Source organism: Microcebus murinus, chromosome X (assembly GCF_040939455.1).
Source record: "Microcebus murinus isolate Inina chromosome X, M.murinus_Inina_mat1.0, whole genome shotgun sequence".
Taxonomy (NCBI): domain Eukaryota; kingdom Metazoa; phylum Chordata; class Mammalia; order Primates; family Cheirogaleidae; genus Microcebus; species Microcebus murinus.
This window is the reverse complement of record NC_134136.1, coordinates 119,965,350-120,109,528: the sequence shown is the minus strand read 5'-3', so window position 1 is coordinate 120,109,528 and position 144,179 is coordinate 119,965,350. Positions and strand designations below refer to the sequence as shown.

At 37.7% G+C, this 144,179-nt stretch overlaps 1 pseudogene; it reads left to right on the top strand.

Moving 5' to 3' along the window:
* The first annotated feature begins 61,180 nt into the window (after positions 1 to 61,180).
* Positions 61,181 to 120,580, top strand: LOC105866346 (cilia- and flagella-associated protein 43-like; annotated as a pseudogene).
* The last annotated feature ends 23,599 nt before the right edge of the window (positions 120,581 to 144,179 follow it).

The following is a 144,179-nucleotide window of genomic DNA, read 5'->3' as shown; positions in this document are numbered from 1 at the left end:
TGCAGCAACTTGCAGGCATCTTTGGGTTTTGGAGGCACTTAGAATAGTGCTCACACTTTGGAATAGTGCTATGAGCAATATACTGGGTGACAATAATGTCTGCCAGCTTTAATGGGTCTCAGAGCAGGAAAAAGCTCTGCCACAGACCCAGGCTTAAATGCAAACAGCCCTACACCTTGGGCCATATGACATGGCAGATCCTATGATAATAAAAGTTTCAGCAGTGGGAAAAACTATGCGGAACTTACTTCCAATTGGAGAATAGAACACAGACCCCTGGGCTTCTGAAGAAAAGCCATGTCATGAACAGCTTTCAAAAAATAATTTCTGGCATGGCTTGGAGAAGATGGAGTGCCTGATTATGAGGTCACCAAGTGATCACGAAGCCTGACTAATTCATCTGGAATATGACCTGTCTTCCTCAATTTTCTTTTTCAAAGCACTCTGGGAGATACTTTACTCACCTGCTTGATGAGATACTTTGTATCTAATTTTCCAATTTTCCTCAGACCTAGAATTTGAGTCTGATGTGCTATATAAACAATGGTGTGCTGATAAACATTTGGCAACTATTTCTCTGAAACAAAAGGTTGTGATTTGAAGCATTTGCCAATTTCCATAGTGTAAATACTTCTATCATGGCCAATTTCAAGCTACCAAGGTGACATCACTGAGTGCAGAGTTAGAAAGAGATGTGCAATAGCACATCATCACATAGTATTCCCACCACACAGATATAATAGATGCTAACAACGGCAAGAAAATAGATCATAGAAAAATGTAGTGAAATAATTAAGAAGTGATGAGTTTTGGGGTATCTGTTACTTTTATTTTTTAATATAATTTAATTGTAATTTTCTATAATTTGTTTTATTAATATCTGTCTTTCACAACTGTCTCACAACATTCCTGAAAATTTAAAACTTGGCTCTCATGGTCAGTATGAGCACCTGTGAAAGCTTTTCACTTTGCAAGATTTTCACTAGGTGTGGAAAGGTTTCAAGGAAATGTAATTTTTTGTCATTTTGGCCTAAGATTTTTGATGCTTCTTCAGTGATGATGGTAGGTGACTCTCTTTCAAATTTTCCTAATTACTATTTCAATGAACTGATTCTTTTCACCTTGGGACCTCTCCAAACCAAATTATAAGGCTTTTTAGGGAAATGAACAGGTTGTGTTATTTTTTTTTTGCATATTGTAGGATCACAATAAATATTCATTAATTTGAACATACATTTTGCATGCCAAACATAGAAGTCAAGGTCTTTAGATCCAAAATTAATCTAATAAACTGTTAAGATGTACCATGTCTCATTTTTAATAACATTAGTTATTTTATGAGTAATATAAAATGTTATTAGAACCAAATAACATTTTTTAAAAATTATTATTCCAATTTCTAATGTTTCTCCAATCTGCTACCTAATACATTGGGAGTTCTAAAAATTTGTTAAAACTTAAGAAATGTAAACTCCCCTTAGCCTTAGAATATTGAAAAACAACACTGAATCATTTCAGTGGATTTCTAACAAGGCATGATTAGTTTTTTAATTTTACTAATTTCATACATTGGTATTCTCAATTGATTTTTATCCCTGGAAACACAATATCACAAAAATGATAAATAAGTAATTTAGCTGTATACTCTTTCCAGTGTATTAACCATTAGAGAAAAACATGAATGTACTGATAGTGCCTCAATGTTCAAGAAAATATCTTGCTTAATTTAACACAGTTCTGAATTAATCACAGAGAATTTTGAGTACTAACCATTTAATTGGTACTTTAGAGTAAATACCACCTTTACTCACACTGTAGTGCTTTAATCTAAAATATTGAAATAAAATGATTGTTTTCAGGAAATATAAATGTCAGTCCTGTTGAAAGTACATTATTATTACACTTGTGTGTGTGAGAGAGAGATCCACATATACATATGTATCTTGGTCATGGAGTAATTGTACTGAGAGATTTTTTTCCCCTCTTCTTGAAGTTTTTATTTTCTGATAGACCTTAAATACCAACAAATTTTCCCAATAACTAATGGCTATGCAGACAGATTAACATTAATTAATGATAAAGGAGGCCTCAGGTCCTTTGTGGTTTAATGGATTGTCTGTGATTATAACATTTGTTTTAGTTGAAGATTTGTCTAATTGCCTCATTTCTTCCTAATTGGTGTCTTATAAAAATAAATTAGATATAATAATTGGCAATATTCATTTTTAACTTCTCCAGATGATATTGGTCTAAATTTAATAAATATTATAGTGCACACACAAGTTTCATTTCAAGTGTCTTTTTTTCAGACTTGAATTTATCTAGAGCAGTACTAGATTTATCACATAAGTGAAAATATTGCCCATGTACAGGCTATATGCAAAAGAATCTCCTTTATAAAACCTGTCAAATTAATACAAAAATATCTGCATGTTGTATTATTGATAATGAAATATTTTTAATATTATTCCAGAAGAGACTAGAAAAAGAGGCAGGTCTCTTTTTTTGAATTGTGATGATACACTTAAATTTCTAATCTTTACTTAAAATGCTTATACTTTAACATTTTTTTATTGTTGTTGTTGGTGGTGGTGCCACTATCATATAAGAGAGCAAAAAAGGAGCTAGATTAAACGATTATATAACAAATAGAGCAGAATCTTTTTGTCTAATCAGTTTTGCCTCATAAAAACCACTTTTGGGTGAGACATAGATTAGTTATCTCTTTAAATGTATCCTAAGCAATAATGATGCAGTCCTTCATTTGTGTTGGATGCTATCAATAGAGCATCAGGAAGGTAGAGTGGAAAAATAATCTGCACTCTGTTGCTCTCCTTGTCTGCAATGGCTTCTGCTCATAACAGAATGCCAAAATGTGCCTTTCTTAAGGATTTAGCCCCTATATAAGCACTTCAGTACCAAGTTCTATATGGAATTCTGGCATGTAGTTTAGATTGTTAATAAAAATACTAGATCATAATAAGAGATATCAACTAAAACTAAAACTAGTTTCCATTTTCCACTCATTGGTTTGTCAAAGTTCAACAACATTGTCAAAGATCAGAGCAGGGAAATTCATACTTTCATATGATGCTGGTCAAAGAATAACTAGTACAACCTCCATAAATGAAAATTTGAGAATATCTAACAAAATCACCCAATATATAAGCAATGATTACATTCTAAGAATTTATTCAACATACACACCCAAAATGGGCAAAATGACATATATTTAAAGATATTCATCATAGTTTTATTTGTATTAGCAAAATATTGGAAATAACCTAAATATCTATCAATAGGAAATTGGTCAAAAAATAGCATGACATAACCATATAAGAGAATTTGATGCTGCCATAAAAAAGAATGAGGAAGATTCATATATGTGTAGATATGGAAGGATTTCTAAGATATACTTCTAAGTGAAAAATCAAGGAATATACTGAAAAATTATGCTGCCATTTCTGTAAAAATATATACATATATTTATTTGCCTATGTATGCATGGAATAGTGTTGGAAGGGTACGCAAAAAACTGGATTAGGTGTCTCGGGAAAGATACTGAAAGGAAGGATTGTTTTTCACTCCATCCTTCTTGAAGTTTGTATCATTTGCTTATATTGCCTATAAAAATACAAAATAGGTTTTTTTTTTAAGAACTGGCACACTCAATGTTTAGTGAGTCTTACTTTATTCTTCCTAGAAAGAGTAAGGTCTGTGTCCATATTCTGTCCACAAACTTATTAGTTGGATAATCCATCAAGCCTTTCATTAAAATGGAGTATTTTTACAGCAAGAGGGTGTTATGAAGAATAATAAAGAAATGAAAACACTGGGAAAGAACTCTTTGGTGATTCTTAACTGCTTTAGGTTATGAATCTTTTGCAAATCTCTTGAGATCTATGGACTTCATTCCAGATCAATGCACAAAATCTTGCACACCGACTCAGGTTTAAGGGTACTCCTAATGCCCATTTGTGGGCCCTGAGTTAAGAAGCCCTACTCTAAAACAATAGATATAGCTTTTTCAGGGAATACAGGAGATACATTTTATTCCTGATTAAAGAAACATCTGGCATAAAGATTTTTATCTTTTGAAGAAAAATTTGGAATATTATTAGCACACAATGATTTATATTAATATCTCTTTAGTCAACATTTCTTAACAAGAATACATAGTGACTGCATTCCAGTTACCATAGAACTTATCTTCATATAGCTATGGCTCCCTTTATTCTTAAAGCTTGCTTAAGAGCAGTGATATCCAGTATCCATTAATATTTTAATGCCTATGACTTCACTGAGAAGGTAAAAAAAAAAAAAAGAATCAACGAACTCCAGTGGGATATTTTGGCCATGACAACCCTCTCCTTCACCAGGTTATCCTCTTTCCTACCACCAGCCAGGTTACCCTCTTTCCTACAAATTTTAGGATTTCTTATGACACCATACCTTTCTGAAGGTAAGATTTTGGAGATTCCATATCCAGCCACAAAGCAGATGTCAAAGAACTCCTCATATTTAGTGTCTACAGAACCTATTTCACATCTAGAATTGTAAGAGAGGTGAAGGTCTGAAAAAGGGCAAAATTTTTTACAAATTATCTCTTTAAAGCCCCCACATCTTTTGGGAATCAAAACCGACATTCCTGCCTGAGGCCACTAATCAAAGGGGCAGAAGAATGTTTATTCCTTGTTTTCTAGTATCTCAAACAACAGGAGATGGCTCAACAGAATTGTCCTGAGGTCACAAGATCATCTTCACTAGAGATAAGGTCAACCAAAACCACCAACTACAGTTAAACAACAATAGCCCAAAAGCCACCACATGTGACACTGTTCACAGACAGCCAAGCCCAACCTCTGGAAACCCCTCTTTATAAAGCTCTGTATTTCTGCTTAAACACAGGATTGTAGTTTTTTGAGACACTAGTCTGCTGCCCTCCGTATTTGCTGGCAAATTAATAAACTTCTCTTTCCTTTTCCTCAAATCACTTGTCCTTCTGCTTCTCACTGATTCAGCCTTGGGGACAAGTACCAAAATTTCAGTAACAGAATGTTCTCTTTTTGTTCACCTCAGTTATCTGAATCCCCATCCCATTTACTTCCAAGAATGAGAATAAGCAGAAATATGAAAGTGTCAATGGTAAAGAACCCAAACTCTGTAAAATAATTTAAAGAGGTTTATTTTGAGCCTCTTTATGTGTCCAAGTATGTACAGCCATGGCCCAGAGCCATGCCCAAGAAGCCTTGAGCAAGTAATCTTACTGTAGCTGGGTTACAGTTTGGCTTTATACAATTCAGGGAGACAGGAATTACATGTAAAGTCATAAATCAATACATGGAAGGTGTACATTGGTTTGGCATGAAAAGGCAGGACATCTCAATGCAGGGCATTACATGTTATAGGTGGGTTTAAAGACTCTTTGATTTTTAATCAGTTAAAGAAATGAAACCTTGTCTAAAGGCTTGAAATGTTTTAAGATAAGATAAGGAAATCTGCTAATCAGAGAAAAGCCACCTGACATATACCCAGACTCCAGTGATCTCTTAAGTTAATGGATGACCTGCAGGTATGTTTTAAGCTTTGTCTCACATAGCCATATGCCTGTTAATGAGTTACAAAGGATAGCTCTAAGAAAGGAATGAGGCATGACATGGCATATATAACCTCACTTCTCATGGCCAGCAACTCAGCTTTAGAGTATTTTGGGGATCCCCTTGGCCAAGCGGGGATCCATTCAGTCCACTGGGGAGCTTAAGATTTTATTTTAGTTCACAAAAGATTACTGTAGCAAGTTGAAATTTTACCAGTTGAATTAAGGTAGCTATAACACTCATCTTTAAAGAAATAGCTCAGAAGAAGCTTATCTCTGATAATGACTATAAAACTATGGAATTTTCCACAGTATTTTCCTTTTATAAGATTTTACTGTAGAAAAAGTAGGTGAGTTTTCATAAAACAACAGCTGAGAATCCAACTATAGATGCAACATGTAGCTGCTCCAGTGCGAGAGCATGCTTTCCCTAGCTCCTTTTCAGAGATCTCAATTTTGTTGCCAAAAGTTCCGTATTTGTCCCCGAGGCTGAATCAGTAAGAAGAAGAAGGAGGACAAGTGGTTTGAGGAAAAGGAAAGAGAAGTTTATTGATTAGCCAGCAAATAAGGAGGGCAGCTGATTAGCATTTCAAAAGACCACCATCCAGCCTTTAAGCAGAAATAGAGACTTTTTTAAAGAGAGATTTCCAGAGGTTGGGCTTGGCTCTATGTGAACAGTATCACATGTGGTGGCTTTTGGGCTATTGTTGTTTAACTGTAGTTGGTGGTTTTGGTTGACCTTATCTCTAGTGAAGATGATCTTGTGACCTCAGGACAATTCTGTTGAGCCATCTCCTGTGCTGTAAGATACTACAAAATAACAACCAAAAACATTTTTTTTTAGGCAGAGTCTCACTCTGTCATCTGGGCTAGAGTGCCATGGGGTCAGCCCAGCTCACAGCAACCTCAAACTCCTGGGCTCAAGCAATCCTTCTGCCTCAGCCTCCCGAGTAGCTGGGACTACAGGTATGTGCCACCATGCCCGGCTGATTTTTTCTATGTATTTTTAGTTGGCCAATTAATTTCTTTCTATTTATAGTAGAGACGGGTCTCGCTCTTGCTCAGGCTGGTTTAGAATTCCTGACCTTGAGCGATCCACCCACCTCGGCCTCCCACCTCCCAGAGTGCTAGGATTACAGGCGTGAGCCACCGTGCCTGGCCTAAACAAAGAACATTCTTCTGCCCCTTTGATTAGTGACCTCAGGCAGGAATTCAGGTTTTAATTCCCAAAAAAGGGTGGGGGTTTTAAAGAGACAAATCATAAGACATTTTGCCCTTTTCAGACATTTGCCTCTGTTACAATTTAATGTAACAGATCCACTTCATTTTTGCCTCCCCAGATCATGAGGAAGAGTGGGAAAGAGAAATTTCCAAAAGCCACAGCTTACTTCCTAAGTTATTTCCAGCAATTCCAATGAAGGCATGAGACCTAGGCCTATGTTTTCACTGGGCCCTATCCCACCATGCATGGTTGCATTTACAGAGGAAGACACCAGTGCACTGTGAAACGTAGTTGCTCACCCAAAGCAATTTTGCTTTAGGTGGTTGAGTCGGAATTTGAACCTAGGCCAATATGATTCTATTACTCCTCAGACATCCTGTATTGTTTCTGGTGAATTTATAAAGTATTGATTTTGGAAGCCATATAATTGAAGCACCATCAATTTAATTTAAAGGTCTCAAGAACAATGGTTCTCAGATTTATAGCATGCTTGAGGATCATCTGTAGGGCTTGTTAAAAACTGATTCCTGGCCAGGTGCGGTGGCTCATGCCTGTGATACTAGTACTCTGAGAGGTCGAGTACTAGGGAGGATTGCTTGAGGTCAAGAGTTAGAGACCAGCCTGAACAAGAGTAAGACCCCCGTCTCTACTAAAAACAGAAAAATTTGTCGGATATTATGCTGTGTGCCTGTAGTCCCAGCTACTTGGGAAGCTGAGGCAGGAGGATGGCTTGAGCCCAAGAGTTTGAGGTTGCAGTGATCTATGATAATGCCACTGCACTCTGGCCAGGGTGACAAAGCAGATCCTGTCTCAAAAAACAAACAAACAAACAAAAAAATGATTCCTGAAAGCTCATTTAGGGAGGAACCCAAGAATTTTCATTTCTAACAAGTTCCCAGATGATGCTAACACTGCTGGTCTGGGGACCACAGGCTAAAAATTAGTAGACTAGATGACAGAGAAAGGAAGCCTCACTCTGAAGGGAACTGTCCTTTCCTCTCACCTGGTGGTGCAGCAGGACTTTGCCAAAGTTATTTTCCATATGCACTATTAGATTTTTTTAAATAAGAATATTAATAGCGACAGTCACCTATTACTCCTAAGGTGAATGACATACATTTTCCTCTCTCATCTTGTCTTCCATCTTCTGTAGACATGCTTCTTTATAAGTGACATATCTTCTTACCATAGCATGTACTTTGTGCAGTCCTGTTGAATCAGCAGGCTTTTAATAAGTGTAATGTAAATAATTCTTTTTCCCTGTTATTCTATCATGGATGGTGAAAGTAATTTCAGTTTTATAATACACATTTTAATATTTACTGATTTGGTCTTTTCTGACACATATATATGTATCATTCGAAAATTTCATTTTATTAATTGTGTGTTTGTGTGTGTATGTAACACAAAACAAATTGTACTTTTTTGCTGATAAACTTTGAGAGCAAGGATGGGCAGTTGAGTCTTGAAACTTGAGTGCAAATGAAGGAGCTTAATTTATTTTAATCTAGAAAGCAATTATTTAGAGCTTTTAGCAATTTGGCAGCTGGGTGTGCAGAAGGGGGTGTGGGTGGGACTAACATGTTTTTGCCAAGATTGAATTTTTGCCTAGTGTTTTTGGAATTTCAAGAATCTAATTAAGACATTTGGTAAATTTGCTTTAAATCACCATAGAACTAATAAACTAGAGACATTACAGTGTCTGTCAGCTCTGATTTAATTTAGATGCTCAGTCCCTTCAAACCAGATCAAGACTACAGAGAAGTGCCAAATAGGTGACACTTTCTAAGTAGCCTGTGGGTATCTGCTGACATCCATGTTGCCACCATAGCTCCCTGGGCCAAGCAGTGATGGCTGGTTCACTGCAGCCCTTACCATATGTTGCTGAAGGACGAATGACAACCCCTGCCACTGTTAATAGCATATCTGGGAATACCACAGGCCCAAATCACCTTTCTGCCCATCTCCCAGCTATAGGAGTCTTTAGCTCCTTGCTGCCATGGAACTGTATTTCCCACCTGCTCCCCTTTCATAGGTTTCCATTCTCTGAGTTCAGGCCTCCATGAAGCTCAAGTTCTGTTTCTGAGCTTAGATGAGTTCAGGCTCAAGGACTGAACCTTGAGGGAATTTGGAAACAAGGAAAAGACATCATACAATTGCTGCTATATTGTGGGTTAAATAAATTTTTGTAGGCTACACTAGATGCTGCATAACTTTGTCTAACTTTTTTTCTTCCAGGAAAAATTACACTCTAATTTCTAAATAGCTGATTTTAAAATGATCTTTTGGTACACAGTTTCAGTATTATTTCTCTAGGCATAATGGCCTTTATCTTTCCCTTTTGTATGAATTTGTTCTTTCATTCTTAGCATGTTTCAAACATTTAGCTCATTGCTAAAATTTCATTGGTAAGTTGTAAACTCCGAATATTTAATCATAATCACTGAAATATTATCATCATAATGCTTTTCCATCATAATTTCCTAATTAGACTGATATATCCATTGGCATTTCTAGAACTTCCATATCTAAAGTCTTAGCTTAAGATACTTGCTTATGTTCTTATTTAAACAGTAAAAAGATAATCTGAAAAAGGTAATCTGTAAAAAGATAGTCAGTAAAAAGATAATATGGAGGTGCCTTGGTTGGCCTGGAACTGACACTTAAATATGTTGGCTCATGGAATTAGCATACTCAAAATCCTCAATGACTTGAATTGAATATAATTTTCTTAACTTCAAGGTTGTTTACAAGAACACTTATACTTGTGGCATCTCATGATTGCCAATGGTCCAGGGACTACATACAAAAGATTTCTGGAGCTCTGTACAGAATTGGAAGTTTAGGCATGTACAGACATGTCTCATGAAATGAGGATGGAAGAGACCAACAGCATTCATGAGGAACAGTAGCCTTTAGAAGGAGAAATCATCACATGTGAGTGAAGTTTAGCAAGGTAAGTTTGATTTAGCACAAAGCTCTTCCTGCTAGAGGTGGCTGTAGCTGCAAGAACAATACAAGGCTGAGCTTGAATGCCACCTGATCCATCCTCCCATCCCTTCTTTCTCCACCACCTCACTCCTTTTTGAGCAATTGTTGTCCTGGGAAAGAGGAGGAAGTGTTAAAAGAGGAGCCCCCAAACTTCTTAAGCAGGACACAGAAAGCACTAACTATAAAGGAAAAAAATCATAATTTGGAACTATATAAAAATTAAAAACTTTTGTACATCAAAAGCCACCCTTAAGAAAATAAAAGGCAAGCCACAGCCTGGGAGATGATATTTACAATACACGTACCCAACAAAAAACTCCTATTCAAATTATATAAATAATTCCTGTACATTTCTAAGAAAAAGACAGCCAACCCAATAGAAAAATGGGAAAAAGACTTGAACAGACACTTTACAAAAAAGATAACCAAAGGGCAAATAGACAGCAAAAGGAGATCAACTTTCTTAGTCATCAGGAGGGAAATGCAAATTAATACTGTAATACAATGTCTCTATACACTCATCAGAATGACTAAAACAAAAAATAATAAATGTCAAGTATTGTGGGATCCCAAATATGTAAAGCATATTTAGATTTTATACAGACTCTCATACATCACTGATGGGAATGTAATTTGCACATCCACTTTGGAAAACTTTTTGGCTATATCTACTAAACCTGAACATATGCTTACACTATGAAAGAGTAATTCTACTCCTAGATATATACTCAACAAAAATGCACACATATATTCACTCAAAGGCTTATCTTAGAATGGTCATAGCAGCATACTAGAGAACACCTAGGATAATTAATTTTATGTCAACTTGGCTGGACCATGGGGTGCCCAGATATTTGTTCAAACATTATTCTGGGTATTTCTGTGAGGGTGATGTTAGATGAGATTAAAATTTAAGTTGGTAGACTGAATAAAGCAGATTTCCCTCCCTAATATGGGTGGGCCTCATCCAATCAGTTGAAAGCTTGAATAGAACAAAAAGGCTGATCTTGCCCTAAGTAGGACAAAATTCTTCCTGCCTGCTGGCTTTCGAACTGAGACATCAGCTTTTTTCCTGCCTTCAGACTCAAACTAAAAGATCAACTCTTCCTGAGTCTCCAGCCTGCTGGCCTTCAGACTGGAACTATATACCATCAGCTCTCCTGGGGCACCAGATTGATGGCTCACCTTGCAGATTTTGGATCTGGCCAGCCAGAATTCCTTATAGTAAATTTCTTGATACACACACACACACACACACACACACACACACACACACACACACTATTGATTCTGTTGGTCCTGCTTCTCTAGAGAATCCTGATTACTACAACACTCAAATGCTCATCGAGAGTAGAATGGATTTTTTTTTTTTTTTTTTGAGACTGAGTCTCGCTCTGTTGCCTGGGCTAGAGTGCTGTTGGCATCAACCTAGCTCACAGCAACTTCAGACTCCTGGACTGAAGCAATCCTCCTGCCTCAGCCTCCTGAGTAGCTTGGACTACAGGTGTGGGCCACCACGCCTAGCTAATTTTTTCTATTTTTAGTTGTCTAGCTAATTTCTTTCTATTTTTAGTAGAGATGGGGTCTCGCTCTTGCTCAGGCTGGTCTCAAACTCCTGAGCTCAAGCGATCCTCCTGCCTTGCCTTCCCAGAGTGCTAGGATTACAGGCATGAGCCACCATTCCCAGCCCAAGAGTAAAATGGATTAATTGTGGTATTTTCACACAATGGAAGAGTGTAGCGCAATGAGAATGAACAGACCACAACTACCAACAAAAAGTCCGGACACAAAAAAAGAATAGGCAAAACTAATCTATATTCTCAAAAGGCAGGATAGTAACCACTAGAAGGGTTAGTCACTGAAAGCAGGTAAGAATGGAAGTCTTTAGGGTTGCTGGTCATGTTTTGTTTCTTGAGCTGAGTAATAATTACATAGATGTGTTTAGTTTGTGAAAATTCATTGAGCTGTACACTTATGATTTCTGCACTTTCATGCATGTATATTACACTTGCATAGAAATATTTAAAGCTTTTTCTTGGGGAATACCCTCTAAAAGAGCTTAAGGAGGAAAAGAGACAGAGGCAATCTATTAATGTGACCTTTCCAGGCCACATAATTTGGTAGGGACAAAGAAACATTTAAGATTCAAACTAGTCTCTATATTAAAAACTATATTGACATAAAAAAAACAACCTGGACATAACAAAACAAACAAGCACAGGAATGCTCTGAAAGATAGTGAGAAGATGGCAGGCAGCTTGGGGACTTTGGGATTTGAGAAATAACACTGTGGCGAATGCCCTGGGTTTCCTTATTACCTTTTATTTATCCTAGACAGGATGTTGCAGAAGCTTTCAACCCAGAACTGCCAACAGGCTCAGACAAAAAAGCTCTAAGAGAAGCCTATTCTTCTTAGCCAAAGTACTGGGCAAAGGGTGGCCTAACGACAGAAAATCTTTCAGTCAATACCCTCCCTACTCAGGAAGCTGATATCCCACCTCATTCCACTCCCCACCCCAGCAGAAGCAGACAGCATACTCCCATTCCCCCATTGTTGGAGGGTGTTGACTAGCTGAGCAGGTAGCTGATCATCCATGTCTTAACTGGCAGAAGTGGGTGGCAGCAATCCAATTCCCCTGTCAGAGGAGTGTAAGTAGGAACAAGCAGGCATCCCTGCCTGGCGGAACCAAGGAGTGTTTAGATTTCTCAGCTGGGATAATGTCAGTAGAGCCTAGTGGTGAGGTACTCCTCCCAGCTTCAACAAGGCAGAAGGAGACAGTGAGAGGTTTTAGTTGGCACTTCATTTCTCACCCTCCCCTCTCCTTGTATCAGTGGGGCCCAGCAAGGAGCTGAGCTTACATACCCTCAGTTGGAGACAACAAGGCCTATGAGTCCATGCCTTACTTTCACTGGGAAGATGTCTGCAGGGCCAACAGGGGAGCTGAACTTTCACTCTGCCCATCTGCAATAAGGAAGTGTGAGTCAGCACTTAACCTTTGCTGAGATGGTATCAATGGGACCCAGTGGCAGGCTGAACATGTACACCCATCTGGCTCTCCTGCTACATGTCAACAGGAAAAGTGCCTGCTTAAAAAAAAAGGAGATTAAATAGAATTCAGAGTTTTCTAATATCTAAAATATAAAGGATATTTTTCATAATAAAATATCACTTGTCATACTAAGAACCACAAAAATTATAGGAATGAAATTGAAAATAAACAGACCACCTTGATTTCAGATTTTTTACCTCCATAACTGTGAGGCAATGAATTTCAGTTATTTTAAACTACTCAGTTTGTGGTACTTTTTTACAGCAGTCCTAGAAAATTGCTAACAGTAGATTAGGATGAAAAAGATATACCATGCAAACATTAATTTTTAAAAAAGCAGAAATGGCTATTTTAATAGCTGATAAAGTGACTTCAGAGCAAAGAAAATTACTGGACACAAAGAGTTACATAACATAATGATAGAAGAATCATTCCATCAGTAAGATATAACAATCGTTCCTATGTGTATGTGCCAAACAACAGAGTCTTACAATAAAGCAAAAACTGATAGAGCTGAAAAGAGAAATAAACAAATCAACAATTATACCTGGGACTCTAATATTCCCTTCTCAGCAATTGATAGAACTACTAGATAAAAAAATCACCAAAGGTACAGGAGAACTGAGCAATATCACCAGGCAACAAAGTATAATTGATGTATGCAGAACTTTCCATCAAACAACAGTAGAATATACATTTCTTTAATCACCCATGGAACAATCACCAAGAAAGACCATACCCTAGGCCATAAAACAAATTTCAACAAAGTTGAAATAATTGAAATCATGCAGAGTATGTTCTCTGACCATAATGGAATCAGATTAGAAATCAACAGAAAAACAGCAGTAAAATATCCAAACATTGGAAATTAAACAACACAATTCTCAATATCTCTTGGACTAAAGAGGAAGGCTCAAAGGAAATTTAAAAATATATAGAACTAAGTGAAAGTAAAAACAAAACATATTAATATTTTGGGATGCAGCTAAAGTAGAGATGGAAATTTATAGCATTAAATGCTTATATTAGAAAAGAGGAAGTTCGTAAATCTAGGCTTCTACCTTAAGAAAATAGTGAAAGAAGCACAAAATAAACCCACAGCACACAGAAGAAAGGAAATGATAAAGATAAGAGGATAAATCAATGAAATTGACAAGAAAATAATAAAGAAAATCAATAAAACAAAAACTCATGTTCTTAAAAAATCAATAAAACTAATTAAACCTCTAGAAAAATTAAAAGAGTAAAGATACAAATCACCAATATTAGAAATGAAACAGTAATACCACCACATATCCTGTGTCATTAAAAGGAAAATAAGGGAATACTACAACCAACTTAATAGAAGAAATGAGCCAATTTCTTGAAAACAGCAAACTATCAAAACCCAAGCAAAATGAAATAGACAATCTGAATAGCCCTGCAAACATGTTAAAAATTGAATTTGTAATTTAAAAGCTCTCAAAGAAGATCTCCAGGTCTAGATGATTTTTACTGGAGATATATTTAAAGAAGAATTACAAAAAGAAGGAGGAGGAGGAGAAAAATTAACACCAATTTTACACAATCTCTTTAAGAAAATCTCGGAGAAGGGAACACTTTTCAATTCGTTTTATGAGACTAGTATTACCATTACACCAAAATCAGAAAAAGAAAATAGGAAAGAAGAAAACTTCATTCTACTAAGTGAAGTATTCCAAAAATGGAAAAACAAGCACCACATGTACTCACCATCAAATTTGTGTTAATTGGTCAACACTTGAGTGCACATATAGTAGTAACATTCGTTGGGTGTCGGGCAGATGGGAGGGGGAGGAGGGGATGAGTAGATACACAACTAATGGGTGTGATATGCACTGTCTGGGGGATGGACACACTTGAAGCTCTGACTCGGGTGGGGCAAAGGCAATATACATAACCTAAGCATCTGTACCCCTGTAATATGCTGAAATAAAAAAAATTTAAAAAGAAATCAAAGAAGACATAATGAATGGAGGAATATAAAAAAAATAAAACTACACACCAATATCTCTCATGAAACTAAATGTAAAAATCTCCAACAAAATATTATCAAATTAAGTCCATCAATCTATACAAAGAATTATATACCATGACCAAGTGAGATTTATTACAGTTATATAAAATCGATTCAGCAATCAAAGATCAGTTGATATATTCCATCATATTAATAGGCTAAAGAAGAAAAATCATATTTTCTTATCAATTGATGCAGAAAAACTATTTGATAAAACTCAACATCCATTCATGATAAATACTCTCAGTCAACTAGAAAGAGAGGCGAATTTCTTCAACTTGATAATAAGCATCAAAAAAGACTTATAGCTAGCACCATACTTAATGGTTAAGGTCTGAATGCTTTCCACCTCAAATTGGGAACAAGGGAAAACATGTCTGTTCTCACTACTCTTATTCAACATAGTACTGGAAATTCTGGCCACTACAATAGTCAAGAAAAAGAAATAAAAGGAATAGTGATTGAACAGAAAAAAAAAAAAAAACATTCCCTATATGCAGATTACATAATTATCTACATAGAAAATCCCAAGAAATCCATTTTTAAAAAACCTCCTAGAACTAATATGAGTTTAGCAAGGTCATAGGATACAAGATGAAAACACAAACATTTCCTTTCAATATACAATGAACATGTGGAAACTGAAATTAAAACACAATACCATTTACAATTGTTCAAAAGAAAATTAAGTGCTTAGGTATAAACTTAAGGAAACATGTACAGAATCTTTATTCTGAAAATTACAAAATGTTGATGAAAGAAATCAAAGAAATCAATTAATGAAGAAATATATTGTGTTCATGAATTGGAAAGACAAAACCTAATAAAGATGTCAATTCTCCCTAAATTGATCCATAAGTTTAATGCAATATCTATCAAAATCCCAACAAATTTTTTGTGGACATACACAAGCTTATTCTAAAATTTAAATGGAAAAGCATAGGCTCCAGTATAGCTAAACTAATTTTACAAAGAATAAAGTGAGAGGGATCATTGTACCTGACATTAAGGCCTACTGTATAATTGCAATAATCAAGAGAATGTGGTAATGGCCTAGTCACCAATAGACACACAACTCAATGGGAAATAGAGAATCCAGAAATAGACCCACACTAATATGCCAAATTGATTTTTGACAAAGGTACAAAAGCAATTTAAGAAATGGTACTGGAGAAATTAGACATTCATAGGCAAAAAAATTAACCTCAACTTAAGTCTTATTATGCCTTATACAAAAGTTAACTCAAAATGGATCTCAGACTTAAATATAAAATGTAAAACTATAAACATTTTAGAAAAAAGCAAGAACTAATATCTAGAATTTATTAAGAACTTTTTTTTCAATTCCAGGGGACTTTTTATTCCTAAGCAGCAAAAAGTTATATATATGTTTTTACTTAATCCTAATTGTTCCTACAATATTCAGTAAAACTCAGTAACAAAGGACCTATTTGAGTCAATATTAATAAAATTAAAGTAACTTTCATTTCATTATAGAGTAATGACTAAACACATCCTAGACAAACTTTGATAATGAGAAGTATAAGAATTCAAAATTCCAAATTTTACAAATTCAACTTGTAGCACATTAACTTATATGCTCTTAATGAACTTTAAAATTCAGCCATAAAAATACCCAAATAATACAATTCGAAAATGGGTGTGGCATGAACAGACATACAGATGACAATAAGCATATAAAAAGGCATTCAACATTATTATCCATTAGGGATATGCATAAAAACCATAATGAGATATCACTATACATCTATCAGAATGGCTAAAATAAAAAATAATGACTATACCAAATGCTGATGAGGAGGTGAAGAAAGTGGATCACTCATACTTTGCTGGTGGGAATGGAAAATGGTACAGCTACGCTGGAAAACTGTTTGGCAGTTTTTCAAAAATACAAACCTGTAATTACCATACAACCCAGCAATTGTACTTTTGGGCACTTATCCCAGAGAAATAACAATTCATTTTCACACAAAAATCTGTATGTGAAACTTCATAGCAGTTTATTTAATAATAGCCAAAAACTGAAAACAACTCATAGGCCTTTCAAAGGGTGAATGAATAAACAAACTGTGTCATACTGTGTCATACTCAACAATAAATAAGAATAAATTATTGATGCATGCAACAACATGGGTGAGTCTCCAGGGAATTTTGCTGAGTTAAAATGCCCAATGGCTACATACCATATGACTCCATTTAGATAATCTTACTGAAATGCAAAATATAGAAAGGAAAACAGATTAATGACTGCCAAGGCTCAGGGATGGGAGGTGTGGGGGGGAATGGGGAAGAACAAAGTTGGTGTGACTATAAAAGGGCAACATAGGGAATCCTTGTGATACTAGAAGTATTCTGTATATTGATTGTATCAATGTCAGTGATCTGGTTGTAATATTATACTGTAGCTTTAGAAGATATTATTGAGGGAAACTGGGCAAAAGCTATACAGGATTACAGGATTTCTCCCTATTATTTCTTAAAACTGCATGTGAATCTATGATGACCTCAAATTATAAAATTGAATTTAAAAGTTCATTATATTGTACCATCTGAATCTTATACAATTATATATATATAACCTGGTGGATGTGCAGCCCATCCTTTCCTTTAGGTGAGCAATTATCAAAGAATGATTTACAGAGACCTTTTCAGAGGGCTTACAAGGTCAACACTATTTCCATATTAACACAAGGACTAATTATAATAAATATATACTAATACGGGCATATCTTGGAGATATTGCAGGATAGATTCCAGACCATCTCAATAGATATTTCAATAAAGTAAGTCACATAAATTTTTGGTTTGCCAGTGCATATAAAAGTTATGTTTATACTATACTATAGTTTATTAGGTGTGTAATAGCATTATGTCTAAAAAATGTACATATCATAATTTAAAAATACTTTATTGCTAAAAAATGCTAACTATCATCTGTGCCTTCAGTGAGTCATAATTTTTTTTGCTGGTGGAGGATCTTGCTTTGATGTTGATGGCCACCGACTGATAAAGGGTGGTGGTTGTTGAAGGTTGGGGTGGCTGTGGCAATTTCTTAAAATAAGACAACAATGAAGTTTGCCACATTGATTGACTCTTTCTTTCATGAAAGATTTCTCTGTTGCATGTGTTGTTGTTTGATAGCATTTTACCCACAGAACTTCTTTCAAAAGTGGAAGCCATCCTCTCAAACCCTGCCACTACTTTATCAACTACTTTTATGTAATATTCTAAAGCCTTTGTTGTCATTTCAACAATGTTCACAGCATCTTCACCAGGAATAGATTCCATCTCAAGAAATCACCTTCTTTGCTCATCCATGAGAAGCAACTTCTCATCCGTTCAAGTTTTATCATGAGATTTCAGCATTTCATTCACATCTTAAGGCACCACTTCTAATTCTAGTTCTCTTAATATTTCCACTACATCTCCAGTTATTTCCGCTACAGAAATCCTGAATCCCTTGAAGTCATCCATGTGGGTTGGAATAAACTTCTTCCAAACTCATGTTACTGTTGATATTTTGACCTCTTCCCATGAATCACAAATGTTCTTAATGGCATCTAATGGCATGGGGAATCCTTTCCAGGAAGTTTTCAATTTACTTTGCCCAGATCCATCAGAAAAATCATTATCTATGGCAGCTATAGACTTATGAAATGTAGTTATTAAATAATAAGACTTAAAAGTCAAAGTTACTCCTTGATCTGTGGGCTACAGAATGGATGGTGTGTTAGCAGGCATGAAAACAGCATTAATCACCTTATACATTTCCATCAGAGCTCTTGTGTGAATAGGTGTATTGTCAATCAGCAGTAATATTTTGAAAGGAATTTTTTTTCTGAGCAGGTCTCAACAGTGGGCTTAAAATATTCAGCAAATAATGCTATAAATAGATGTCCCATCACCCAGGCTTTGTTGTTCCATTAACAGAGAATAGGCAGAGTAGATGTGGCATAATTCTTAAGGGCTCTAGGATTTTCAGAATGGTAAATGAACTTAAAGTCACCAGCTGCATTAGTCCCTAACAAGAGAGTCAACCTATCCTTTGAAGCTCTAAAGCCAGGCATTGACTTTTCCTCTCTAGCTATGAAAATGCTAGATGGCATCTTCTTCCAACAGAAGGCTGTTTCATCACCATTGAAAATCTGTAGTTTAGTGTAGCCACCTTCATCAATGATCTTAGCTATTAACCACTTCTGTAGCAGCGTCGACTATAGTCGATAGCCACAGGTGAACGCACACAGCGACTTTAGCCAACAGCCGTGATATGACTTTTCTAATTTTTCATTTATCAAAATAAAATTGTGAACATTTAAAAATAACGTAATGAAAATATATATGTATATGTTACCTATTCTCATTTACATTACAAGTAAAGCTGCCTGTAAAGTAAAACAAGCTTTCAGTGCTTTAAAGCTTTCCTCATCACACAAAAGCAAAATGGACTCGTTGTCAATGCACAGCACAAACTATCGTGCAGACTATGAGTGCCGGCTGTGGGCAAGGTTTCGTGGCCAGTGAGCACCGTACAGAAGTGGTTAATAGATCTTCTGGATATCTTCAACTTGTCCATCAGCACTCACTGCTTCACCTTGCACTTTTATATTATGGAGACAGCTTCTCTCCATAAACCTTATAAACCAACCTCTGGTAGCTTCCAACTTTTCTATTGCAGCATCCTCACCTCTCTCAGCCTTCACAGAATTGGAGAGTTTTAGGGCCTTTTTCTGGATTAGGCTTTGGTTTAGGGAAATACAGTGGCTAGCTTGATATTCTGTATATACCACTCAAACTTTCTCCATATGAGGAATAAGGGGGTTTCATTTTCTTATCATTCATGTATTTACTGGAGTAGCATTTTTACCTTCTTTTTTTTTTTTTTTTTAAATGAGCTGCCATTTTATTACATCTCTACACAGCTGGCTGCTGCTCCCAGGTCTGGAGCAAAAGTTAGTTGAGAGGACATGAGGCAGAGTGAAAGAGAAGGCTGATACACTGTCAGATCTGCCTGCACTTAGTCCATTCTGTCACAGAGCCTTCGAGCTGATGGACAGCTTTTACCTCTCCAAAAAACTTAATAGACCAGGATAACATAAGATAAGTTGCAGTGTCTATTGTGGTAACTGGTCTCGGGGCCATAATGATACGCATCATCTCCCTCCTATACCACCCACTTTATTTATTTATTTATTTTTTATTTCGGCATGTTATGGGGGTACAGATTTTAAGGTTTCAATAAATGCCCATTTCCCCCCTCCCCCCACAAGTCTGAGTCTCCAGCATGACCATCCCCCAGATGGTGCACATCTCACTCATTATATATGTATATACCCACCCCCCTCCCCCCTGCCCAATACCCTATTACTGCAGTACCTATGTGATCACTTAGGTGCTGTTCAGTTAATACCAATTTGCTGGTGAGTCTATGTGGTGCTTGTTTTTCCATTCTTGGGAAACTTCACTTAATAGTATGGGTTCCAGCTCTAACCAGGAAAATATAAGATGTGCTATATCACCATTGTTTCTTAGAGCTGAATAGTACTCCATGGTATACATATACCACATTTTATTGATCCATTCTTGGATTGATGGGCACTTGGGCTGTTTCCACAGCCTTGCAATTATGAATTGTGCTGCTATAAACATTCGAGTGCAGGTGTCTTTTTTGTAGAGTGTCATTGGATCATTTGGGTAGATGCCCAGCAATGGGATTGCTGGATCAAATGGTAGATTCACTTGTATCGCTTTAAGGTATCTCCATATTGCTTTCCACAGAGGTTGAACTAATTTGCAGTCCCACCAGCAGTGTAGGAATATAGAATTTTTTTATTTCCATCTTGATTTCTTCATTTATGAAGTAATCATTTAGTAGGAGGTTGTTTAATTTCCATGTTCTTGTGTAGAAATGTGAGTTTCTGTTAGGGTTAATTTCTACTTTTATTCCACTGTGATCTGAGAAGGCACATGGTATGATTTCTATTTTTTTCAATATCTTGAGATTTACTTTGTGTCCTAGGATATGGTCAATCTTAGAGAATGTCCCATGAGCTGATGAGCAGAATGTATATTCAGTGGATTTTGGGTAGAATGTCCTGTAGATGTCAGTCAGACCCAGTTGTTCCAGGGTTTTGTTTAAGTCCATTATTTCTTTATTAATTTTCTGTTTGGAGGATCTGTCTTGTGCCGTCAGTGGGGTGTTGAAATCTCCGGCGATTATGGAGTTGCTATTAATCCATTTGCTTAGCTCCAGTAAGGTTTGCTTTATGAAAATGGGTGCACCAAAGTTGGGTGCATATATATTTAAAATTGTTATCTCTTCTTGTTGGACTGTGCCCTTCACCATTATATAATGACCCTCTTTGTCTTTCACTACTTTTGTTGGTTTAAAAACTAAATCGTCTGAAATTAGAACTGCCATGCCAGCCTTCTTTTGGCTTCCACTTGCCTGGAATACTGATCTCCACCCTTTTACTTTTAGTCTATATGCATCCTTGCAGGTTAGATGTGTTTCCTGGAGACAGCATATACTTGGCCTGTATTTTCTTATCCATTCAGCCAGCCTATGTCTCTTGAGTGGAGAGTTTAAACCATTCACATTTATTGAGAGAACTGATAGGTAAGGTACATTACTGTTCATTCTGTTGGGTTGGATGTTGTTGCTTTGATTTGTCTCTTGAGCCATTGTATTATCTGGCCTTTAATCTTTGGGTTTTGGTTGTTTTTATATTCATGAGTTTTTATTATGGTGTTCCGTGCGTAACACTGTTTTGAGTACTTCTTGTAGGGCTGGTCTTGTCTTGGTGAATTCTCTGAGACTTTGCTTGTCTGAGAATGTCTTTATTTCTCCTTCATATGTGAAGCTTAGTTTTGCAGGGAATAAGATTCTAGGCTGGGCATTGTTTTGTTTCAAAAGAGTGAGAAAGGGGCCCCAGTCTCTCCTTGCTTGTAAAGTCTCAGTAGAGAAGTCTGGTGTTATTTGAATTGGCTTTCCCTTGTATGTCACTTGCTTCTTTCATCTTACAGCTCTTAGATGGGCCTCTTTAGTTGATACTTTGGTCAGTCTGATGACTGCATGTCGTGACGTCTTCCTGTTTGCATTGAATCTCCCAGGGGTCCTCTGAGCTTCTTGAACTTGTATATCGAGATTTTGAGCAAGGCCTGGGAAATTTTCCTCTATTATATCTTCAAATAGCTTGTCCAACACTTGGGTGTTGTCCTCTTTCCCTTCTGGTAACCCTATGACCCTCACATTGGGTTACTTCACATAATCCCACAGCTCTTGTAAGCTTTGCTCTTTTCTCTTGTTTCTCTGCTCTATCTCTGCGATGGTTTTATTTAGCTGGAGGGTGTTATCTTCAATCTCTGAGATTCTTTCTTCTGTTTGATCTACCCTGCTCTTGAGACTTTCCACTGTATTTTGTAGTTCCCTGATTTGATTCTTCATTTCCAGGAGTTTGGTTAAACTTTTCTTCATTGTGTCTATTTCTTTAGTGAACTTTTCTTCTAGGTCCTGGAGGCTTTTTGTGGTTTCTTTGTGTTGGTTATTGAGTTGTTGTTGTAGGTCGGTGAGTGTTCTTATGATCCACATACGAAATTCCTCTTCTGTCATTTTGGTTGCCAGATTTGGGTTGGTGTCCGTTTCTAGGGGGCTGGTGCTCCTCCTTGGGGGTGTGTTTTCCGTTTGGTTCTTCATATTTCCTGAGTTCTTTCGCTGATTTGTTCCAATGTTGATCAGTTGTTGTTTCTTTCCTTTAGGTTTTTGTTTGGGTATTCACACACCTTACTTAGTTTCTGAGCCGTTAGGTGGTCTCTGTGGGTGAGATTCGACCACTCCCTGTATAATGAGTCAGTGGGTGCGGTGAAAGGGCTGTGCATGATGCTGTCCCTGTCAGTAGGTGGCGCTTGCTTGGAGGAACAGGCTATGCTGTTGTTTTTGTGTCCTGTTATCAGCTCTTGTTCTGAGCGGAGCTGGGTTGGGTAAGCCTGCCCTCAGGCACCACCAATGCCGTTAGCAGGGGTCAAAGTTCTGTTCTCTGCTTCCAGGAAATGTTGTCAGGGCGGGACTGGAATGGTCCCGCTCAGCCAGAAAGTCTACTTGTGGGGGTGGGGCTGTCTGAGACCCACAGTCTGGAGTGGGCCTCACTTCTTTCCACCCTCCCCAACTCCGCAGCTACTCCTGGGCCTCTGCCAGCAGGCCAGACCACACGCCACCAGGCCGCCCCAGATTATGATGCCGGTGGGGAGGTTCCCTGCGCAGGAACGCCACCTGGGCTGGGTGCAAGGCCTCCCTTTGGGGGTAGGGTTGCCCTCTAGGACGCTGATCTGCCCCTGGAGGCACACAAACCTCAGCAGGCTGTTCACAAATATCCCTTCTGTGCTCCGGGCAATGCTAGACCTCGGTGCACGGGATCTGTTCTGCAGGTCTGACCTCTGGGTCCCAGAGTTCAAACTGTATCCCCACCAGGGAAAGGAATTCCGGTCCCAATTCACCCACAGGGAGCCCAAGCTGTGTTTGTGTCTCTCAGCCTCTGAGTCGGCACGGTTCTCCTGGGAACACCGTGCCAGCAGCATCTGGGAGGGCTGGCGGGTAGGGAGCTCACAGTCTGAGTTCCCCTGAGTCAGCTGTAGGGTCTCAAAAGGGAAGGTCCCATTCCCTGGAGGTGCCTCCGGCTGGTGGCTGTATTGTCTCTCTGGGCAGCCGCGGGTAGGGTCCGCGGAGGGGAGGAGGTGGCAATATGGCGCCTGCCGCGCGGCTCGGGTGTGTGCACACGGAGGTTCCCAGAGGGAGTTGGGAGCCTGGTGCCGCGTCCGCTACAGGCTCACCGCTAGCTGGCAGCGGCTGTCTCTGGGCTGGAGTCCGCAGGTCTCTCCACCCACTGGGGAGCCCACCAGCAGTCCCAAATGCAGGGGAGGGGAAACAGCAAATCCACCTACTCTTCCCGCTGGTCTCCGGGCTGCTCCGGCGGTCTCAGCTTCCAGTTCTCCTCTGCAGCCTTCTCCCGTGGAGTCTCCCGGGGTCTCAGGTACTCCTTCCAGCCCTCGTCCGCTGTATGCTCGCCTTCTTGCTTCTTTTTTCTAATTTCTGCTAGAATCTGTCTTTTCTGCAGAGACACTCTGTCTGGCGGTGTTTCTCGTCTGCCATCTTGATTGACACCTCGCATTTTTACCTTCTTTGAAGAACTTTTCCTCTGTATTTATAATTTGATTGTTTGGTGCAAGAGGCCTAGCTTTCAGTTCATCTTGGCTTTTGACATGCCTTCCTCAGTAAGCTTAATCATTTCTAGTTTTTTATTTAAAGTGAGAGATGTATGACTCTTCCTTTCACTTGAACACTTGTAGGCTATTGTGGGGTTATTGATTGACCTAATTTCAATATTATCCTGTCTCAGGGAATAGGAAGGCCCAAGGGGAAGGAGAGAGACCAGGAAATGGTCGGTTGGTGAAACAGTTGAAACACACATAGCATTTTCTTCTTACATTTGCCATCTTCTATGAGCAGTGCAGTTTGTGGCAGGCATCCCCAAACAATTACAATAGTAACATCAAAGCTCACTGATCACAGATCACCATAACAGATATAATTATAGTGAAACAATTAAAAATATTGTATTACCAAAATGTGGTAGACACAGAGCACATACTTTTGGAAAAATCATGCTTATACACTTGCTTGATGCAGGGTTGGCACAAAACTTCAATTTATAAAAAATGCAATATCTGTGAAGCACAATAAAGCAAAGCACAATCAAATGAGGTATGCCTTTATATACTAATCTATAATTATACTAATTAACACCAAGATGACTAATATTGTCTTTTTCACTGTGATGGCACAAATGCAATGGTAAACTGCTGGCACTCTAGCATGAATCAAGGCAGTGGTACCAACTATGCTAGTAGTCATCATCTTCTTCACTGACACACCCTCACAGTAAAAGACAAAACAAAACAAAAAGAAACAAAAAATAAATAAAAAAAAAGCAAATTTTATTTAAGAATGCCCATGATGCTAAGGTAAAAGTTATTCATTTTATTAAATCTCAGATTTGAACACACAGAATGTGTGATGAAATGGAAAACATTAGTAACACAATTTCACTGCGTACTGAAGCATAATAGTTATCTCCAGGAAAAGCACTTGTGCAACTGAGTTGTGAGCTGAACTAGTCTCTTTTTCTTGCAAACACCATTTTATACTTGAAAGAACAACTAATAGTCAAACTATAGTTATTCAGATTTGAGTATTTGAAAGACATTTTCTTCAAAATGAACAAAAGGAGCCTGTCACTTCAAGGAAAACAAGTGATCGATTTGTTGATAAAATTTATCTTTCAACTAAAAATTGGAAATTTGGAAAACTTGTATCTGGTAATGAGAACTGGACAGCATTCAAATACTTAAAGGCTTTCTAATGAGATTGATAGCAATAGTAACAAATGTGATCTTTAGATATAATAAAATATATCAATATTTAGAAGATCTACTTAACTCAGTGAACCAGTGTTTTCCAAATCACCAATACATATTACAAAATCATGCATGAAATGAATAAAAGCTCTATTAATAGTATATCATAGAACAATGGATAATGAAACAGCATGTGAAAAGTCCATTGAGGGCCAGGTGAATTGGCTTAATCCTATAAATCCCAGCACTTTGGGAGGCTGAGGTGGGCAGATCATTTGAGTGCAGGAGTTTGAGACCAGCCTGGGCCACATAGCAAGATGACATCCCTACCAAACAAAAAGTTCATTGATATATTTTCAGAGTCCACATTGCAACTAATCTTTAAGAAACAGCAATTTATCAAATTTTGCTATATTATCAAAGAAGAATATTCCTAATTACCAGAAAAGGCTTTTAAAATGCTCTTCTCTTTATCAATTGCATATGTGTGTGATTCTAGGTTTTCTTTATATATTTCAACCAAAACATATCTTAACAGCTAGAATGCAGAAGCAAATATGACAACCCAACTCTCTTCTGTTAAGCCAGACATTAAAGAGATTAGCCAAAATGTTAATGCCATTCTTTTCATTAAATTCTTTGTTTTGGAAAATATGTTATATTAACATGTAATGGATTTATGATTTTTAAATGAATTTTTAAAATACATATTTCTCAAAGTTGACATTTTAATTTTGAATACAGTAAATATTGATACCTATACTCCACATAAACAAAGGTTCTTTGGAGTCCTCAATAATTTTTAAGAGTGTAAAGCAGTCCTGAGATCAAACAGCTTGAGAAATGCATTAAGCCAGACTAACAAAAAGCTTTTCACCTGGATCAATTTGCTATGTCTCTTCATGGAGTTAATATTAACGAACTGAGCTCATCTAAGGCATGCCATTCTGTTCTCTCCTCTCCTCTTTCTCTTCTCCAGTACTGACTGTGAGGATATTATGAGAACTTCATATATTCTATTTCCCAATGTCATTTTTTAATTATATGTGGGACAAATTTGTCCTACATATTAGTACCAAAAAAACTACATTTCTGAGAAACCAATTTGTCGTAATCTCATGGATGCTCATGGATGTTGTGTTGGTCATGTTTTCCCCTTTCCTTTAGCTGTTAAGAAGCTCAGAGCCAAGTGTGCAGGCTACCTCCAGAAGATGTGTAAGTCTTTGGCCTTTTTATTTCATCTTACTTCAGAATCATCCAATCCTCATTATTTTCCCTGCATACTTTTTATCCCTTATATTTGTTTTTGCCAAGTTTGATAGTATGAATTCTGCAATCTCTTTTAAATGTGTTTAGAAAATAGAGGAAGGGGAGGGAGGGAAAGAAAAGAAAGACAAAATCTGCAATATAACCTATAAATAAACACGTGGAAGCTTCTCTGCTTATCTAAACTGCCTGGTGACTCAATTCTCTTTATGTTCTTGGATGCAGACAAGGATCATTAAGCCAGCATGTGAGAAAGAACCATGGCAACAGGTTTACATTCTTTCCAGGGAGGAGTGAAATGGCCTTTCTTGTATAGTATATGTGTACAGGAATCTAGCTCTTTATTTCCATAATTAATCACTTTCCTAAGAGAAGGTTACAAACCTTTTCTATTACTCCAAGAATAAGAATCATGAAGAAAAGACAGCAGGAAAAAATCAGTGAGTTGAGAGACCAAGGGCTCAAAGAAAATCCCCTTTGGAACTGTGTGTAAGTCTCTTCTGGGTCAGGGACAATGCCAAGAAGGCAGGTATAGAATATGATCGTGATCCCAATTATTAGGACAAACCCTGGGGTATTGAACAGAAAACCCAGGTTCTGGTCCTGATCCTGTTACTAACAAACTATGTGATTTGGGGTAAACCCTTTAGTAACTTGGGCCTCTGTTTTTTTCATTTCTAAAATGGAGATTATAATGCCTACATTACCTAGAGTTTGAAGATCAGGGGAGACCATAGATATACATACAATCTTGAAAAGGCAGGCTGATATTTAAATTTGCAGTTCTGTGCCTAAGGATGACTCCAAGGAGCACAAATCCAATATGCGCCATGTCATTACTATAGCCTTTTAGACATTTTAATTCATCAAACTAGCTCAACTGGAAAATATAGTTAGCCCCCAAAGAATACAACAGCTAGAATATTCATAAATCTAGTTAATGAAGTTGTGCCTATAAAATGCTTATGTTTGTGCAGTATTTCACAGGGCTTAAGCCTCCAGTGCAATATCTGATATCATTCATGTCCTTAACTAAGGCCAGTACTAGATCCCATTCCCTCTTGTCATCTCACAGACATCATTCCAGCAATTTTCAGGTCTCCAACATGATTTTTAAAAAATCTTGCTACATGACTTCCATCAGCATATAACCATCCTATGACATTATTAACCAGACTGTGATTACCTACTGACCTCCTGCCTTAACTTATCCTTTCTGTAGCCTCTCACATCTCATAAATTGCAAGTCCAATCTTTTGGATACTCACAATCCCAGAAGCAACTTTAACGCATCTTGTTGTCTCATATATTCAATAGGTAAATCCTGTTGGCCCTGTCTTCCCACTAAATCCCAAATCTGACCTCTGTCTCCCCAGTCCATGCTACAATCATCTATGCTTGCTACCCGTGTAGTCAAGCTTGCCTGAGGAAGCCTTTTAAGCCATAAATCAAGTCATGTCTGCTTCCACTTCATTTCCAACCAGACTCTCCCTCACTTAGTGCCTTCCATCCACACTGAGCTCCTTGCTGTTTCTTGAAAATGTCAAACATGGTCCTGCCTCCAGGCCTTCAAATTTGATGTACTCTTTGTCTAGAGTGCTGTCACAAGGAGTATCAAATGGCCTGCTTTCTTACCTCCTTTAAGCCAATCACCACTTCATAAAACAGGCCCTTACTGGCCACCCTATTTAAAATAGCAACCCCTCTCCATCTCTCTTTATTTCCATTGCTTTGTTTCTCTTTATGCTACTTTCATAATGGGATATATATTTGTTGATCTCTGTATTATCTATGTCCCTCCTTCAATATAGATTCTATGAGGAGAGGGACTTGCTAAAATATATTCTCTGTTATATCCCTAGTGCTGTAGGCACATGGTTGATATTCAATAAATATTTTGGGGCCAGGCGCGGTGGCTCACGCCTGTAATCCTAGCTCTCTGGGAGGCCGAGGCGGGCGAATTGCTCGAGGTCAGGAGTTCGAAACCAGCCTGAGCAAGAGTGAGACCCCGTCTCTACTATAAATAGAAAGAAATTAATTGGCCAAATAGTATATATAGAAAAAATTAGCTGGGCATGGTGGCGCATGCCTGTAGTCCCAGCTACTTGGGAGGCTGAGGCAGAAGGATTGCTTGAGCCAGGAGTTTGAGGTTGCTGTGAGCTAGGCTGACGCCACGGCACTCACTCTAGCCTGGGCAACAAAGTGAGACTCTGTCTCAAAAAATAAATAAATAAATAAATAAATAAATAAATAAATAAATATTTTGGGTGAATGCATAAATAAACATATTAAAGGTTAAATAAATGCTCATTCCTTCACACATCCTTATATGAATTACATTAATATTCAACTTTTGCTTGCCAGCAATCTATTAGGTGTCAGGCAAGTATTAATATTATTTCCCTCAATTTATGATTGCTTGGTCTGATAGGCTTTTTTTATAGAGTGACTGTTGTCCCTGTGATGGGCTTAGGTATACACAAACAACCAAAACACAGGCCATGCCTTCATAACCAGGGGTCTCAGATGTTTTTCAACCTAATATGAAGTGCTATGGGAAGAGCAGGCAGAGGGCCTCAGTCCAATTGAGGGATCTAGTGGATGCTTTTTGGAAAAGATGATAGCTGAGCTGAACCTTGAAGGATAAGGATAAATGAGTTTGGTAAAGGAAGAATGAAACAATGTCTCCTCTGGAACAACATAGTTCATGAGGAAATCTCAAGCAGTTCAGTATCACTAGGCTGTTAGGAGTTGGGTGGAGGGTCGATAGAAATGATGCTGGTAAAGGAGGCAGGATCTAGTCACAGAGGGTCTTGTGCATGTTGAGGAGCATGAACCTCAGTTTTCTTATAATTTTTAGTATCTGAAAGGTTTTAGACAGGGGAATGACATGACTAGAATATAAATATAGATATTGGAGCTGAATTCAGAGTTTAAGAGTTTGGCTCCAAATTATAAGTTTCATTGAAAAATCAAGATGTGGTCCAAATATTCTGACTCTGATTGTGGATCTCTTTCCCACTGTAGCACACTGCCTCTATACCATTTCCAAACATATACCTCCATCCAAAGCTTGGCAATGTATAGAAATAGCTGCCCTCAGAGCAAAAGGGATGCCCACAAAATTGGGAAGGAGCTAAACTTCATTTTATAAATCGTCCAAAGGAACATTCCTCAGAATAAAGGCAAGAGAGGAAATATTTTCACTGGCTTTTCTTCCTTCAGAATTGCAGAGTATCACGTCTTGTTTTTGTTCTTCTGCTTTAGTTTTTAACCTGCCTTACTAACATCCTCACATCCTGAACCCACACTACATCATTGCTCGGTTTTCGCCTCAATTTCAATAGCGTAGTAATACTATTTTTAGTCATAACTCTACTCAGCAACTAATGCTTTTCATGCTATTCTGTAGTCTGCATCCTCCAAGTTCAATAATACTGGACTCTCCTCAAATTCTCATAAGTGCTAGGATTAAATCTCATTGGCTTGTGCCACAGACAAGTGTCCCCTCATTGCTCTATAGTTTTTCCGTAAGTGTCTTAGCATGGGTATGAATACAGAATTCCCCACATTTCTAATAAATGACTCTTTAATTTTCTCAATGTTCAATTCACTGCATTTCACAGGGTAAAACAATGCAACAGTAAATGTGCCAAGGAGGTGGATGTAGTTGGGAAAATGCTGAAAATATGTAAACCTGAAGTCTAATATAAAGAGAGGACTGAATGGAGCATGAGAATATTTTTTTACAGGAAGAAATCCTGATATAGTAATTCCTCATATAATTCAAAAATGATCTGGACAGTAAGTGAAAGACAGTGTCAAGAGGATTGTGCTTACTCATTGTCTCCACTACCTTTTGCTCCGTCTTTCTTGAATGAATGAGCATATTTGATTGACCCCTGCTCTCCAGTAAGATATCTCCTCTTCAGTTCACTATGACCTCTATGTTGTCAAATACACTGCTCAATTCTTAGTTCTCATCTGACCAATCTCATCATCAAGATCTTCACTTGGCTTCTAAGTTACTCTGCTCTATTAGTTCTCCTCCTTCTGCACTGGTAGTTCATTCATTCTCAGTCTCCTAGACTGATTTCTGCTTCTCTCTCCAAAATCTACACATAGAAGTAAAATGATTGTGAAGCTAATTGGCTTTAAGCTTCAGGGGCCTGCACTCATACAAACCCATTGAAAGGCTCTTGGAAAAACCCTAGTAATGTGTTCATATACCCACCTAGTTTTGTAAAATTTGCAAAAATTAGATATTTTAGTGGCAAGCAATTAAAACTGCTGGCTCTTTCCAATTTGATTTTCTCTTCATCACACTTTCCCTTGAGTTGAGCAATGTTAGAGTGGCCATGGGCAGTTCTGAAGTCCAGCTAAAGGGAAGTTGAGTTAAGAATGCATTTAGTTTGGATTACATTCAAAGTCACTTCCATATATAGCTGAGTTATTGCTAGCTGTAGGAATGGCTGCTAGAAAGACACGTACTGCCCATTATGCTGACTTACCAGATATCTTGACATGAAGATGCAGGGCCAGAGTTCATATAAAGATTTGAACTTATGTTACAGTGTCCAGCTCACGAAGTGGTGCTCAGCTTCATTACCAGAAGTTAGTCTATAAGAAAATTATTTGTTTTCTTTCTTTCACATCCCACATTCAACCCATCATCAATTCTTGTTGGCTTTACCTTCAAAATATGTTCAGACTCTGACCACTGATGATTTACCATGTCCCCTGGTCTAAGTCTCCACAATCTTTTGCCTGGATTATTGCAACAGCTTCCTAACTGGTCTCTCTGTGCACATTTATAGTTGTCAAAAGAGTATCTTAAAAATATAAGTCAAATAATGTCATTCCTAAATTTATTCTCCTCCCTACCCCAAGTGGCTTTTCCCCCAGATCAAAACCAAAGGCTTGTTCAGTGACTTACAAGACCCCACATGATTTTGCTCCTTTCTTCCTTTTGTGAGCTCATCTTTGAATAATCCTGTTTTGCCTATTGCCTTTTATCCACACTGATCTCTTTGTTATTTCTTGAACATGCAGAACAAAATTCCTGCCTGAAGGCCCTTGCTCCTGTAGTCCCTGCTACTGGCCACTCTTTCTCCAGAAAACTGTGTGGACATAACCCTTCACTTCAGCTCTGGTCTCTGCTTATATGCCATCTTCTCAGAGATATCTTCTTTGAACACTCTGACATAAATAACATCCTCCTCTGTTACTTACTATACCTTTGCCCTGTCTTTATTTCCTACACAACATTTAAAAATTCAAAACTTCCCAATATACCAATATATACCTATGCCTCTATTTGATTACCACCTGTCACAGTAAGAAATTGAAGTCAAGTAAGGTTAACCCAAATCACCAGCATACTGTGGCTTTTTTATGGATGATAGAACAGAGAGAAGAGGTTTAAATATATTTATTTTCTTCTCCCACTAGAACGTAAAGTCCTTGAGAGCCAGAAATTTCTATGCTTTGATGACTGCTGTATGTTCTTGGCTGATTCTCAATAAATATCTGTTGAGGGGATGAGAAAATAAGTAAGAGTGGTATCTTTTTAAGTTTCATTTATGATCAAAAACATCAAGTGACATATTTAGGAAAATTAATGATATACCAGAGGCAACCACAATTAATAGGAAGGATGCTTTGAGCTCAATAGTGTCATGGTTCAAATGAGCCCACAGAAGGCTTTGCCTCCAATGCTAAACTTTTACTGAATTTAATCTACCCTGAAAATATACTTGTAGGGCTAATTTCCATTTATTTTAGTTATTTAATTTATTTCTTAGCCATATTTTCACAAAAAAACCCAAATGAACTAATAAACAAACTACAAAAATGAAGGAGTTTGAAAAAAATATAGAAACAACCCAAACAAAACAGAGTATAGAAACTTGAAGAGAAAAAATATATATATATAATATTTCATTATAAATGTATATGTAATATGTATATGCAAATGTGGCTCTAAATCCTTCAAAGTCAAAGGTTAAAGTAAAGAGGAAAATGGGAGAAAGCATATGGATGTTCTTACCGGAAAGGAGTATTGGGCCCGGAGCAAGATGAAGGACAAATAAAACCACCAGAAAGAGTGTCTATGCAGAAAAGACAGATTCTAGCAGAAATTAGAGGAAAGAAGCAAGAAGACGAGCATACAGCGGACAAGGGCCTGAAGGAGGGGTACCTCAGACCCTGGGAGACTCCCCGGGAGGAGGCTGCGGAGGAGAACTGGAGGCTGAGATCACCAGAGCAGCCCGGAGACCAGCGGCAAGGGTAGGTGGATTTGCTGTTTCCCTTCCCCTGCATTTGGGACTGCTGGTGGGCTCCCTAGAGGATGGAGAGACCTGCGGACACCAGCCCAGAGACGGCTGCCGCCACCCAGCGGTGAGCCTGTAGCAGATGTGGCACCAGGTTCCCAACTTCCTCCGGGAACCTCCGTGTGCACACACCCGAGCTGCACGGCAGGCGCCATATTGCCTCCTCCTCCCCTCCTCAGACCCTACCCGCGGCTGCCCAGAGAGACAATACAGCCACCAGCCGGAGGCACCTCCAGGGAATGGGACCTTCCTGTTAGGGACCCTACAGCTGACTCAGGGGAACTCAGACTGTGAGCTCCCTACCCACCCGCCCTCCCAGGTGCTGCTGGCACGGTGTTCCCAGGAGAACGGTGCTGACTCAGAGGCTGAGAGACATAGACCCAGCTTGGGCTCCCTGTGGGTGAATTGGGACCAGAAATCCTCTCCCTGGTGGGGATACAGTTTGAACTCTGGGACCCAGAGGTCAGACCTGCAGAACAGATCCCCTGAACCGAGGGCTAGCATAGCCCGGGGCACAGAAAGGTTATACGTGAACAGCCTACTGAGGTGTGTGTGCCTCCAGGAGAAGATTGGCATCCTAGAGGGCAACCCTCCTCCCAGGAGGAGGCCGTGCGCCCAACCCAGGTGGCATTCCTGTGCAGGGAACCTCCTTGCCGACATCACAGTCCCGGGAGGCCTGGTGGCTTGTGGTCTGGCCTGCTGGCAGAGGCCCAGGAGTAGCTGCGGAGTTGGGGATGGTGGAAAGAAGCGGGGCCCGCTCCAGACTGCGGGTCTCAGACAGCCCCACCCACACACACAGACTTTCTGGCTGAGCGGGACCATTCCAGCCCCGCCCTGACAGCTTTCCCTAGAAGCAGAGTACAGAACTTTGACCCCTGCTAACGGCCTGAGGGCAGGCTTACCCAACCCAGCTCCGCCCAGAACAAGAGCTAATAACAGGACACATAATCAACAGTATAGCCTGTTCCTCCAAGCAAACGCCACCTACTGACAGGGACGGCATCTTGCACAGCCTTTCCATGGCACCCACTAACTCAATATACAGGGAGTGGTCCAATTTCACCCACAGACACCACCTAATGCCTCCGAAACTAAACAAGGTGTGTGAATTCCCAAACAATAACTTAAGGAAAGAAACAACAACTGATCGACATGGGAATAAATCAGCGAAAGAACTCAGGAAATATGAAGAACCAAACGGAAAACACACCCCCAAAGAGGAGCACCAGCCCCCTAGAAACGGACACCAACCAAAATCAGGCAACCAATATGACAGAAGAGGAATTTCGTATGTGGATCATAAGAACACTCACCGAGCTAAAACAACAACTCAATAACCAACACAAAGAAATCACAAAAAGCCTCCAGGATATGGAAAAAGAAATAGTCACAATGAAGAAAAGTGTAACTGAACTCCTGGAAATGAAGAATCAATTCACGGAACTGCAAAATACAGTGGAAAGTCTCAAGAACAGGGTAGATCAAACAGAAGAAAGAATCTCAGAGCTTGAAGATAACACCCTCCAATTAAATAAATCAGTCACAGTAATAGAGCAGAGAAACAAGAGCAAAGCCTACAAGAGCTGTGGGATTATGTGAAGAAACCTAATGTGAGGGTCATAGGGTTACCAGAAGGGGAAGAGGACAACACTCAAGTGTTGGACAAGCTGTTTGAAGATATAATAGAGGAAAATTTCCCAGGCCTTGCTCAAAATCTGGACACACAAGTTCAAGAAGCTCAGAGGACCCCTGGGAGATTCAATGCAAACAGGAAGACGTCACGACATGCAGTCATCATACTGACCAAAGTATCAACTAAAGAGGCCCTTCTAAGACCTGTAAGAAAAAAGAAGCAAGCAACATACAAGGGAAAGCCAATTCAAATAACATCAGACTTCTCTAATGAGACTTTACAAGCAAGGAGAGACTGGGGCCCCATTCTCACTGTTCTGAAACAAAACAATGCCCAGCCTAGAATATTATTCCCTGCAAAACTAAGCTTCACATATGAAGGAGAAATAAAAACATTCTCAGACAAGGAAAGGCTCAGAGAATTCACCAAGTCAAGACCAGCCCTACAAGAAGTACGTAAAACAGCGTTACGCACGGAACATCATAATAATAACCCACGAATATAAAAACAACCAAAACCCAAAGATATTAAAGGCCAGATATTACAATGGCTCAAGACAGAAATCATAGCAACAACATCCAACAGAATGATCAGTAATCTACCTTACCTATCAGTTCTCTCAATAAATGTGAATGGCTTAAACTCTCCACTCAAGAGACATAGGCTAGCTGAATGGATAAGAAAATACAGGCCAAGTATATGCTGTCCTCAGGAAACACATCTAACCTGCAAAGATGCATATAGACTAAAAATAAAAGGGTGGAGATCAATATTCCAAGCAAATAGAAGCCAAAAGAAGGCTGGTGTGGCAATTCTAATTTCAGAAGATTTAGTTTTTAAACCAACAAAAGTAGTAAAAGACAAAGAGGGTCATTATATAATGGTGAAGGGCACAGTCCAACAAGAAGAGATAACAATTTTAAATATATATGCACCCAACTTTGGTGCACCCAGATTCATAAAGCAAACCTTACTGGAGCTAAGCAAATGGACTAATAGCAACTCCATAATCGCCTGAGATTTCAACACCCCACTGATGGCACGAGACAGATCCTCCAAACAGAAAATTAATAAAGAAATAATGGACTTAAACAAAACTCTAGAACAATTGGGTCTGACTGACATTTACAGAACATTCTACCCCAAATCCACTGAATATACGTTCTTCTCATCAGCTCACGGAACATCTCTAAGATTGACCATATCCTAGGACACAAAGTAAATCTCAAGAAATTTAAAAAAATAGAAATCATACCATGTACCTTCTCAGATCACAGTGGAATAAAACTAGAAATCAACCCTAACAGAAACTCACATTTCTACACAAGAACGTGGAAATTAAACAACCTCCTACTAAATGATTACTTCATAAATGAAGAAATCAAGACGGAAATAAAAAAATTCTATGAAGAAAATGACAATGGAGAGATAAGTTATCAACTCCTCTGGGACACAGATAAAGCAGTTCTGAGAGGAAAGTTTATCTCCATAAATGCCTATAACCAAAACACAAGAAGATCACAAATAGACAATCTAATGAAACGACTCAAAGAGCTGTAAAAAGAAGAACAGACCAACCCCAAACCCAGCAGAAGAAGTGAAATCAACAAGATCAAATCAGAACTAAATGAAAGTGAAAACAGGGAAGCTATTCAGGAGATTAATAAAACAAAAAGTTGGTTCTTTGAAAAAATAAACAAAATTGACACACCATTGGCTAAGCTAACAAAAAGCAGAAAAGAGAAATTTCTAATAAGCTCCATCAGGAATGAAAAAGGAGATATCACAACTGATCCCAAAGAGATACAAGATACAATTTATGAATACTTCAAAAATCTTTATGCACACAAACTAGAAAATGTGGAGGAAATGGACAAATTTCTAGAAACACACAGCCTCCCTAGGCTCAACCAGGAAGAAATAGATTCCCTGAACAGACCAATCTCAACAGCTGAAATAGAAACAGCAATTAAAAATCTCCCTTAAAAGAAAAGTCCCGGTCCAGATGGCTTCACACCTGAATTTTACCATACTTACAAAGAAGAACTAGTACCTATCTTGCAGAAACTATTCCACAACATCCCGAAGAACGGAAACCTCCCCGACACCTTTTATGAAGCGAATATTACTCTGATACCAAAACCAGGAAAGGATGCGACAAAAAAAGAAAACTACAGACCAATATCCCTAATGAATATAGATGCAAAAATTTTCAACAAAATCTTAGCTAAGTGAATCCAGACACTTATCAAAAAAATAATCCACCACGACCAAGTGGGCTTCATCCCAGGGATGCAGGGATGGTTCAACATACGTAAATCTATAAATGCAATTCACCACATCAACAGAAGCAAAAACAAAGACCACATGATTCTTTCAATAGATGCAGAAAAAGCTTTTGAAAAAATTCAGCACCCTTTCATGATACTAACACTTAAGAAAATAGGCATAGAAGGGACATACCTAAAAATGATACAAGCCACATATGACAGACCCATAGCCAACATCATACTAAATGGGGAAAAATTCAAAGCATTCCCACTTAGAACTGGAACCAGACAAGGCTGCCCACTATCTCCACTTCTGTTCAACATAGTGCTGGAAGTCTTGGCTACAGCAATCAGACAGGAAAATGGAATCAAAGGTATCCAAATAGGGGCAGAAGAGATCAAACTTTCACTGTTTGCTGATGATATGATATTGTATCTAGAAAACCCCAAAGATTCAACCAAGAAACTCCTGGAACTGATGAATGAATTAAGTAAAGTTTCAGGATACAAAATCAATACACAGAAATCAGAGGCATTCATATGCGCCAACAACAATCTAATTGAGAACCAAATCAAAGACTCAATTCCCTTCACAATAGCAACAAAGAAATTAAAGTACCTAGGAATATACTTAACCAAGGACATAAAAGACCTCTACAGGGAGAACTATGAAACACCGAGGAAGGAAATAGCAGAGGATGTAAACAGATGGAAATCCATACCATGCTCATGGATCGGCAGACTCAATATCATGAAAATGTCTATACTACCTAAACTGATCTACAGATTCAATGCAATACCTATTAAAATCCCATCAGCAAGGCCGGGCGCGGTGGCTCAAGCCTGTAATCCTAGCACTCTGGGAGGCCGAGGCTGGCGGATTGCTCGAGGTCAGGAGTTCGAAACCAGCCTGAGCAAGAGCAAGACCCCGTCTCTACTATAAATAGAAAGAAATTAATTGGCCAACTAATATATATATATATAAAATTAGCCGGGCATGGTGGCGCATGCCTGTAGTCCCAGCTACTCGGCAGGCTGAGGCAGAAGGATTGCTTGAGCCCAGGAGTTTGAGGTTGCTGTGAGCTAGGCTGACGCCACGGCACTCACTCTAGCTTGTGCAACAAAGTGAGACTCTGTCTCAAAAAAAACAAAAAACAAAAAACAAAAAACAAAAAAATCCCATCAGCATTCTTCACAGATATAGAAAAAATAATTTTACGCTTCGTATGGAACCAAAGAAGACCCCGAATATCAAGAGCAATTCTAGGCAACAAAAACAAAATGGGAGGCATTAATATGCCAGATATCAAACTATACTACAAAGCTGTAGTAATTAAATCAATATGGTATTGGCACAAAAATAGGAATATTGACCAGTGGAACAGATCTGAGAATCCTGATATAAAACCATCCTCATATCGCCATCTAATCTTTGACAAAGCAGACAAAAACATATGCTGTGGAAAAGAATCCCTTTTCAATAAATGGTGCTGGGAAAACTGGATAGCCACCTGTAGAAGGCTAAAACAGGACCCACACCTTTCACCTCTCACAAAAACCAACTCATGCTGGATAACAGACTTAAACCTAAGGTATGAAACTATTAGAACTCTAGAGGAACAAGTTGGAAACACTCTCCTGGACATCGGCCTGGGCAAAGAGTTTATGAAGAAGTCCCCAAAGGCAATCACAGCAGCAACAAAAATAAATAAATGGGACATGATCAAACTACAAATCTTCTGCACAGCCAAAGAAATAGTCATGAAAGTAAACAGACAACCTACAGAATGGGAGAAAATTTTTGCATCCTATGCATCTGATAAGGGACTGATAACTAGAATATACTTAGAACTCATGAAAATCAGGAAGAAAAAAAATCAAATAACCCCATTAAAAAGTGGGCAAAGGACTTGAACAGAAATTTTTCTAAAGAAGACAGAAGAATGGCCAACAAACATATGAAGAAATGCTCAACATCTCTAATCATCAGGGAAATGCAAATCAAAACCACAATGAGATATCACTTAACCCCAGTGAGAATGGCCTTTATCAAAAAATCTCCAAACAATAAATGCTGGCGTGGTTGCGGAGAGAGAGGAACACTCCTACACTGCTGGTGGGACTGCAAACTAGTTCAACCTCTGTGGAAAGCAATATGGAGATACCTTAAAGCGATACAAGTGAATCTACCATTTGATCCAGCAATCCCATTGCTGGGCATCTACCCAAATGATCCAATGACACTCTACAAAAAAGACACCTGCACTCGAATGTTTATAGCAGCACAATTCATAATTGCAAGGCTGTGGAAACAGCCCAAGTGCCCATCAATCCAAGAATGGATTAATAAAATGTGGTATATGTATACCATGGAGTACTATTCAGCTCTAAGAAAGAATGGTGATATAGCACATCTTATATTTTCCTGGTTAGAGCTGGAACCCATACTATTAAGTGAAGTTTCCCAAGAATGGAAAAACAAGCACCACATATACTCACCAGCAAATTGGTATTAACTGAACAGCACCTAAGTGGTCACATAGGTACTACAGTAATAGGGTATTGGGCAGGTGGGAAGGGGAGGGGGGCGGGTATATACATACATAATGAGTGAGATGTGCACCATCTGGGGGATGGTCATGATTGAGACTCAGACTTTTGGGGGGAGGGGGGGAAATGGGCATTTATTGAAACCTTAAAATCTGTACCCCCATAATATGCCAAAATAAAAAAAAAAAAAGAAAGAAAGGAGTATTAATATCAATCAGAGGAATTCAGGTTTTTCTCACTTCCAAAGGTAGAGAAACGATTACATTTCTCATATGTAATTTATTTTCATTGTGCTTTCAACAAAGGATGAATAGCAGGCAGTTTAAATTATATTCTCTAATGAGTGACAAACATCATGACATTCTGCTGTTGAAGTGTAAATTTGTAAGCTCTGGGATGAGACAAAGAGGTTTGACTCTTTACTCTGAATATGAGCTAGCATTTGTGCCAGCTCCTCATCAGAGTGGGATAACTGTGGAAAATGCCAGAAATTTTAACCAAACCAATGTCTTACTTAAAAATAAACTCCTAAGAAAATAAAAATTATAAAACCTTACATTGTATGCTTATATCAATATATCACACATGCCCAATAAATATGTATAACTATTATGTATTCATAAAAATTAAAAATGTAGAAATTTAAAAAATACAAAAGCTACAATTTATTGGTGCTGGGACAACTGGATAGCCACATGCAGAAGAATGAAACAGGATCCATATCTCTTGCCACTCACAAAAATTAATTCAAGATCAATAAAAGTCTTAAATGCAAGGCATGAAATGATAAGAATTCTAGAAGAAAATGTTGGAAAAAACCCTTCTAGATATCAGCGTAGGCAAAGAATTTATGAACAAGACCCCAAGAGCAATCACAGAAACAGGAAAAATGAATAAATGGGACTTGATCAAATTAAAAAACTTCTGCAAAGACAAGGACACAATCAACAAAGCAAATAGACAACCTACAGAATAGGAGAAAATATTCACAAGCTATACATCTGATAAAAGGCTAATAACCACAATCTATAAAGAACTCAAGCAAATCAGGAAGAAAAAATCAAACTGCATTAAAAAGTGGGCGAAAGACATGAACAGAAGCTTTTCAAAAGAAGAAAGATAAATGATCAATAAACATACGAAAATATGCTCAACATCTCTAATCATGAAGGAAATGCAAATCAAAACCACAATGAAATATCACTCAACTCCAGGGAATGGCTTTTATCAAAAAGTCCCAAAACAACAAATGGTGGTATGGATACAGAGAGATAGGAATACTCACACACTACTGGTACAACTGCAAACGAATACCTCTATGGAAGTAGTATGGAGATAACTCAAAGAACTAAAAGTAGACCTACCATTTGATCCAGCAATACCACTACCGGGTATTTACCCAAAGGAAAACAAGTCATTTTATCAAAAAGACACCTGTACTTGAATGTTTATTGCAGTACAATTCACAATTGCAAAGATGTGGAAACAACCGAAGTGCCCATCAAATCATGAGTAGATTAATAAAATGTAGTATATGTATACCATGGAATATTACTCAGCCATGAAGAAAGATGACTTAATGCCTTTTGCAACAATATGGATGGAACTAGAGACCATTATACTAAGTGAAGTTTCTAAAGAATGGAAAAACAAACAGCACATGTACTCACTATTAAATTGAACTAACCAATGAGCACATAGTAAGTACATAGAGGGAAGTATAACTCAATGGAAATCAAACAGGGGAGAGGGGAAAAGGAGGATGGACAAAAACCTACCTAACAGATACAATGAACACTGTCTGGGTGGTGGGCACACCTATAACCCCGATTCAAGCATTACAAAAGCAATCCATGTAACCAAAAACATTTGTACCCCTTTGATACTTTGAAATTTAAAAATTTAAAAAGCTACCATTTATTGAGTATATATTATCTCATTTAATCCTTACAACTGTGAGATGACTCACTGTCTCTTGTTTTATAGGTGCATAATTGAGTGTCTAAAAGGCTAAGCCACTTACTCAAAATTATACAGCTTGTAAGTGAAGAACCTTAAAATTTGAATTCGAGCCCTCATAACACCATTGTACACTGTATGATTTCCATACCTTGTTTCATTTTCTGGAAGCTAGTTTAGCAACTCAGATTTATGCAATTCAAAATCCTTTAGTAGCAAACATCAAACTTAAACCATAACTACTCTTACTTCAGCCTCTTCTGTCTGGTCTATGTTTCATGAAAATGTACAGCATGTTGGTTACTTGGTTTAACCTTCCTCAATCTCAATATCCTAATGTGAAAAATGGTGACCTTATGGAAGCTTAGAAATATATTGGGAAAATTTCGTAGGATGTGGGGAGTGTTTAAGGTACCTAGCTAAAAAGTACAGATATATGGAAGATATTATTTCTTCTAATGTTGTGTTTCATTTCCTTCTTTGATTTACACCATAGTCTCTACCTTTCACATTCACTCAATCTCCATTGTTAAGTGGTGCTGACAGCCCAGAATTATAATAGTGATATTGAAAGTGAGGTGCCTTTCTGAGAATGAGGATATTTTAAGGTTGTCTAGGTAGCCATTATTAGAAGCTAAAAGTTGTTTAATTGTGTGGTATGTTTGGATTCTCAAAACAGATCCTGAGACAAGGATTCTAGGGAAAGTAGTTTATTTAGGGGTGGGTGGGGGTGCAGGTAGGAAAATGGAGAAATAATACCAGAAAGACAAGGCAGCTGGAGAAAAAAAGGTGTATTATTAAGCTAACTGCTACAGTGGGCAACTGGAGCTTAATGTCAGAGAGAAATTCTGAGAAATGGCATTAAAAAACACACCCCAGAATTAGTCCATTCAGTGGTCAACAGAACTGGGATATTTATACACCAGATCCTGTACATAGGTGGTTGAGGGCTGCTGGGAGAGGAGAGGTGTTAATCACCTGGCATTTTCACCTCTACATGTGGGTAGGCAGAGCAGCCTTTCACAGTTCTGGCAAAAGCTGTTGGATAAGTTGACTAGGGGACACTGAAATAGTAAGGTCTGAGGGCTCTGGGTGGGTGACTGATAGGATTTGCTAAACACAAAGAGTTTAAGGGTTGGTATCATAGTCAGGACAACTAATCAGGCCAAAATAACTTGATATTTATTGAATTACCTCAATTTGCTCTGCAGATGGTTTTAAATTGATGCATTAATTGAACAATATTTCATTTGAATTAAATAAAACTGACACTATACACCAAGGATCAACAAACTTTTCCTATAAATGGTCAGATAGTAAATACTTTAGGCTTTGAGGTTCATACAGTCTCTGTCACAATGACTCAGCTCTGCCATTGTAACACAAAAGCAGCCATAGATAATAGCAAACGAATGAGGGTGGCTGTGTCCCAATACTTTATTTATGGACACTGAAATTTGAAATACATATAATGTTTTTGTGTCATGAAATATTCTTCTTCTTATGATTTTTTCCCAACTATCTAAAAATATGAAAAACAAAGTCCTTAGCTCATGGACCATACAGAAACAGGCAGTGGGCTGGATTTGGCCTGTGGACCATACTTTGCCAAACCTTGACAACATGATTTTACCTGGTTTAAAAACTAGGCCTCTTCTTTTTTATTAGCGTGTGTTTATCACTGAAGGGATTTTCTTAGAGAGAGTTAGAAATATGACCCAGGGCACTAAACACACAGCTGATGGTGTCAAGAACATCTGAATAGAGTTGGAGTCCTAAATAGGCTTCTTTTTTACTCTATAGCTGCAAAGCAGAAATATTTTTCACCTATGTAAGTGTCTTCATATGAAATATTAAAAAAGATAAAGTTTGGTTATTTCTAGCTATGGCATGTGGATTAATTTTTCTGATATGAGCTGCTGTATTGAATGTACAATTAAAAAATGTCAGATAAATGTTAAGTAACTATGAGTTGTCAAGAGTTGTACCACCAATTTACTTAATTTATTTTATTCATTCAGAGAAGAGTACTAATTGCAAGCAATATTTGCTCAATTATAATAATTACTCATGAAACCCTTTTGTGGGTGCTAACCATTTGCTGTTGAAACTTCTGCCAAGGGAGCTGCAATCAGCATTCTCAAGGGTATATCGTCTGAAAAACCCACATGATTCCCCAGAAGGGAGAGGGCTAGCAATTGTATATATGCCACATCCACAGGCAACCAATATCAGAGGACACCTGTACCAGAAACTTAACACTCTGCTCTTTCCCCCAGTCTCTCTCATCCCCAGGAAACAAACAACTAATGAGTGGGAGGAGAATAATGAAAAAGAAGCAGCAGATCATGACCCTTCTCAAACTAGGGACTCAAGTAGGGATGAACTAGGGTAGTTTATAACACTAGATCAGATTGGGGTTTTGAGTCATATACTGATTAGGTTTTTTGAAGTACTAAAATGAATGTATTCTTCTGATTGAATGTGGTAAAAGGGCTTTTTATTGCATAATACAAATTATAAAAGCTAGGGACCAATCAAGGTTTCATTCACGGATAAGGAAAAAATTATCCAACAAGTTAAAAGATATAGTAAAATAAATGGAGTTGATTTCTGTTTGTATCCTAATTTTTTGTGTGTGTTAGGGGAAAGCCAAAATTCTAAGCAATGATCAGATAGGGATGGTGTTCAGTGAACAATGTTTAAATTATAGTCTGGTGCAGAATAGAAATAATGAAGAACTTTAGACTTTATTAGTAAAATGCCTAGTTAGAAATGTGTAACCAGCATATTGAATTGGACATGTAAATGAATAGCAAATCTATTGTTCTCCACCACTGCTGTTCAGAACTATTCTATTTCTTCTATCCTAACTAGATGATATTTCTAGCAGATCCAATAATCTTTTAAATTTTTCTATGACATTAGGAAAGTCCCATTTTTATGTATTAAAAGTTAATCTAAATCAAAACTTTACTGTCTAACGAATTCAAAGCATCTTCCCATCCTTACAGCTCAGGCCTACCTCATTCTCAGAAACATGTGAAGGAAAATGGGTCAGGTTATGCCTTTTTATCCTCCTAATTCTTCATTCTTTACTACTGATCAGCTACTGCTTTTGGCTTCTTAAGGAATTATGTGGGGCATTACATATTGTAATCATCAATGCAGTTCACTAAATGGCTTCATTTCTTTCCCTTTTCAATCATATGGTAGAATTGCATTTCCCTGCCCCCTTAATGATACGTATAGCCACATGATTTGCCTTGACAAATGAAGTATGACCAGAAAGGATGTGGTTACATCTAGGTGGAAGCTTTAAGAGCCATTGCACAAATCACCATTTTCTCTTCCCACTGCTGTGGTGATCATGGAAGCAGGTGAGGTATGAAGATAAAACCTCAATGGTTTCAATCCATGTTGAATATGTAGTTGGTGTGAACAAAAACTTTTTTTTTACTATTTTAAGGCATTGATTTTGGGATTATTTATCATTACAGAATTATTATTATTTGTCATTATAGAATTACATAGCTTATTCTGACAAACATACTACATACCACACCAACACACATTAAAAGAAACAAGACATAACAATTGTGAACTTACAGCCACCTGATAGTATATCCTTAAAATATATAACATTTTAAAAACTAGGATTATAAAGAGAAGTTGAGAAATCTACAATCATTGGGGGACTTTAATATTCCTCAATTAGACAAGGAGACAAAATGGTAGTAAGAATTCTAAAACTTTGAACAGAAAAACTAATAATCTATATCTAATAGGTATACATAGAACAGATAGAGAATATACATTCTTTTTAAGATCACATGAAGCATTTATAAAGATTTACCTCATACTAGGTTGCAAAGTAGTCTCAAATATTTCAAAGAACCAATGTGGTATAGATAATGTTTGCTTACCATAATTAAATTTGAATTACAAATCAACAATAAAAAGAGAGTAAATACCCACATAAATAGCATACACATTTGACAACTTAAAATGCACACGTGAATGAGTTATAGATTATTATTTTAAGAATCATATAATGTTTAGAAATAAACAATGAAAATATTGCCTATGAAAATTATTAGATATAATTAAAGAAGTACTTAATATTTTGTAGAGCTGGATGGTGATATAAGGGTTCATTATATTATTTCTTATTCATATTTTGTTTATAATAATTAACAATAACATACTTTTTAAAGTGAATGCACTGGGCCTGGTTATTGTGAGGGTTTCTTACAACTGAAAGAAATTGATTTAACAGCTTATAAATATGGTGGCCAATTTCTCTCAAAGATCATCTAATGAGCAAATTCTTTGATTGACTTTTCTGAGTCCTCCTAAAGATTAGTTTATGTAACTCACATCTGATGGTCTGTTGGTACATGAAAGGGTATTAAATATAAATGATCACATTGTATTTTTCTTTGCTCAATAAACATTGTTTAAATTTGCTATGGCCTCCCATGTAGACTACCAGTAATAATCAGGGCATTAATTTGAGAATTAGTCAATAGAGTCATTAAATATATTTCTTATCACATACCTGGCCACAATGTGGTCCTACTACCGGGTCTGGCTCTGTAGGAAGGAAGCATTGAGTTTTTGTTTCCATCTTTTGTAGAGTAATACAGACATGATTTCAGTTCTGCATGAGGTAAACACAGATCCTTAATTTGACTTTACTGGTTTATACCAACTTTGAGATGGCAAAATGTGCTAGATAAGGCTCGTGTTTGATTTACTTGGGCTTGGTCTACTCATTACACTGCCCAAACCTGTAACTTGGAAAAGCACACACTATGTATCATTTTTATTATTCATCACTAGTTTCTCTTCATCGTGACCTAGAACTCTCATTTCATCTTGGTGATGGAGCAACTCTAGCATTCATTGGATGTCTTCAGAGATGTGCTTGCCCATATGCATATTTGCAACATCAAATGTTAATCACAATACAAATCACAGTTTATTTTATTAAGGAGTCTGATCAAAATGTTTTTCATAAGGAAAAGAGAATTTGAAGACACAATTTGGAAAACAATCTGTTTATTCATAAATGCATTTGCTCTTCTATGTACCTGACTCATTCTGATTAAAAGTATTTGTGCAGAGATGATTGAACATATGTAAATCTATAAATCTAATTCACCACATAAATAGAACCAAAAACAAATACCATATGATTCTTTCAATAGATGCAGAAAAAGCTTTTGACAAAATTCAACACCCTTTCATGGTAAGAACACTTAATGAAATAGGTGTACAAGGGACATACCTAAAAATGATACAAGCCATATACGACAGACCCATAGCCAACATCATATTGAATGGGGAAAAATTGAAAGCATTCCCACTTAGAACTGGAACCAGACAAGGCTGCCCACTATCTCCACTTCTATTCAACATAATGTTGGAAGTCCTGGCTATAGCAATCAGACATGAAAGTGGAATTAAAGGTATCCAAATGGGGGCAGCAGAGATCAAATTTTCACTGTTTGCTGATGACATGATATTATATTTAGAAAACCGCAAGGATTCAACCAAGAGACTCCCTGAATTGATAAATGAATTTAGTAAAGTCTCAGGATAAAAAATCAATACACAGAAATCAGAGGCATTCATATACACCAACAACAGTCAAAGTGAGAACCAAATTAAAGACTCAATTCCCTTCACAATAGCAACAAAGAAAATAAAGTACCTAGGAATATTTAACTAAAGAGGTAAAAGACCTCTACAGGGAGAACTATTAAACACTGAGGAAGGAAATAGCAGAGGATGTAAACAGATGGAAATCCATACCATGCTCATGGGGCGGCAGACTCAACATCATCAAAATGTCTATACTACCCAAACTGATCTACAGATTCAATGTAATACCTATTAAAATGCCAACATCATTCTTCACAGATATAGAAAAAATAATTTTATGCTTCGTTTGGAACCAGAGAAGATCCCGCATATCAAAAGCAATTCTAGGCAATAAAAACAAAATGGGAGGTATTAATATGCCAGATATCAAACTATACTACAATGCTGTAGTAATTAAATCAATATGGTATTGGCACAAAAATAGGAATATTGACCAGTGGAACAGATGTGAGAATCCTGATATAAAACCATCCTCATATAGCCATCTAATCTTTGACAAAGCAGACAAAAACATACGCTGGGGAAAAGAATCCCTTTTCAATAAATGGTGCTGGGAAAACTGGATAGCCACCTGTAGAAGGCTCAAGCGGAATCCACACCTTTCACCTCTCACAAAAATCAACTCACGCTGGATAACAGACTTAAACCTAAGGTATGAAACTGTTAGAATTCTAGAGGAAAATGTTGGAAACACTCTCCTAGACATCGGCCTAGGCAAAGAATTTATGAAGAAGACCCCAAAGACAATCACAGCAGCAACAAAAATAAATAAATGGGACATGATCAAACTACAAAGCTTCTGCACAGCCAAAGAAATAGTCATGAAAGTAAACAGACAACCTACAGAATGGGAGAAAATTTTCACATCCTACACATCTGATAAGAGGCTGATAACTAAAATCTACTTAGAACTCACAAAAATCAGCAAGAAAAAATCAAACAACCCTATCAGAAAGTGAGCAAAGGACATGAACAGAAACTTTTCTAAAGAAGACAGAAGAATGGCCAACAAACATATGAAAAAATGTTCAACATCTCTAATCATCAGGGAAATGAAAATCAAAACTACAATGAGATATCACTTATTTCCAGTAAGAATGGCCTTTAACAGAAAGTCCCAAAACAATAGGTGTTGGCGTGGATGAGGAGAGATAGGAACACTCCTACACTGCTGGTGGGACTGCAAACTAGTTCAACTTTTATGGAAAGCAATATGTAGATACCTTAAAACGATACAAGTGGATCTAGCATTTGATCCAGCAATCCCATTACTGGGCATCTACCCAAAAGATCCAATGACACTCTACAAAAAAGACACCTGCACTCGAATGTTTATATCAGCACAATTCACAAATTGCAAAGCTGTGGAAATAACCCAAGTGCCCATCAATTCATGAGTGGATCAATAAAATGTGGTATATGTATACCATGGAGTACTATTCAGCTCTAAGAAACAAAGGTGATATAGCACATCTTGTATTTTCCTGGATAGAGCTGGAACCCATACTACTAAGTGAAATATCCCAAGAATGGAAAAACAAGCACCATATATACATACTCACCAGCAAACTTGTATTAACTGAGCAGCACCTAAGTGGACACATAGGAACTACATTAATTGGGTATTGGACAGGTGGGGGGGGGCAGGTATATACATACATAATGAGCGAGATGTACACCATCTGGGGGATGGTCACGCTGGAAACTCAGACTTGTGGGGGGATGTGGGGGGAAAGGGCAGTATTTGAAACCTTAAAATGTGTAGCCCCATAATATGCTGAAATAAAAAATAAAGTATTTGTGCAGAGGGATGACATGAGCAAAAAAAGCAGAGTAAGCAACTCCAATAGTCCATCCATAAATAGAAGTAACTAAAAAACTGAAAAAAAAGAAATCCATGCCAGAATCAATATTTTTGGAACTCTGAAAACTAACAAAACCTTGCAACAACGTAGGGAGCACTTGTTCAAGAAAAATTGCTGAACCTTCATAATTATACTAAGTTTTGTGGTGTTTTAATTCACACTAGTTCCATTCTTTATTCCCCAGCTCAGCAGTAGCCTTGACAATAACAGAGTGTCTTCCTAGTATCAGTACTGAAGGAGCAGAATGGACCTTGTTTGTAAAGATTGTCTTTGGTTGATGTGCCTGGTGTTTCCTTGGGAGACTTGTTCAAAAGATTTGTTTTATCTCACCTAACTCAGAGCTCACCCAACACTAAAGCCACTAACTGGAAGGTGTTGCTCAAAAACACAGGGAAATGTTTTTGTCATTGCCACATGAGACAATGAATAACAGTTGGGGAAAACAATATGCTGACCAAAATGACTGGGAGGAAAGGCTGAGAACGAGATACTCTGAAGAATAAGAGTTTTGAAAAGCTCCAGCATATTATGGGAATCAAGAAGGCCATGTGTATGTATCGGGCTGTGTGCATGCTCAGGAAAAAGACCTGAGACGGCCATAAGCTCTCACTTCTGGCTGACCCTCAGGCTCTGTGCAAACAGAAAGTGAAGACTATAACAGAGTTGTAAACTGCACAATTGAGTATTGAAGGCATGCCTCAAAACACACACTTCTGCAAAGACTGGAACATTTTTTTGGTTCTGGGTATTCAAGGAAATCTCTGTTCAATTGTAGCTGACTGCCAAGCTAATGGAACAGAGATGTCAGAGGGCATACATGACAAAGAATATGGAATTTATAAAATTAGTTTAAAATATCACTAAACACACAAACAACAACTATAACAAGCAGCAAAAACAAACTCTGGAAAAGGGGAAAAATCTGATTTCCAGAGTCTCCATATTTTAATATCCAACTTGTCCAGTTTTCAACAAAAATTTTGGGGCATGGAAAGAGACAGGAAAGTATGGCCCATACACAGGAAAAAGGGAAATTAATATAAATGGTCTCTAAGAAAGTCTAGACATTACACATTAGATTTATAAGAAAAAGGAGCTATTTTAAATATGTTCAAAGAGCTAAAGGAAATCGTGTCAAAAACAAAAGAAAAACATGAAAGCAACTTATAAAATAGACAGCAGTAATAAAAAGATAGAAATTATAAAAGGGAACCGAATAGAAATTCAATAATTGAAACGTACAATAACTGAAATGAAAAATTCACTAGAGGGGTCCAACTAAGGATTTGAGCAGTCAGAAGAAAGAATCAGTGAACTTGAAGACAAATCAATGGAGATTATTCAATCTGAGGAATGGAAAGAGAAAAGAATAAAAAGCTGGATGCAATCTAAGACATCTGTGAAAAATCATCAAATGTACATACATAATGAGAATCACAGAAGGAGAGAGAAAAAAGGGGAAAGAACATTTGAAGAAATAATGGCTCAAAACTTCCCAAATTTTATGAACAACATTAATCTACACACCCAAGAAGCTTAACAAAACCCAGGTAGGATAAACACTAAGAGATGTACACCTAGACATATCCTAGTCAAACTATCAAAAGACAAAGATAATCTTGAAAGCAGTGAGCAGAAATTAGAAATGAGAGCAAGGACATTACTGTCATTACTTTCTGACCCCACAGAAATAAAAAAGGATTATATGAGAATGCTATGTGCAATTGTATGCCAAAAAAATTAGATAACATAGATGAAATAGATAAATTCCTAGAAATACACAAACTACCAAAACTGACTCAGAAGAAATAGAAAATCTGAATAAACATAAGTAAGGAAGTTAAATTAATAATCATAGAACTTCCAAAAAAGAAATGCCCAGGATCAAATGGATTCACCTGTGAATTCTACCAAATGTTAAAAGGAAAGTTAACACTAATCCTATTCAAACTCTTACAAAAAATGAAGAGGAAGAAGCAATTTCTAACTTATATTATGAGGCTAGTATTACTTTGATACCATGCCAAAAACATCATAAGAAAAAAAAAAAAAACACTGCAGACTAATACCTCTCATGTATATAAATGAAAAAATCTTCAACAAAGTATGAGCAAATTGAATACAGCAGCACACTAGAAGGATTATACACCATTACCAAGTGGAATTAACCCAGAAATATAAGGAGGTCCAACATAAAAATTTAATCAATGTAATATACTATATTAACAGAATGATGGAAACAATCCATATGATCACTTTAATAGGGAGAAAGCATTTGACAAAAAAACAATAACTTCTCATGATAAAAACACTTAACAAACCAGGAATAAAGAAAAAGTTCTTAATTTAATAAAGGGTATCTATGAAAAACTCACACCTAACATCATACATAATGTTAAAAGACTGAAAGCTTTTTCCCTAAGATCAGAAATAAGATGAGGACTAAGGCAAGGATGCCCATTGCTGTCACTTCCATTCAACTTTGTATCGGAAATTCTAGCCAGAGAACTGGGAGGGCAGGGAAGGAAAAATAAACAAAATATATCTACACTGTAAAAGAAGTAATACTATTCCTATTTGCAGATGATATAATTTTATATATAGAAAACCTAAAGAATCCATATTAAAAACTATTAGCGTTAATAAATGGCTTTGGCAAAGTTGCAGGGTACCAGATCAGTTAGTTACAAAACTCAATTGTATTTCTATATACTAGCAATATACAACCCAAAAATGAAATTAAGAAAATAATTTCAGGCTGGGCGCAGTGGCTCACACCTGTAATCCGAGCACTCTGGGAGGCCGAGGCAGGTGGATTGCTTGAGCTTAGGAGTTCGAGACCAGTCTGAGCAAGAATGAGACCCCATCTCTACTAAAAGTGGAAAGAAATTAGCCAAACAACTAAAAATAGAAAAAAATAGCCAGGCATGGTGGCGTGTGCCTGTAGTTCCAGCTACCCGGGAGGCTGGGGCAGGAGGATCCCTTGAGCCCAGGAGTTTGAGGTTGCTGTGAGTTAGGCTGATGCAATGGCACTCTGGCCCAAGCAACAGAGTGAGACTCTGTCTCAAAAAAAAAAAAAAAAAAAGACAATAATTTTGTACATGATAGTATCTAAAAGAATAAAATTAGTAAAGAATAAAATTAGGAATAGATTTAACCTAGGAAGTTAAAGACATGTAAACTGAAAATTACAAACCATTGTTGAATAAATTAAAGAATGGTTAAATAAAGGAAGGACATGCTATGGTCATAGATTGAAACACTTAGTATTGCTAATATGACAATATTCCCCAAATTGATCCACAGAATCAAGGCAATCTCTATCAAAGTTGCAACTGCTTTTTTTGTGGAAATTGACAAGCTGATACTAAAGTTCATTTGGAATTGCAAGGGACCCAGAATGGCCAAAAATATTAAAAAGTAGAACAAAGTCAGAGTATTCACACTTCCAATTTCAAAACTTGCTAATACTACAAAGCAACAGTACTCAGTGTGGTTTTAGCATAAGAAAATACACACACACACAAGCACAAACACAGAGTTGACCCTTGAACAACATAGGTTTGAACTGCACAGGTCCACATATAAGTGGATTTTTTTCAATAAACATATTGAAAAAGCTTTTGGAGATTTGTGACAATTTGAAAAAACTCACAGACAAACAACATAGCCTAGAAATATCTTAAAAAATTAAGAAAAAGTTATGTATGTCATAAATGCATAAAATATATGTAGATACAAGTTTATTTATGTGTTAGTTGACTGTTTATGTTATCATTAAGGCTTCCAGCCAACAGTAGGCCTTTAGTAGTTGAGTTTTGGGGGAGTCAAAAGCTATGCATGGATTTTTGACTGCATGGGTGGGGGTTGCACCCCTAACCCCTGTGTTGTTCAAGAGTCAACTCTGTGTGTGTGTGTGTGTGTGTGTGTGTGTGTGTTTATAAATGCTATAGAACTGAGAATCCAGAAATAAATCAATACATCTATGGTCTATTGGTTTTTGATTTTCAACAAGGATATAAAGACTATTCAGTGGGAAAAGAGTTTTTTCAATACATGGTGCTAGGACAACTGGATATCCACATGTGAAAAATGAAATTGTACCCCTATATTATATCATATATAAAAATTAACTCAAAATGGATCAAAGACCTAAATGTAGCACTGAAACTACAAAACTTCTAGAAGGAAACATAGATATAAATCTTTGTGACCTGGAATGGTTACATTAAGGAATGGTTCCTTAAATATGACACCAAAAGCATAAGCAACAAAAGAAAAAAATAGATACTTTTTATTTCATCAAAATTTTAAAATGTGTGCATCAAAGGTTATTATCAAGTGAGTAAAAAGACACCTCTCAGAAAGACAGAATATTTGCAGATCATATATCTGCCAAGTTTCTAGTATTCAAAATATATAAAGAACTCCTATAATGCAATAATAGATAAGTAACACAGTTTTAAAATGGGCAAAGAATTTAAATAAATATTTCTTCAAAGAAGATATAGCCAATAAGCACACGAAGAGATGCTCAACATCATTAGTCACTGGGGAAATGCAAAGCAAAACCACAATGAGGTAGCACTTTACACCCACTAGAATGGACATACTTTTAAAAAATGGAAAATAACAAGGGTTGGCAAGGATATAGAGAAAGTGTAATCCTTGTACATTGCTGGTCAGAATGATGCAGCTGCTATTGAAAACAGTTTTGCAGTTCCTCAAAGTTAAACATAGAATTATTTGCGTGTAAACTAGCAATTCCACTCCTAGGAATATACCCAAGAAAATTAAAAGCAGGTGTTCTCACAAAAATTGTGCACAAATCCTCATAGGATCAATATTCATAATAGCTAAAATGTGGAAACAAGCCAAATATCCATCAACTGATGAATGAATAAATAAAATATGGCATATCCATACAATGGAATATTATTCAGCCATAAAAAGAAATAAGGTTTCATATATGAACCTTGAAAACATTATACTAGGTGAAAGAAGTCACAAGAGGAAGGCCACATAATGTATGATTCCATTTATATGAAATGAACAGAATAGGAAAATCCATAGAGACAGACAGGTAGAGTAGTGGTTACCAGGAAGTGGGGGGGAAGGGGATATTGGAAGGTATCAGGTTTCTTTGTAGGATGATGGAAATGTTCTGGAATTAGATAGCGGTGATAGTTTCACAATATTGTGAATATACTAAATACCACTGAATTGTACTCTCTAAAATGGCAAAAATGGTAAATTTTATGTTACATGAATTTTGTCTCAATAAGAAAATTAAAAATAGAGTATGAGTGCATTTTCAGTTTTAGAATTTGTTTCTAAAAATTTATTTAACAGATTATTAAAATGTTATGGCACAAGAAATATCATAGGCCCTGAAAGAGATCAAAGAATGACCAGTGTATGCACCTGTTCTCTAGGGATGAGACAAATAGGGTAGTGCTCCTCAAATGTTAATGTGCTCCTGAATCTACAAAGGGGATATTATTAAAATGCAGGCTGTAATTTTTCAAATCTGTGATTGAGACCAATATTTTGCATTTCTAAGATGCTCACACATGATACCAATGCCTCTGGCCCCTGTACCAGTCTTTCAGTAGCAAAATTCTAGAGGAAAATGTGCTTCGATAACAGTTATCATAGTCACAGTAAAAGGCCACCTGAGATATGAGCTATTAAAATATTTGCTAGGGTCTACAAGAAGGTAAAATAAATATCTCCTCTTCCTTTCCACATCCCAGGAAGTTTGGACTATTTGAGAAAAAATATAAAAGAATGGTTGAGGGGCCAAATTACTAACTTTATTACTAATAAAGGCTAAACTGGAGGGTATCACTGACTAGTTAGGCAAACTAAATCACACTATCACAGTCAAAGTGGGTAGAAACTCTGGCACTGAGTTTCAGAAGAGAACTTCTGCTTCCTGAAAGCAAGATTCCTCTCAAGGAAAAAAAAAAAATACAGAGCTGAGCTGAAGATGTCCAGTTTATTTTCCCCAAACTTATCAACCATGAGGACTTCTCTTCAATAAAGAATAAATCTGGGAGAGAGTCCAGGGAGAAGGAAAAAAAGCAATCCCCTCTAATAGTCCATCAGCAAACTTTTTTGGTAATACAAGATAAGGAGGGCTTAATTCTGAACAATAAAGAGTCCAGGATATCTTCTTGGAAATGGCATTTTCTCTTTGGCTGAGTTTAAATGTTGGTGGGAAGGAAAGAGCTTTCCAACAAAAGCTTGGAAACAAAGCTCACAGATTTCTTGTGCACCTGGTCCATATGTGACCTAGCTAATTGTCAAATCTTAAATGATTACTCATATCAACTAAGGTTTAGGTAAAAAAAAAAAATATGAGCCAATCCCTGGAATCACTCCTTCTCTCAAAATAATGCCACAATAATTTGGGGTCAATAACCAGAAAAGAGGGTGGCACAATTAATAAGACAATAAACTTCATACCAACAGCATTATATAATTCTGCTAAATTCACTAACAATCCAGAATTAAGAGCTAATTCTCAGAGACTACTAGAGGAAGGACAAAATACAGCATTGGCAACTGCTTTGAGCTTTGTTTGTTTTTTTCATGGAGAATGATGTTCACACATATCTAAGTATTATTTAATTCTATTTAAAATGACTGAGAGTACACCTGGTTATCTAGAAACTCACCAGTATAGATTTGTAACTGAAGAAATTGGATCCACAGTACTGAAGAATACCTGGAAAACTTTCCAGGTATCCTCAGCTGGACATGAGCGTAAATATGCTTTCCCTATTTGTTCATATACTGTTGGGTCCTGCAGTACTGCCTCAGCTGAGTTTTGGCTCCATGATCCCATTTAGCTCATGAGAACTCACTCATTCATATATTACTAAGCATATGAAAGGAGAAAGAATAATAGAATCAGAAACTTGTGCTACATTGGATGCACAGCACATTAATATCCTAATAAGAGATAAAATTGTATTGCAGGACTTCCAGAATGCAGTGAAGAGTTCAGTAAATCCTCTCCATCAAAAGTAATGATAAAACTGGATACAATTAATGAAAACAACACTATCATGGCTTTGGAAACTGACTAAAGCCATGCATCACATTGAAAAGCATTTATTCAAGAGAAACAATTGAACCTTGGTAAAAACAGTGACAGTCTATGGCATTTTAGCCTGGGGCTGCTCCTATGTCTTCTCAGCTCCAGGAGAAAATTGTACCTAATTTGAATCAGGGTACAGAAAAACCCATGCTGATGGGCATTTAGACAAATATAGCAATCTTAGTGGCAAATAATCAGGGAAAGGTAACATCACCACTATCCTGAGGTCATAATACCAATTGGGACAAGCAACAGAACAGCACAATAGCAAGAAATTTAATGTTGAGATTCAAGGAACAAGACAACCATAGTGGACCTTGATAAGCTATCATATCCCTATGGGCAGAGAGACTGTGTGCCTGTATTGCACTGGGCTTATGTTCTGGAGAGACTGGGGAGATATGAGCTATTCATCCCTGGATGAATGCGACACTTTGCAAGCACAGAAAGGCAAAGTTTTGACAGACCTATAAACTGGCTGAATTTTGAATCCTTTCCCTCAGCAACACACAGATCCAACAGCAAAGGGTAAAAATCTTACTTCGGCAATGTGTTTAAGCACAACCTCTGAACAATAATTGGCTGATCACTAAGCTATGCTGACACAAGGGTGACTCCTAGGAAGCCAGGCTTAAAAAATTAAAAACAAAACAAAACAGCCGGGCGCGGTGGCTCACGCCTGTAATCCTAGCACTCTGGGAGGCCGAGGAGGGCGGATTGCTCGAGGTCAGGAGTTCGAAACCAGCCTGACCAAGAGCGAGACCCCGTCTCTACTATAAATAGAAAGAAATTAATTGGCCAAATAATATATATAGAAAAAATTAGCCAGGCATGGTGGCACGTGCCTGTAGTCCCAGCTACTCGGGAGGCTGAGGCAGAAGGATTGCTTGAGCCCAGGAGTTTGAGGTTGCTGTGAGCGAGGCTGACGCCACGGCACTCACTCTAGCCTGGGCAACAAAGTGAGACTCTGTCTCAAAAAAAAAAAAAAAAAAGAAAGAAAAAAACAAAAAAACAAGTTTGTAGAGAAATCAATAGCTACACACTGTGGGGAGAACAGACTTCACAGACTAGTCCTTGCAAGAGACTAAACAAATAACAACAGAATGGCAACAGCTATTCCTGAGTGGGAAAAAAGGAATCAGAATTTAGATTTGCTACAATATAATATTTAAAAAATATTTTTTTCAACAAAAAAATTATGAGACATGGAAAGAAACATGAAAGTGTGACCTTTCTTCACTTAACTAATTTATAACACTATTCAAAACAATATTAAAAAACAATATTTTTAGGCTTAGAACATTTAAGAAAGTAAACTTTGGCACATTAAAATTTTAAAGAGTTTATTTGAGCAGACAGCAATTCATATATTTTTTAAAAAAATTTTATTTCAGCATATTACAGGGGTACAAATGTTTAGGTTATGTATATTGCCTTTGCCCACCCCACCCAAATCAGAGTTTCAAACGTGTCCATCCCCCTGATGGTGTGCAATTCATATATTGGGTAGCTCTGAACCAAAAGTGGTTCAAGGTTCTGTTGAAGGGGCATGAGGGAAAGGCTTGTATAGGATGAATATGAAAGCAGAGCAAAGAAATTATTTGATTAATTAAAGTTTGAGCCTTACTTAGACAATCCCTGTAGGAAAGTTTGAGATAATTTAACTAATGCCCAGTTGGTTTTCTGTGATTGGGTTAGCTTAAGTTTTGTTTTCTTTTAAATTTTGAGTTATGTCTTAGTTTGCTTCTATAGGAACAGAAGGCATTTATCCAAATTAGATATTTTAGCAAAGCATATGAAAGTATAATATATATGTATATATGCAGAGAAAAGCACAGGGTAGGGGGAGTGAATGGATCTCTACTGGAGAAAAGTTTTTATATCTTATTTGAATTACCATTAATTAAAAGAAAGGCTGAGAAGATAAGATCTATATTGTAATCACTAGAGCAACCATTAAGAAAATATCTCAAAAATATACTAAAAAAACCAACAAAGAAATTAAAATGGTATACTAGAAAATACCTGTTTAACAAAAAAAAATGAGACATTAAAGGAGGTAAAAAGGAATCTAAAAAGTCATGAAACATGTTTTCATTTCTCCAAATACTTAAGAGTGGGATTATTGTGTCATATGGTAAGTATATTCTTTAAAAATTAATAGTGTTTGTTTTTTAAGCTGTTTAGGTTTACAGAAATATTGAGCAAAAAGTACAGAGTCCCCATATATCCCTGCTCCTCCCTTTCCTCCTTAAAGTTCCCCTATTATTAACATAGGACATGTTGCAAAGGACATGAACAGTAACTTTTCAAAATAAGATAGACTAATGGCCAACAAACATGAAAAAGTACGGAACATCTCTAATCATCAGGGAAATGCAAATCAAAACCACAATGAGATATCACTTATCTCCAGTAAGCATGGCCTTTATCAAAAAATCCCAAAACAATAAATGGATGTGGAGAGATAGGAATATTCATACACTGCTGATGGGACTGCAAACTAGTGCAACCTCTGTGGAAAGTAATATGGAGATACCTCAAAGAGATACAAGTAGAACTACCATTTGATCCAGCAATCCTATTACTGGGTATCTACCCAAAGGAAAAAAAAGACATTCTATAAAAAAGACATCTGCACTCAAATGTTTATAGCAGCACAATCCACAATTGCAAAGATGTGGAAACAACCCAAGTGACCATCAATCTATGAGTGGATTAATAAAATGTGGTATATGTATACCACGCCAGTCTACTCAGCCACAAAAAACAACGGTGATCTAGCATCTTTTGTATTATCCTGGATAGAGCTGGAACCCATTCTACATTTACTTCATACTAAGTGAAGTATCACAAGAATGGAAAAACAAGCACCATGTGTACTCACCATCAAATTGGTATTAACTGATCAACATTGAAGTACACATATAGTAATAACATTCATCAGGTGTCAGGCAGATGGGAGGGGGGAAGAGGGGTGGGTATATATACATCTAATACATGCAGTGCACACCGCCTGGGGAATGGACACGCTTGAAGCTCTGACTCAGGTGGGGCAAAGGCAACATATGTAACCTAGACATTTGTACCCCTGTAATATGCTGAAATAAAAAAATAAAGTTTAAAAAAGTCTTGCAAAAATGTGGTACGTTTGTTAGAATTGAAGAACCAATATTGATACATTATTAACATAGTTTACATTAAGGTTCACTACTTGTGTTGTGTAGTTCTATGGATTTTGACAAATGCATGATGTCATGTGTCCACCATTAGAATATCATACATAACAGTTTTACTGACCTAAATATCTCTTGTGCTCCACTTACTCATCCCTGTTCCAACCCTGACCCCTAACAACCACTGATATATTTTACTGTCTCTATAGTTTTGCTTTTTTAACAATGTCATATAGTCAGGATCATATGGTACGTAGCTTTTCCAGGCTGGATTCTTTTATTTAGCAATATGTGTGTAAGGTTCCTCCATGTCTTTAGTAGCTTGATAGCTCATTTCTTTTCGTGACTGAATAATATTTCACTGTACAGATAACAGTTTGTTTTTGTATTCACCTGTTAAAGGACATCTCAGTTGCTTCCAATTTTGGCAACTATAAATAAAAATGCTGTAAACATTCATGTACAGGCTTTTGTGTTGACATAAATTTTCAACTTATTTGGGTAAATAACTAGGAGCACAATTGTTGGATCATATGGCAAGACTATTTAGCTTTGTAAGAAACTTCCAAACTATTCCAAAGTGACTGTGTGATTTTATAAACATAATCATTGCAATGCCCTAAACTTTCCCTGTGCTCCACATACTCATCCCTCCCCACACACAACTCCCTAAACCCCTGGCAACCACTGATCTTTAACTGTCTCCATAATTTTGTCATTTCCAGGATGTTACATAGAGTCATACATTATATAGCCTTTTCAAATTGGCTTCTTTCACTTAGTGATGTGCATTTTAGTTTCCTGCATGTCTTTTCATGGCTTTATAGCTCGTGTCTTTTTATTGCTAAATAAAATTCCATTGTACCACAGTTTATCCACTCACCTACTGGAGGATATCTTGGTTGCTTCCAAGTTTTGGTGATTATGAACAAAATCTGCTATAAACATCCACATACAGGATGTTATGTGGACATACATTTTTAATTCATTTAGGTAAATATCTGGAAGCCTTATTGCTGGATTATACGGTAAGAGTATGTTTAGCTTTGTAAGAAACTGCCAAACTGTCTTCCAATGTGGCTGTACCATTTTGCATTCCTACTAGCAATGAATGAGAAAGAGTTCCTGTTGCTCCACACCCTCACCAGCATTTAGTATTGTCAGTATTTTGGGCTTTCATCATTTTCATAGATGTATAGTGGTATCTAATTGTTTTTTTTTTTTCAGGATATTGTGAGGGTACAAACATTTTGGTTACATTTTATAACACTGCCTCTCTCTAGCAGGGGTTAGAGGCCTGCCCTTCCCCCCAACAATATACAGTGTGTCCTATAGTTGTGAGTTTGCCCCCCAAGCCCCTATCCCTGGAGAATAATTGTTGTTTTAATTTGCAGTTCTCTAATGACATATGATGTTGAGCATCTTTTATATGGTTTGTTTTCCAGATATATATCTTCTTTGGTGAGGTGTCTGCTATATACTGTATGATTCCAACTATAGGACATTCTGGAAAAGGCAAAACTATGGGGACAGTAAAAACAGCAGTGTTTCCCAGGGTTTCTAGAGAGGGAGGGATGAATAAGTAGAGCACAGAGGATATTTAGGTCGTGAAACTATTCTGTACAATACTATAATGGTGGACACTTGTCCCTATACATTTGTCAAAATCCAAAGAATGTATACAACCAAGAGTTTTGTAAAAAACTAACATAAACTATAGACTGTGGATGATAATGGTATATCAATGTAGGTTCATTAATTGTAATTCTGGTGAGGGATGTTGATAGGCTGTGAATGTATGGTGGTAGGGGAGTATATGGGAAATCTCTGTACTTTCTGTTCAATTTTCCTGTGAACTAAAAAGTGCTCTAAAAATAAAGTCTGAATTATTAGGAGGAGGAGAGGCAAGATGGCCAACTAGAAATATTGGTTGCCATATCGTCCCAAAAAGAAGAAAAAATGTCCAGTGAAAAAGTACAGCCCAGGTGAAATACTAGGGGAAAGGTGCAAGCACTTACCCTTATTGGAGATGCCATGGGAAGAAGTCACAGAGCAGAACAAGGAGCAAGATTTTGGCAGAGACCAACCCACAAGGGATTTGGACTTCAGCAGAAATGGTAGGTGGTGTGTTTACTTTTCCTCCTTTCACATCTGTGGCAGTGCCAGCTCCTAATGTGTCGGAGAGCCCTTCTACCCTGACAAATCCAGGTGCTGCTACCATCAGTGAACTGAAAGCTTCTTGGGATCAGAGCACCAAGCTGTGGGCCCATATAGGGTCACTTCCCCTCACCACATACCCAAGCTGAGATGGCCGGTGCCATATTGCTTACACATGTGCTGGGTGCCTCTATCTTGCCAGGGAAGTCACAGCCCCTCAGTCTCACCGTCACTGGATCCCACACGAACATTCCCAAAGACCCACTTGGACTGTGACAACCACAAAGGAACAGGGAGACACAGGAGAGTGACAGTATTCCCAGAGTTCTGATCCACATGGCAGGGTGCCACATGAGGAATGGGAAGTGCCGTGAATACTTTTTAGGATAGAGGAAGGAAGAATGCACACTCTCCTGCACCTGAGAGTCCCTGGCTCATGATCCAAAGTGGCCTGCACCCTCCCAGTGGAGATTCTGGTGCAGAGAATAGTCTGTAGGTAGGAGAGTGTCCCCAGAGCAGAAGCAGCAGTGAACTGGAACCCAGGAAGTTATGTGGAGATGGGGACCTCCCTTCTTTTAACCACCCAATCCTATGGACATAGCCTCCTCTGCTGACAAGTCTGAACTTTTGGTATGGGTGTGCTGAGGGATGGCCAGTTCTAGGTTTACCAGGGGGATACACCTCCAATAGTACTTTGTTCACTGCACCCGGGTTTGGCACAGAGGGTGTGGCTCATTTACCTCCCTTTATGGACACGCAGGAGTTTTGCAGCTGTCCTGATCCAGGAATCTCAGCCACTGGAGTTCTATGTCACTGTATCCACAGCCAATGCTCCCTAGCACCCACTTGGACCATAGCAGCCTTGGGGAACCTGTGGGTCCCAAGGGAACTCTGGGTCTCCTGTGGCAGCAGTGGGTGGGGAGGAGAAGAAGGCCCCAGGCAACCTCAGCTATTTCCACTCAGGATTGATGAAGTTTCTACAGGGAAAAATTAAGACAGAGCACTTGGGAATGGCTGTCCAGGCTCTCACAGAGCACCTATCATACCCAGGCTTCCACATAGCTTGGGGCTAACTCCTTTCCCTTTAAAAAGCTGCAGCAAACACTTTCGTGTACCCAGACAAAAATTACCACCTCTGTCAATAGAAGATAAGGCTAGCAGTCCTCTCCCAAAATTGCCTGTCACTTCTGGAAGGAGTCCAGCCTTCCTGGAGACCAATCCCTGGCACAACTGCCCCTCACCCATCAGAGCATTTCAGTGGCAGCCCACAGCCATTCTGGGAGCCTGGCATACATACAAAAGCTCAAGCTTTCTCCACCACGTATGCTGTGGCCAGGCCACAAAGGGAGGGGGAATTAGGGTGCTTTTGTGTGCCTCAAAGAGAAAAACTACCACCTCCACTGAGGGAGAACATGGCTAGCAGTCCTCTCCCTGAGTTGCCTTTCTCTTCTGGGAGGAGCCTACTGTTCCTCAAGGCAGGTCCTTAGCACAACTACACTTCCTCCACCAGAGCATTTCAGCCACAGGCCACAGCCAGTCTGGTAGCCCTACACACAGTGGGTTCAGCTGCCTCCACCATCTCTGCTGCAGCTGGGCCAGCGTAGAAGCTGGGAATCTGGATGCTTTTGTGTCCCCAAAGGACAGAGACTACTGTCACTGCCAAGAGAGGGAGGTATGAGTGGCTTGTGCACCCCACAGCTACCTGCCTCTGCTAATTTTGTCAAGAGAGGCCTGCTGCTCCTATTGCAGGGCAGGTACATCTGCCCTTCTCCTGCCTGAGCATTCTTCTGGGGCAGGAGATCACCCCACCCCTCACTATCACAGCCAGCACCTGAACTCAGGGAGGCTTGAGGTCAAGTTTGCCAGCCCAGTGTCAATCTGATTGCCCCAGGACTCACACATGCCATCCAGAGATGTGGGGACTGGGAATTATCTAACCTAATCACCACTGCTGGCACCTGAACACTCTCCCGGGGATCTCAGGTCCAACCAACCCAAATTACCAGCAACACCACAGCTTGTGCCTACCTGCCCAAGCTGAAAGGCAGTGTACTCTCCCCCTCTTCACTCAGCAGCAGAGTTCCTAGCAGAGTAGAACAGGTGAACCACAGAGCCATCTGTTTCAAGCTGAGGGAGGAGGTTCCAGATGAGAAGGAACCAGCACAAGAACTCTGACAATATGAAAAAAAAAACAGGCTGTTTTGTTCTGACACCCCCAAACGTTCACACTAGCCCTGCAGCAATGGACTCCAATCAAAGGGAAATTTTTGAAATGTCACATGGAATTCAAAATATGTATCACAAGTAAGTTAAATGGCATCAATGACAAAGTGGAAACCAACACAAAGAAACCCAAAAAAATAATTCAGGACATAAATGAAAAATTCATAAATAGATAGATCTTTTTAAATGACAGAACTTCTGGAAATGAAAGAGTCATTTAGGCAATGGAAAGTTTAAACACCAGACTAGACCAAACAGAAGAAAGAATTTCAGAGCTTAAAGAGAAGCCTTTTGAATTAACCCAGTTGGTCAAAAAATAAATTAAAAGAATCAAGTGAAATGAACAAAGTCTCTGAGAAATATGGGAATATGAAAAATGCCCCCAAATAAAAATCACAGATATCCCTGAGGGAGAAGAAGAAAAAGCAAAAAGCATGGAAAACCTATTTGAGGAAATAATAGAGGAAAACTCCCTGGTCTTGCTAGAGATTTAGACATCCAGATACAATAAGGTCATCAAACTCCTGGAAGATTCATTGCAAATAGGACATCACAAAGGCACATGGGCATCAGACTGGCCAAAGTCAAAGTGAAGTAGAAAATCCTACAAGCTGCAAGATGAAAGCATCAAGTAACTTATAAAGGAAAACTCATAAGATGAACCTCAGACTTCTCAGCAGAAACTTTACAAGCCAGAAGGGATTGGGGTCCCATCTTTAGTCTTCTTAAACAGAGTATCTGTCAGCCAAGAACTTTCTATCTTGCAAAACTAAGTTTCATAAATGAAGGACAAACAAAATCTTTCCCAGACAAGTAAATGTTAAGGGAATTTGTCACTACTAGACTTGCCCTACAGGAAATGCTTAAAAGTGCTCTAAACACCAAAAAGAACAGTTGATACTCACCAGTGTAAAAACACTCAAAAGTAAAAACTCACAGTTCCTATATAACAGTAACACAAGGGAGAATACAAAGCAACTAAGTAACAACAACACAACGACTGGAAGAGTATCACACTTGTCAATATGAACATTGAATACAAACCATCTAAATACCCTACTTAAAAGAAGATCAAGAATCAACATTATTAAAATGTCTATACTACTGAAAGTGATCTACAGATTCAACTCAATCTCTATTAAAATATCAATATCATTTTTTGCACATCTAGAAAAAATAATTCTATGCTTCATATGGGACCAGAGAAGACCCTGTATAGCCAAAGCAACCTTAAGCAGAAAGAACAAATTAAGAGGCATCAATTTACCAAACTTCAAGCTATACTACAAGGCTATAGTAACCAAAGCAGCATGGTACTGGCACAAGAGCAGAAACATAGACCAATGGAACAGAACTGAGAATCCAGATATAAAACCATCCTCATATAGCCATCTGATCTTTGACAAAGCAGACAAAAACATATATTGGGGGAAAGAATCTTTATTCAATAAATGGTGCTGGGAAAATTGGATAGCCACATGTAGAAGACTGAAACAGGATCTACACAGCTTATTGCTTACCTCTCACAAAAATGCACTCACAATGGATAACAGACTTAAACCTAAGGCATGAAACCATAAGAATTCTATAAGAAAATGTTGAAAAAACTCTTATAGACATCAGCCTAGGCAAAGAATTTATGGAAAAGACCCCAGGGGAAATCACAACAGCAAAAATAAATAAATGGGACTTGATCAAATAAAAAGCTTCTGCATAGCCAAAGAATGTATCACCAGAGCAAATAGTCAACCTACAAAATAGAAGAAAATATTTGCATGTTATGTATCCAATAAAGAGCTGATAACTAGAATCTATATAGAACTCAGGAAAATCAGTAAGAAAAAATCAAGCAACCCCATTAAAATGTGGGCAGAGGGCATGAATAGAAACTTTTCAAAAGAAGACAGACTAGTGGCTAACAAGCATATGAAAAAATGCTCAACATCTCTAATCATCAGAGAAATGCAAATCAAAACCATAACAAGATATCATTTAATTCCACTGAGAATGGCTTTTATCAAAAAGTCCCAAAACAACAAATGTAGGTGTGGATTCGGAGAGATAGAAACACTCATACACTACTGGTGGGACTGCAAACTAGTACAACCTCTGCAGAAAGTAATATGGAGATACCTCTAAGAACTAAAAATAGAACTACCATTTGATCGAGCAATCCCACTACTGGGTATCTACCCAAAGGAAAAAAGACATTATATAAAAAAGACATCTGACTCAAATGTTTATAGCAACAGAATTCACAATTGCAAAGATGTGGAAACAACCAAGTGCTCATCAATACATGAGTGAATTAATAAAATGTGATATATGTATGCCATGGATTACTACTCAGCCATAAAAAATGGTGAACTAATACCTCTTGTGTTATCCTGGATGGAACTGGAGCCCATTGTCCTAAGTGAAGTACAACAAGAATGGAAAATCAAATACCATGTGTACTCACCATTAAATTGGTACTAATTGAGCAATACTTATGAGCACATATTGAAGCAACATTCATTGGGTGTTGGGTGGGTGGAAATGGGGTAGGGGAATGGGAAAACTCACACCTAAAGAATGCAGTGAACAGTGTCTGGGGGATAGACATACTTGTAGCTTTGACTTGAGTGGTGCAAAGACAATTTATGTAACCAAAGCATTTGCTCCCCTGTAATACTCTGAAATAAATAAGAAATCCAAAAAAAATGTGAATAAGTGAAAAAAAAAGATATAGATTTGTAGATAGACTTTCCATTTGACCCAGAAATCCCACTACTGGGTATCTACACAGAAGAAAAGAAGTTATTTTATCAAAAAGACATATGCACTCATATGTTTATTGCAGCATAATTCACAATTGAAAAGATATGTTATCAACCTAAGTGCCTACTAATTGAGTGGATAAAGAAAATGTAGTGGATGTGTGTATAGGGTGTGTGTGTACACATATCCGCATACCATGGAGTACCACTCAGCTATAAAAAAAAGTATGAAATAGTGTATTTTGCAGCAACTTGGATGCAACTGGAGGCCATTATCCTAAGTGAAGTATCTCAGGAATGGCAAAACAAATACTGCATGTACTCACTTATAAGTGGGAACTAAATGATGGGTATACAAGTCACACAGGGTGGTATAATGGACATTGGAGACTCAGAAGGGGGTAGGGATCAAAAATTATGTATCAGGTACAATGTACACTATTCAGATGATGGGTACACTAAAAGCCCTGACTTCACCACTATATAATTCATCAAAGTAACAAAAAAACATTTGTATCCCCTAAATCTATTGAAATAAAAAAATAAAAAATATTAAAATAAAGTAAATAAATAAAAATAAAGTTTTTTTAAAATGTTGCCCCTCACCCCTAAAATCCATCAATGTTATCCACTATATTAACAGAGTAAGGAAGGAAAAAATCACATAATTTTCTGAATTGATGCATAAAAGGTATTTTATGGCTTAAAATCAGTACCATTACATAGCTATTAGAATGACTAAAATGAAAAAATATTGTTAGGTATCAAATGCTGATGAGGATTTATAGCAACTGGATCCTTCATACATTGCTGTTGGTACAGAATTCTGACAGTTTCTTATAAAACTAAGCATCTACTTACCATACTACCTAGCAATTACACTCTTGGTCGTTTATCATAGAAAAATGAAAACATATATTCACACAAAATCCTGTACATTAATAACAGATTTATTTGTAATAGATAAACACTGGAAACAACCCAGATGTCCTTCAAAAAAAGTTTCTGGTTAAACAAACAGTGGAACAGCCATATACACACTGGAATAGCACTCATCAACAGAAAGGAACAAACTATTAATACATGCAACAAATTGAATAAATCTCCAGGGGACTATGCTAAGTGAAAGAAGCCAGACCAAAAGTCTACATACTATGTGACTTCATTTATATGTTTTTCTAAACAAAGAAAACTATAAAGATGGAGAGCATATCAGTGGCTGCCAGGAGTTAGGGGTGGGAGGGAGGAGGAGATGTGACTATAAAGGAATTGCAAGAGGGAACAGTCAAATTAAAACATTTTATTCCTAGTTCTACTCCTCCTCATCTACCACCTTCTCCTCCACCCTTCCAATGTGTTCCTTAAAGAAGAGCTATTTATCCAGCCTTCTCTAGATCTCCACCCCAGTTTGGCTGAGGAAAAGTATCAATTCTTCCCCAAGCTTATCTCTGGTTTATGGCAGGTAGCAGCAATGTGACATGAGTGTGCAATGCAAGAGGTAACCATTTGTTTTCATTCTATGTTGTGTGTAAAATTACTTTGCAATTCTACCTTTCTCTGCCTATTACTTTTTCATAAATACTAACTTTTGATTTGAGGGTCTAGCCTATTTTCTTCATTTGCTTTTGGTACTGTTTTTACTATAGTGTGACTAGGGCCTTCTCCTGGGAAAGGAGTTAATCTCACAATGCAAACCTATTTCTTTCCTCTCAAAGAAAATAGCTTAATTTTAATTCTAAGAACACTTGGTAAAATGACAAGTGGAATGTTTAGATTATTTGCTTGGATGTAAGTCTGATGGAAACTTGCAATAATCACTGTTTCACAGACTGGAAGTCAAGGAGTAAAATTTTAGAGGTATAATAGCACTCTTTTTTATTTTGTTAATGCCAGATGACAATACACCTTTCTTAGATAAAGAGCACTTATTTCTGTTCATATTATTTTCAGAAGGAATATATTCATAAAGATATGGGGGTTTAACTAAATAAATAATTTATTTCATTATAAGTGTATGACTAGTCAGAAAAAAATTTAAGTATCTTTATGTATCACTGTCTTAAAAAAATCTGAAGAGTGCTTTTCTCCAACTATATACTTCCAGTACAATTTTTATCACTTGAGTAATTACAATAAACAGTCTATTATAGGCTTATTGGGTTTTGTTATATTTGTTATATTTTCACTTACCCTTGAATGTAACACTAAGGAATATAAAAGAGAAACTGAGTATGACCTTTTCTGATGATTCACAGCATGTCGGGTATCATAGAGAATTTAAGAAGTGCACCATTAGCTAATTCAAGGACCCTTTCTTTTAGGAGACAAGACTAGCAAACTAGTGCATGTTTAATTGCCTTTTTTGGTTGAAAACATATTTCTTACTTCACTGCCAAACTTGGCTCCCAGACCTCGTTATCTCTCACTATCCACCCTTACCTCTACAATTGTAGAGGTAAGGAGAACTTAGTCTTAACCAATATCCAACTTGAGGTGGTGAAAATATATCTAAGTAGATGGTAAGAAATAGGGGGCAAATATTCAGATAAAAAGGTGATAGATCGTCACCAAATTCCAGTCAATCAATAAAATCTCTCATCTGGTAAATGCACAAAGAGTCTGTGGTAACATTCTAGGGCATCCCTATAACGAAGCCAAGAAGACACTCAGGATTCTCCAAGAATATGCTAAAGCAGTAGTCAGGCATACGGTAGAGACTATAGCCCATCTTTACAGATGGGTTATCTTCTAAGGTCAGATGCTTTAAAATGGTCACAGTGCCCCTATGTAGAGTCAGATGTTGCCTTAATTATTAATGAGAATCAGTATGGAAAGCAAACCAAATATCATGTTTGAATTTTAATGACACTCCAAAATCTTGCCAGAGAACCTTCAGGCTTCGACCATTGCAGAGATAGGTACAGGTCTTGGGGAAGAACAGAGGTCCATATATTCATTCACATTTGGCCTCTGAAGAAGAGGCACAGAGACATGGACAAAGGTTCAAGAGAAAACTCCTAGGACATTTTCATTTTAAATACAGAAGTTATAAAGGATGTTTCTTGTAAGACCCAAGGGAGTGGTGATCTTTTTCAGTAAGCACAAAGCAAAAGAAATTTTTTTCTTAGATAGGAGGGTAAAGGGAATATGGAAATCCCATTCTTTTATTTCCCCATTCTTTTCTATTTCCCCCATTATCTATGATACCAAAAGTCTGCAACTTTTGAAACTGGAAAGAGGTTCTCGAGTTCAATATAATTAAATCATTAAATGGTCCTGGCATCTGTGATTGCATGGTAACTGCTACAAAGTGATGGCGTCCTAACCCTTTTTATAGATTATTTTTCTCATTATTTTCAGCTCAAACTCTACAAATATCACAAAAACCTGCAATTACAGTAATGCCATAAAAATATAAAGTTGACAAAGTCTTCTGTTAGAACAGATGGGCCTCTAGCATTCTAACCAATGCAGATTAAAAGCTATTATAAAGTATAAAATCAGGCCATTGTGAATTTCAGTCAGGCTTTTAACAAAAAATGCTGCTTTGTGTGGTCATGTTGATCTGCAGGGCCTGCAGAATTGCATGGAGATTAAACTTCAGCTTCTTGATGTTTGAGTATTTATATGGTTTAGTACAGAAAGGAAGAAATATATGTGATGCTCAGATAGAGGATATCTCTTCGTAGGTTTCCAGGGTATATGTTATAGTAGATAGTTATTTTGTTTGGCAGCCTTAAATCTGAATCCTTTTTCCCAGTTTGGGAAATCAACAAATTATGAGTTTTGGTGGGAGGCAGAGCTATTTCTCCCTATAGGAGCTAAAAATGTCAGATACTTTTTTAGGCTTCCTTAAAGCTTTGATACAGGCACATGACCTGGGCTCAGACAATTGTATGTAGCCACGATAGATATTAAAACCTTGGTAAATGATAAAAGGAATCAGAATCACATGGACTTCCAATTAACATTCCTCAGTGACTCATTGCTTTGAAAATTCTCTCTGATCCAAACACATAGCAATGATGCATAAGATATAAAAAGTAAAAATAAAAAAGATGTAGTTGAGCTCAAATACAGGAGACATATATTTATGAACCAGAGATAGGCTGAGGCTTGCTGTTCTCAGGACCCACAAACAGGCAGTGGTAGCCAGAAATGTAGCTCCTGCATGGCCAAGAAGACTGCAGAGATTCATACAAGGCAGTGAAACAGAGGGAGATTCACGTGTAAAGCCAGAGGCCAGGGAAGCCAGATCCCAACTTATCCCCTCTGAAAGGAGCCTAAAGAAATTACCTCAAATGTTGACTGAGGCTAGAAGTAGAAGGTCCTGCAGGTCCAGGAAGGTAAAATGACAGACACACGTAGCCTTGGAACCTAGGGTTGAACTAAGCCACCTGCTGGCTTTAACTGGACCTGTCAAGTCCCGAAGATCACTGAGAGAGAAGAACCCCAAAATGTCATTATTACACCTACTTTTGGACTGGAAGCACAGAGGGACAAAAATCGGCAACTACAAAACTGCCAAGTTAAAAGGGAGAATAAAGAGGGGACGAGAGAAAGAAAAAAACTGAGGTTACAAATCAATCCAAAATGCAAGAATAAGCCTAATATTGTGAAAGACAACTAATAAAGTGAACAGTTGAAGCAGAAATTTATCCCATAAGAAATTATTTTATATAATAATCTGATTAGGATTTAAAAATAAATGTGTTGAAAATGTCCAAAGACATAAGTGAAAACATAACTTTGACTAAAAGAATTAAGAAATGAAAATGGACATATTTTAAAAGAACTGGTATATTTGAAAACAAACCCATTTAGAATCTTAGAAATGTTATCTCTGGTCAAAAAATTTAAATATTATATAATAATCTAAAGACTATACCGAAAGAGCAAATTAATGAATTATGAAATAGTTTTGAGGAATGCAGGATGGATGAGAGAAATACTAATAGATAAAAATATGAAAGAAGAGGCCGGGCGCGGTGGCTCACGCCTGTAATCCTAGCTCTCTGGGAGGCCGAGGCGGGCGGATTGCTCGAGGTCAGGAGTTCGAAATCAGCCTGAGCAAGAGCGAGACCCCGTCTCTACTATAAATAGAAAGAAATTAATTGGCCAACTAATATATATATACAAAAATTAGCCGGGCATGGTGGCGAATGCCTGTAGTCCCAGCTACTTGGGAGGCTGAGGCAGGAGGATTGCTTGAGCCAGGAGGAGTTTGAGGTTGCTGTGAGCTAGACTGACGCCACGGCACTCACTCTAGCCTGGGCAATAAAGTGAGACTCTGTCTCAAAAAAAATAAATAAATAAATAAATAAATATGAAAGAAGAGATAAAAGATGTAGAAGATAGGTTGAGATGCTTGGACATTTGTTGAATAGGATTTTCAGAGGGTGGGAATGGACAAAATGGCAAGATACAATAATTTGAAGATATAATGAGTCCGAATTTTTTTAAATTAAGAAAAGCTTGAAGGTGTAGAATAAAAAGCACTATAAGCACCCAATATAACAAATTAAAGCAAATACACAGCTAGATATTTCATAGTAAAGATGCAGAATTTCAAAGATGAAAAGATCATAGTAAAAGTTACAAAAGACAGATTATACACACATTAATAACAATTTTATTGAGAGAAGACTTCTTACCAGCAGCACTTCATGACAAAGAATAAGGATGAACATCTTTAGAGGGGAAAAGTAGCTCTAAATGTATTATTTTTACCCAGCTAGACTTATAATTTAGGCTTAGTGCAAGGGGTGAAGAAATTTAAGACAGAAAAAGACTAAGAGAGCCTTCATATATACAAATAACAGTTACAAGACCTAATGGGAGATAAGAGCTTTTTAGCAATAGTAAAAATATAAAATACTCAGATATAAACTTAATAAGAAATATTCAAAATATGTATGAGCAAAACTCTGCAACACTCTTAAACACCAAACATAGAGAAAGCATATTCTTGTATTAAAGAATCAACATAATAAGGTGTCAGATCTCCTTAGATTTATTTAGAAATTTAACATAGTCCCAACCAACTGGAAAGAAAAAAAAACAAAACAGCAACAGGTATTTTTCTGGAGCTTGACAAGTTCATTATAAGTTCATGTAGAATCACAAATAAGTAAAAATAGCCAGGAAAACCTAAAAATGAAAAGTAATGGGGAAGGGTCCAGCAATACCAGACATTAAAACACACTAGATACGGTTTTAAATTACAACATTTTGATATTGGTTCATAGACACACCAATGGAAAAGAATAGAAAATCCAGAAATAAATCCTATTGTATATGAAGTTTAAGTAATAATAAAAGTGATATCTCAAGTCAGTGGTGGAAGAGATGGACTTTCATTTAGTCAGTGTGGGATAACTGGAAAACCTTCTTGAAAAAGAGAGAATTTCTCACACCATACACTAGATAAGTTGTAAATGGATCAGAGACTTAAATACAGAAAGTAAGTGTCTTTTTTATAGAGTATCTTTTGTTCTTTTGGGTAGATGCCCAGTAGTGGGATTGCTAGATCAAATGGTAGATTTACTTGTATCGCTTTATCACTCTATAAAAAAGACACCTGCACTCGAATTTTTATAGCAGCACAATTCACAATTGCAAAGTATAGAAACAACCCAAGTGCCCATCAATACATGAGTGGATTAATAAAATGTGGTATATGTATACCATGAAGTACTATTCACCTATAAGAAACAATGGTGATCTAGCACCTCTTGTATTTTCCTGGATAGAGCTGGAGCCCATTTTACTAAGTGAAGTATCCCAAGAATGGAAAAACAAGCACCACATGTACCACATGTACTCATCAGCAAATTGGTATAAACTGATCAACACCTAAGTGGACATATAGGAATAACATTTATTGGATGTTGGGCAGGTGGGAGGGGGGTGGGTATATACATACATAATGAGTGCGATGTGCACCGTCTGGGGGATGGGCACACTTAAACTCTGACTCAAGGGGAGAGGGGGGACATGGGCAGTATACATAACCTTAACATTTGTACCTCCATAATATGCTGAAATAAAAAATAAAAGAAAGTAAGCATATAAGTACCAAAGGAAAACATGAGTGAATTCCTCTATAACCTGAGAGTTGGGAACATTTTTTCTAGAAGAAGGGTCTCACTCTATTGCAGTGCAGTGGCCTGATCATAGTGCATTATATTTGAACTCATGTACTCAAGTGATCCTCCTACCTCAGCCTCCTGAATAGCTGAGACTACAGGCACGTTCCACAAGCCTGGCTAATTTATTTTTCTTTTATTTTTTGTAGAGATGGTGTCTTGCTATGTTGTCCAGGCTGATCTCAAACTCCTGGCCTCAAGTGATCCTCTTGCCTCAGCCTTCTAAAGTGCCACCATACCCATCTGTTTATTTTAAAATCCAGAAGTAATGAGGGAAAGGATTGATACATTTGATTACCTTTTAAAAAGTCATGAGTAAAATATTGATAAGAAGAGAAATAATAAACTGGGAAAGAATATAGGACTTCTAAAAGCAGAAAAGAAAAAGACCATCAGTCCTAGAGAAAATTGGGATAGAGATATGAACAGACAGTTCACAGAAAAAATGCAAATAGACCTTAACTCTATGATGATTAACTTAAGATGAAGAAATGCAAACTGTGTAGAGAAAGATCATTTCACACTTACCAACTTGGCTGAGGCTATGAGACAATACTGCTGGTGGGAGTGGAAATTGGAAAGTCCCTATGAAGGGAAATTTGGCAACATCCTGCAAAATTACACATACAATTATCCTATGATCCAGCCATCTCACTTCTAAGTATCCACTTCAAAGATACATTGCCAAAAATGCAAAAAGATATATGTACAAGGTTATTCATTGAAACATTATTTATGATAGGAAAAGCAGGAAACAGCCCCAAATGTCTACCAATAGGAAACTGATTAAATAAATTGTGGTATTGAAAACTGAAGTGCTATGCAGGTGCAAAAGAAATAAAGAATATCTCTGTGTAGTATTATAGAATAATCCTAGGATATGTTGTTTAAAGAAGAAAAGCAAAAAGGAGAAAACAGTACAGATGCTAATTTTTTAAATCTAGGAACGGCAGAATATAAATTATAAGTGCATATATAATTATGTCCATATGTCATTTAAAATGAAATTATAAATCATAACATTTAAAAATGGTTACTTATAGGGAGAGAAAGTAGTGTCAGAGAGACAGAAATAGAAGCTAGATTTCATTGAATACACCTGGCTTTGTGTATTTGACTTTGGAACTATGCAAATATTTTACACATTTGTAGGGAAAAAATAAAGTTAAAGAAACAATTCTTAAAATTGAAATTAAGAAGACATAAATGAACCTTTATATGTTTACAATTGTTGGCATATACCACATAGAGAAGAATTATGCCCATTGACTTTAAAACACAGAAATTTGACCATACATCATTAGTAGAGACAAGACCTAAGGACAAAACAACAACAGCAGCAACAAAAACAAAAACAAAATAAATGCAGGCCGGGTGCTGTGGCTCACGCCTGTAATCCTAGCTCTTGGGAGGCCGAGGCGGGCGGATTGCTCAAGGTCAGGAGTTCAAAACCAGCCTGAGCAAGAGCGAGACCCCGTCTCTACTATAAATAGAAAGAAATTAATTGGCCAACTGATATATATATATATAAAAATTAGCCGGGCATGGTGGCGCATGCCTGTAGTCCCAGCTACCCGGGAGGCTGAGGCAGAAGGATCACTCGAGCCCAGGAGTTTGAGGTTGCTGTGAGCTAGGCTGACGCCACGGCACTCACTCTAGCCTGGGCAACAAAGTGAGACTCTGTCTCAAAAAAAAAAAAAAAAAATGCAAAACTAGTTAATACTTATATTGTTAGTGGTAGTGTTAATACTGTTATTCTGAGACTGTTGAGTGTTTATTGTTGGATAAAGCAAATGAGCAATTTGTTGGTATTATCAGGATTTTTGACATGGGAGAAAGGAAATACAGATGTAAATTCAATGAGGTTAGGTAAAATTGATAACTCTGATTTTTAATTAAGAGAATCATTATGAACTCATGATGTATTTTCTTTAAAAAAATCCATATTTCTTAGCTTTGTTCACTAAAAAGGCCTAGAGACAAAAATGAACCAAAAGTAATAAGCCCCACTAAGAGCCCAGATTGTGGTCTCTAATTTCCCATTAGAAGGAACAGGGCAGGGCATGTATGAGGTGAGGCTAACTATCATATGATACCATAAAGCAAGAAGTTGTCAAAGAATATTAGGGTTGTGTCTTTAGGACTCAGGAAATCAGTATTAATAGGTTCCCATTGACCAAAGACCAAATGGGTCTTTCTGAACATCATGAAAGATAAAAGCATACAATAGATGGATTTAAATCCATGGGTTCATGAGGATATTTAAAAAAATACTCTTTGGTCATGCTTGGAGGATGCTAGAGAACCAATTCACTATTCTGAACTAACAAAGGGGGAAATCAAGTATTAATTATGCCTTTCCTATATGAACTTTACTTCAAGGTAAACAAATAGCTGGTAAGTACAAGTTTCTATCTATAGAAGTATTCCAACTAATAAATAAAAAAGGAATAATAGCATCAGATTCCACAGGTTGGGATAAAAATAAAACATCACCATTTTAGAACCCCTATCTATTATAATTAATGGATATAGGTAATGATCATCAGTGGCTGTTAATAGAATAAAAAGAGAGACAGCTAGATATCATGCTTTCTAATGGAAATACACTGTACCACCTATAATAAAATATATAAGTAAAATTAATTAACTATTACTTTAAAATAATTATGACAACTTTCTGTATTAAAATGAGTAAAAAAATTTAATCATTAAACAAAAGCAAGATCATGGAAAGTGTGTTCATTGGATAGTAAAAGCAGGCTAAAGACTTTGTGATGATTGAGATAAGGATACAGATATTGAATAACTTTGACCTTTGTTAGAAAATTTAAGAATATATATAGCTATTATAATAAAGGAATAAAAATATATAATATACAGCCTATGAATCAATGTGGAAAATGTTATCTATTGAACAGAATGCATGAAAAAAGGAACAAAGAATAATTATACAAAATAAGTCCAAATACATTAGTAATCAAAATAAATGAAACAGATTTCACTCTTTAAAAAGAATATTTAAAAATTCAACTATATAAACACAAATCAAAAAAATTAACCAACAGAAATGTTGAAAATCAAGGAATGAAAAATATGCCATGTAAATAACTATAAAAAAGATGCAAAAAGTATATTAATATAAGTCAAATTAGAATTTGAAACAAAAAATCATTAACTGTAATAAAGACAGATAAATAGGAATAATATAATAAAATGAATTTTTTACCAGAAAGTTATTAGTTCTCAACTTGTATGCAACTGACAACATTGCCTCAAGGCATATTACAACAAAAATCCACAATCACAATGGGAGATTTCAAAATACCTCTATCATAAATTGATAGACCAAGCAGATAAAAAATACTAAGGATATCAAACCTGTGATATTGCAAAATATATATTTGGTCTTCATCCCAATTTTCTGATATACAGCACCTAAAACCCTTGGGATCTCCAGAGTGATTAGCATATCTTTTGTATACTAATGAGATGATGGGTGGCTGGGGCCACTAGATAGCTTCAAGATGGTGGTTGGTCACTGGAAAGACCAGGACATTATTAGAGGATTGGTACTTTCAGCCCACCCCCTCTGGGGAGGGGAGAGGAGTTGAAGGATGAGTTGGTCACCAATGGCCAGTGGTTTAATCAATCATGCCTATGTAATGAAGCCTCCATAGAAACCCCAAAGAACTAAGTTTGGAGAGCTTTCAGATAGCTGCACACCTGGAGGTTCCTGGATGGTGGTATGCCTGGAGAGAACATGGAAGCTCCATGCCACTTCCCACATGCCTTGCCCTATCTCTTCCATCTGGCTGCTTATCTGTGACCTTTGTACTGTCATTTACGACAAAGTGATAAACATAAGCAAATTGTTTCACGGAGTTCTATGAGCTACAATAGCAAATTAATAGAATCCAAGGAGGGTATCTTGGGAAACCTTGATTTACTGCTTTTAGATCAGAAGTATAAGTCACAACCTGGACCTTGTGACTGCCATCTGAAGTGGGGGACAGTCTTGTGAGATCTGATGCTATCTCCATGCAGACAGTGTCAGAATTGAATTGAATTAGAGGACAACATGCAGCTGGTGTCTGTTGGAGGCTCTGGTTTGAATGTGCTATGCATCAAATGTGACAGTAGAAAGGAAAAACAGTTTGTTTTTTCCTCTTACAGGACAGAATTTTGTTCTTCAAAAGAATTACAAAATTAATTAGCATCCAACAAATATAAAATATACTTTATTTCCAAATATACATGGCATATTTACAAAAACCAGTCACTTCATAGGACTTAAAGGAAGTTTAAAAAATATAAAAGATCCGGTATCATGCTGATCATTAGAAATCAAGCACCAGAAAAATCTGTTTAAAAACACAATCTCTGTTATGGCCAACAAGCATATGAAAAAATGCTCAACATCTCTAATCATCAGGGAAATGCAAATCAAAACCACAATGTGATATTGCTTATCTCCAGTGAGAATGGCCTTTATCAAAAAGTTCCAAAACAATAAATGTTGGCGTGGATGCAGAGAGATAGGAACACTCCTACACTGCTGGTGGGACTGCAAACTAGTTCAACCTCTGTGGAAAGCAATATGGAGATACCTTAAAGATATACAAGTAGATCTACCATTTGATCCAGCAATCCCGTTACTGGGCATCTACCCAACAGAACAAAAGACACTCTATAAAAAAGACATCTGCACTCGAATGTTTATAGCAGCACAATTCACAATTGCAAAGCTGTGGAAACAACCCAAGTGCCCATGAATACACGAGTGGATTAATAAAATGTGGTATATGTATACCATGGAGTACTATTCAGCTATAAGAAACAATGGTGATATAGCACATCTTGTATTTTCCTGGATAGAGCTGGAACCCATTCTACTAAGTGAAGTATCCCAAGAATGGAAAAATAAGTACCACATATACTCACCAGCAAATTGGTATTAACTGATCAACACCTAAGTGGACATATAGGAATAACATTTATTAGGTGTCGGGCAGATGGGAGGGGGAAGGAGGGGATGGGTATATACATACATAATGAGTGCAATGTGCACCATCTGGGGGATGGGCATGCTTGAAGCTCTGACTGTCGGGGGAGTGAAGGGGGGAAGGCAACACACGTAACCTAAACATTTGTACCCCTTAACATGCTGAAATGAAAAAAATAATAGAACTGCCATATGATCCAGAAAAAAAACCACAATGTCTGGAAACTTAAAAATATTCCTGGAACTAACAAACGGTTAGCAAAAAAACAATGGAAATCACAACATTGAAATTTAGAACTGAATGACAATGAAAGTAATACATTTCAAAACTGGTAATATACAGCTAAAGCATTATTTAGAGGGAAATTTATACTCTAAAAGGTATTTGCTTTAAAATGAAAAAAGTTTAAAAATAAAGAAATGCCTCTTCAGAAATTAGAAAAGGGAGAATAGATGTCCAGTTAATATGGAAGAAACAGATATTTTATGGGACTAGAAAACTTTAAAATGTTGCTTCCTTGAAATAAGAACAGGAAACTATTAAAAATGCATACTCAGGAAACAACAAGATCAAAGAAATAAAAACATGGAAAATTTTCAATAAAATGGATGGATTATAATGTTGAGAAAAATCTCCCAGAATACAACAAAAAGAAAAATTTAAGAAAACAGAAGATAATGGATAAGAAATTAGAGAAACAGGAGCCGAAAAAAGATGGCGGATGAGAAACACCGCCAGACAGAGTGTCTGCAGAAAAGACAGATTCTAGCAGAAATCAGAAGAAAGAAGCAAGAAGACGAGCCTACATCGGATGAGGGTCGGAAGGAGGAGTACCTGAGACCACAGGAGACTCCACGGGAGGAGATCACGGAGGAGAACTGGAAGCTGGGACTGCCGGAGCAGCCCGGAGACCAGCAGGAAGTATCGGCCGTTTCCCCTCCCCTGCATTCGGGACTGCTGGTGGGCTCCCCAGCGAGTGGAGAGACCTGCGGACACCAGCCCAGCGACGGCTGCTGCCAGTGAGCGGTAAGCCAGTGGCGGACATGGCACCGGGCTCCCAACTCCCTCGGGGCACCTCCGTGTGCACAGACCCGAGCCGCGCAGCAGATGCCATATTGCCTCCTCCCCCTCACCCCCGACCTTACCCGCGCTGCCCAGAGAGACAGAGAGACAATACAGCCACCAGCCGGAGGCACTTACAGGGAATGGGACCTTCCCTTTTGGGGCCCTACAGCTGACAAAGGGGAACTCAGACTGTGAGCTCCCTACCCTACCTCCCAGGTGCTGCTGGCACGGTGATCCCAGGAGAACGGGGCAGACTCTGAGGTTGAGAGACATAGGCGCAGCTTGGGCTCCCTGTGGGTGAATTGGGACTGGCACTGCTCTCCCTGGTGGGGATATAGTTTGAACTCTGGGACCCAGAGGTCAGACCTGCAGACCACATCCCGTGCACTGAGGCCTCGCATTGCCTGGGGCACAGAAGGGATATTTGTGAACAGCCTACTGAGGTGTGTGTGCCTTCAGGGGCAGATCAGCGTCCTGGAGGGCAACCCTCCCCCCAAAGGGAGGCCCTGCACCCAGCCCAGGTGGCGTTCCCACGTAGGGAACCTCCCCGCCGGCAGCACAGCCAGGGGAGGAGTGGTGGCTTGTGGTCTGGCCTGCAGGCAGAGGCCCAGGAGTAGCTACGGAGTTGGGGACGGTGGAAAGAAGCCAGGCCCGCTCCAGACTGCGAGTCTCAGACAGCCCCATCCCCACACAGAGACTCTCTGACTGAGCCAGGCCACTCCAGCCCCGACCTGAAAGCTTTGCCTGGAAGCAGACAACAGAACTTTGACCCCTGCTAACGACATTGGTGTTGCCTGAGGGCAGGCTTACCCAACCCAGCTCTACCCAGACTCTCTCCTAGACTAGCCCTCACTGAAGGGGAGAAAAGGACACACCTGGAAGTCCCAGGGCCCCACCCACTGCCTGAGGCACTAGAGTTCTCTCTACAGGAACAAGAGCTGATAACAGGGCATAAAAACAACAGCGTAGCCCGTTCCTCCAAACAAGTGCCACCTACTGACACGAAGAGCATCCTGCACACCCTTATCAGGACAGGGAGTGGACGAATCTCACCCACAGACACCACCTTCTGGCTTAGAAACTAAACAAGGCGTGTGAATATCCAAACAAAAACCTAAAGAAAAGAAACAACAACTAATCGATATGGGAAGAAATCAGCAAAGGAACTCAGGAAATATGAAGGACCAAATGGAAAACTCTCCCCCAAAGAGGAGCCCCAGCCCCCTAGAAACGGGCACCAACCAAAATCAGGCAACCAAAATGACAGAAGAGGAATTTCGTCTCTGGATCATAAGAACATTCACTGAGCTGCAACAACAACTCAATAACCAACACAAAGAAACCACAAAAAGCCTCCAGGATCTGGAAAAAGAAATGGACACAATGAAGAAAAGTTTAACCGAACTCCTGGAAATGAAGAATCAATTCAAGGAACTACAAAATACAGTGGAAAGTCTCAAGAAGAGGGTAGATCAAACAGAAGAAAGAATCTCAGAGCTTGAAGATAACACCCTTTAATTAAATAAATCAATCACAGATATAGAGCAGAGAAACAAGAGAAAAGAGCAAAGCCTACAAGAGCTGTGGGATTATGTGAAGAAACCTAATGTGAGGGTCATAGGGTTACCAAAAGGGGAAGAAGCTAACACTCAAGGGTTGGACAAGTTGTTTGAAGATATAATAGAGGAAAATTTCCCAGGCCTTGCTCAAAATCTTGATATACAAGTTCAAGAAGCTCAGAGGACCCCTGGGAGATTCAATGCAAACAGGAAGATGTCACAACATGTAGTCATCAGACTGACCAAAGTATCAACTAAAGAGGCCCTTCTAAGAGCTGTAAGACAAAAGAAGCAAGTAACATACAAGGGAAAGCCAATTCGAATAACACCAGACTTCTCTAATGAGACTTTACAAGGAGGGAGAGACTGGGGCCCCATTCTCACTCTTTTGAAACAAAACAATGCCCAGCCTAGAATATTATTCCCTGCAAAACTAAGCTTCATATATGAAGGAGAAATAAAGACATTCTCAGACAAGCAAAGTGTCAGAGAATTCACCAAGACAAGACCAGCCCTACAAGAAGTACTTAAAACAGCGTTATGCATGGAACATCATAATAATAACCCATGAATATAAAAACAACCAAAACCCAAAGATATTAAAGGCCAGATATTACAATGGATCAAGAGAGAAATCATAGCAACAACATCCAACCCAACAGAATGAACAGTAATCTACTTTACCTATCAGTTCTCTCAATAAATGTGAATGGTTTAAACTCTCCACTCAAGAGACATAGGCTTGCTGAATGGATAAGAAAATACAGGCCAAGTATATGCTGTCTTCAGGAAACACATCTAACCTGCAAGGATGCATATAGACTAAAAATAAAAGGATGGAGATCAATATTCCAAGCAAATAGAAGCCAAAAGAAGGCTGGTGTGGCAGTTCTAATTTCAGACGATTTAGTTTTTAAACCAACAAAAGTAGTGAAAGACAAAGAGGGTCATTATATAATGGTGAAGGGCACAGTTCAACAAGAAGAGATAACAATTTTAAATATATATGCATCCAACTTAGGTGCACCCAGATTCATAAAGCAAACCTTACTGGAGCTAAGCAAATGGATTAATAGCAACTCCATAATCGCCGGAGATTTCAACACCCCAGTGACGGCACGAGAAAGACCCTCCAAACAGAAAATTAATAAAGAAATAATGGACTTAAACAAAACTCTAGAACAATTGGGTCTGACTGACATTTACAGAACATTCTACCCCAAATACACTGAATATACGTTCTTCTCATCAGCACACGGGACATTCTCTAAGATTGACCATATCCTAGGACACAAAGTAAACCTCAAGAAATTTAAGAAAATAGAAATCATACCATGTGTCTTCTCAGATCACAGTGGAATAAAAGTAGAAATCAACCGTAAGAGAAACTCACATTTCTATGCAAAAACGTGGAAATTAAACAACCTCCTACTAAATGATTACTTCATAAATGAAGAAATCAAGATGGAAATAAAAAAATTCTATGAAGAAAATGACAATGGAGAGACAAGTTATCAACTCCTCTGGGACACAGCTAAAGCAGTTCTGAGAGGAAAGTTTACCTCCATAAATGCCTATAACCAAAAGTCAAAAAGATCACAAACAGACAATCTAATGAAACAACTCAAGGAGCTCGAAAAAGAAGAACAGACCACACCAAACCCGGCAGAAGAAGTGAAATCAACAAGATCAAATCAGAACTAAACAAAATTGAAAATAGGGAAGCTATTCAGGAGATTAACAAAACAAAAAGTTGGTTCTTTGAAAAAATAAACAAAATTGACACACCACTGGCTAAGCTAACAAAAACCAGAAAAGAGAAATCTCTAATAAGCTCCATCAGAAACAAAAAAGGAGATATCACAACTGATCCCAAAGAGATACAAGATATAATTTATGAGTACTACAAAAATCTTTATTCACACAAATTGGAAAATGTGGAGGAAATGGACAAATTTCTAGAGACACATAGCCTCTCTAGGCTCAATCAGGAAGAAATAGATTCCCTGAACAGACCAATCTCAACTGCTGAAATAGAAACAGCAATAAAAATCTCCCTAAAAAGAAAAGTCCCAGTCCAGATGGCTTCACACCCGAATTTTACCACACTTACAAAGAAGAACTAGTACCTATCTTGCAGAAACTATTCCACAACATCGAGAAGACCAGAAACCTCCCTGACACCTTTTATGAAGGGAATATTACTGTGATACCAAAACCAGGAAAGGATGCAACAAAAAAAAGAAAGCTACAGGCCAATATCCCTAATGAATATAGATGCAAAAATTTTCAACAAAATCTTAGCTAACCGAATCCAGACACTTATCAAAAAATAATCCACCACGACCAAGTGGGCTTCATCCCAGGGATGCAGGGATGGTTCAACATACATAAATCTATAAATGCAATTCACCACATAAACAGAAGCAAAAACAAAGACCACATGATTCTCTCAATATATGCAGAAAAATCTTTTGACAAAATTCAACACACTTTCATGATACGAACACTTAAGAAAATAGGCATAGAAGGGACATACTTAAAAATGATACAAGCCACATATGACAGACCCATAGCCAACATTATACTGAATGGGGGAAAACTGAAAGCATTCCCACTTAGAACTGGAACCAGACAAGGCTGCCCACTATCTCCACTTCTATTCAACATAGTGCTCGAAGTCCTGGCTACAGCAATCAGACAGGAAAATGGAATTAAAGGTATCCAAATAGGGGCAGAAGAGATCAAACTTTCACTGTTTGCTGATGATATGATATTATATTTAGAAAACTCTAAAGATTCAACCAAGAAACTCCTGGAACTGATCAATGAATTTACTAAAGTCTCAGGATACAAAATCAATACACAGAAATCAGAGGCATTCATATACGCCAACAACAATCAAATTGAGAACCAAATTAAAGACTCAATACCCTTCACAATAACAACACAGAAATTAAAGTACCTAGGAGTATACTTAACCAAGGAGGTAAAAGACCTCTACAGGGAGAACTATGAAACACTGAGGAAGGAAATAGCAGAGGATGTAAACAGATGGAAATCCATTCCATGCTCATGGATCGGCAGACTCAACATCATTAAAATGTCTATACTACCCAAACTGATCTACAGATTCAATGCAATACCTATTAAAATCCCATCAGCATTCTTCACAGATATAGAAAAAATAATTTTACGCTTTGTATGGAGCCAAAGAAGACCCCAAATATCAATAGCAATTCTAGGCAACAAAAACAAAATGGGAGGCATTAATATGCCAGATATCAAACTATACTACAAAGCTGTAGTAATTAAATCAATATGGTATTGGCACAAAAATAGGAATATTGACCAGTGGAACAGATCTGAGAATCCTGATATAAAACCATCCTCATATAGCCATCTAATCTTTGACAAAGCAGACAAAAACATACGCTGGGGAAAAGAATCCCTTTTCAATAAATGGTGCTGGGAAAACTGGATAGCCACTTGTAGAAGGCTAAAGCAGGAGCCACATCTTTTACCTTTCACAAAAATCAACTCACACTGGATAACAGACTTAAACCTAAGGCATGAAACTATTAGAATTCTGGAGGAAAAAGTTGGAAACACTCTCCTAGACATTGGCCTGGGCAAAGAGTTTATGAAGAAGTCCCCAAAGGCAATCACAGCAGCAACAAAAATAAATAAATGGGACATGATGAAACTACAAAGCTTCTGCACAGCCAAAGAAATAGTCATGAAAGTAAACGGACAACCTACAAAATGGGAGAAAATTTTTGCATCCTACGTATCTGATAAAGGGCTGATAACTAGAATATACTTAGAACTCACGAAAATCAGCAAGAAAAAATCAAATAACCCTATTAAAAAGTGGGCAAAGGACTTGAACAGAAATTTTTCTAAAGAAGACAGAAGAATGGCCAACAAACATATGAAAAAATGCTCATCATCTCTAATCATCAGGGAAATGCAAATCAAAACTACAATGAGATATCACTTAACTCCAGTGAGAATGGCCTTTATCAAAAAGTCTCCAAATAACAAATGTTGGCATGGATGCGGAGAGATAGGAACACTCCTACACTGCTGGTGGGACTGCAAACTAGTTCAACCTCTGTGGAAAGCAATATGGAGATACCTTAAAGCGATACAAGTGAATCTACCATTTGATCCAGCAATCCCATTGCTGGGCATCTACCCAAATGATCCAATGACACTCTACAAAAAAGACACCTGCACTCGAATGTTTATAGCAGCACAATTCATAATTGCAAGGCTGTGGAAACAGCCCAAGTGCCCATCAATCCAAGAATGGATTAATAAAATGTGGTATATGTATACCATGGAGTACTATTCAGCTCTAAGAAACAACGGTGATATAGCACATCTTATATTTTCCTGGTTAGAGCTGGAACCCATACTACTAAGTGAAGTATCCCAAGAATGGAAAAACAAGCACCAGATATATTCTCCAGCAAACTGGTATTAACTGAGTAGCACCTAAGTGGACACATAGGTACTACAGTAATAGGGTATTGGGCAGGTGGGAGGGAGAGGGGGGCAGGTATATATATACATAAGGAGTGAGATGTGCACAATCTGGGGGATGGTCATGCTGGAAACTCAGACTTGTGGGGGGTGGAGGGCATTTATTGAAACCTTAAAATCTGTTCCCTCATAATATGCCGAAATAAAAAAAAAAGAAATTAGAGAAACAATTAAGTGCTCATATCTAAATAATAGGAATTCATAAGGAAAGACAAAGAGATAAAGAAAGCAATGAAAATAGAGAAGAAATCATGAATGAAATGATTCAAGACAATTTCCCATATCTGAAAGACCCAAGTTTCATAATTAAATAGATCTACCAATTGAAGGGTTCAAATCTAGGTATGTCTTCATAAAATTTTAGAATACTGAAGACCCTATACCCTCCAAAGAGGAGAAAAGGAAAAGGTTAACAGAAATGTAAAAGAATTATAAGAGCATTTAGACTTCTAACCAGCAACAGTAAAAACTGAAAGCATCATTCTTAGAAAATAATTACAACTGAGGATTTAACAAGTAGCTAAAGTATAAATAAGTGTGAGGTTAGAATAAAGATATTGTTTCCAGACATGCAAGATGTCAATCCTTTTTACCTCCCAGAAAGTGAGGGAGTAAACCAAGAAAGAGGATGACAGGTTATTCAGTCAATAGGGGCTGATATAAGAAAAAGGAAGGAAATTCCCAGTATGACTGGTGATGTGAAATCTCAGAAGGACAACTACAGAACAGGGAGAGAGCAATCACTGGTTTCCAGAAGGGATTTCTTAACAAAGATACAATTAATAAACCCTAATATTAAATTAATATATTGTGAAGCTATTTACACAGTTTGTGGACCAGAATTTTAGAAGGGAACATTTGCAAACAAAACAAAACAAAAAGATATTAATTAACTCCAGGCAAACAAAAGATTCCGCAGGAAAGAATACTCTAAGTAAGTAGCATTTACATAGTCCTAATAACAATTCATGATTATATAAATGACTATGATTCAACTGAAGTTACCATATAACTGCTCTGGAAGAATAGGACACAGGGAATATAGGTACATATGGTGGCAGCTGAGTAATAGTGAAAGATAACTAAACATGAATACCAATGCTCTGTATTAGGAAATCAACAGATAATGTTTAAAACTTCATAAGCAAGGAGTAGCAATGTAAGCTATGTCTTTAAGACACATCAAACCTAAGAATTAGCTAAAAGAGTTGATCTATGTATGTGAAATATGAAATCTGTAAGAGGTAAATGAGTGGGAAAGAATTCAGTGAATGGTATTGTTAACGCTATCCTCTAGCCTTTTGTCTCTTTCTACTTACATGCATTTTTCTTAGAAATATAATCCGCCCCTTTGAATTCAACTGGTGGTTCCCAAATCTGTTCCTCCATCACAGCTCTCATCTTTGAGATCTAGGCCTGTCTATTTAATTGCTTGTTAGAGATATACTCCTAGACTTCAAAACATGCAAACTAAACTTATTATCTTATCCCACAAATCTGCTCTAACTCATGTATTTGCTCACTCAGTAGAACCACCCTTTATGCTATTAAACAAGCCAGAACTCCCTGGAAGTCATCCTAGACCAATATTTCCCAAAGTGAGTTCCAGGCAAACCCAACAGAACAGGATATTAATATGTGTTATGCAAAAATAAAAGTTATTTGAAAGAATAAAATTTTGAACTGCTGGATTAAATAAAAATAAACAGATTTCCTCTGTCAAATTAGTTAGCAGAGCTCTCTTACTATTCTAGTGTGCACATAAGAAGATGACACTGTATTTCCCAAACCTGTGCGATGATAGAACCCTCTTTATAAATAAAATATCTTGCTGGGCTAATTTTCTAAGGACTTTAGGATATGTTTTCCTCTCTTCACCTCCCCCATCCCCTAATTTTTACTAATTTTTAAAATGTATTGCCTAAATACCATGAGATTTAACCATTTAATGGCCACTGGCCTTTGAACATTCAGTCTCACTCCCTTTATTCCAACCCTTTCCCCACATAGCTGCCAGTGACTTTAGTTACAAAAATGACTGTGTTAGCCCCTGCTTAAAGTACTTCATTAGACCACCATTTCAGCATAACGCACAAAGCTCCTTAGCTTGGCAACACCACTTACTTATTAGCCCCAATGCTCCTGATCCTTTCCAGTGCTTCCCACCCTCATGATAGTGAAGTACTCAATGGAGTTCATTACCCCAAAATATGGCACCTTGGCATTTGAGAAAAACGGCAGAGCAGGAAGGTGACTCTTACCTTATCCTTGCCCTTCTCCCCTGCAGCAGGTCATAAAACCTCATTCAAGAAGTACCCTCCTGTATTAGTCAGGGTTCTCCAGAGAAACAGAGCCAACAGGAGACAGACAGATAGATAGATAGATACATAGATAGATACATAGATAGATTAGAGGGAATTTATTATGGGAACTGGCTCACATAAGTATGGAGGCAAGAAGTCTCATGATAGGCTGTTTGCAAGCCAGAGAACCAGGGAAGCTGGTGGTATAATTCAGTCTAAGTCCAAAGATCTGAGAACCGGGGGAGCCAGTGGTGTAACTCTCAGTCCAAGGCTGAAGACCTGAGGAACTGGGGGACCACTTGTGTAAGTCCAGGAGTCCAAAGGCCTGAGAACCTGGAGTTCTGATGACAGGAGGCAGAAAAAGATTGATGTCCCAGCTCCAGAAAAGAGAAAGTTTGTACTGTACTCTGCCTTTTTGTTCTATCTGGGCTCTCAATCAGATGATGTCCACTCACAATGATGAATGTTAAATTCCTTTACTCAGTCTACTAATTCAGCTGCTAATCTCTTATGCAAACACCCTCCCTGACATACCCAGAAATAATGTTTTATCAGCTGACTATCCATTAGCCCAGTAAAGCTGACCCCTAAAATTAACTATCATACCTTCTTATACCCAGAGGAACATCCCTGTCTGAAGACTCAGAGACACAGAAAAGAACTTGAACTTAGCCTTGCTAAGTTTCCCCTACTTTATCACCATGAGAACAGATCCTTTTGTCCTCCAACCATATTTCTCCATGACTATTCACATGTTCATCAAACCTACCATAAAAATATACATGTTCAAGCATTTCTTCAGGTCTTCATTTCCTTATGAAGGCTCCAGTGTTGCATAAAATTTACATTAAATAACTTTGTATACTTTTGTTAATCTCTCTTTTATTATAGGGGCCTCGGCTATGAACCTAGAATGGGTAGAGAATAAGATATTTTCCCTCCCCTACACACCTATAGCTCACTAAGCATTACCCAGCATTCATTTTCGTTGTACTGTCCTCTGCCTGCAATTCTACACATTGTATGTTATATTCAAGGATAATGGGTTCCATTTGCTGGACTGGATTTTAAAATCTAATTGAGAAAGCAATAATAATATGTTTTAAATAATTAGCAAGTAATATAGGATTATTAGCCTGGTGGGTGAGTTTATTTCCAGATCTTGGTGCCTCGTGTGCATCTGTATAATGAGTTCTGATAGGAGATTTTCATCAGAAATTTGTGTTACTCTCAAATTAAGAAACATGTCAACATCATATGTGCTCTCTTTTTCTATAACTAACTACAAATCTGATTCATCTAGTCTTTGGCAAAATATCTCTTTATCTTTATGACCCTGTCCTTATTATAGTGAAGTCATATTGATATTAAAAACTCTGATCACATTAAAATTAAGAATTTTGTTCATTAAAAGATATATTAAGAGATTATAAAGGTAAGCCACAGAGTAGTGAGACATTTGCTATATATATATATATATATATATATATCCAGAACAGACAAAAACCTCCTACAAATCAACAGAAAAATCAACAGACAATGCAATAGAAAAGTAAGCAAAAATTCAAAAATTCCACTTAACAAGAGGAAATTCAAATTGCCAATGAAATGAAAAAGCACTCAACACCATTAATAATCAGGAAAACACAAATTAAAACTGCAGTAAGGTACCATTGTATTTAAAATTTAGCCTACCAGAATGCCTAAAGCTAAAAAAGGCTGTCAACATGAAGCTTCAGTAAGAACATGGAAGAAAAATAAACTCTTAGACATTGCTTGTGGAACTGTAAATTTGTATAACCACTTTGGAAAACTGTTTCGCAGTATATGCTAAAGCTGAACATTTGAATAAATGACCTAGTAATAGTACACCTGTGAACAAATCCATTAAAAATGTATATGTAAATACACCAAGACATGCACAAGAATGTTCATAAAAGCCCCAAACCGGAAGCAAGGCAAATGTTTGTCAACAGCCTGAGCAAGAGCAAGATCCTGTCTCTACAAAAAAAATAGAAAAAAGTATCTGGGCGTGGTGGCACATGCCTGTAGTTCCAGCTACTTGGGAGGCTGAGGCAGGAGGATCGCTTGAGCCCGGGACTTTGAGGTTGCTGTGAGCTACACTGACGCCATGGCACTCTAGTCCGGGTGACAGAGTGAGACTCTGTCTAAAAAAAAATAGTAGAACAGATTAATGAACTGTGGAATAGTCATAATTTGGAATACTACACAGCAATGAAAATGAACAACATACACCAAACTAGATTGATCTCACAAACATAATACTGAGTGAAAAATCCAGACACCAAAGAATGCAAAGAATTTTAAATATTTTAAAGAGAGACTAAACTGATATTTAATATGTTGGTATATGTATATATGTGGTAAAACTATAAGGAAAAGCAAGAAAATGATGACCATAAAAATCAAGAGAGTGGTTACTCTTGGGAGAGGGAGGATTGTGATTGGGAGAGCACATTGAGTCATGGCAAGGAGACTCATTGAATGTGGCAAATGTTCTATTTCTTGGCCTGAATGCTGGCTACATTGGTATTTATTAAATAATAATTTCTTAAACTGTACATTCTCATTGTATTTTAAAAATTTGTATTTTATTTCATAGTAAAGAAGTTTCAAAATGCTATTAATAATATCTGGGTTCTACCTCAATCCAGTTGTGGCAGAATTTCTGGATTAGGGTAAGGTTTAGGCATCTGTATTTTGAAAAAGCTTCCTATATGACTATAATAAGCTGCCAAGGTTGAGAACTGTTTATCTAGAGGAAGATTAAACTTTCTCAAATATTAATTTTTCATCTTTTGACGTGATCTTAACTCAAGATTTAGTTCTCTGGTGAGCTCCAAAATACAGGCATTCTATAATGTTAATGAAAATCCTTGTCATATTTATTTGCAATATTTTCACATGTTTGCTTACTTCCTTCTGCACATACCTTGAGGGCAGGGGCCAGTCTCATAACATTTTGTACACTCTGCAGTGCCCAGCACAGTGCTTATTGATGAGCTAATCTAATATTTATCTTGGATGTCCCCCAAAGCTGTACACCAAATGTATGAATCAACTTAGAGAATTCAGCACAATGGGAAATACTGAGGAAGTGAGCAGAAGAAAGAGGAGTGAAATGGGAGAAGCAGCATTTCAGGAAGTTGTACCCTATGTTAGGTCCGGAGCCGAGAGGGAAACACACGAAGCCTCAGGCATAGCAAAATGCCATTTATTTGGGCATCTAGTTTAGATGGGTGGAGGCTGAAGAGAGCATCCACCATGAAGAAGGGGAGAGTTTGGGGTTTTATAGAGGATTTTTTTTTGGCAGGGGAGTGAGCAACCAGGCCAAAGCAGCCACTGTAATAAATTCTTTTCAAACAACAAACTTGTGGGAACCCCTGCTCAGTCACATCCTGCAGAGATGGGGCAGGTAGCTTTGTCCTTATCAGAGGGGATAGGAATACCTGCATTGGCCTCAGTGTCGTGGCAAGGTCTGTGGTCAGAGTTAGATTGACAACCTCCAGACTCTCTAGACTCCTGCAGCTATTGTTTCACAGGTCTTATGATCACTATCTAAGTTTTCCATTAACTGTATTTTGTCTTGTCCGTACTTTTCAGGTTCCCATCCTGAGCAAACCTAACACCCTCCTCTGCCAATTCCTTTCTCCCTTTCGAAGAGCTATTTGGCAAAGAGACCCCATCCCTGAGAGGGCAGCCTTTGCCAGCTCCTCCTGCTAAGCAGGGTTTCAGGCTCCTAGATTTCTCCTTGCCTCTTCTGAGAGCCAATCAAAACAAAAATATGTCAGAGAAACAGAGAAATTCAAAGGGACTCATAGAGGTATGATTTCAGGAGAAAGGCTTTAAGCTTCTAGCCAAGTCAGGTTTAATCCTATCAAAAAGCTCATCATTACAACCTTTAGAGCAAATCTGCCCACCATCCACAGGTCTCTGCATCAGGGATACTTTGAAGAAACCCCTTCCCCATATCCCAAAGTATCATGTAGCCCAGAACAAAACTGGCCAAAATCCAAAGTGGCATCTTGACTGGGGGCTCCCTCTGGGTGGAGTACTTCCTGTTCTGAGGAAACTGATCATCTAATAGGAGCTTTGGTGTTAATGACCAATCAGGCTACATATTAATAACTTATTCTTGGCTGGGTGTGGTGGCTCATGCCTGTAATCCTAGCACTGGGAGGCTAAGGCAGGAGGATCACTCAAGGTCAGGAGTTTGAGACCAGCCTGAGCAAGAGCAAGACCCTGTCTCTACTAAAAATAGAAAGAAATTCATTGGCCAACTAAAAATACATAGGAAAATTAGCCAGGAGTGGTGGCACGTGCCTGTAGTCTCAGCTACTCAGGAGGCTGAGGCAGGAGGATCACTTGAGCCCAGGAGTTAGAGGTTGCTATGAGCTAGACTGATGCCATGGCACTCTAGCCTGGGCAACAGAGTGAGACTCTGTCTCAAATAAATAAATAAATAAATAAATAAATAAATAAATAAATAAATAACTTATTCTTCCCTAATGAATGCTATTCACATTGAACAGCTACTTTCAACATTGTACAACCAGAAGAGTGACTAGAGTTGGGAAGTTCAGATACTAGGGCAGTCTGGTGAATCCATGAAATGTTTTGTGGGGAAGGGTTAGGACCCCTAGAACAACACTATTTAACTCTGGGCTCCTATAGACTGATTCCACACTTGAAAAGCAACTGGGGACACAGCTAGCTCTTTCTTTGGGAACTTGCATATAAATGACCTACCTCCTAGCCTCTATCACAAAGTCTGCCCAACTCTTCACTTTCAACTGTCTTGGACATTTAACAGGCTGGGTTATCGCATCTCTTCTCATGTCTTTGTCCCTGCCTAGAACTGCCCCTCTTTCTACTTCCCTGTACCCTGACCTTATCCAAATAGCTTCATCGAGGCCTAATTCCTGCTCTCCTCTTTCATAAAATCTTACAAATCTTTATCAATTTCCTTCTCTGAATTCCACAGCTTTGATTGTCTGATTATTTTGTCCATTAATTTTAAAAGTACTTTCCAAGTACTCTAGAGACTACAGGGAAAAAACTGTGCCTCAGTGGAAAACTTGCACTAGAGAAGGAGTCAGCAAACTTTTTCTATAAAAGGACAAGGTAGTAAATATTTTAGGCTTTCAGGGCCATAGTGTCTCTATCACAACGACTCAACTCTAGCATTATAGTGTGAAAGCAGCCACATAGAATATATAAATGAGTAGGCATAGCCATATTCAAACAAAACTTTATTTGCAAAACCAGGGGCTAATTTGGCCTGAGAGCCTTAGTTTGCTGACCTTCTGGTCTAGTTGACACTACTCTAGATTATCTGATTCTGATATTATGGGAACTATTGTACAATTCTCTAAATTGTAGATAACTGATAGCAGTGCAACATAACTCTTATTTGTAGATATGCACATTCTGTCCTGTCCAGTAAAGGTCTAATTGACTTTGGTCTCCCACTGTGGATGAAGCCAGTTTAGCCTCCATTAGCACATTCATTTCAGTATTCCTGATCTTTTGTATTCTTCTTTGAATTGGTTATAACATCTGCCTGGTCCCCTCATTATGAGTTAAATAAAATCTTTAATGTGTGTTCACTTTTATGTCAGTATGAGAGTCAAAATTTCACCATTTTTGGAAAATTATCATCTTCAATAGGCCAGATACCATTCTGGAGTGGAAACGGAGGTGGGGTAGCAAACAAAATGTGGCATAGTTTCTGTGTTTAGTAATTCTCTTTGAGCTCTATCAGAATGGTAACTTCCTTAAGGGCAGAAGTACCTCGTATCTGATTCAATGAGGACTTGCTGGTTAATTGCTTATTGGGTTAATTTCCTTCTATAGGTTTTTATTCCTTTTCTGCTATAAACCAAATAGTTGCTGTGTTGCCACGAAAAGGTAAAAGGATTTCATTTTAGAATGCAGTTAGTAAAGTTGTGGGAGCTCAGAAAAACAGTTCCTCCATTCAGGGGCTTAACATTACTGGAACCATGAACATTTTTGGCCATGGAGGAAATGAATATCACATTCTTGCCAGCTCAAATGTACAAAATTAAACCCTGTGGTTTTATCTATTTTTTAGGTCTTCCAGAAAGAACAAAAGGCTGACTAAACCTTCCTTTCATCTTTACCAACAAAAATTCTTTATGCTTATAAAGTGTATTTCTATTTCGTACGTGGTGCTTTAAATGCCTGGAAAATATTTAACCTCATAACCACCTTGAGATCTGTATGGGAATCATTTTTCCCCATTTTGAAGACAATGAAACTGAGGAGTGTGGCTCAAAAGATTTTCCTAGGGCAGCAGAGAGAGCTATAGAAAATGCAGACAGAACTTGTGGGTTCCAGACTGGTCCCCTACACTCAGACCAGCACATACTCAAACCCTCGCCATTCTTTATAGTCATTGGAAAAAGCTAAGCTTGTTACCAGTGGACATGGAAAAGGCATGACCTAAAAATTCTCATAAAACCCAAAATTTTCATAAAATCCTTGGGAATTTATATGAATTTTTACATAAATTAATGTTCTGATTATCAGCATTTTTGCATAACTGCCATTTACTCTGAAAATGTCACAGCGCCCTCCCCATAGCTCCACTTTAATAATATGGTGTTCTATCTGGAGATGAGGATCTAAGCTGAGTTTTAATCTGCTTTCAGTATGTTAAATATAAATTGTAATGTTCACACAAATTTGTACATGTGAATGTTCATGTCAGCATTATTCATAATAGCCAAAATTTAGAAATAACCCAAATGTCCATAAACTGATGAATGGATAGACAAAATGTGGTGTACTCCCATAGTGGGATACTATTAAGCAATCAAAAGGAATGAAGTGCTCATACCTGCTAAAATATGGATGAACCTTGGAAACATACTAAGTGAAAGAAGCCAGACTCAAAGGACTACATTTTGCATGATTCCATTTATGTGATATGTTCAGAAAAGGCAAATCTATATGATAGAAATAGTTTATTGGTTGTCTAGGGTTGGGTGTGGGAACAGGAAGTGATGGCTAATGTGTGCTGGTTTCTTTTTGGGGTGATGGAAATATTCTAAAATTGGATCATGGTGGTGATTGCAAAGCTCTGTAAATATGCAAACAATCATTAAATTGTATACTTAAAATGGATGAATTTTATGGTATGTGAACTATACCTCTATAAAATTTTTAATAAAAGAATAAATTGCTTCACAATGACTCCCCCACATATATCTCTACCCTTGACTACTCCACAAGAATGCCACAGAAACAAATTGTCTTTGCAAAGATACCAGGAATCATTTTATATCATGTTAGGTTTGACTTTCAGAACAGTAATGTAGGTGTCATGAGATTCAAAACTTCAATATCGTGATCTAAGGGTAATTTCACCACAGGTGTGCAGCTTAACAGGGTGTTAATTGGGAAGCCCATGAACACCTCCTCCACAGGCAGCCCACAAAGCTATGCCAACATCGCTGGTGAATAGAATAATTCAAGAGCCAAACCCATGATCAAAAATAAAGAGAAACTTAACTTGTTTTTATACTGCAGCCATTACCACACAAAATGACTTAATGCCCGTTTTAATTGGAGCTGAAGGCTTCTTGACTTCACTGTTAATCAGAACCACTTCAGGTTTTGGAAATTTTTCTGTACTGTGGAAGAAGAATAAAAGAGCCAAATTAAGGGCTGAGATTTTCTAACAAAAGTGGCTTCCTCACATTCAGCAGGCTGGTTTATTTAGTATGAGTAGAAAAGTTCTTGCTGATTCCCTGGGGGATCAGACATCCAAGGTTTCTACAGATTACAGAAGCATAGCTAGCTGATAATATAATTTACTTCTCGGTTAAGGGCAATTGCTTCTCCCAAACACCCAGTCCCCAGATGCTAGAGGAGAGGATGATAATGAAGTAGCTCAGGAAATTTCACCCCAAAATATGACTTCTTGGTATAAAGAATATTTTGAATTAAAGGCTCTTTGAGATCAAAGGACATTGAAAGGGGCTTTCCCTATATCTGCATAAACTGGACTGACCTATCAAAAGAACAATCAGCTTATCTTCCCTTCCCTGTTATCTCATTATATTGCAGGAAAGAAAATCAAGAGTGCAACCAGATCTGGCCCAAATCATTTTAAACATAATACCTGTCTCTCAGGTTAATTTACAAGGGAATCTGTTTCCCTGATCCATTCATTTTCCCAAGTATCCATTCATCTTCCCTGGCAACCATTTATTGCTCCTAAATGGAATTACCTATACTCCTCATCTCCCTCTCCCCTCTAAAAGGCAGGTGTAAAAATATCTGGATCCCACTGGGATACTGGGTAATCATTCTGTGATTCTCCACATGTGCATGGTAAATAAACCTCTTCCTCTTATTAATCTGCCTTATGTGAGTTAATCTTTCAGCTAACTTTCAGGGGAAAAGGGAAGTTTCCCCCTTTGGGAAAGCAGCTAACATTCTGTGGAACCAAGAGAACTATGGAAATTAGCATTCTAATTGGGGGCCAAAGGGTTTTAAGTCATGTATCTTTAACTTGTCCTGGACATCCAGTTTCTTTCCTTTTGTACGAAGAAACCAAAAAACAAGTAACACATTACTCTTCAAGGACAAAAGCTGATGGGTAGACAGTGAGATGATTTTGAAAAGCCTCAATGCTTTTCCCTAGGTAGAAGACTCTTCTACTTTTATTTTAAAAATTGTTTGAAATAAAAAGCTTCTGAGTGATTTTATTAAATAAAGATAGCTTTCTGCAATATGGAGATACCTCAAAGAGATACAAGTAGATCTACCATTTGATCCAGCAATCCCATTACTGGGCATCTACCCAAAAGAACAAAAGACATTCTATAAAAAAGACATCTGCACTAGAATGTTTATAGCAGCACAATTCACAATTGCGGAGATATGGAAACAACTCAAGTGCCTATCAATACACGAGTGGATTCCTAAAATGTGGTACATGTATACCATGGAGTTATACTCAGCCACAAAAAACAATGGTGTTATAGAACCTCTTGTATTTTCCTGGATAGAGCTGGAACCCATTCTACTAAGTGAAGTATTACAAGAAAGGAAAAACAAGCACCATATGTTCTCACTGTCAAACTGGTATTAACTGAGCAACACTTAAGTGCATATATAGTAATAACATTCACCAAGTGTCGAGCAGATGGGAGGGAGGAGGAAGGGATGGGTATATACACATCTAATGGGTGCAGTGTGCACCATCCTGGGGATGGACATGCTTGAAGCTCTGACTCAGGTGGGGCAAGGACAATATATGTAACCTAAACATTTGTATCCCCATAATATGTTGAAATAAAAAAAATAAAGTGTATTGTCAAAAGCTCAATAAGCTAATAAAAAGATAGCTTTTTGAGAGCCCTAGTCCCATTTAAAAAGTAAGGGACAGCAATATTGTTCTTTTTAAATCCTCTTAATACTTAAGTGTATCATATGCCTTAGAAAAACAGAAATTTTCTTTCTTATAGCAACAATATATATAAGATAAAAGAAATCTAAAACAAAATACAAAACTAAAAAGGCATAGCTAGACTTCAAAAAGTATCAAACTTGTCCTACAGGAAAGGCAGTGTTTTCCCACAAATATTTCCCATCACTATATCCCAATATACCACTGCATAAAAGCACTAAGTCTCAAATCCTTACAACCAACCAACATCTCTGAAAACACAGAAAGATTGCCTGGTCTATGGCTTAATGTAGACTGTAATTTGACATATTGAAACATGCTAAAACAGTCTCTTAGCATTTGCCATGAGTGACCATATCACTTAATGAGATCCATAAAAAGAAAATTTCACTTCAAACATAAAAAAATGAAATGCTCTACTATTTTCCTTATGTTTACTTCAAATTGGAGGAAACTTTTTGGTGTTCAACTTGTTCTGCCTTGTCTTGGTCTTACTTTTCTTGTTGTTGCTATTGAGATGGGGTCTCACTATATTGCTATTGCTCAGGCTGGTCTCAAACTCCTGGGCTCGAGCAGTCCTCCTGCCTCAGCCTCCTGAGTACTTGGGACTACAGGTGCACATGAATGTACCCTGCAACCTTGGTACTACTTTGGATAGAAGATTTGGAATTCAGACCTAGCCCACTGCAGAAGCAGCACAAATCTAAAGTAATTTTTCCAGTGTGTTTCACAGAACAAACTTAAATATGCTTCCTTAATATAGAACTTCTCAGAACTTTTAATATGATCATGTTCATTGTGAATCTCTAAGAGATGATTACATATGCATGTCTTTCTATAACTATTGTTCCCTTTCCTATAGAAAATGTTACATGATTACATTGCGCCACACTTCCAAGAAATATAGTGGAATGATTGCAAAGGACTTGGAATCCAAATCTGCCAACTGAGATTGCAAAATGAGTCACTTGAGTTTTTAGTGTCTCTATTCCATCCTTTTCAAAGTATGCTCTCCTTTCTATTAACTTCCAGGAATTTTAAAAGAATTAAATGGCAGAGATACGAAAGTATTTTGAAAAGTTAAAAATGCAACCCGAATGTGAGGCATCACTTCAATATCTGTTACCCTATACTGCTAACACCTATTCTCATTACTCTTTATTAAAAGTTTTAATAATTCAAAATGAGATCAAAGTAATGCAGTTTAAATTCAAACCCCAATGTGATTTAAATGCAGATTTAAACTGTTTATAGCAGTTTAAAAAGTTATAGCTCAAAAAGAAAGTCAAGAAACACTGAAGTTCAATGTGTAAATGCATATTTTGGTACTACTTTCATTGTCACATTAGGTGAATACATATTTAGGAACCACTGAGACACTGATTACTGGCCTAGACCGAGATCTTTTTGTCTATTGATGTAAATACTTTGTTTCAAGGTCCCTAAAGCAAAAAGTCAGGTCCATTAAAGTCTGCTGTGTTGATTCCAGAGGTTGTACTTGAGAAAATTTTTCTTTTGTTTTGGAAAACATTACAAGACAGAATCCATGTGTTACTAGAGACTGCTTTCCTCTCCCAAGGATATTTATCCTTTATTCACTTTCTATTTCTGCCATCTAAACTGCCTGAACTGGTCTTGTCATTGGAGGGCACCTGGTAAGCAAGGGATGGAACAGGGAAGAGCTGAAAGGCCTGAATTTTGGGGCTGAAATTCCGATCCACTGAAGCAGATCAGCTAACTGTGGATCAGTTAGCTCAGTTTCTCAGACTGTTTTCTTTCAAACCATAATTCATTTGATTGTGATCTCTCAATTCATTTAAAAAATCAATTAAAAAATAAGTTCATACCTCATACTCTATATATTAGCTTACATATCAAGCACCATGTGTCACAGCAGGCATTCCATAGAACAGACCTTTTTTACAGATGGGAGAGTGGGAGAAGCCCCTCTATGTTTTAATCTTTCTTCAAAAAAACAAAAAACACCCTTAAACATGGATGTGCTTACAGGGGTGTATTGTGGGAGTTTTTTTGGACACCCTCTAACTTATTGTAGGTTGTCAGCAAATGTTTTTGAAATGGTTTGTTATTGTGTTATATAAAGGGTCACTTCGTAATAATAATTTTAAGCTAATTAAAAAGTCTAAGCATAGATGCTGACAATGTACTGTGATGAGATAATCAGCTTTTGTTAGCACTGTTAATTTAGAAAATGTGGTTCTTTAGAAACTGAGAAATGAGAAAATCAGAGAAATGAGTACTCAACTCTAGGATTATAGCAGAAAAGAAGGCCAAGGAAAATTGGCCAAAATGAAATGATCATTTCATGTTGCCAGCATATGGGAAGCCAAGGACATGTCCTTCTCATCATGTACCTTTCATAACACTTAGCACACAGAATGCACAGGTTTGCCTTTGATACATTTTCTTTGAATGCCAAATTTTTATAAACCAAGCAGTAGTTTGAAGTCAGATTTGTGTGCTAGGAGAATTCTTATAATATAATGGAAAGAGCACATGCTTTGAAATGGAAAAGACACACCTTCAAATCCCAACTCTACCACTTAGTAATTGTGCCCTTAGGCAAGTTACTTGCACATTTTGAGTCTTTATCTCTTCACCCATAAAGTGAGGACATTATTATTGTGAGAATTAGGTGAAATAAAATATGTAAATAGCCTTGCACATTTCCTGGCTCAGTTCTTGCTAGTTGTTTATTATTTCAGTATTATTATTTTCACAAAAGGCAGGACAACCATTTGATAGTTGGGAGATAATAAAAATGATAATGGTTAATGTTTGTTGAGTATTTGTTATATGCTAGGCATTGTGCTAAGTGGTTTATAAGCCTTATTTCCTCTATTTACTTTTTTATAAATAACAACCCATCATGTAAAGTGACCCATCAGGTCACTTTAAATACTCAGTCTGAGTATTTACTCAGACTTCACAGGTCACGCAACTAAGGCTAATAGAAGGGAACAAATTGGCCCAAATTCACACAGCTGGTGAGTAGCAGTCATACGAACTATGTTGAAATAGAAGGCATTAATCTGAGTCCCAGTACGTAAACACAATGGAATATTAATTTGGCATTAAAAAGGAAGAAAATCCCGCCTTTTGCAACAACATAGGTGAACCTGCAGGACATTATGCTAAGTGAAATAAGCCAGCCACAGAACAAATACTGCATAATTCCACTTATATGAGGTATCTATAATAGTCAAACTCACAGAAGCAGAGAATACAATAGTGGTTGCCAGGGCCTTGGGGTATGGGGGAAATGGGGAGTTGTTTAATGAATATAAAGTTTCAGTTATGTTAGATGAATAAGTTCTAGAGATCTCCTGTGCAACAGTGTCTATAGTTAACAATATGGTATTGTGCGCTTCAAAATTTGTTGTGAGAGTAGACCTCAGGTTAACTGTTCTTACCACACACACCACACGCACACGCAAAAAAAGAAAAGAAAAGAAAAGAAAAAACAGCAACAGTGAAAACAAACAAAAACCCAAAGGGACATAAGAAACTTTGGGAGGTATTATATGTGTTTATTACCTTGATCATGGTGATGGTATCATAGGTGTTTGCATATATCCAAACTCATCAAATTGTGCACATTAAATATGTGCAGTTCTTTGTATATCAATTATACCTCAATTAAGCTGTTAAAAAATGAGTCCCAAGATTGAAGAGAGATGTTCAAGATCATCCTGTTGGAAAAAGTCAGAGCCAAGATTAGCATTCAGAGCTTCTACATGTTTCTCTCTGAGCCTCTATTTTTTTCATTTGCATGAAAATTACTATCAGAAAAGATTAGGAAATAATGTGGGAATGGGACATAGGCTAGAATTTATGGGGCCATAATGCCACCAAGAGAAAGAGATGACAGGAAATCAGAGACAAAGCCTTTTGACTTCAGAATTTGCCCTGGAGCCTGCCCTTTAGGCAGGCAGGAGGAGTACAGATCGAGAAGGCAGAAGTTGATTTTTATTCATTCATTCATGCATGCATTTTTCACTGACTCATGTATCCATCCAGTGATATTTTTTAGCCACTTACAATATGTTCTCCTAGGTCTCAGGAGTACAATGATGAGATAAGGAGCTCTTTCTTGATGTTGGCTGGATGCTGACAAGATTTGGGGAACCTGATGGAGGCTAAGACATCTGTGAGGCACTGGACCTCTGAGCCAGATATAACAGATTCCTGCTACCCTCTAATGGAATCTTTTGCATTCCAGGCTGAATCCAAAGCAACACTTTGGAACCACTGGTTAACACCTTGTGGTCTTGTGATGTTTGGGCTTTCTGAGGACAAGTAGAGACAGGTCTGGAAAAGGAAAGCTGCTGATACAACGAAGGAGCAAAAGCCTTATCAAGCCAACACTAGACAGGGATGAACATTCAACAGAGTTGATTGTTCTACTGTATTTGATGAGTAGACCACATAGGCAATTTATGCTAACAATAAATGGCTTAATGAAACAAAGTCAAGTCACTTTGCTGGTGAATGGCTTTGGTTTTACAGTTCTATGAGCATGCTGACTCAATTAAATACTGTAGTTACTTTATCACAGAAAAGTGTAATTTTCCAGTTACAACTTTGCAGATTGCTTTATTCACCTCTTGAAGATTTTGTGTCATACCCTAAAATTAATTTACATTTACCACATGAAAAATAATCTCATCCATACTATCTTTTCATTTCTATGATTTACTTTTTGATAGTAGTCAATATGGTTCTCTCTTAAGGGAAAGTATTAGAATGTTTCCTTTTAAAAATAGTAAATCTATATTACATCATTAATAGCCTGAGAAAGGATAAAATATATATTATTAAAATTCAACAGTGAACTATAGTTTCGATCAGACCTTAGGCATACACTGTCCAATATGGCAGCCATTAATTATATGTGGCTATTGAGCTCTTGATATGTGGTTAGTTCAAATTGAGAAGTATAAAATACACACCATATTTCAAAAACTTAGTATGAGAAAAAATGTAAAATATCTTATTAGTATTTTTTATATTAACTGCATGTTGAAATAATTGGGATATATTAGATTAAATAAGTATATTATTCAAATGAAATCCACTTGTTTCTTTTAGCTATTTAAAATGTAACTACTAGAACATTTTAATTAATAACCTCACAAAAAAGAAATCTTCAGGCCCAAATGTGAATTCTATGAAACATTTAAGGAAGAAATGATACTGATTCTCCCAAATATATTCCAAAAAATAGAAGAGATAACACTTCCCAATACATTCTCTGAAACCAACATTACTTTAATACCAAAACCAGATAAAGACATTAAAAGAAACAAAAATTACAGACCAATATGTCTCACAAACATACACACAAATATCCTCAACAAAATGTTAACATATGAAATTCAACAATGTATATAAAGAATTATAAACCATAATCAAGCAGGATTTATAACAGGTATGCAAGACTGCTTGAACATTTAAAAATCAATCAATGTAATCTACCACATCAACAGTCTGGAGAAGAAAAGTCATATGATTATATCAATTGATATAAAAAGCATTTGACAAAATCCAGGCAGGACAGGGTGGCTTATACCTGTACTCCTAGCACTCTGGAAGGCTGAGGCAGGAGGATCTGTCGAGGTAAGGATTTTGAGACCAGCCTGAGCAGAAGCAAGACTCCATCTCCACTAAAAATAGAAAGAAATTAGCTGGACAACTAAATATATATAGAAAAAATTAGCTGGGCATGGTGGCACATGCCTGTAGTCCCAGCTACTCGGGAGGCTGAGGCAGAAGAATCACTTGAGCTCAGGAGTTTGAGGTTGCTGTGAGGTAGGCTGATGCCACAGCACTCTAGCCTGAGCAACAGAGCAAGACTCTATCTCAAAAAAAAAAAAAAAAATCCAATACTGATGCCAATTGCTATCCAATACCAAAAACTCTCACCAAATTAGGCACAGAGGAAAACATCCTCAATTAGATAAAGAACATACACCAAAAAAAAAAAAAAAAAAAAAATCCACAGCTAACATCATACTTAATGGTAAAAAAGTGGGTGCTTTCCCCTAAAATTAGGAACAAAGCAAGAGTGTCCCCTTTTATCACTCCTATTCAACATCATTCTAACTAATGCAATGAGAAAAGGAAATAAAAGATATACAGACTAGAAAAAAAATAAAATTCTCTCTATTTACAGATGACATGATTGTCTATGTAAAAAAATCCCAAAGAATCAACAAAACTCTCCTGGAATTAATTAGTGTGTATAGCAAGGTTGCAATATACAAAAGTCAATTGCTGTCCTATATACCAGCAATGAACAAATGGAATTTGCAATGTAAAAAAAATACCATTTATAATAGCACCTAAAAAATTGAAATACTTAGAAATAAATATAAAATAAGCACAAGATATGTATACAGAAAACTACAAAACACTGATGAAGAAAATCAAGGAAGACCTAAATAAATGGAAAAATATGCTGTGTTCATGGATTGAAAGACTCAATTATTAAGATATGAATTCTTTCCAACTTCATCTATACAGTCAACACAATCCTAATGAAAACCCTGGAGAGCTGTTTTATAGATATCAACAAACTAATTCTGAAGTTTATATGGAAAGGCAAAACACCAAGAATAGTCAACACCATACTGCAAAAGAAGAACAAAGCTGGAGAACTCATATTACTGTACTGAAAACTTCCTATCAGACTATGATAATCAAGATGGCACCATATTGATAAAAAAATAGACACGTAAAGATATGGAACAGAGTCCAGAAACAGTTCCACACAAACATAGTCAATTCATTTTTTACAAAAGAGCAAAGAAAATTCAATGGAGAAAGGGTAAACTTTTCAACAAATAGTGCTGGAACAACTGGACATCCATAAGCAAAAAACAAACAAACAAAAACCCTAGACACAGACCTGACACAAAAAATAACTCAAAATGGATCATAGACCTAAATGTAATATACAAAGCTATAAAACTTGTTCAATAAAGAATAGAGGAAAATCCACATAACTTGGAGTTTGGTGAAAAGTTTTTAAATATAACAATAAAGAAAAAATGATAAGCTGGATTTTATTAAAATTAAAATTTTATGCTCTGAAAATGACAAATAAAAGCATAAAAAGAAAAGCTATAGACTGGGGGAAAAGCATTTGCAAAGCACATATCTGAAAAAGGCTGTATATCCAAAATATACAAAGAACTCTTAAAACTCAATAATAAGAAAAGAACCCAATTAAAAAATGGGTAAAAGATTTGAACAGATGCTTCATCAAAAAGGATTACACAAATGGCAAATAAGCTCAACATCATTTATCATTAGGGAACTGCAAAGTAAAACAATGAGATACAACTACACACCTATTCGAGAGGCTAAAATTCAAAAAATTAACAATACCACTGACAGCCAGGATGCAGAGCAGCAGGAACAGTCACTCATTGCTGGTGGGAATGTAAAATGATATAGCTAGCCTCTTTGGAAGACAGTCTGTCCGTTTCTTACAAAACTAAACCCAGTATTCTCTAATATGCTGAAATTCAAAAAAAATTAAAAAATAAATAAATAAACATTAAGAAAAAGAAAAAAAGAAAAAAAAACAGTATTCTCATGTGATCAATAATTACACTACTAGGTGTTTACCTAACTAATTTGAAAGCTTATGTTATGCCAAAACTTGCATGTGAATGCTTATAGCATCTTTATTCATAATCACCCCAAACTGGAAGCAACTAAGATGTCTTTCAATAGGTGAATAAATAAACTGTGGTACATTTATATGATGATATATTATTCAGTGATGAAATGAATTGTCAAGCCATAAAAAGACATGGATGAATCTTAAGTGCCAATTGTTAAGTGAAAGAAGCCAGCCTGGAAAAGCTACATAGTGTATAATTATGATTATATGACATTCTAGAAAAGGCAAAACTGTATAAAGACAATAAACAGTGGTTGTTAGATGTTTGGGGTGCAGGGAAAGGGTTGTACTTGGTGAAGCACAGGGGGATTAAGTCAGTAAAACTATTCTGTGTAATACTATAAGGGTGAAATATAAGACATTAAGAATCTGTCAAACCCCGTAGAACTTTACAGTACAAAGAGTAAACCTTAATTATACAAATTTTTAAAAGTCATTTTGGAAGTTGAAGATTCCAGGGTGGAATGCAAAATGTGACAAGCAACATCACCTGAAGGGGATAAGGGAATAAGGTGCTGACCTAAGTAATTTTGGAAATGAGTAGAGTCTCTAAGACTAAAAGCAAAAGAAACTGTACATAAGTACTGTACACTAGGTGATAAAATTGTTTCCCAGGGGATTATGGGGTAATAATCCTGAAACCACTATACCTGTATACTGGAATTTAACAATTAAGTACATAGATGGTGGATGATGAGAGCCAGGTTTCTCACTGTTAGAGTGGCAGGTTACAGATAGGCATGGGGAAGAGGCTAGAATGATCCACGTGGTAATAAATTAGAGTTGGAGACATTATAAACTCATGTTTAGTTTAATATAAATATAGAGAGTTGCACATAAAAATATTTATAGATATGTGTATATACACAGGTTTGTATACACACATATATCTCCTTGCTCTGTTAACTGAGAAGGCCTAAGAGCAAAGACATCCCAGTAGCAATGAGTACATCTAGCACCCAGATCTTGATTTCTAACACCATTCTCCAATGAAAAGGAACCAGGAATCCTTGGAGAAATGGCATATTTTAGGACTGGAGCAGGAAATATAGAAGATGAGCCTGCAGCATCTTGCAGCACAAGAAAGGTAATGAAGTGCTAATAAACAAAGCACAATGATGAGTGTATGTCAAAGAGATACAGGAGCTAGCTGACCGAAAGAGCTAGAAAGGGCCAAAGCTGGAGCAACTTGAGCAATAAAATAAAGTAGTATTGAATTATAAACCAAAGTACAAAATAAATATCTATAGGTCCACACTGATATAAACAAATGATTGAATAAATAAGAGAGAATACAGAAATTTCCTGAACTGAAGAATTCCAAATAGTTTATCTAGATACTCCCTTCAAAGAGGTGGAGCTTAACTCTTTAACCCTTGGGTATGGCTTGAACCTAGTGACTTACTTCCAAAGAGTCCAGTATGGAGAGGGAGGAAAAAACAAGTAGTTTTATAGTGGAGAAACCTGACAAACACTACCTCAGTCAGGTGATCAAGGTCAGCATCAATAGTGATAAGTCGTGTTGTTAGTATGGACTATTGATATGATGTAATGAGAAGGGCACTTTATCTCTGTGGTTATCCTCCCCAAATCCCATAACCCCAGACTGATCATGAGTAAAACATCAGCCAAATCCCAATTGATAGATATTCTACAAAATACGCCCGACCAGTACTCCTCAAAACTGTCAAGGTCATCAAAAGCAAGGCAAGTCTGAAAAACTATCACAGCCAAGAAGAGCCTAAGGAGACATGATGACAAAATGTAATGTGGCCGGGCGCGGTGGCTCACGCCTGTAATCCTAGCTCTTGGGAGGCCGAGGCGGGCAGATTGCTCAAGGTCAGGAGTTCAAAACCAGCCTGAACAAGAGCGAGACCCATCTCTACTATAAATAGAAAGAAATTAATTGGCCAACTGATATATATATATAAAAAAAAAATTAGCCGGGCATGGTGGCGCATGCCTGTAGCCCCAGCTACTCGGGAGGCTGAGGCAGGAGGATCGCTCGAGCCCAGGAGTTTGAGGTTGCTGTGAGCTAGGCTGACGCCACGGCACTCACTCTAGCCTGGGCAACAGAGCGAGACTCTGTCTCAAAAAAAAAAAAAAAATGTAATGTGATGTCCTGGGTAGATACTGGAATAGGAAAAAGACATTAAGGAAAAGCTAAAATAATTTAAATATAGCATGACTTTAGTTAATAATCATCAATATTGGTTCAATAGTTGTGGCAAATGCACCATACTAATGTAAGATATCAATAGGGGAAACTCAGTGTGGGGTGTATGGGAACTTTCTGTATTATCTTTGCAATAAAACTATTCCAAAGTAAAAAGTCTATTTTCAAAAATGTGTATTAATCCTACCTATTTTCATGGCAGCTATTTCTAGGAAGGAGAGAAGAAAGGAAGGAAGGAAGGGAGGGAAGAATTAGAACAAGACTTCATTATCTTGAGTAAGTACTAATTGCTATAATGCTAAGCATCTTAGATATACTTAGCTGTGGATTATGGATTAACATTATACTGCTTTATTTCTCTAGTAAGCACGGTGTTACTAATAAGGTTCACAGAGTTTGTGTTGTTCTCTTAGGAAGTAAAAGGAACACAGAGTCCATTAACTAGTTAGATCTTTTAGCCATAAAGATCTCAGAGGAGGTAAATGTGGGGAGAAGAGCAGTAGGGATTTGGGGAGACGTTTACAAATTACAGCTCAATGAGATGCAAAAATATTCATTGTTAATATCTTCTGCTGGGAGTTTGGCAACCCCAAGAAGAAAATCAGTACTGACTTGTTGTCTATGGAGACCACCTGCCTGCTTTGTAATTGTTTTGAAGGGGCCAGTAAGTGCCCCATGAATCCATCTTGTACAGTGGTATCTTGGGTGAGCTATGTTAAATAGTATGTGAAAGTGGTCAAACCTATATATAGTTTTTAAAAAGTTGCAGATGATGGGTAAATGAAAGGAAAATCTGAGTCAAAGAAAAAAGTGTGAAGACTTTATTTGCACAGAGTTTAAGTCAAAATAAGGTTCATATGCGACTAGGTCTTCAAAACTCAATTTAGCTCTGTGCCTCCCACCACCCTCCCTCTCTACCTTTTCCCTGCTAACATTCACCACCAACATCACGAAGTTTCTAAACTTATCAGGAAGCTGGAAGCTTCCTTCATTTGGAGCAAAGTAATGAAGTCATTGTTTATTATATGGTCCTAGAACCTTGCTCTTTCACTGCCCTACTACTGGATGACCCTCTTGTCCTCCAAAAATGCCACTGGACTTGCCCTTGGAAGGTACACATTACAATTAAACCAGAGTTAGTGGCAGAATAATAATAGCAAACACATAAGGCATTTTTACTATGTGCCAGTCTCTCTTCTGAGCATTTTCCATAGATTACCTCATTGTAATCATCTTTATAACTCCATGAGATATGTGTAGTCTTTTTAAATCCCCATTGTGTAGATGAAGAAATTGAGGCACAAAGGCTGTCTTTGAGATTTTTACAGGTTGACTCCTCACCTGTGCCACAGATATTTCACAGACCCCCAGTAAGGCTTGGGCTTGTCTTTAAAGAAGGTTAATTTAGTTGGTTATTGGTGTTTGCCTCAATCTCCACTACTTGTTTCCCTAAAGCTGGCATTTCTGACCTGCAAAGCCTGTGCATACCCATCTCCTGAAACCAGTTCCCTTTCCATGTAAAAACAGGTTGGTTCCTTTTGGGTATCAGCCCCGCAGGCACGGCCTCCCATCTGCGCATGCCTACATCCTCCGTACTCACAAAGCTGCTGGCTGCTCAGCTTCTTTCCCTTTGGCGTCGCTTGCTTTACCCGCCCCACTTTCACCCTCCCTCATTCTATTTCCCAGGTGACCAGGGTTACCAGGCTCAACGCCACTACCACAGGACTCCAGGGCTTTAGAATTAACTTTACTTAGTGCACTAGGTTCCCCTCTCCCTCCCTGGTCTTTTTTATGTCCTTAATCGTGTTTCTTTCTGGCCTTGGAGACCTTGCTATTTGGCCTCTACAGCCAGTTCTGAACTGTGCAGAAATATCACTTAAATTACCTTTATTTATTGATTACTCTTCTTCCTATCTAGGAATCCTGCACTGTAGTTTTGTTTAGGCTCAATAACACATTTGGATAACACAGACCCAAATGAGCTGGAACTACAGACATTAAAAATAAGAATGTGCTACTAAAGCACTCCTTCATTCTGACATAGTATTTATTAACAAAATATGCTCTGACTAGTATATATTGTGCTCAGAAACTTTACTGGTCTTGGGAGAAGAAACACAGGAGGTATGATGATGTGTTTAACAGTATCAAGTGAGACCTATAATTCATATTGTGAAATAAATCATAAATGGTGCATAGGTGAGTCACTGTCATTTAATATTATGTAAAGCATTCTGGAAAACATAAAATATTGGTCCAGGGTGGTGGAGGGGCAAAATCACCTTAGTCTGAAATTCATTTAATGGAGAACAGTTTTTTCATTCTACATCAAAGATAAAACCTTTACTTGATAATGCTGTGTGCAATCAGCTACTTAATCAAGAGTTGTAAATAATTTCCTGTTTTGATAGCAGGAAGGGGTTTTGAATAAAGAAAGGAGAGGAAATAAAGGTCAAAAAGTGTATCTATTGAGTATTGGGAGTTATTGAGGAAGAAGTAAGGGAGTCACCAATAGGGAAGAAAGGGAGGAAAAAACTTGCTCAGACTTCACAGTGCTACCTAGGGTTGTCCTAATTCTGCTGAATCACTGTAGTAACTATACTTCACCAAAATTCTTGCTATGTGCTAAATGTTGAGTTGCTTATGTTTTTTATAACTTCATAATTCCCATATTATAGCTGAGAATACCGAAGTCTAAAGAGATTAAGTAATTTGTCCAGAGACACAAAGCTAGCAGGTGGCAGAGGCGGAATTAGAACTCAGGCCAAGCTCATTCAATAGAGCTGCTGTGTCCACTGTTTAGCAACACAGCCAAGCTATAGAGGAGTGTATTTTTTGGTGACTTGTGGCTATGCATGCATGCATATTTTCTATGATTTATGAAGATGAATTTTTATTGAAAAATAACATTTATGTTATGAAAAGTAATGCATGTTTGATATTTAAAAATCTTAAACATGCAAATAAACAGAAAACAAGAAAATGTAACACCCCACACACAGACACACACACACACAAAGGCTTCTGCCTAAAACCAGCCAATCTTGGCATCTTCATATCTATTCTTAAGCCTATAAGTATACACGTATAAATCAAAGGGCCTGAGCATTTTTAAGTTTTTATTTATGGAATGCCAAAGGGCCAGGAAAATTGAGTTAGCATAATATACTATATTAAAATGAAGCTTTATCATCAGGACATTTGTTAATTGGGGTATCAATGAATCACAGTCAAGCTCCTGCAATATCTCAGAAATTTCCATGTGGAGAAAGCTACATGATTTGAGCATATATAAATTTTTATAAAATTTTTAAATAACAACTATTTAGAATTTATAATGAAGGAGAGGCCCACCTTTTAATAGCAACAATAACATTGAAAAAGCACAGTATTATATTTACCAAGAAATATCAAAAATTTATGTGAAGAATAATTTGTCACTTTTGAAGTACACAAAAGAAATGATGGGAAAAGCAACTCATATTGTTGGGTGGGAAGACTCGATTTACAAAAGATGTAAATTCTCCCCACGTTTATTCATAAGTTCAATATGCAGCAGATTTTATTTACTTTTTTATTTTTGGTCATGTGGGTAGGAATAAGACAAGGTCACTCTAAAGCTCATATGGAAAAAAAAAAAAAAAACTAGAGTAACCAGGAAAATTTAGTACAGAGGGTAAAATAGGGAAAACCATCTCTATCATCATAAAAACATTTTATTGGACCTCAATGATTAAAATTATGTGATATTAAGGCATACATATTAAGACAAACAAATGGAACAGAGGAGAAAATACTGAAGTAGATCAAACTACATAAAACAATTTAATATATGATACAAGTAGCCTCTCAGATCAGTGCTGAAAAATAGATATTCAACAAGTTGTTTGGGAAAAACTTGGGACCCATCTGGAAAACAATAACCTCTGATCTGTTACCTAACACCATCCATGAGCATAAATTCTAAATAGATCAAAGATGTAAATGAAGCCCTGTGAGTGCTAGAACAAAACATGGAGAAATTATTTGATCTCCTCAGAGGGGGAAAGGTCTTTTAAATTTCAAAATTAAATTAATAAATATTAAAAATTAATATATTCAACTACCTAAAAGATAAAAGTTTCTGCTTGAAAAAATAATCATCAACTTCAAAGACATATGAAAAACTAAGACAAAAGTGCAATTTATGTCACCAACAAAGGTGACTCTTCATCTTAATTATTCATATAAATCCTTGAAACAACCCTACTCCACTAAGGATCAGGTATATAAAACAAATATAGAAGCAGAGAAACAAAACTTTCTGGCTATGTTAGAAGGCAAAATAGCATATGATTAGGCAACCATTTAGCAGATATTTCATTCAAATAAAGAAAGCATATTAACCAAACCAACAGCTTTGAAGACCACTTAACAGGGACACAAAATAATCTTGCTCTTTCTAAAAACATCAAATATTTGAATTCTAACCAACCCTGTTCCCACTGTGGTTGTGGCTTTCCTTTATCCTGGCTCTCTCACCTAGAATTATGGTGAACATGAAAGCTCTCCATACATGCTCAAAACTTGGCTAAAATTCTAGGTTGCAATTTAGTTTTGTGGACAGAGCCTGAAACTGACCATACATCCCAACTCTGTGGCCTTCAGGCCACTTTATGTACCTCGAGTAGTCTTGGAAGTGTGGGAATGACCTGTGTGGGCCTGGAGATAGGTTTGGGCTGGCCTGTGGGCAATAACAGCCACAGTCTTCCCAGGGAACCCCGGGTCTTCACACTGATGCAGTCTGGTTAAATTTCCCCAAATCATTTGGAAAATGGTCACAAAGCAGGAATGTTTAATTGGTCCCAAGTGGTAAAGGACCACAGGCTTCTGGCTATGCTTTGAAAAACCTTACCACAGCTAGGATTGTAAGTCAATCCAGCTGCCAATTGAGGAAAATTCCATTAAATTGTGTTTGCCAGAATATATATGTATTATTTGACTTCTTATCATTTGCTTTGCTTTCTAGCACATTTAAATTCACTTACCAGAGGATGTATAGCTCTTGCCTACATACATTTTGGTTAAATTTATAGTTAAATCAATACTAATTCAACAAACATTAAATGTTTTAATTTTTGATGTATTCTATGTATGAAAGTATCCTTTATTTGACAAGAAGAAAAAAGAAAGAGAGAGAGAAAGGAAGAAAAGGAAATAAGAAAACAGGAGAAACACATATAACCAAGTGATACATTCAACACAAAAAGGAGATTTTTTCAATAAACTATCACATAAACTTGCTTCTGCCTCTGGCAAAGTCTATTGATCAAACCATTGGTTCATTCTTGGTTTGGAAAGCAAATGCAAGCATTTTGCTGCTTCCAGCCTAAGCTGAAATGGATGCTCAAAGCACTACTTTTCAGTCCTGCAAGCTATAGCTAAGAGTGACTGCTCAGACACAGTGCTAAGAATGCTGTCCTTCAGGGCATCTGGGAACATATTTAATTTTCTATCCAAAGACATATGTAAGAATTCATCTAGGTTTGCCTCAGTGATGATTTTAACGGATGTATTCATATTTTAAAGGATACAAATGATGGGGACAAATCAGGATAGATAGCAAAGTAGGGCCTTAGTAATTTCAATCTCCCAGAACTACTACCTAGCCCTCTTGGGACCCTCCTTTGATCCCCAAAGTTTCAAGAGTCCTCATGACATCTCCTATCACTTTCATCCTCCTCCTCAATCAGTACATGAGATTAGATGCTTTGGGAATGTGAAGATACACATAACCAAGGACAAAAGAGATTGCTAGCTCCTTGAAGAGCTGCCTTTCACCTAGGATTGCAACATATAATTAAACAAAACTAGGTTAGCTCCTTACAGGAAAGAACTATTTGGATATAGAGATGCAAACCCCCAATATAGCTAACCATTCATCATACATACTCAAAAATCCATTAATTCATTCATTTATTCTTAGATTCATCCATCCATTCATTTATTTGCTAAGTATATAGAGAGCATCAACTAAGTACCAGGCAAGGTTCAAAGATAAACCAGAAGTCAAAGCATTCTTAGCTATAACAAATAATGAAATAATGGCTGAAAACTCCACAAATTTGGCAAAAGACACTAAGAAGTTGAATGAATCCAAAGTAGGATAATTCAAAACAACCTCAGTAAGTGCAAAATAGGATAATTCAAAATAAATATATACTCTGACACATTATATTTAAACATTTGAAAACTAAAGACAAAGGAAAAAATTTTTAAAGTAGCCAGAGAAAAATGACACATTACCTACATAAGAACATCAATTCAAATCACAGGGGATTTTCTCATCTGGCCAGGAAAAACTGCTGAAAGGAAAAAGTATCAACTGTTAATTCTATATCCACCAAAATGATCCTTCAGGAATGAAGGGAAAATAAAAACAATCTTAGATAAAGGAAAACTAAAAGAATTGATTGCTAGAAGGCCTATCCATAAAAAAATTGGCTAAAGGAAGTTCTTCAAACAGAAAGGAAATTATAAAAGAAGGAGCCATAGAGTATCAGGAACAACAGAAGGTTAGGAACATGGGCAATAAAATACACTGTGCTGGCCAGGTGCAGTGGCTCATATCTGTAATCCTAGCACTTTGGGAGGCCGAGAAAGGAGGATCTCTTCAGTTCAAGACCAACCTGGGCAACATAGCGAGACCCCATCTCCAGAAAGAAAAAAAAAAATTAGCTGGGCATGATGGTGCACACCTGTAGTCCTAGCTACTCATGAGGCTGATCCAGGAAGGTCACTTGAGCCCAGGAGTTTGAGGTTGCAGTGAGCTGTGATCTTGCCATTGCACTCTAGCCTGAGCAACAGAGTGAGACTCTGTTTTAAAAAAATAGACTATGCTTTCCTTCATAAGTTTTATAAATCACTTTTAATGATTGAAACAAAAATTACAGCACCATGTGATACTCAAGGTAACGACATTTAAAAGTGGTGAAGGTGAAAGGACTTGAATTGAAGTGATATTTCCACACTTCACTTAAAGTGGTAAAATGTTGATACAAATAGACTATTACAAATCACTCATGTATATATTAATGCCCAGAAGAATCACTACAAAAGCTTGTATACAAAAAAATAAAGACATACACCCCAAAATACTGTAAATAAGACAGAATCCTAAAACTGTTCAAGTAACATACATACAAAAAAAAGAGGAATGAGACCCAGTAGAAACAAATAATAAAATGGCAAACTTAATTAAGCACTAACATATCAATAATTACCTTAAGTATAAATTATGGGAATATAATAGTCAAAGAACAGAGCAGGACAGAAGCTATTAAAAAGAAACACAGGCCAGGCACGGTGGCTCACACCTGTAATCCTAGTACTCTGGAAGGCAGAGGCAGGAGGTTCACTTGAGGTCAGGAGTTTGAGACCAGCCTGAGCAACAAAGTGAAACCTTGTCTCTACAAAAAAAAAACAAACAAAAACAAACAAACAAAAAACTTAGCCGGGCATGGTGGCACATGCCTGTAGTCCCAGCTACTCGGGAGGTTGAGGCAGAAGGATCGATTGAGCCCAGGAGTTTGTGGTTGAGTGAGCTGTGATGACACTACTGCAATCTAGCTGGGGCAACAGAGCAAGGCTCTGTCTCAAAACCAACCAAACAAACAAACAAAAACAGAAAAATAATATGTGGCCAAAGATATGGAAGTGGCAATAGCAGAGAACAAGTATTTAGTTTGAGGAGGACTTCTTAGCTATAAGATCCTTATCATTAATGCTGTTTTCATACCTGCTAACACAACATTCATTCTGCAATCTATGGATCAAGAAGTAATTTTGACTTTCAAGTCTTACTATTTAAAACCACATATCATAAGGTTATACCTGGCATGGATACTGAGTTCTCTCTTATGGATCTAGACAAAGTAAATTGAAAACATTCTGGAAAGGATTCACCATTCTAAATGCTATTAAGAACATTCATGACTCAATGGGAGAAGGTCAAAATATCAATATTAATAGGAATTTGGAAGAAGTTGATTTCAACCCTCATGGATGACTTTGAGGGATTCAAGACTTCTGTGGAAGAAGTAACTGGAGGCAGCCGGCCTGGCTGCCCCCACCTGGAATGACCGTTACAGACTAGAGCCAGGGTCCGGCATTTGCTGCCTGCACCCGGCTGAGAGAAACGTGGCCATGGCACACGGCCAGGAGAGAGAGGACACCACCGTCCACCCCACCAGCAGCCCGACCCTGTCCGTGAGGCAATGTTCTTCTGGAGTACACTTTACTTACATTCAGTTACTGTGGCACCTACCTGGCTAATTACTCCTCTCTCCCAGAATTTGAACTGACCCTTTGGAACTGGGAATGGAACGTCATTTTGTGCAAGAAATCACAACCTGGTGTAGATGTGAGCCAGATGTCTTTTAAACCCATGAACTGGTGCCAGCTGTGCTTATCAAGTCCAAGTACAGTGAGTGTGTGGACCATTGAAAGATGTAACCAGGAGCATTACTTCAAACCAAAGATGGTAAAGCTACCTCTAGAAGATGGGTCTTTTCTTGAAACAGACATAGTTTTCCCCCAGTCTGTGCCCAAAGATCCCATCTATGGACCTATGCTGCTGTCATCCATCGCTGGGCTAGTAGGTGAAGAGGCAGAAACTTTCACCCCGAAAGACGACGTGTATCCTTTGCTTCACCCAACTGTGGATTGCTGTACTCCAACAAGTGATCTGTATGTTGGCTGTGAAGAGGGTCATCTTTTAATGATTAATGGAGATACCTTGAAGACAACCATGCTTAGTAAGACAGAGGAAGAATCGCCATTGGACAGAAGAAATCTTATCAGTCCAATCACCTTGGTATATCAGAAGGAGGACGTGTTTGCTTCTGGAATTGATGGCTTTGTGTATTCTTTTATTATTAAAGATTCAAGTTACAAAATAGAGGATTTTCTTGAGATTGAAAGGCCTATTGAACATTTGATGTTTTCTCCCAATTACAGAATGTTGCTGATTCAAACAGACAAGGGATCTGTTTATATCTACACTTTTGGTGAGGAGCCAGCATTACATAAAGTCCTAGATGCTTGTGATGGGAAATTCCTGGCAATTGACTTTGTCACTCCTGGAACCGAATACTTTACGACACTCACACATTCAGGGGAAGTTTGTCTTTGGTGGATGGAAGATTGTGCTTGTGTAAGTAAGATTTATCTGAATACCCCAGCCACAGTTCTGGCTTTCTGTCCCTCCTCCCTCTGCACTGCCATGGGCACTGTAGGAGGCTCTGTCCACTTTGTTAACATCCAGGATCCGGAATCCCTCCACGGACTTCACAAGGCCTTTCTCTCTGAATCACCCATGCAGCACCTCATTTATGACCAGAGAGGAATATTTCAGTTGGTTGGAACATCAGAAGGAAAAGGTCTTTATTATCAATGCCAAGCCCTCAAGTTCATTTGAGATTATTGGATTCACAGAGATGGGCAAAGACATTTTGCAAATATCCAGTGTCTCTTCTGGAAACAGATATCGTGGAAGTGCTGGTGCTTTCTCCACTTCCAGAAACAGGAAGAAGCAGGCTGGAAATGTTCATTCTGCCTATAATACTACCACAAGACCTGATGGTTTCTGCAACCTTTACTGATGAAAGAGGGAGGCTGAGAGATGAATTCATTCATAAGTACCTGTATGAGGTGGAACACACTCTGTCCTCTGCCGTCTTGGACTTTCAAAGTCACCAAATATATGGCTTCTGTAATCACACGCCTTATATCTGTAGCTATCCTCTTCCTGAAAAAGAACATAGTGGTGTTTGCATTCTTAAACCACACCAAAAAGTGAAAAGCAGACAGTATGGACTTGGAATGTTCTATCTGTCTTCATATGGATTGTGGCTTGCAACGTTAGCTAAATGTGGAATTCTGTGTATCCGAGATGTTTATACTTTGGAAACATTTGTTCGGTGTCGGAGTCATTCTTACCAGGGGCGCAGGATTCAGTCGATGAGAATTTCAGTGAATGGAGAAAGCATTCTGGTGAATGGGAGAGATGATGGCACACTTATCTACCTAAAATGGAGGCATTTTGAAGGAAACTTAGCCACTGAAATTTTTGACTATTCCCAGAGACTATTAAGTTCTATGATCCATACCACGGAAGAGGAGAATGATTATTTAAGTACAGCATCCGAAGTTCCCTTAGACTTGGGATCCGAACCTGAACCTGAACACATAGTACATCAGAATATGAGGTCTTCTAGCATTGACACATCACAAGAGGAATTAGTGTCAATGGATGTTACAAAGGAAGTTCCCTGGATACAACAAAAATGCCAAGAGGCCATCAGAAAGGAAGTTGATCAGTTTTCAGAGAAAAGGAAAGAGATAAAAAGAGGAATTAAAGGACTTGCTAAAACTGTTATCAAGATGATGGAAGAAAATGAAACAGTAAGATAATATTGCAAAATTAGACCAACATGAATTTGGCCTGGATCTTGAGGAACTGGAAAGGCTTAATGATGAAAGCGAGGAAGAAGTGGCAAAAATGAGAAGGGACGCAGAGATACACAACCTAGCCAAGAGCTATTTGGCTGAACTTATTAAAAATGAATGCTGGGACTCCATGATGGTGAAAAGTCGAGCTCTTAAGTACTTTCACATCCCCTATGTGGTTGAGAACTTCCCAATGAAAGAGCACACAGATGAAGAGCAGAAAGAATTGGAGAGAGTTCTACAGCAAAAGAGGATCGAAGCAGAGTGTCTGAAACTACAAAAGGAAATTGTAGAGGTTCATTCTGCAATTAGCTTGGTTAAAAAGCATCATGAAGAGGAGGATGAGGAACAGGAACAGGAAGACAAGCTAGGAAAAAATGCCAACTTGCCCAATTACCTTCTTAGGAGTCTGAGTACTGACTTTGGGGTAGATACGTCATTGCTGACACGCCAATGGGAACTTCATTTGAAAGAGGAGAAAATTAACCAAATTATATTACTAAAAGATATTATTTACAAGTTAAAAACTGCTTTCAATGCTGAGTTTGATACCGCATATAGACAAAAAGTGTTTGAAATTGCACGTGTGAAGGAAAGAAATGTTAGAATTCAAGAAATTATTTTAGATCTGGAGTTGGAAGAAAAAGTCTGGTGACCAGAATTTGAGGACTGAGAGGTGCCGGAGAACGCTTGTGTGGAAAACGAGGAGATCATAGTTCTCAAACATGTTAATCCCTGACAAAAAGCCAAAGCAGAATTGATTACAACCCGAGAAATGCAACATCGGCTTCAGTCTCAGAGCATGGACACGAGACACCAAGCCCTGAATGACATGATGGGAGGTGTTCTGGAAATGAAGAAGGAAGACATTTTGATAATGGTGATTCCTCAGCCTCCTTTCATGGCAAAACCTGATGCCATGTGGACCGAAGAGGAAAGGAAACAATTCAAAGATTATAGGCCGGGCGCTGTGGCTCACACCTGTAATCCTAGCTCTTGGGAGGCCGAGGCGGGCGGATTGCTCAAGGTCAGGAGTTCAAAACCAGCCTGAGCGAGACCCCGTCTCTACTATAAATAGAAAGAAATTAATTGGCCAACTGATATATATATATAAAAAATTAGCCGGGCATGGTGGCGCATGCCTGTAGTCCCAGCTACCCGGGAGGCTGAGGCAGAAGGATCACTCGAGCCCAGGAGTTTGAGGTTGCTGTGAGCTAGGCTGACGCCACGGCACTCACTCTAGCCCGGGCAACAAAGTGAGACTCTGTCTCAAAAAAAAAAAAAAAAAAAAAAAAAAAAAAAAAGATTATGAGAAAAAAGTCAAGGAGTTAAATGAAGAAAGAGATAAGTACAGAAAACTCATTAGAAGCAGAATTAAAGAGACTTCAAAACTCTATACAAGAAAGCACACAGAACTTGGATGACAATTTGAAAAGACTCTTTGAAAGGAGAGTAAAGGCAGAGATGGTTGTCAATCAGGAGGAATTGAAAATAAATAATCTTATTTTTTCTTTACCATTGGATGAAGAATTAAGCTCCAGAGAACTATTCCTGAACAACTACCTAGCAAAGCAGCATCATGAGAAAAGCCAGTCTTCAGAAGCCATCTGGAAATCTAGAAAATACCTGGATGTGTACAAGGAACAGTATGACAACTTACTGGCAGAAGACAAAATTCTTGATCGGAGCTTTAAAAAGGAATTTTCTGAAATTCCCAGTCATCAAGTGGAAACACTCTACAAACTTTTTAAATGCTGACCAAGGATTCACAAGCATAAAACACACAGAGAAACAACCAGTATTGTCCCTTATGGAGAACGACCAGGATCTGCCAAGTTGAATAAGAACAACTTTGCCTAGTTAATGAAGGCCATGGACGAGTTAGACAATATTAATCACATGCCAGAAAGCTTGGACCCCTTGGTCTGGGATCATTTCTGCACAACCAAAAGAATAAAAGTGGAAAATGAACAGAAGGTAAAGCAGAAAGCAGCTGGCTTAGTGGAAATGGTGGCTTTCCTCCGAAAGAGAGTTGAGGAGGATAAAAAGGTGCAACAGGAGATTGAGAAAGTGTTCCATGAACTCATCCTATTACAGGAAGATAAAGTGAAATACCAGCTGAATTTGACGATCCAAATTCTTCTTAAACAAGGACAAATAGAACTGGAGAATTTCCAGTTAATACTGGACTATACTGACGCAATTCTCATCGACATGAACATAATCGAAGACCTGAATTCTGTGATTTGGACTCAAGGACAAAAGAAAGTTGCTAGCATGATGGAAAGTAAAGAGGTACACAAAGGAATATTTCAGATTGAATGGGAGCATAAGAAAATGGAGATGGAAATGGAAGATCTAAATCAAAAGGCTTGAGATATTCAGATGCTGTTTTTCTCAAGAGATTGTCAAAAGTTCCTAAATGAACCCAACTATGAATCTCTGATTAGTCTTCATATTGGCATAATGGAGCAAACCATTGCTGTTATATATAAGACCCGTAGAAAGAATGTGGAAAACTGCAAAAAACTACTCAAAAAACTGGGAAAGTTCAGCAATCAAAAAGATGTAGCAAATTATGGTCTAAGCTGCAATCTATGAGAAGAGTTGGTAGCTGTATCAGAGAGAAAAGACATCTGTAATGCAATGGAGTCTAAATTAACTTGTGAAAAGATTGTCAAAGAACGATATGAAAACATGATGCAACAACAGAAGTTAACAAATATTTCAAAACAACAAGCTGAAGAGATTTCAATACTACAGGCTGAAGTAGAAAGATTACAGATGAAAACATTTCCTGCTCTTGTTAAAATGTAAAAACACTGGCAGGAAAGCACAAGGCCAAATTAGTCATTTTACAAATTATTTCATTTGGGTAAAATGATTTCTTTTTCTTTCATACTGGGAAATTTAAGTAGAGTCCCCTCTTAGTGCATATTTTTAATAGCAAATTGTTTAATTTTATCCTTGATCAGCATATAAACTTTTTTCATGCATGAATAAATCTGTAAAATACGAAAAAAAAAAAAGTAACTGGAAATGTAGTGAAAATAACAAGAGAACTAGACTTAGAAGTGGAGCGTGATGATGTGACTAAATTGCAATCTCATGATAAAACTTGAATGGATGAAAAGTTGCTTCTTATGAATGAGCAAATAAAGTGGTTTCTTGAGATGGAATCTACTCCTGGTCAAAATGCTGCGAACGTTGTTGAAATGACAACAAAGGTTTAGAATATTCCATAAACTTAGTTGAAAAAGCAGCCACAGAGTTTAAGAGGATGGACTCCAATTTTGAAAGAAGTTCTCCTGTGGGTGAAATGCTACCAAGTAGCATTGCATGCTACAGAGAAATTTTTCATGAAAGGAAGAGTCAATCATTGTGACAAATTTAATTGTTGTCTTATTTTGAGAACTTGTCACAGACAACCCAACCTTAAGCAACCACCAACCTGATCAGTCAGCAGCCATCAACATCAAGGCAAGAACCTGAACCAGCAAAAAGATGATGACTCACTGAAGGCACAAATAGTTGTCAGGATTTAAAGACAATATAGTATTTTAAAATTAAGATATATACATTGTTTTTTAGACATAATGCTATTGCATACCAAATAGATTATAGTATAGTGTAAATGTAACTTGTATATGCACTGGGAAACCAAAATATTTGTGTGACTTGTTTTATTGTGATATTTGCTTTATTGTGGTGGTCTGGAACTGAACCCGCAATATCTCCGAGGTATGCTTGTACCATTAATCTTTGCGTAAAAGAAAATTAAATACTTAGATGTGACTCTGAAAGAACATACTCAGGACTTACATGCTGACAAATGAAAAATGCTGATGAAATAAATCTAAGAAGACCTAAATAAATGTAGAGACATGTCATGTTAATGGGTTGGAAGGCTTAATAAAAATGTCAGTTCTCAAATCAAAGACTCAATTCCCTTCACAATAGCAACAAAGAAATTAAAGTACCTAGGAATATACTTAACCAAGGACGTAAAAGACCTCTACAGGGAGAACTATGAAACACTGAGGAAGGAAATAGCAGAGGATGTAAACAGATGGAAATCCATACCATCCTCGTGGATCGGTAGACTCAATATCATCAAAATGTCTATACTACCCAAACTGATCTACAGATTCAATGCAATACCTATTAAAATCCCATCAACATTCTTCACAGATATAGAAAAAATAATTTTACGCTTCGTATGGAACCAAAGAAGACCCTGAATATCAAGAGCAATTCTAGGCAACAAAAACAAAATAGGAGGCATTAATATGCGAGATATCAAACTATACTACAAAGCTGTAGTAATTAAATCAATATGGTATTGGCACAAAAATAGGAATATTGACCAGTGGAACAGATGTGAGAATCCTGATATAAAACCATCCTCATATAGCCATCTCATCTTTGACAAAGCAGACAAAAACATACGCTGGGGAAAAGAATCCCTTTTCAATAAATGGTGCTGGGAAAACTGGATAGCCACCTGTAGAAGGCTAAAACAGGACCCACACCTTTCACCTCTCACAAAAACCAACTCACGCTGGATAACAGACTTAAACCTAAGGTATGAAACTATTAGAACTCTAGAGGAAAAAGTTGGAAACACTCTCCTAGACATTGGCCTGGGCAAAGAGTTTATGAAGAAGTCCCCAAAGGCAATCACAGCAGCAACAAAAATAAATAAATGGGACATGATGAAACTACAAAGCTTCTGCACAGCCAAAGAAATAGTCATGAAAGTAAACAGACAACCTACAGAATGGGAGAAAATTTTTGCATCCTATGCATCTGATAAGGGACTGATAACTAGAATATACTTAGAACTCACAAAAATCAGGAAGAAAAGATCAAATAACCCCATTAAAAAGTGGGCAAAGAAAAAAAAAAGTGGGCAAAGGACTTGAACAGAAATTTTCTAAAGAAGACAGAAGAATGGCCAACAAACATATGAAAAAATGCTCAACATCTCTAATCATCAGGGAAATGCAAATCAAAACTACAATGAGATATCACTTAACCCCAGTTAGAATGGCCTTTATCAAAAAATCTCCAAACAATAAATGCTGGCGTGGTTGCGGAGAGAGAGGAACACTCCTACACTGCTGGTGGAACTGCAAACTAGTTCAACCTCTGTGGAAAGCAATATGGAGATACCTTAAAGCGATACAAGTGAATCTACCATTTGATCCAGCAATCCCATTGCTGGGCATCTACCCAAATGATCCAATGACACTCTACAAAAAAGACACCTGCACTCGAACTGTTTATAGCAACACAATTCATAATTGCAAGGCTGTGGAAACAGCCCAAGTGCCCATCAATCCAAGAATGGATTAATAAAATGTGGTATATGTATACCATGGAATACTATTCAGCTCTAAGAAACAATGGTGATATAGCACATCTTATATTTTCCTGGTTAGAGCTGGAACCCATACTACTAAGTGAAGTATCCCAAGAATGGAAAAACAAGCACCAGATATATTCTCCAGTAAACTGGTATTAACTGAGTAGCACCTAAGTGGACACATAGGTACTACAGTAATAGGGTATTGGGCAGGTGGGAGGGGGGAGGGGGGCGGGTATATACATACATAATGAGTGAGATGTGCACCATCTGGGGGATGGTCATGATGGAGACTCAGACTTTTGGGGGGAGGGGGGGAAATGGGCATTTATTGAAACCTTAAAATCTGTACCCCCATAATATGCCGAAATAAAAAAAAAATGTCAGTTCTGCTCAAATTGATATACAGATTTAATACAATTCCTATCATAGTCTCAGCAAGATTTTTTCTAGATACAGGCAATATTATTCTAAAATATTGTATATGGAAGTGTAAGGAACTAGAACGACTAAAAATTTGGGAAAAGAAGAATAAAGTTGGAGGAACCAGTCTATCTGATTTTAAGATTTACTGTATAGTGACAGTAATCAAGTCTGTGTGGTATTTGCAGAGAGACAGACATACAAAGCAACAGAACAGAGTAGAGAACACAGGAATGGAGTCACACACATATGTCCAACTGACTTTTGTGAAAGATACCAAAGTACTTCAGTGGAGAAATGATAGACTTTTCAACAAACAGTGCTGGAGCATTTGGACATCCATGGGCAAAAAAAATAAAATAAAATAAAAAATAAACCTTGATCTAAGTCTCATAGATGATACAAAAATTAACTCAAAATGTATAGTGGACTTAAATGCAAAATGTAAAAGTATATGCATTTTAGAACAAAATATAAGAGAAAATCTTTGGGATCTGGGGCTACAGACTTAGACTGAGAGAAAATATGTGCAAAGTGCACGTGTAATAGAGGATTTGTATCTCAAATATTTAAAGAACTCTCAAAACTCAACAGTTAAAAAAACAACAATCCATTTAAAAACTGGGCAAAGAACATGAACAGATATTTCACCAAAGAGTATATATACATGGCTAATGAGCAAATGAAAAACTATTCAACATGATTAGCTACTAGAGAAATGTAAATTAAAACTATAACAAGATAACCCTGCACACCTATCCAAGTGGCAAAAATAACATGTAGTAACAACATCAGATGTTGATAAGAATGTGATAGTCAGGCATGGTGGCTCATGCCTGTAATCCCAGTCCTTTGGGAGGACAAGGCACGAGGCTAGGAGTTTGAGACCAACCCGGGCAACATTGTGAGATCCCCTCTCTACAAAAAATAAAAAGGAGGAGGCTGAGGCAGGAGGAGGATCGCTTGAACTCAGAAGTTCAAGGTTGCAGTGAACCATGATCATACCACTGCTCTCTAGCCTGAGCAACAGAGGGAGACTGTCTCTGGAAAAAAAAAAAAAAAGAATGTGGAGAACTTTCACTCATACATTGCTCATGGGAATGTAAAATGGCACAGTTCTTTGAAACTAGTTTGGCAGTTTTTTTAAAAAAAAAAAAACTATACATGTAGTTACCATATTAACAATTCACTCTTGGGCATTTATCCCAGAGAAGTGGCAACTTATATTCACACAAAAAGCTGTACACAAATGTTCATAGCAGCTTTATTCATAGCAGCCCCAAAACTGGAATTATCCTATGTGTCCTTCAACAGGTGAATGGTTAAACAATCTGTGGTACATGCATACCATGGACTACTACTCAGCAATAAAAAGGAAAGAAGTATTGACATATATCACTACATTAATGAATCTCCAAGAAATTATACTGAGTAAAAAAAGCCAATCGCAAAAGATTACATATTGTATCATTCCATTTATATAATTTTTTGAAATGACAACATTTGAGAAATGAAAGACAGATTAGTGGTTACCATAAGTTAGAGAAACTGGGGAAAAGAAGGAGAGTGTGTGTGTTTATAAAATGGCAACATGAGAGGTCCTTTCAGTGTTGGAACTGTTCAGTATCTTGATTGTGATGGTTGGAAATATGAAACTACATAGATGGTATAATGGTATAATTGTATAGGACTGAATGCATAGAAACAAACACACATGCATATATATATAAGTAAAACTGGGGAAATGTAAATGAGATTACTGCATTGTATCAATAACCTGGTTGTGATATTATTTTTTGTCTTGCAAAATATTATCATTGGATGAAACTCAGTGAAGTGCACAAAGAATGTTTCTGTATTTTTTCTTACAACTGCATGTAAATCAGTTGTAAGAAAAAAATTTAAAATTAAAATAAAATTTTCAATTAAAAAAATACCATTGACAGTAGGAGCCCAATTTTATTTTTAAAATACATAGAAAAATACCCTAGAGGATTATTTGATGATCTCCTAACCAGGATTATTTTGGTAGAATTATAGATAATATTGATTTTTTCTTTATATTATTCTGGTTTTTCAAATTTTTTCATGATGAACATCCAAAGATAACAGTCAGAAAAATAAGCTATTTGATCTGAGCATCAATGTAACAATATTTTTGAGGAATATGCAAAAAGAAAGATTGAGGCTAGGGAGAAAACATCGATTCTTATAGTATTTACATTTCAGGAAATATAGAAAAAAGAGAATTTTGGACTTCCAATGTCATTTCTGTCACCCTGTAGGTCTTTGTTCTTTCTTGGTTTCTCGGTTTCTAAAGATACTTTCTCTTCTGAGTAGAAAGCACAATTCACAAGGTCATAATGTTAGGTGGCTTAGTTTATAAAACAAGATTACAATTAACCCTTGAACAACACAAGGTTGAAGTGTGTGGGTCCACTTATATGAGGATTTTCTTCTGCCTCTGCCACCCCTGAAAGGGCAAGACCAACCCCTCCCCTTCCTCCTCCTCCTCAGCCTACTCAGTGTGAAGACAACAAGGATGAAAACCTTGACAAGTGATGATTCACTTCCACTTAATGAATAACAAATATATTTTCTCTTCCTTGTGATTTTCTTAACAACATTTTCTTTTCTCTAGCTTACTTTATTGTAAGAATACAGTGCATAATGCAAATAACATATAATATATGTGTTAATTTGCTGTTTGTTATTTGTAAAGCTTCTGGTCAACAGTGGGCCATTAGTAGTTAAGCTTTTGGGAAGTAAAAAGTTATATGTGGATTTTCAACTGTATGGTGGGCAGGCACCATAGCCCCCATGTTGTTCAAGGGTCAAATGCATTTCTAGAACTACATTTCTGAAATTTATTCTTATTTGAAGTACAGGAAAAGGAACACCAAAGAGATAGAGCCTACATGTGTTAATTAAGGAGGAAGAGTGGTGGAATGGAGTCTGAAAAGTGTGACCAGTAGCCCAGGTAAAAGATAGTGAGAGCCTGATACAGGTAAGGCAGTAGCTGTAAGAGGTGGACAGGAGGGAACAGCCATAAGACATCTTAAAGAACAGGAATTTGATTATATCAGTTGGGAGATTTAATGCATAGAGTTGATTACACAAGTGAGAGAGCAGCTGGGAGTGAAACAGAGCTCACTGAAGGACCCCAGAGACCGGCAACAGTAAGAAGCTTCCATCACGCCTCAGCTGGAGAGACAAGGGCTTCAGACATGTTACTGAAGCCAGAATTGCCCAGAGGAAGCTGGAAATACAGTATCTTGTCTGAAATGAGCCAAAGCCACAGATGTAGCCACAGCTGGCAAATCTGTCGACATCAGAGAGAAAGGGTGAAAGCACCCTAGATTCTTTCTCCTTCCAATGCTGCAATCTCCTACTCATGCCAAATCCAGTTTCAAGCTAGATGACTTGGGGAGTCATCTAGCTTGAAGGAGCCTGGTGAATGCAGCCCTAAGGATACAGAGCAGAGCTGGAGAAGGGCATGAAACAGATCTGAGGGCAAACAGGCCCAGGACTAACATCATCAATCTTTTTAGCTAGTCAGCATCCATTCTCACTTCATATCCATATTTAACAAATCCATTCATCTGCTGGACATGAGACAACTATCCATGATAAAACTCACCAATTCCCACCAACAAGGGGAGGGAGAAAATCTGATTTCTCATTTTTCTATCTCAAGTCCAAGATCTCCAGGCATTTTGGAATCCCTCCTATAAATACCAGATGTGGCTCCTTGTAGTCTGGTGTCCTATAAATTAAATTACCAAGTGCTTACTACCAACACTTCTCATACAAAATAGTAGGGAGGAGATTGTTGGTTAATATATGCATAACAAAGTACGAATCCTTGTTTGCTATAATTGTTCTGTAACTGGTCATGTGGTCATAGTTGATATTTATCACTTTCTTCTTTCACCGTGTATTTTGTTCTTATTGCCCTTTTAGCCAGAATATTGGTTGCAGTTCTTTACCAATATTCTGTTAGTGGGGTGGTCCAATCCTTTATTTCTACAAAATCTGAACCTTTGGTGCTCTTGTACTTATTGGGTTGCTGTAAACTTTAACTGAATTTTACTAGCAGATACAGAAGTACTAAAAGATGCTCCCATGAATCTCCTCGATTTCAGACATAGTATCCCTATTCTTATTGTGTAGCAGCAAACCAATTTCCCATCATTAATAATGATCAATTGCTTCAGCCAATATAGTCACCCTTCCTCTGCTTGTTGGTTCAGTGGTATGAGCTCCAAATGCCAAGTGACAGTCTCAAATTCTAGTTTATAATAAGATTGGGTGGAAGAATTGCTTCCTTAGGAAGAAAGACCTCTAGACTAGTAGAGCTGAAGGTTGTATACAGGAAGCAGAACTTCTGTGAGTGGATTATTAGATATAATAGTGAGAAAAGCCATTCCCACTTCTGCCCCTTAATTCCTGGACTCCTGCATTCTACATAAGGGAGATATGTAGCATATATTGGTCACTGGTTCAAAGCATATGCTACATCCTGAGGGACAATATTCCAACACCACATAATGTGACTTGCCAGTTGGTACCATAACTAAATCTTAATTAAGCCATTCCACCATTTTATCAGGCCAGCAGCTCCTGAGAGATGGAGTGCCTGCTAAGACCAGTAAATTTTAATAGCTTGAGTTATTATTGTATTTTTTTGGTAATGAAATATGTCCCTTGGACAGAAGCATTGTTGTATATGACAGCATGATGGCGAATTAGGCCCATAAGCCCATTGATGGTGGTGTTGAGAAAGCATATCCGTACTCATAGTAGTAAGAACAAAGTGTGACTCCTTCATGATAGGAAAGGGTCAAATGTGATCAACTTGTTACCAAGTGGCTAGCTGGGCCCCCGAGAGAATGGTGCCAAGTTAAGAGCTCAATGTTGGCCTCTGATTTGGTGGCCTCTGCTAGGCACTCAGCAGCAACAGTGGCAGAACATCCTTGGTAAGAAAAGTCTACATGCTTGAGTCATGCTAGTATTTAAAAGCAGGGCCTTACATTGGATAAACCCAGCCAGAATCTGGCCAAGATAAGAGCCTAGAGGATGCAGGATGCAGGGGTCAATCCTGAGTAGAGCAGAGGATTGGCAGGGAGCGGTTCTGGGAGAAAATAGGTCTAGCTTTCGGAATAAAGAGTAAGGGAGAGACAGTGGCTTCCCAGTTTTTTTAGCTTGGGTAAGTAGGTGGATAGTAATTCACTGACCTGAGAACACCAGAGTGTGAGAACACGTTGAGTTTAAGTCACTTGTGAAATGTCACAGTAAAGCTGCCCAGGATGCAGACCAAGGTTCAGGAGAGAAGTCTGTGACAGAGATATATATCTAGGGGTCAACAGAATATGAAGGGTCATTGTCATCACGGGAGTGAGTTTACTCAGGGTGGATGTAGGATAATCAGAGACCAAAGACAAATGCTGGGCATCACCAATATTCAAGTGACTGGCCATGGAAGAGAAGGCTGTGGGGAAGAAGTCAAAGTGATGTTTTAGAATGCAAGGGAGGAAGGACCATCAAGGAAAAAGGAATAGTCAAAAAGGTCAAACTCACCTGACAGGTCAAGTAAGATAAGCCTGAAAGGATCCAAGAGAATTGAGCTATTAGAGGCCACTGATGAACACCGCCTGGCTGAAAGTAGAAATGGATGACCCTTCACCAAATCCTTCCTCTTTTCTTTACTTCTCAGAGCATCTGCCCTGAAAGCTTGATCAATTTGAGGGAAAATAACTTCCAATCCAATTTAAGTGTACATGGCTGAGCAAGAAACGTGATGTTCTTGGTGGGGAGTCTGGGCAGTGTGTGTGACAGCGAGAGAAGGGCAAGAGTGTCTCTCACTATTCTCTCTACTGCCTACCAGAGAATAGAAAAGGCCAAACAAGAAATTAATTTCTTGTTGCTCCTGGGAGCTCTGAGAGTTGTGGTCTTGTTGATCTGGCAACAATTTTGTTCTTAGAAAGAGTGCATGGAAAGTATTTATTCCTCTTTATTGAAGAGTCAAGATAGTAATAAAAAATTTTTAAATTTGTTAAAATAATTTTAAAGCCCCAAATCCTACCATCCTGCCATTAACTTTTAAATATTTCCTTTCATAAGCATACTTTGTGCATGGTTGTAATCATAACATATGATTTTTTCCCAAATTATTAATAGAGTCATAAAGTAAAAAAAAAAAAATAGAATTTTGAACCATCTTGAGATCCTTAGAACTAGAAATCTTGCCTTAGAAAACTGAGAGTGTATTAGATTCTTAGAGTCCTTAGAAATCTGGAAGAAACTTCAGAAATCATTTTATCCAATCCCTTGTTTTAGAGATGTTAATTGAGGCCCAGAGAGATAGAATGGATTTATTTAAGGTCAGGAAGTAATTCATGGCAGGACCTTTTCTAAGACCGTGGTCTTTGGAGTCTACTTTCCAGCATTCTTGCCACCATCACACATCTGTCTCCAGCAGTGGGTTTGTATGTCACGATTTTGATTAGAGTGCCATGTGTTGTGTGTACACCTCATCTGGGAGATTGCAAAAATAGCCACAATAGTCTGTAGCTTCTACCTTCAAGAAGTAGAATCTACTTACCCACCCTTTGAATTTTGTGACTTGCTTGGACCAAAGAATGCAATGGAAGTGACGTTTTGTAATTGTCAACCTAAGCTTCAAGAGCCTTGCAGCTTCTGCTCTCATACTCTTAGAACCCTGGGACTAGTCCAGGGCTAGCCTGCTGAATGATGAAACAGGTGGCTTAGTCACCATTATTGCCCTGCCAAACACCAACTATGTGAGTGAGGCTGTCCTAAATTTTCCAGCCTCTAGCCAACCTGCTGGCAGAGATTGGTATACCCTCCCTAGATAAGGAGAACTTTTCCACCAACCCGCAGAATCAAGAGTGAAATAAGGCACTAAGTTTTAGGGTGTTTTTTATACTGCAAAGCCAACTGATGCATATATTTCTTCATTGTACGGATAACCCACTCCATTAGAGTAAATCATACTTCATGTCTCATGGTTTCTTGAATCAGGAGACAAGGAAATATATTTTACTGTAAATTTTTGTTTTATTATTTTCATTTAGATATCTAAGTTTCAAAAGGCAATTTATAGAAAAAATCTTTGGACATGCAAGTCTATGTACAGCTCTTTGCAGGCCATCTGCTTTGAAAAGAACCATTGGTTGAGTCCTTTATTTTTACCAACAATCTCCTCTTCTCCTGCCCACATCTCAAGGCATTCAGCAAAGATCTGTACATATGGACCAAGGTGGAACTAAAGGGGGAAGGAAGAGGAAGGCAGCTCCACTGTGAGTTAGGACATAGCAGTTATTTTTTTCTTAGTTTGAATCCAGCCTGGGGCTTTCTAAATAAACACTGCAGAAGCATCTCCCCAAGTGGTGCACTGAGGAAAACAAAGCAGCATGAATATATGTTCCTGATCTGGAGCATGGCAGATGAACAGGCTGGAAACTCCTACTCCTGTCAAAGGCTCTAGGGGTTTATTACTCATAGCTATTCATTTCCATGGAATCTTTAATTTGATATAAACTAACTCTTAACAAAAATGAGCTTATAGAAAATGTCCATATTTGGCTGGTTGGATAATGAAGTCACATGGACTTTTAACATCTAGTGATACAGTCTTGTGATCGAGTTTGATATTTAGTTCAATGAGATTGTACTGAGAACTAAACCTGAGCTCTGCAGCACAGCAAAACATTGAGCTGTATGATATTTGAGTGTTGCAATTATATGCCTACACTCTTTCCCAGAAAAGAGAGAGGGCAGAGGATTATTGTTTTTTTATAGAATATGTCTGTATAATCACACCCTGGTTAGTCCAGACATTTTCTTTTTATCATTTAAATACGCTTCAAAGATAAGTCAAAAGTCTTTAGACTACAAAGTTTGCATTGAGCTGTTTCACCCTCTTTCTTGGTTTCTAGTTCTACTTAACTCCTCTTTTTCTCCATCAATGTCCTCTAACAAGAGATAAGAAATGAAAATCGTAAATATGTGAGGTGATAGATATGTTAATGAGTTATACATCATTTCACGATGTATACATATATCAAAATATCATAAATATATATAATTTGTATTTGTCAAGCATACCTTAATAAAGCCCTGTGTGGGGGGGGAGAAGATCAAAAAAAATAAATATTATGGCTACATCAAAAAAAGAAAGAAAATAGTCACACTCAATGACACAGAATCTAATTAACCAAAGTCAATTAAAGAGCGTTCTTGCCCCATTCAAATTCTAAGCAGAAGTTCAAAAGACAAGAAAAAATTTAATAATCAACAAGTAAGAACCATCATTTATTCAACAGCTTATTGAGCACACAATCATGTGCCAGGCCAGGCACCATGCAAATTTGTGAAGATTCAGAGGTGAATAGAAAAGATCCTGATCTGCTCCTTAGGGAATAATCATATTTTCCTGACCTCAGCCAGATTTCCATACTCTTTTAGTTGCATTTTTAGCTACAGGTCTGTACAAAGAGAAAAGTTACCTAGTGATGTAATTTCTTTACAAATAATAATTAATAATAAAAATGATAGTAAAGCAGCTAACATTTATATAATATACATTATGCCAAAATTCTTCAACTTTTATATTAATTAATTTAATTGCCAAAAATTTTTTTAGTTACTAACAAGGGTTGTTGGTATGTTGATTTGTTTATTAAATCAGGTAGGCAGTTGTTGTCTACAATTCAGAATGCTCTTGGCTCCAGGCATCAGTTATCTGCAGGAGACCAGAGTAAGTTTAGGCAAAGCATTCTTCAGAGTGTCTACTCACTTGGCTCAGGTACACACATGTATGTATGTGCACGACACAGGACATAAGGTTCATCTAAGTACATGCTCTGGAGAAAACACAGTAAATCATTGAAACTGGGCCTCTTCAGAAAACCCCAGACAGGGGACCTTTACAGATTTAGAAGAAGATGGCTACAAGGAAATCTTAGTCTACTTGACCAAATTCCCCTGGTTTCCTCTGGGAGCATGAGAGACCTGACATCCCACTTTAATATAGAAGCAGATGTACTGCAGAAGTTTTTAAGAAAATTCAACACACTCTACAATTTATTTTCCTTTGGATGTGGCTTTTATGGGCATCTGTTTAAGTGGAAAACATTCAGTCTAGATTATTAAATCTCAATTAAGCCGAATGCTTAGAAAATGGGGTGCTTTGACATTGAAATTTATTAATTAACTTAGGGTTAATAACATCCCATTTTCTTTCAACACTTTTTACTTAAAAATAACAACTCTCTACAGAGTTATGTCTTAGTGAGAGTACTGTAGTGAATAGTCTGAATCTGTGTGAGTTACTTAACCTCTCTGAGCCTCAGTTTTCTCATCTATTTTTTAAAAAGCAAATTTAATAAGCAAATCATCATACCAATAACCCTTGCTTATTCCCAATAACGCATGAGTATGATATCTCTCAAACTTAAAGGTAACCTTTAAAAATAACAATGATGATGTTGCTGATGATAAGAATAGGTGACATTTATTGACCTCTTATAATATGCCAGGCTCCACAGTAAATGCGTAATAGCATTTATAGTCTTTTTAAATTTAAATTTCATAACCTGTGGCAAGGTTTTCAAACTTTGATATGTATAAAAATTATTGATATGTATAAAAATTATCTGGGAAGCTTGTTAAAAATAGAGTTTCCAAGGCCCCACTCTAGAACATCTGATTCAGTAAGTCTGGGGAGTGGGCTGAACACCTGTTATTAAAAATAATAGAAAATTGGTTAAAATAACTAAAATAAATCCAATACAATTCAGTAAGATTTATTGTGCTTCTGCTCAGTCCACATGGAAATTAACAATATAGAGTCATTGTTCTTCATCATCTTATAAAAATGACAACAATATTGAGCATATCCTTTCCCAAGAAGTAGAAACTATGTATTGATTTTGAGACAGATTTGGAGAAAAGCAAGAAAAACTAAGAGGGAAGAAAAGGAGATAGAGAAGAGGGTTCAAAGAAGGGGGATGTTCTGGGTAGCTCTTGCTGCATACCAAATCACTGATATTCAATGGCTTTAAAGGTAACAATCCTTTCTTTTGTTCATGAATCTGAAATTTGGGCAGGGTTCAGTGGGGACCATTTGTCTCTTTGCTCCATGTGGTGCCATCTGGGGTGGCTTGACCTGAGCCAGTGAATCTACTTCCAAGATGAATCACTCATATAGCTGGCAAGTCGGTACTGGTTTTTGGTTCCCCTCCATGGGATGGCTTGGGCTTCCTTGCAGTGTAGTGGCTGGGTTGAGAGATATCATCTCAAGGGACAAGAAGTGGAAGCTTCCAATTTCTTAAGGCCTGGGATCAGAAACTAGCACAAAATTTCTTCTGTCATATTCAACTGGCCAAGCAATCACAGAGCCCAGATTCAAGTATAAGGGACATAGATTTCACCTTTCAATTGCAGGAGTGTCAGAAAATAGTGGGGCCATGCTTTACAATTGCACAAGGACAGAGAAAAGAAAGATTGAGAAAATGAAAGAAAAAATTCACCTGTTTTGCTAAGGCTGGTTTAACCAGGAAGAGAGTAAAACACTCCTCCCTTGACTATTTCAGAAAACCATGTCAAGTAGCATCAGCACCCTTTCTGGGAGCTTGTCACAGAATTGGGAAAGATAGGAGATTTTCCTGACAAATCTAAATGGAAGGAAAGCTCTTTCAAATGTCACTCATGTTTCCCAAAATTCTTTCTTCCTTTTGTTTAACAAACATTGAGTGTGCTTACATATCAAGCACTGTGCTATATATAAGGGATATCAGGGTTAATAAGGCACCATCTTTGTCCTCAAATATGCACAGCTGGAGGGAGAAATAGTGAAGTAAATAATCATTAGATTCATGCTACACACACATCCATCTATCTTGGATGCCCACAGGGTTACAGATTGGTGGGTGTGATCAGCTCAAATCTCACTTTCCTTTGGCCATAGATCCCTCATACCAGTTTAGGCATCCTGATCTATGCCATCACAACTCCCTGTATCACAGTACTTTATTATATATTTGTAGGACTCTTTGATTAGCTTCTTTCTCCCACACAGGATCAGAGAATCTTCTTGAATATTGGACCAGTCTTAGTGATTCATTTCTAGCAAACGGTATGCAGCAGAAACTGGCTCTTTGTGACTTTAGAAGTTAGGTTTCCAAAGTTTCTGTCTCTCTAGGTATACACACTATGGGAGCTCTGGTGCTGCCATGCCAGATACTCCACATTGAGAGATGAGAGAAAGAGAGAGAGAGAGAGAGAGAGAGAGAAGAAGAAGAAGAAGAAGAAGAAGAAGAAGAAGAAGAAGAAGAAGAAGAAGAAGAAGAAGAAGAAGAAGAAGAAGAAGAAGAAGAAGAGGAGGCTTGAGAATCCCCAGCTATTTTAGCTCCAGCTGTTGGAGTCTTCCCAGCATCAACAACCAGATGTGTGAGTGAACAAACCTCAGATGCTCAGCCCCCAGATTTCAAGCTCCCTTAGCTGATACTGAGTGGAGCAGAGACAAGCCTCTTTCTCTGTGTACTGTCTAAATTCCTGACCCAGGAGAAACACTGCCAGACAGAGTGTCTCTGCAATAAAGTCAGTTTATAGAAGAAATTAGAAGAAAGAAGCAAGCAGACGAGCATACATCGGCTGAGGGTCACAAGGAGGGGTACCAGAGACTACGGAAACTCCACGGGAGGAGGTTGCGGAGGAGAACTGGAAGCAGAGACCTCCCAAGAAGCTTGGAGACCAGCGTCAAGGGTAGGTAGAGAGATTAACTTTCCCCTCCCTTGCTGGTGGGCTCCCCAGCGGCAGGAGAGACCTGCGGACACCAGGCCAGAGACGGCCACTGCTAGTGAGTGGTAAGCCTGTAGCAGACATGACACCAGGCTCCCAACTCCCTCGGGGCACCTCCGTGTTCACAGACCTGAGCCACGCGGCAGGCACCATATTGCTCCATTCTCCCCTTCCCCTTCCCTATCCGCGGCTGCTGAGAGAGACAATATAGCCACCAGCTGGAGGCATCGCCAGGGAATGGGACCTTCTGTTTGGGGCCCTTCAGCTGACTGAGGGGAACTCAGACTGTGAGCTCCCTACCCGCCAGCCCTCCCAGGTGGTACTGGCCCAGTGATCCCAGGAGAATGGGGCAGACCCTGAGGCTGAGAGACATCGACCCAGCTTGGGCTCCCATGGGTGAATTGGGACAGGAGCTCATCTCCCTGGTGGTGTCAGGGATTGAATTCTGGGACCCAGAGGTCAGACCTGCGAACCAGGTCCCCTGCACCCAGGTCTCACATTGCCTGGGGCACAGAAGGAATATTCGTGAACAGCCTACTGAGGTGTGTGTGCCTTTAAGGGCACATCAGCATGCTTGAGGGCAACCCTCCTCCCAAGGGGGGGGCCGTGTGCCCAGTACAGGCAGCGACCCTGCACAGGGAACCTCGCGGCCCGCATCACACCCAGGGAAGACCCTGTGGGGTGAGGTCTGGCCTGCTGGCAGAAGCCCAGGAGAAGCTGTGGAGTTGGGGAGGCTGTAAAGGAGTGGGGCCTGCTCCAGACTGCAGGACTCAGACAGCCCCACCACCACATGCAGACTTTTTGACTGAGCGGGGCCATTCCAGCCCCTCCCTGGCAGCTTTTCCCAGAAGGGGAGGATAGAACTTTGACCCCTGCTAACAGCATTTGTGGTGCCTGAGGACAGGCTTACCCAACCCAGCTCCACCTAGACTCACTCCCAGACCAGCCCTCACTGAGGTGGAGAATAAGGACACACCTGGAAGTCCCAGAGCCCCACTCACCACCTGAAGCACTAGAGTGCCTCTCCAGAGGAACAAGAGCTGGTTACAGGACACAAAAACAACACTGTAGCCTGCTCCTCCGAGCAAGCACCACCTACTGACAGGGAGGACATTCTGCACACCCTTTTCACAGCACCTACTGACTCATCATACAGGGGATGGTCGAATCTCACCCACAAACACCACCTACTGGCTCAGAGATTAAACAGGGTGCATCATTACCCAAACGAAAACCTAAAGGAAAGAAGCAACAACTGATCCAGATGGGAAGAAATCAGTGAAGGAACTCTGGAAATATGAAAATTCAAATGGAAAGCACATGCCCAAAGAGGAACACCAGCCCCTTAGAAATGGACACCAACTAAAATCAGACCACTTAAATGACAGAAGAATTTCGAGCATGGATCATAATAAAAGTCAACGAGTTGCAAGAAAAACTGGATAATCAACACAAAGAAAACGCAAAAAGACTCCAGAACCTGGAACAAAAATTCACTAAAGAAATTGATACAATGAAGAAAAGTCTAACCAAACTCCTGGAAATGGAAAATCAATTCAGGGAATTACAAAACACAGTAGAAAGCCTCAAGAACAGGGTAGATCAAACAGAAGAAAGAATGTCAGAGATTGAAGATAACATCTACCAATTAAATAAATTAGTTACAGAGATAGAGCAGAGAAACAAGAGAAAAGAGCAACAGCTACAAGAGATGTGGGATTATGTGAAGAAACCTAGCGTGAGGGTTATAGGGTTACCCAAAGGGGAAGAAGAAAACACTCCAGGGCTGGATAAGCTATTTGAAGATATAATAGAGGAAAATTTCCCAGGCCTTGGTAAAAATCTTGATATACAAGTTCAAGAAGCTCAGAGGACCCTGGGAGATTCAATGCAAACAAGAAGACATCAGGACATGCAGTCATCAGACTGACCAAAATATGAACTAAAGAGGCCCTTCTAAAATCTGTAAGACAAAAGAAGCAAGTTACATGCAAAGGAAAGCCAATCAGAATAACGCCACACTTCTCTAATAAAACTTTACAAGCAAGGAGAGACTGAGTCCCCATTCTCACACTTCTGAAACAGAATAATGCCCAGCCTAGAATCTTATTCCCTGCAAAACTAAGTTTTGTATATGAATGAGAAACCAAGACATTCTCAGATAAGCAAAGACTGAGGGAATTCACCAAGACAAGACCAGCCCTTCAAGAAGTACTCAAAACAGTGTTACCCACGGATCAGCACAATAAACACTCATGAATGTAAATCTACTCAGAAGCTAAAGATCAAAGCCAAGATACCACAATGGTTCAAGAGAGAAAACAAAGCAACAAAGTTCAGCCCAACATAATGAACAGAAATCTGCCCAACCTATCAGTTATCTCAATAAATGCAAATGGCTTGAACTCCCCACTCAAGAGACATAGGCTGGCTGAATGGATAAAAAAATACAAGCCAAGTGTCTGCTGCCTTCAGGAAACACATCTAACCTGCAAGGATACATATAGACTAAAGGTAAAGAGGTGGAGAACAATATTTCAAGCAAACGGAAGCCAAAAGAAAGCTGGCATGGCAGTGCTCATTACAGATAACTTAGTTTTTAAATAAACAAAAGTAATAAAAGACAAAGAAGGTCACTATGTAATGGTGAACGCTACAGTTCAACAAGAAGTCATAACAATTCGAAATATATATGCACCCAACCCTGGTGAACCTAGATTCATAAAGAACTCTACTTGATCTAAACAAATGGATAAACAACAACATCAGAGACTTTAACATCCCACTCTCAGCACAGGACAAATACTCCAAACAAAAAGTAAACAAAGAAATAATGGAATTAACCAGAACTCTAGAAAAATGGGACTGACTGACATTTACAGGACATTCTACCCCAAAACCACTGAATATACATTCTTCTCATCAGCTCTTGGGTCATTCTCTAAGATTGACCATATCCTAGGACACAAAGCATGTCTCAAACAATTAAAAAAAATTATACCATGTATCTTTTCAGATCACAAAGGAATAAAAGTAGAAATCAACCCAACCCAACCAACCCAACCCACTCATTTCTACAAAAAGTCATGGAAACTAAACAACCTTCTGCTGAATGACCACTTCATAAATGAGGAAATCAAGAGGGAAATCAAAAGATTCTTTGAACTAAATGACAAAGGAGACACAAGTTATCAAAACCTGTGGGACACCGCTAAAGCAGTCCTGAGAGGAAAGTTTATTTCCATAAATGCCTATATACAAAAGTCTAAAAGATCACAAATAGACAACCTAATGAATTGTCTCAAAGAGCTAGAAAAAGAAGAACAGACCAACCCCAATCCCAGCAGAAGAACTGAAATCATTAAGATAAAATCAGAACTAAACAAAATTGACAACAGGGAAACCATACAGAAGATTGACAAAACAAAAAGTTGGTTCTTTGAAAAAATAAACAAAATTGACACATCTTTGGCTAGACTAACGAAAAGCAGAAAAGAAAAAATCTCTAATAAGCTCCATAAGGAACAATAAGGGAGAAATTACAACGGATGCCACAGAGATATGAGGTATAATTCATGAATACTACAGAAACCTCTATGTACACAAACTGGAAAATGTGGAGGAAATGGACAATTTCTTACAAGCACACAGCCTATCTAGGCTCAACCAGGAAAAAATAGAATTCCTGAACAGACCAATATCAAGTATTGAAATTGAAATAGCAATAAAAAACCTTTCTAAAAAGAAAAGTCCTGGACCAGATGATCTCACACCCGAATTTTACCACACCTACAAGGAAGAACTGGTGCCTATCCTGCAGAAATTATTCCACAACATCAAGAAGGATGTATACATCCCCAACACATTTTATGAAGTGAACATAACCCTGATAACAAAACCAGGAAAGGATGCAACAAAAAAACAAAACTATAGACCAATATCCCTTATGTATATAGATGCAAAAATTCTCAAAAAAATCCTAGACAATCGAATCCAGGTGTTTGTCAAGAAAATAATCCATCGCAACCAAGTGGGCTTCATCCCTGGGATGCAGGGATGGTTCAACATATGCAAATCTATAAATGTAATTCACCATATAAACAGAAGCAAAAACAAAGAACACATGATTCTCTCAATAGATGCAGAAAAAGCATTAGACAAAATTCAACACCCTTTTATGATAAGAACGCTGAACAAAATAGACATAGATGGGGCTTACCTAAATGATACAAGCCATATATGACAAACCCACAACCAATATCATACTGAATGGGGAAATTGAAAGCATTCCCACTTAGAACTGGAACAAGACAAGGTTACCCACTATCTCCACTTCTATTCAACATAGTGCTGGAAGTTCTTGCTACAGCAATCAAACAAGAGAGCGGAAATAAGAGCGTCCAAATGGGAGCAGAAGAGATCAAACTCTCACTCTTTGCTGATGACATGATATTATACCTAGAAAACCCCAAGGATTCAACCAGGAGACTCCTTGAATTGATAAATGAATTTGGTAAAGTCTCAGGATACAAAATCAATACACAGAAATCAGAGGCATTCATATATGCCAACAACAGTAAAAGTGAGAACCAAATCAAAGACTCAATTCCCTTCAAAACAGCAACAAAGAAAATAAAGTACCTTGGAATATATTTAACAAAGGAGGTAAAAGACCTCTACAGGGAGAACTATGAAACACTGAAGAAGGAAATAGCAGAGGACGTAAACAGATGAAAGAATATATCATGCTCATGGGTCGGCAGAATCAACATTGTTAAAATGTCTATACTACCCAAAGTGACCTACATAGTCAATGCAATCCCTATCAAAATGCCATCATCATTTTTCACACATATAGAAAAAATAATTGTATGCTTCCTATGGAACCAGAGAAGACTCCGTATAGCAAAATCAATCCTAGGCAATAAAAACAAAATAGGAGGTATCAATTTACCAGACTTCAAATTATACTACAAGGCTATAGTAATTAAAAGCGCTTGGTATTATCACAATAACAGGGACATTGACTAGTGGAACAGAACAGAGAACCCAAATATAAAACCATCCTCATATAGCCAACTAATATTCAACAAAGCAGACAAAAACATACACTGGGGAAATGAATCCTTATTCAATAAATGGTACTGGGAAACTGGATACCCACATGTAGAAGACTGAAACAAGACCCACACCTTTCACCTCTCACAAAAATCAACTCACGCTGGGTAACAGACTTGAACCTTAGGTGTGAAACTATTTGAATTCTAGAGGAAAATGTTGGAAATACTATTCTAGACATTGGCCTAGGCAAAGAATTTATGAAGAATAGCCCAAAGGCAATCACAGTGGGAACAAAAATAAATAAATGGGACCTGATCAAATTAAAAAGCTTCTGCACAGCCAGAGAAACTGTCACAAGAGCAAACAGACAACCCACAGAATGGGACACAATTTTCACAAGCTACACATCCGATAAAGGGCTGATAATTGGAATCTATTTAGAACTCAGGAAAATCAGCAAGAAAAAATCAAACAACCCCATCAAAAAATGGGCAAAGGACATGAACAGAAACTTCTCATAAGAAGACAGAATAATAGCCAACAAACATATGAAAAAATGCTCAACATCTCTAATCATCAGGGAAATGCCAATCAAAACCACAATCAGATATCACTTAACTCCAGTGAGAATGGCCTTTATCAAAAAGTCCCCAAACAATAAATGCTGGCATGGATGCAGAGAGATAGAAACACTCCTACACTGCTAGTGGGACTGCAAACTAGTTCAACCTCTGTGGAAAGCAGTATGGAGATACCTTAAAGCGATACAAGTAGATCTACCATTTGATCCAATTCCACTACTGGTCATCTACCCAAAAGATCAAAAGTCACTTTATGAAAAAGAAACCAGTACTCGAATGTTTATAGCAGCACAATTCACAAATGCAAAGCTGTGTAAACAGCCCAAGTGCCCATCAATTCATGAGTGGATTAATAAAATCTGGTATATGTACACCACGGAATACTACTCAGCTTTAAGAAACAATGGTGATATAGCACATCTTGTATATTCCTGGATATAGCTGGAACCCATTCTACTAAGTGAAGAATCTCAAGAATGGAAAAACAAGCACCACATGCACTCACCAGCAAATTGATATTAACAGATCAACACCTAAGTGGACATATAGGAATAACATTTATCGGGTGCTGGGCAGGTGAGAGGGGGGAGGAGGAGATGGGTATATACAAACACTATGAGTAAGATGTGCAAAGTTTGGGAATGGACAGGCTTAAAGCTCTGACTCGAGGGAGGAGGGGGGCATGAGCAATATACGTGACTTTAACACTTGTACCCCCATAATATGCTAAAATAAAAAAAATAAAAAAATAAAAATAAATTCCTGACCCAAAGAATCCATAAGCAAAATGAATGGTTGTTTTATGACACTAAGTTTTGGAACAATTTGTTATATGACCATAGTAGTTAGAACAGAGAATGAGGCAGAACCTAATTTTTTTTTTTTTTTAGGACCTAGAGTTTGATGAATGACAGGGAGTTTGTACTTTCCCCAAGGGCTGTGGAAAGATTTTAAGCAGAAGATAGGAATAGTCAGATTTGAGTTTTAGAAAATAACTTTGGCCACATACACTGAGGCTCTCATAGGATATAGCACAGGGCATGGATAAAGAGTCAGAATGATGAGGGTTAAGTCCCAATTTGCTACTGTGTGATCAATGGCCAAGTCACTTAACCTCTTTAAGCCTTAGTCTTATCATCTATAAATTAGGAATAACAATACTTCCTTCTCAGTAAAGATAGTGAAGACAACCCAGCTGTGGTCACTGAACATGTATCATTTCAAGTCTATTTTCCATTTCGAAGTAAGCTGTCAGAGGAAGTTGGTTACACAAGAACTTGAAGTGATGGTTGAGATAAAATATCTCTTCATCACAAATAATGCCAATAAAGACTGTTTCTCTAATTCTAAGTGGCTTGCTCAAGTTGAATTACTTAGAAATATACTCAACAATTATATTCTGTCACTTCAGGACCAAAGGTCATGGTTTTCCATTGAGAATAATATAGGATGTCTTATAAGGACTGAACTGTGATGCAAAATTGTCAATACCAAGAGTTGACTCTTTTCCATCACTGGATGATTGTCTTTGCTCATTAAAAACAGTCATTAATGTATCATGGAGTATATTTTAAATTCACCTCCAAGTACTGTATTAGAATATAAGGAAATATTTTCAGAAAGCAATACTACCAAAGGATAGATCGACAATCTATTTGATGCTATTTCCCAAGCTAAACATTCGTCCCTCTTTTTTTTTCTGCTATTGCAGAAATTCAGCTATTGCAGCTGAATGTGTTATTCAGCTTAGCATCTGACAAAACATTAATTTTTAGTTAGAATTCCCTTCATAATTTCTGATCTATGCTTAATCCAATGTCCAAAACTTATCTGGTAAATACAGTGAACACTTAATACCATTCCTACTTCTCAAAATTGTGAGTTAGAACCTAGAAAGAAACAGATAAATATAGAATTTTACCTAAAACAACTTATTGAACATTGAGCCAGATAGAAATATGGAGAAGAAAGTTTACAAATGATGTCATCACTTTCTCTGTCATGAAACTATTGTCACCATTTCATTAGTTATAATTTTGCATTTTTTATTTTACAAGTAGAAATGAATCTTTTAATTAAAAAACTGTTGGTCCTACTTGAAATGTACCCAACACATAGAAATGATAAATATTCCAGTAATGGATACTCTAAATACCCTGACTTGATCATTACACATTCTATACATGTAACAGAATTTCACATGTACCCCATAAATATGTACAAATAGGATGTATCAAGAATATAATTGGTCCTAGTGTGTCATTATCCCATTAAGTTCCAAATGTTTGAGAAAAACAGATGGTGATGACATAGGCAGTGGGTTAGATTGTTCCAAAATAGTGTAAATGAGAAGCAAAGAGAACCAAGGAAAGATCCCAGGGAACACCCACATGAAAGAAACAAAGAAAAGTCAGAGAAGGAGACTGAGAAAGAAGAGGCCAGAGATGTAGAGGGAAATATAGGAGAAAGTGTTCTCATGGGATCAAGGGGAGGAAAGAGTTTGAAGAAGCTTTGCTGATCATGGAGAGGGATCAACATCAAATGCTTCACAAGTCACATAGGAAATGAGTTAAGAAGACTTATCAAAAAGAGTTAGCATCACTGAAGTCAATGAGAGCTGTTTCAGCAGAGTGATGTGGCCAGAAACCCTTTTGCTTGGATTGAGGTGTAGGATGGAATAAGACAATAGAAACAGTGTGTGTGTAATACCTCTTCTAGATTCTTGGATAAAAATGAAAGGTGAAAGTGGGATGTTGGCAAAAGGGATATATAGTGTCAAGTGTGTGTGCATTCATAATACAGAAATAAATTAATCATGTTTAAATACTGACTGAAATATGTTAATATACAGAGAGTATTATAAATAGAGCAAAGGTTAAAAGAGGCTGGAAGGGATAGGATCTTGATGCAGAGAATAACCTCAGATAGAAAGGAAACTTCTTTTAAAGTGATGCTATGATTTGGTTGTGGTTTGTTGTCCCCATCTCAACTCAGGTTGAAATTTAATCCCCAGTGTGGCGGTGTTGAGAGGCGGTGCCTAGTGGGAGATATGTGGGTCATGGGGGTGGATCCCTCATGAAGGGTTTGGTGCTGTTCTCACAGTAATGAGTGAGTTCTCACTCTCACAAGAATAGACTAGTTCTCCCAGGAATGGATT